The sequence below is a fragment of the Haemaphysalis longicornis genome, unplaced genomic scaffold (assembly GCF_048455015.1).
Source record: "Haemaphysalis longicornis isolate Haplotype H1 unplaced genomic scaffold, Haemaphysalis longicornis Haplotype H1 scaffold_3, whole genome shotgun sequence".
In the NCBI taxonomy this organism is placed as follows: Eukaryota; Metazoa; Arthropoda; class Arachnida; order Ixodida; family Ixodidae; genus Haemaphysalis; species Haemaphysalis longicornis.
Genome location: NW_027526335.1, coordinates 157964017 through 158108195, shown reverse-complemented (window position 1 = coordinate 158108195; position 144179 = coordinate 157964017). Strand labels below are relative to the sequence as shown.

The 144179-nt window shown below is 46.6% G+C and overlaps 1 protein-coding gene and 1 non-coding gene across 3 annotated transcripts; one reads left to right on the top strand and one right to left on the bottom strand.

The window, feature by feature from the left end:
* The first annotated feature begins 45280 nt into the window (after positions 1-45280).
* Positions 45281-128803, top strand: LOC144173483 (uncharacterized). 2 transcript variants are annotated; one of them, XM_077701889.1, is made up of 10 exons: positions 45281-45531; positions 59122-59271; positions 60771-60972; positions 73564-73667; positions 79913-80115; positions 83592-83760; positions 105760-106044; positions 123458-123602; positions 125291-125560; positions 128640-128803. In XM_077701889.1, exons 2-10 carry the CDS (start codon positions 59149-59151, stop codon positions 128759-128761), a joined length of 1623 nt encoding a protein of 540 aa, XP_077558015.1. In that variant the 5' UTR covers positions 45281-45531; positions 59122-59148; the 3' UTR covers positions 128762-128803. The 2 variants fall into 2 exon arrangements, with proteins under 2 accessions (XP_077558015.1, XP_077558014.1); XM_077701888.1 differs by having other exon boundaries at positions 45300-45423.
* Positions 96387-96458, bottom strand: Trnar-ucu (transfer RNA arginine (anticodon UCU)). Its single transcript has one exon. It is a non-coding gene; the product is annotated as a tRNA-Arg (tRNA).
* Positions 128804-144179: the final 15376 nt, after the last annotated feature.

The window sequence follows — 144179 nt, the reverse complement described above, 5'->3', positions numbered from 1 at the left end:
CTTCGTGTTTTTGGACGCCGCCATCTTCACATGTCTACATCATCGATTCCCAGATGTTCGTCATGAGCTAGACATCCTGCTATTGGGCGGCTTTTTCACGCACTTCCGGCAAAGAGATGAGTCGTCTGCTCAGCGTCGGCTCGCCGGCTGATCTGCCAGCGGAGTGCCGGAGTGCTTTGACATTTTACGACAAACGAAACAAGTGTAAACAAACGCTTAACCGTTTGTATTGAATGCAACACGGTCATAACACGACGTGGATTTTATCTTACGTGAGTACGTACCATAAAGAAAGTCCCGTGGCACTTCTTTGGTGCAATCGCAGAGAACGCCCTGAGCCGAATGCCCGGGTTTGACGCGTACATTTTATTCAACTTCAAAACAATCCAGAGATGCGTTTCGAACGAACGCAACGTCACAACATGCGCTGCAAGTCTGAACCGCGATTGACAGACGATGAGTTGCCTCCTCCTGCCCGTCGTAAATACGGCACTCACCTCACACCCGGTTTGCGGGGACGAGCAGCAAGTCACAACCAAGGCGCGCAAGCGAGAAGGCTTTTAGCCAGGCACACTGCACATACCAAATGTGAGGTTGAGTGGTACGTCGTTCGAGAAAGAGAATCCAGACCATGGGAAGCACTATCCACCCGCAGAAGTACAATGTCGCGTTTCATCGCGAAACGAACGCGTCCACAACACACAGGAGGCGATGCACACACACACACACACACACAGCTTCGGTCGCTGCATTGGCTTAGCTGCAAGCTTCGTTCGGACAATCAGCGATGCTACGACGATACAGAGCTGCGTGAGGACGACGTGCTAACCACTTCACGTATTTAAAAACACAGGGGCAAAGAACTAGGGTGGAACTAGGTTCATCGGAAGCAAAAAATCTTTCCTCCATTATAGTGCCTGAAATATACTGGCTAGTGTGCCGAGGGCGGGCTCCAGGCGGGCGGCGGGAGCGATGTACGCGGCCGTCTGCCGCTTGGGGCGCTGCCGTGCGGGAGTGTGCGCGTTCATCCGGCCCGAGCAGATCGCGCGGTTACCTCCGAGCTGTGTAGCAGACGGCAGCGGCAGAACTTTCCATTCCCGCTTGCGACGAAAGCGAGCGAAAGCGACGGGAATTCTGTCGCGCAACCAAAATTTGTCCCGACCATTCGACAAAAACGATCGTCGCGCGACAAAGCGACGGAATTCCTGCCGCTCTCACTCGCTTTCGTCGCAAGTGCGAACGGGCCTTTATGCGCAATCTCCGCCCCACATAAAACAAGCTCTTGCTTGTCGCCTGAGCATACGGTTGATATCTGACTACGTTACACTGTGCTTGCCAGTGTATTTAAACGATGTCACTAGGTTTGAAACGTACGCGCTCGGCGTGCAGCTTTGTAAACGCAAGCGATTTCACATAGGCACGCTATTTTGCTGCTAATAGAGTTTTAGTACAGCGTTTGTGGCCTTTGCATACGCTAAACGCTAAATTTTTGCGTCCCGCTACGTGACACCGCGATGGGAGTTTTAGTAGAGCGTCTCATCAGTTTTGCGTAGCGACACACTAATGCATACGGCGCCATCTGTCAAATGTTTTCCGAAATGTCTCGCCGGCTGATCTGCTAGCGGAGTGCCGGAGTGTTTGGACATTTTACGACTATCCAAACAAGTGCAAACAAACGCTTTCCCGTCAGTGTTGAATGCAACACATGGGTGCAGCTTGTTAGAACACGGGTTCTCGCTGATCGAGTGCAGCGTTGGTTTGCTCTTCGCCTTCACGTTCATCGCCGCTGATAAAGCGATCCGATCCGGCGCGTTTTGTGCACGGGTTCTGTGTCGGTTGAAAATGTCTTTTTTCACATGCCGCCGGTAGTAGGAATTACAACCACCGCAAAATAACACCCGGCACCAGCGGGGCCACATCTGAGACCGCGCTTTTTGGATAAACAGTGCGCGGTGCACCAAAGGGAACGAGCGCACGATTCTCCCCACGCGGCTGCGAGTTCGCCGCCGATACCAACTGCAGCCCTGCAGCTACGTACACCGCGAAAGGGCAAGGCCAGGCCGCACACATGCGGCCAGGTCATTCGTTCGCTTTTCCAGCCTGTGTCCATGGTGTCTACAGAGATGAAAAAGCCGAAAGAGCTGGCCCGTAGCAGACGGCAGTCTGTGGGAGCGCAATAGCGGAAGTACGTCACCGCTGAGGAGCGGAGCATCATGGGAGGGGAGGCCAACAGCGAAGAAACAGTTGAAAGGAGGAGGAAATACGGCGCGACGATAATTCGCGGTTTTTGATTTACGATTTCTCAGCTAATACTCATCGCTTTAACAAAATTCTTGCAGGAGGAGATTGCTAATACATTGCTTTATTTGGTTACATGTACATCCATGCATCGGCGGAAGGCATTTCAGGACCCCTTTAAGTGCGAACTGGGGATATATGATGCAAGAGCGTAATTAAATAAAGTAAGAGCAAACAAGATGAAGAAGAAGAAGAGCAAACAAGAAAACAGGACGGCCACTCAGTTCGCCCGACCACTTTGTTTTACGGACACTACTTTCGGAATCACACAACAGATTTCACGCTTCTGCCGCCGGCTGCATTTTGTTACTGAGCCAAGCAATGAAACGGCAAGCTAGCGCTGCACCATGTAGTCGTAGCGGCAACGGAAACCAGCACAGTGTTTAATGAAAGTGCACGCGTAGTGCGCATATACATACGCAAAAGCACGGGGCACCGCTGCAGACGAGCCTGCAGTCGGCCGGACTCGCAAACGTTTACCCACGATAATCGCCGATTGCGGTACTTCTTTTTTTGATCGCCTGCTGTTGAAACATCCTTGTCATCAAGTGTATTAGTTTAAACATGAAGCTTTCACTTCAAATTTCACTTCATGCGACCAGCGATCGGTGAGCCTGCAAGTGGCAGAGCGCCGTCACCGTCCTAGCACTTTTCTCGACGCTGTAAACGTACTGAACGCTGCAATGCATTTTTTTTCTCAAGCCAAGTTGATCGCCGGAAGAGATCGGACGCGTCAAGGAGGGGTTGGAGACCATGTCGCGAAACAATTGGGAGTATCGAGCTCATTCCGCTGCTGTCAACACAGGATCGTATGGGTCCCCCGCAGATTTTTACTACCCGGATGTACTGCCCGATAGTCGGTCTCACAGCGGCCCTGGGCAGCCCAGGAGCCCTATAAGCCCCAAGGTCGACCACTTCTGAATGCAGCCGAAGTTGCGCCAGCGTACCGCGAAAATCGCCGACGCGATACGGGCGGGCACGTAGATTGCCGTGCAAACTATACGCCTCGAGCTTCGCGATCGCTGCGCCACCTGCCGCCGCTTCTGCGCGGCGTTGACGGGATTTGCTGCTGCGTGGCTAATAGGGGCTCGTGCAGTGTTTTGGTTCTGTTAAATGCACAGCATTTCTTTAACTCACATGTAGCGTCCGATGTCCGTCCGCAACAGCTCAGCGCGCAGGCGCGCCCTCTCCCCCACTCCTCCTCTCCCGCATCACGCTACCCTCCTCGCTCTCAACAACAGGTCCGCACCCCTCCCCCTACACTATATAAAAAAATAATACTTACCGGCGCCAGGTTTCGATCCCACGACCCTGCGGGCGGAATGCAAGGTACATGGTGCTCTACCCACTGCGCCACAAAGCCGACACAGAATGGAAGGCTACTAACGCGCCTTATATCCTTGACTCATTCAAACTACGTCAAGAAGCTGCTGATACAACGCATTCACTACCTGTGGGCGGAACGCGAGGTACATGGTGCTCTTCCTACTGCGCCACAAAACCGACACAGAATGAAGGGATACGAACGCGCCTTATATCCGTGACTCATTCACACTACGCCAAGAAGCTGCTGATACAATGCATTCACTACCACCAACTCCCCAAACACTAAACGTTAACGCAATACACCCACCCCCTATGCGACGCATTTACTGCAGTCCCCCTCGCGGGGAGACGGGCCCTTTTTTTCTTCTGTTCGCCTTTCCGCGCCCTAAAAAAATTGTTATGGTGACGTCTATAGGCAAAGAGTACGTTTAGGTCACTTAGAAAGCAGCTGCGTCTTCGTAGAGTATGCGATCGCCTGCAAGAGCTACCCGGGGACGCGGTTCTCCGCGCTTCGTCACCGCTCTTCTGATATGCTGCTGCCGTAGGCGACGGCAGCAGCATATCACCCATGTCACCTCCAAAACATCAGGCACAAATTAACTCTACTGTCGCCTCGTTTAGACCTGATACTGGCACAATGAAAGGTTGGCTTCATTTTGCAGCGTGGACAACGAACGCGGCTTCGTTTCGAATAGTAGAGTAGAAAAGACCTTTATTCGGCCGAAGTTACAGGCCGAGCATGTGGACCGCCTGGGCGACCAGTCTGCGCTGTTCTTCTTCTCCTTCAGAGCCAAGCCAGTCGGTCCAGGTGGTGATGGAAAGGGATGGGGAGGGATAGGAGTCGGATAGCTGAGCCACCGGGCAGTACAATAGGCAATGACGTAAATCAGCGTAGCGTTTCGAATTTTTAGTTGCAGAAAAATGTGTTTCGGGGATGTGATTACCCAATCCCGGACAATAAGTTATGCCTGTTATAAGAATATAAACCATGCGAAAATAATGTTAAGTAAATTCCGAACCTGTACGTGGTTAAATATATGCCCACACACGCCTTATAGCAAGAACCAAGGCAAGTTAATGCAACCACGCCAAAAAAATGCTCTGCAAGTGCGGAATTAAGAAACGTAATAGCTCTAACAGAAATGAAAAAAAAAACAGTGCAGCTTCTGACATGCTAAAGACGTTCGTCGAAACTTAAGCCAGGTAGGGTTCACTGGAGCAACTATACACGAAATGCACTGCATTTTCGCGAGACATCGTTGGGGGGGAGGGGGACGCTGTGTAGAAATGCAGAGCGGAATCAATCGATGAACGGTTTAGTAATCCCACACACAAATCTCGCGTTGGCTTTCCTTTTGTTTTTCTACTTTAACGAAGAGCTGATCGTACGGCGGACGCATTTTTTGGAAGTATCCAGGTTAGGCTGTTCAACAATTAGGCGATGAAAGGTGTCGTTGGAAGAGTGTGTCATGTGATAAGGCCCTCTGATTTCAGTTTCTGCTTTATTCTGCAGGCTCCCTGTGCTATATGACGATATTTAGAAGAAGCATTTTGTCTCGGACGCAGATTATATTCTAAGCCCGTCTCCGCGCTGCTTGCAGAGGATATATGTAGCAGATGAATGTTTGCTGGCGCTCACCTCACGACAAGACGACTCTGTCGTGCGCTGATCCCTGAGTATAATTATGCATTGTCCATCGTACTTTTGTTGAATATTCCCGAAATCAACAAAGACTGGCTTGTAGATGGTGGTGATGAATATCTGAGGTATAATATTGGCAAACGTAACTGGCGTGCTGTCAGGTATGAGTGCTCCGCTGATTATGTAAGCACACAAAACCAATTTAAATCGTAGTGTATAGCCGTAGTGTATAGCTGAGATTTTGGCGCACGTTAAAGATACCCAGGTGGTCAAAATCAACCCGGAGCCTTCCACTACGGCGCGCCTGATCGCCTGCGTTGCGTCGGCGCGTTAAACCCTACAATCAATCAATCAAGTGGATAGCCGTAGCATGAACATCTGAGGAACCGGTGGTTACGGAGACGCGGCTAGTAAATTCAGGTCAGTGTAACTACAATCGGCCCCATCATACGCCGGTTTCGCGACGCTGGCCTGTGGCACACACCTGGCGCTTATACAGACCGAATATACCACACTAAGATGGCGTCAGAAAAATTTAACACACCCCATTTGCGAACAGAGTGGCTGCTCCACATAAGCATGGATTTCAAACGCCCGCAAACGGTAAATCTCAGTCATGAACGTGCCGCAAAGGCAGCGGCGGCACTGGGGAGCGGGGCGCGGACTCCCGCGGCTGCTTTCGAAATGGGCCGCTAGGGGGATTTCAGTGGCGCCCCTACAGGCCGCGCTCGAGGCGTATAGTGAACTAGAATACTTGGGTAGCGGAAAAAGCGGCGCCTTCTCCCCATAGCTCCCTTGAAGCCCGGGGGGTAAAGCGAGCTCCGAGACCGTACGAATCGTGGGTGCTGACATGGTACAATTCCCATGGTTGCCAGAGCAATTGTATTCAGTCCTCTAAAAAGTTGTTCCGTAATTATTTAACTAAAACAAAGAACTGAAGTTACATAGTTGCACATAATTGCCTCAGTAATTAAAACTAGCTCTATAAAAAACTTTTAGTGTAATTAAGCTCTAATTAGCGAACAAAAAGTAAGTGTGTAGTTCAGTTTTGGTTTCGATTTTCTTTAGGTGTGCTAGGAAGTGGTGAGGCCCTTGCGCCTGACTTGCACAGTGTGGGTGTGCAGTCTCCAGCTGAGATCTGCGTGCGTGCAAAACGTGTACAACTGGTACAATTCGGATGCACGCGCCGAGCAAGTGCCTCCCCGGGTGCTTACGAGGCTGTCATTCGTTTCTTCACGTTAAGCACCTTATCTATTGCCCCTGAAATGACGCCGGAACAGCGATTCCTTTTGGAACTTGACTACCGCAAGTTCACTACAGGCTACGGAGTGGCAGCCAGCGACCGTTTCCGTTGGAAGAGAAATAAAAGGAGCTTTTATAATCGTTCCGTTTCAGTTGTTTTGTTCATGAAACTTCATACAGCTCTCCGTGCTTCGAACTTTCGCGCAAACGTTCGTGAAGGTAGAATGAAAAAAATAGGTAACGAAATGCGGTTTCTTTCTCAGTCAGTCACAATAAGTCAATGTTCTCTCCTCGCGCGGCCTGTGCGGCAAATTACTGCCCATTCAGTCCCGCAAGCTTTCCCTTTGAAGTGGTGGAAAGCAGCTAGAACTTGAAGAATACAGACAGAAAGGAAAACAGGACACGCCGCTGACTGTATTTCGCATACACCCTTGACATGCATTCCACTCCGTTGGCCTGCGATCGACCGCGCTCTTTCGTTTCTGTGCTTCAAAGGGCCGCGACTCACCGGCAATATCAGCGTTGGCCCATGCGATAATGTTTTTTTTTGTGTGTGTCAATAAAGGATTCACGTTCAGCTAAAGCCACAGTTCACTTCACTTCATTTGAAAAGCATTGAGCGACTCGCAAAATGTCACAGAATGGCAAATGAAGCGGCACAGTGCAAAAATGCACAGCGATCATGACGGAGATTCATTTTTCTGTGCGCCCCAGTACGGATCAGCTGATTCCTTGGCGTCCTCGCGCATGCGATCATTCGCATTCGAGCTGCGCGCAAGTGTTGAATGAGCGTTGCCACATCTTGCTCAAATAGTCTCAGTACACAAAAGTCACACGCTAAACCGAAAACACGTTGGTTACCTACCCACAGGTGATAAACAACGCAATGCTATCGACGCCGCCTACACAAAATCCGCCTGGCCAGCGGGCCGCCATGTTACAATTAATCCCGGCATGCTTCGCTAGCCGGACGCGGAAACGCCACAGTAGCACGTTGCCAGATTACAACCCATCGCTTTCGCCGTTTCTAGTAAGGAAAAGCTCAGCTGGCAACCTTGAAAGTGTTGTATCATTTCTGCCACTATGTGTCGTACGGTTCCAATGCATTGGCTCAGCGGCGCGGTTTCCCTCTGAGTCAGTATATTATCTCTATGCTTGAAGCCAACCATGTTAACCGCCGCGCGTGGCGCTGGTGTGCCCCGCCCGAGGAGATCCCGACGCTGTGCGCGTTGCCGCTATGCTGCTGGTGAGTGATTTAAGCTCGGTTTTGATGTTTCCTAAGCCGCTGCACATGATATTTTTTTTGTATGTGTAATTGCAAATGCAGCCTAGCCGGCACGACGCTGATCTTTAAACGTTCTTGGTTCTTTTTTTTGTTTGTAATTTGGAGAGGACATATGCTTGCGGCGGTCTGTTATTTCCAAAGGGTCACGGCCCATGCGGTTTGAAAGCATAGTGTAATAGCGCGTTGTGGGACTGTACCCCTAATAAATTGATGTGATTGCTACAAATATTTTATATTTGCGATTTGTTTTACCCTGCATTTATTTGTTTAATTCTTAACTGTTTCATAATATCTTGCGTCCGCAAGACGTGGCACTTTTAGTTAACTTGTGCATTTGTAATATGGTAATTGTTTTATATGTTAATAGTTGGCCACCGTACCAAGGAACTGTACAGTTTTAAAATGATCCCGCTATAAATTGCGCCATTAGGTGCTTTTCTGACAATTACGGTTGCGAATGTTGATGCTTTTCGCTGCCTTGAGGGAAGTTATTAAAAGCATATTGTGTGTATTGTGTGGGTTAGTGCACTGCAATGGCCCCGGCCAGGTGGCTGGCATTTTCTCGGGTAAGGGCGGGGTCGGCCTTCAACAATTTTTTTTTCCACGCCGTGCTGGCCTGAGCGCATGCATGCAGTGTCTGAAGCCTGGCAGTCATGCGCCGCAAATTCGTGATTGTTGATGCCAAAAAGTTAGCTCATTGAATTAGGCTATATGAAAAAAAATCCAAGTGCGAAGTCACTGAAGCTCCGTTAAAAATATATTTCGCCGATATTCTCCAAAATTTATTTTATGTGTCCAGATATATATGTGCAAAGCTCGGTCGTAGTTTAAAAATCTGAAGTACAATCATCATCATCATCAGCCTATCTACGCCCACTGCAGGGCAAAAGCCTCTCCCATTATTCTCCAATTACCTCGGTCCTGTGCCAACTGTGACCAATTTATCCCCGCAAACTTCTTGATCTCATCTGCCCATCTAACTTTCTGCCGCCCCCTGCAACGCTTGCCTTCTCTATGGATCCACTCTGTTACCCTTAATGACCAGCGCTTATCTTGCCTTCGCATTACATGCCCTGCCCACGTCCATTTCTTTTTCTTAATCTCTACTAATATGTCCTTAACACGTGTTTGTTCCCTGACCCACTGCGCTCTCTTCTTGTCCCTTAATGTTACACCTATCATTTTCCGCTCCATTGCACGCTGAGTCGTTCTCAATTTAAGTTGAACCCTCTTAGTGAGCCTCCAGGTTTCTGCCCCATACGTGAGTACCGGTGAGATGCAGCTGTCATACACTTTCTTTTTCAGCGACAATGATAGGCTGCTATTCATTATCTGAGAATGTATCCCATATGCACCCCACCCCATTCTTATCCTTCTAATTATCTCTTCCTCATGGTTGGGATCTGGGGTCACCACTTGGCCTAAGTAGATATATTCGCTTACCCCTTCCACTGCCTCGCCACCTATCTCAAACCGCTGTGCTGTCCCGAGGGTATTGATCATTACTTTAGTTTTCTGCATATTAATTTTCAGGCCCACGGTTCTACTCTGTTCGTCCAGTGCGGAAAGCATGCTTTGCAATTCGTCCCCCGAGTTATTTAGCAAGGATACGTCATCAGCAAATCTGAGGTTACTGAGGTATTCTCCATTAACCCTTACTCCCACCTGTTCCCAATCCAACGTTCTGAATACTTCTTGTAAACATGCTGTGAATAACATTGGAGAGATTGTGTCTCCTTGTCTGACACCCTTCCTTGTAGGTATTTTACTGCTCTCCTTATGAAGGATGATGGTAGCTGTGGACCCATTGTAGATATCCTCTAGTATTCTTACATAATGCTCATCTACCCCCTGGTTCCGTAATGCCTAAATAACTGCTAGGGCTTCGACCGAGTCAAATGCTTTCTCATAATCTATGAAGGCTATATATAGGGGTTCATTATACTCAGCGCACTTCTCTATCACCTGATTGATCGTGTGAATATGGTCTATTGTTGAATAACCTTTACGGAACCCTGCTTGTTCTTTAGGTTGACTGAAATCTAAGGTTGCAGAAATTCTGTTAGTGATCACCTTGGTAAGTACCTTGTAGACGACTGACAGTAAGCTGATCGGCCGGTAAATTTTCAAGTGCTTCATGTCGCCTTTCTTATGAATTAGGATGATGTTCGCGTTTTTCCAAGATTCCGGTACACTTGCGGTCATTGGGCATTGCGTATACAGGTTTGCCAGTTTTTCAAGTACAATTTCTCCGCCATCCTTCAAGAGGTCTGCTGTTATCTGATCCTCACCAGGTGCTTTGCCCACTTTCATTTATTTCAAAGCCTTCCTTACTTCTTCGGTCGTTACTGGTGGGATGTCTATCTCCTCTGAGCTACTGTCTCGTTCGGCATTATCTTGGATGTCCCGTCTACTGTACAGGTCCCTATAGAACTCCTCGGCCACTGTGACTATTTTATCCCTATTTGTGATGACATTGCCTTGCTTATCTTTAAGTGCATACATATAATTTTTCCCCGCGCCAAGACGCTTCTTCACTGCTTTCAGGCTACCTCCGTTCTTTACAGCGTATTCGATCCTCTCCATATTACACTTCCGTATGTCAGCTGTCTTACGTTTATTGATTAACTTCGAAAGCTCCGCTAGTTCTATTCTGTCAGCTGTGGTAGAGATTGTCATGGTTTGCCGTTTCCTAATTAGATCTTTCGTCTCCTGTGAACGTTTACCAGTATCCTGTCTAGCCATAGTGCCCCCGACTTCTACTACACACTCCGTGATAATGAGTGTAAGGTTGTCGCTGGCTTCCTGGGTCGTAAGCTCGGCTTCATCGTTAAGAGATGAATATCGGTTCTGCAGCGCGATCCTGAATTCTTCTGCTTTACGTCTTACTGTTAGCTCATTTATCCTCTTCTTTCGTTCTAGCTTGTTGCGGTCCCTCCTCAAATCTAGCCTAATTCGAGATCTTACCATGCGGTGGTCACTACACCTTACCCTTCCGAGCACTTCCACATCCTGCACGACGCCAGGGTTATCGTATAATATGAAGTCTATTTCATTTTTATGCTCCCCATTCGGGCTCCTCCAGGTCCACCTCCGACTCTCCCGTTTAGAGAAGAAAGTATTCATTATGCGTAGGTTATTCCGTTCTGCAAACTCAACTAGTAGGTCCCCCCTGCTATTTCTACAGCCGTGTCCATTGTTCCCAACTGCCTTGTCTCCAGCCTGATTCTTGCCTGCTTTAGCATTGAAGTCCCCCATAACTACGGTATACTGTGTTTTTACTTTAGCCATTGCCGATGCCACATCTTCATAGAAGCGTTCCACTACTTGGTCGTCGTGGGTGGATGTGGGCGCGTAGCCCTGCACCACCTTGAGCTTGTACCTCTTATTGAGCCTAATTACAAGACCTGCTGCCCTTTCGTTAATGCTATAGTATTATTCTATGTTGCCAGCTATATAGGAATACTATAGCATTAACGAAAGGGCAGCAGGTCTTGTAATTAGGCTCAATACGTACAATATACTCAATATACAATACAATATACTCGCTCTAATACCCCAAACTGTCCTACTTCAGGTTACACTTGCCCATATTCAAAAATTTTACTCCGCAACGACCCATATTTTTACAGATGGATCGGCAACATCTGAGCGCAGTTCTTCAGGAGTTTTTATTCCGTCAGCTAACAAATCACTGTCATGCCGGCTTGAGCGAGCGACTTCGTCCACGCTAGCTGAACTTTATGGAATTAAAGAAGCCATCCGGTACATACTTCCTCAGCCACCGACACACTGGACCATATTCACAGACTCGAAAGCCGCCCTACAAAGCCTCCGACGTGCTAGCTGCTTCAGCATCCACGACCACATCCAGCGCGAAGTAAAATACCTGCATCATCTCGCTTACGCTGCTGGCCATCGCGTAACCTTTCAGTGGCTCCCTGGACACTGTGGTGTCCTAGGAAATCAGAGAGCAGATGAGGCTGCACGCAGGGGCCTAGAAATGAAAAACAAAAGAAAGATTTTCTTTACAAAAAATGATGCCTCAGCTATGACCAAGGCCCTAGCTCTATCAGAAAGAAACCGCTTATGGACCCTTCCGGAACATCATCATGATTTTCTGTACTCAATTGACCCACAGATAAGACTGAGGCTGCCAGAACGACTACCTCGCCGGCGGGAAACACTGTTTCATAGACTGCGACTTAATGTGGCGTTCACTAATGCCTACTTACATCGCATAGGCCAAAGTACAAGCCCACATTGCGACAACTGTGGCGCACCCGAAACCGTCGAGCATGTCCTGCTAGAGTGCTCCGCCTACATTGACGCAAGGAGTCGGTTAGAGCAAAGGATCACATGTCTTCACCCTGGACCAATTACGCTGAGCCTGCTACTTGGACCATGGCATTCTCCGTCATCTCAACGGAAAGTCCTGGATGCTCTATTTGGGTATCTTGAAGATATTGGCGTCACCGAGACTTTATAGCCCCCTTAAGCGGTCAGTCTATGCTACGCCGCATGTCCCTTTATATGACCCTCTCTTTTTTTTTTCCCTCTTTCACCTACTACTCTTCTTTTTACTACTCATCTGTCTTTTCCCCGTTCCCCTTCCTGCAGAGTAGCATGTCGACGTACCCATGTTGGCAAACCTCTCTGCCTTTCCTCCTTTAATAAAGAGCTTCTCTCTCTCTCTGGTTACGCTTTGAGGTTGAAAAGTCAAAATTTTTTCGGACTCATGTTTATAGTGTTTTGAACACGGGCTGATCTTTCAAAACAGTCCGACGGGCTCAGGTTTATTTTATTAAATTTTGCCGTGTAGGGGCGGGGCTCGGGCTTATATTTTAAAATATTGCTGGGGTCAGGCCGGTCCTAGGAATCGTGGCTTGCGCAGTGCTCTAGCGTGATCAAATTTAAAAAATCGGAAATGTGCGTAAGTCGGCCTGCCTAACGCACCACGCTGTTTCCTCGGCTGACTACAATACGACAGAAACATTAGCAAGCAATGAAGAAAAAGTATCGACACTAGTATCCTCGATCACTAAAGCACAACACACGCGGTCGGCTTGGTTGGCCAAATGGGTTGAAAAAATGAATGAACAATACATGCGCGCGACATATCTGTACTTTTCCCATAGTAACCTTGCTACATTACTAATAGCATTCACAAAGCTATTGCAACGCGCATTCGCCACACCAGGGATGAATTTACACTACAATAGAGCTGATGCCCCTCGAGTACAGTCCAAAATGAACGCTGCGGGTTGCGTTATATATTTGCTTCCGTGCTCTGTTGTTTTGTGTGTTTTCTCACGCGCGCCGCGTTTGCGCGCAACTCCGGTACTCGTTCGGCGTTGCTCGCGCGCTCCGGCGAGTTGACGCTTTCGTGTGGTGCTCATTCGTACCTGTTCTTGCTTCAAGCGCACCGAGCTTTTCTTTCGCACTTGTATTTCGACTCACATGTGGCTTAGGTTCTGCTTTTCCCTTCGTGTTCCTATAGTCTGCTATGGTTAAGCGCTCCACACGTTAGTTGTGCGTGCGTGGGTAAGTCCACACATGTGGTAATTTTTTACAGTATAGAAAGCGAACAATAAACAGATTACACAACGACATTATCTCCCCACTGTTAAGTCGCTGCACATGATCCTTATGGGAAAACAAAACCAGCTAGCCACTGCACGTGATTTTGGTTTGTAAACTTGTAAAAGGGGCCTAGCAGAGCAGGAACCACACTTGTTTAAATGTTGTTGGTTCTTTGTTTAAGATGTTTGTAATGTCGATGAAAATAATTAAATGTAAATAAGGTATAATTATTTTATGTTTATGGGTGTAGAATGTGCAAAACAGTGTGCAGCTAAAGGGGTCCGAAATACGTTCCGCCGATGCGTGGATGTACATGTAACCAAATAAAGCAATGTATTAGCAATCTCCTCCCGCAAGAATTTTTTTGAAGCGATGAGTATTAGCTGAGAAATCGTAAATCAAAAACCGCGCACTATCGTCGCGCCGCGTTTCCTCCTTCTTTCAACTTACTCTCCGCTGTTGACGGCGAGCGAGCCTTCCCTCCCATGATGCTGCGCTATGGAAGCGGACGCAAGGTTTGTACTCAAACCGTCGAAGTAACTTGCTTGCTTTAGTCCATCTCGTTGAGCGTACACGAATCGGCTCCTTCCAAGGCGGTTATTCTCCGGCTGCAGATGTGACATGAGCGTACAAACCGCTTAAAATCATTTTTCAGATCCGGCCAGTAGAACTCCTCGAAAATTCGCTGAGCAGTATTGCGAATGCCCGCATGTCGAGTTGTGACGTTCTCATGTGCGGCTCGGATGATGAACTCACGGAAAACCTTCGGCACGACCATCTGCTTCAACGTCTTTCCCGCTGCAAATCGGCACTCTCTAAGTGGGCTTGGTGGGCTGAGTGGGCTTGGTGGCACCGCCCGGAGCACAATGCTTACGCCAGTACTCCTCCTTGTACAGGTTCTGCTGGGTGCTCAGGAAAACGGCCATGGCGAATTCTCGGCGCCTGCTGGTCACGTGGCATCGGTTACCAGTGTGACACCGCATCGTCGATGGCCTCGTGCTATTCTGGTGTTGCCTACGTCATCGCAGCTATCGCGGCCACACGTGGACACCGTATCTACTGCCTGCCTATCGGAACAACCCTTCGGCCATCCAGCGACATCTGCAACGTCCACGGAGCAGCATAAAAGGCAGCACATGTCCCGCGCGCACTTCAGTGGGCTTGGTGGCACCGCCCGGAGCACAATGCTTACGCCAGTACTCCTCCTTGTACAGGTTCTGCTGGGTGCTCAGGAAAACGGCCATGGCGAATTCTCGGCGCCTGCTGGTCACGTGGCATCGGTTACCAGTGTGACACCGCATCGTCGATGGCCTCGTGCTATTCTGGTGTTGCCTACGTCATCGCAGCTATCGCGGCCACACGTGGATACCGTATCTACTGCCTGCCTATCGGAACAACCCTTCGGCCATCCAGCGACATCTGCAACGTCCACGGAGCAGCATAAAAGGCAGCACATGTCCCGCGCGCACTTCAGTGGGCTTGGTGGCACCGCCCGGAGCACAATGCTTACGCCAGTACTCCTCCTTGTACAGGTTGGTAAAAAGTCGCAGCACGGTTGCTCTGTTAAAAGCAACTGCTTGTGTTTTGTGGTGCTGCCGAGCCCCCGGTGTGTTAGTGCTTCTTGTCTTGAGTGCTTAAGGGTGATTTGTTTATTGCTGAAACTTAGTGGTGATGTTGAAGAAAATCCTGGTCCTCTGGACCAGGATTCTGGTTCTCTGGACTCTGGTCCTCTGGACAAACTGACCAAAGCGATATCAGCAATTCAAGAGACGCAGCTCTCATTCAATGCAGCATTGAAAGACCTGCAGAAGAGGCTCTCAGAGGTTGAAACTGGGCTATCGGCACTTAAGAACTCGAACGACAAAGTAAGGAAATGTGAAGAATCCGTTAACGCTGAATGTAAAGAAGTCGCCCAACTGAATAAGAAGGTAGATGACCTAGAGAACAGAAGCCGTAGAAATAACATCGTAATTTTTGGCCTAAATGAGTCCGTAGACAAAAAAAATGCCGATCTAGAGCAGCACGTCACGAAAGATATATTGCATGATATGCTAGGTGTTCAAGTAAAATCCATAGAACGTGTCCACCGCATTGGAAAGAAACATAACGAAAAACAGCGACCTGTAATTCTTCGATTCTACGACTTCACAGAAAAAATGAGTGTCCTTCGAAACTGCTCTAAATTAAAAGGAAAGAAGTCGAGTATATCTATTTCTGAGGACTTCTCAAGGCCAGTTAGATTACTGCGCAGTAAATTATGGCAATCCGCTAAAACTAATCGCGATAAAGGCGACAAGGTGACACTTGTCTTCGACAAGCTGAAAGTGAACGACGACTTGTTCATATGGAATTCCGCCGAAAATAAGAGGGTATTGTTGACCCAAGCACGGCCCTATGAAGCTATTTCTACCGCCAGACCGAATGCATGACAGAACCAAGCAAAAGTGCCGCTGTGTGTACTATCGTTCAATGCTAGAAGCATAGTTAATAAGACGGATAAGCTGGAAGCAGTTTTGCTGATGTACAACCCTGATATAGTCGTAATCACAGAGACATGGTTGCACGCAGGTATTCATGACTCGGAAATTGTGCCTGCAACGTATACCCTTCTACGTTCAGATCGGGATGGCCGTGGTGGTGGTGTGGCTATAGCGATAAAACATGGAATACACTTTCATAAAGAAATAGGTATACCGAATCATGAAAGCATCTGGTGCACGCTTAAAATAAACGATTCATCTGTGTTGATAGGTGGCATTTACCGGCGTCCTAACGCCTCTGTTGATTACCTTACCCAACTTCACGACTTCCTAAATACCATTATAACTGATAGAACAAAATTATTACTCACGGGTGATTTCAATCTACCAGGTATTAACTGGACAAACTTTTCAACGAGTACTAAGGAGGCAGCTAGCTGCCAATTACTACTAAACACAGTATTTAGTTTTTCGTTATCGCAGTTAGTCCAACAGCCGACACGTATCCAGGGAAGTTCTTCTTCAGTTCTCGACTTGGCGCTTGTATCGCAATCTGTGAACTCCGAAATTAGCCTGGAAGAGGGAATATCTGACCACAAAATGCTACTGATAAAGTTATATTTTCAAGGTCCTAGATTAAGAAGTAATAGCTGTAACTCAAAAACAGTGGTTAAAATATATAATCGAGCTGATGATGCAAGCATAGTTGATTATTTCGAAAAAATTTGGGACTGTTTTCCTACCAATAGTTGTGACAACGTAAATACTTTGTGGCAGAAATTGAAACATGCAATACTATACTGTGAAGAGCATTTCATTCCTTCCAAAATGAAGAGAACGAAGCGTGAAACACCCTGTATAACGCGTGAAATAATTCATCTTAAACGAAAAATACAACGAATGCGCAACCGCAAAGATAACTCCGCAACCATCCGTCAGCTCTCTAGTGAATTGCGCACTAAGCTCAAAAACGCTAGAACATACTTTTTTTCAACTACCCTAATAAGCTTCATGAATAATGAGCCTCAAAAATTTTGGCGCTATTTGTCAAAACGCGATCACACTGTCGATAAAATGGAGGTGAATGGAACTGTTGTTCAGGATGCCCGTGTTATTGCCAACTCTTTTAACGCATTTTTTCAGTCAGTATTCTCGCGAACGCCAGTGCCAAACCGCAACATATGTTATCAGGAGCCAGCGATGCCGGACATCGTGATTACAGAACCAGGCATTCTTAACTTATTACTGAACATTGACACCAAAAAATCTGTGGGCGCTGATAATATTCCGAACTCATTCTTACGACGATATGCAGAACAGTTAGCACCGTTTATATGCTTCATCTTTAGAACGTCGCTGTTAACTGCGTCGCTTCCGTTCGATTGGCTCTGCGCTAAAATAATACCCACTCTTAAGGACGGGAATAAGCTTCTAATAGAAAACTACAGGCCGATAACATTAACAAGCTGCTGCTGCAAACTCTTAGAACACATCATTAATAAAGCGATTATGGAATATCTAGAAACAAACAATCTACTTTATCAAAGACAGCATGGTTTCCGGAGAGGGCTCTCGACGGTAACGCAGCTGCTTGAAATTACGCATGACTTTTCATCGGCAATTATTTCCAATCTACAAACAGATGCAATACTAATTGATTTATCGAAGGCATTCGACCGCGTGCCCCATTGCAAATTAATTGGTAAACTGAAAGCAATCGGCATTAATTCCCAAATAGTCTCATGGATATCAGCTTACCTCCATGGACGAAGCCAATATGTAGAAATCAAAAATATCAAATCAGACCATCTTGATGTTTTCTCAGGTGTACCTCAAGGATCCGTTCTAGGACCTATACTCTTTCTTGTTTATGTCAACGATATACACGAGTGCATTGAACCGGGAGTAACACTTAGGTTGTTCGCAGACGACTGTATAATCTACACGACTGTGCGGACTACTGAAGATCAAACTAAACTAGATTCCTCTCTAGCTAATATTTCTGCCTGGTGCACAAAATGGGGGATGCAAATTAATGTAACCAAAACTAAATGTATCACTATAACACAGAAAAGACAGCATCTATGCTTTAATTACAATCTATCAGGCCATACCTTAGTTCAAACGGACAGTGTCAAATACCTAGGAGTAACATTTACTAAGAACTTAAAATGGAATGTACATGTAGAAAACATATCAGCTAAGGCATTTCGGCAGTTGGGATTTTTGCGGCGAAAACCTAAAGCGGCTCCCCCTAAAGCAAAACTCGCAGCATATTTGACGCTTGTACGTTCAATCCTTGAATATGCCAGTGTCGTATGGAATCCTCACCAAGCCTACCTCATCGATAAATTAGAACACATACAAAATATGGCCCTCCGCTTCATTTACTCAAAATACTCACGGCACGAAAGCGTAACGGCACTCCGCAATCAAGCGAGCATACCCACCTTAATAAACCGTCGACGAGTTGCATCGTTAAAGTTCATCTATCTCCTTTATCACGGCAAAGTAAACATAGATAAAGAAGTCTACCTCCGACCACCTTTTCACCACTCGCGAAGAACCAACCATAGCTGTCCAATCAGGCCTTTCCTCCCTCGTAATAATACTTTCAAGTTTTCTTACTTCCCACTGACCATAGAAACATGGAACAACTTGCCAAGTGAAGCCGTTGAAGCTGGTTCTGTAGATAACTTCGTTGCAAAAATCGAGTCACTGTGTAATTATGAGTGTCATTGAAAATCTGTGAACATGTGAAATTGAGAATCTGCCCTGTCTTTATTGTCTGTCCTGAATTACCTGTATCAATGTGTATTTCAAAGTGTCATATTTTTTTTATATTTGCAATGTACCACTCCTGTATGAGCCTTTAATTAGGCTTACAGTATGTATAAATAAATAAATAAAATAAGAGGCCTTCGCTTTCGGGGAACGTGTAGGGGTGACCTCGTGCGGAACGAGACTCCCTCCCAACTTTCCGGTAGCAAGACCTCAAAGTGTGGTCTTTGTGCTGCTCTTGGGGTAGTCTAGCTCGGTTGAAATGAGCGCACGAGGACGCTGGCACGTTACAGAGCTTGGTCGGCAGTGGTGCAGTTTTCACGGCTTTCCTTGGAGGCTCGTAGATGGTACATGCGATGACATTGTCTCCTGATCCGTTGCCACAATTGTCGGAACTGTGACCTGGCGGGTTATACTTAGAGCAGTTTTCATGCTCCCTGATCACAGTGCGACAGTCTCGCGCGCGGTGTCCAGGACGATCGCATACAAAGCAGTTCTGTGTTGCCTTTCCCGGTGTCGGTATGTTGGCTGCACCCCTTGTAACGTCTGGTGCGTCAGTTGGAGCGTTCCCCAAGTTCGCAAGGCTTTGCGCCTCCAGAAAACGGTCCGTGACGTCGGCCAGGACACTCAGGGTGGCACACTCGCGTTCCTTTAGGAAGACCATGAGCTTTGGGTGGCAGCAACAGTGGAACTGTTCCGAAATCACCAAATCGCGGAGTCCTTCAAACGTTTTTGGAATGTTGGCCATTTTCACCCAGTGGTCGAAGTAGCTGGACAGCCTCGCCGCAAACTGCCTTCCCGTCTCGCCGTCTTCGGCCCGAGGTTTCCGAAACTTCTCCTGGTACCCCTGTGCCGTGAATCTGAACCGCTGGAGTAACGCTTCCTTGACCTTGGTGTAGTCAAGCGACTCCTCTGCAGTCATGCGGCCCATCACGGTCAGGGCTTTCCCGGACAAGCACATACTCAGCCCGACGGCCCATTTGTCCTGCGGCCACCCCTGCCCCGTCGCCACGCGCTCGAAGCGCTGCAAGTACGCGTGTAAATCGTCGCATCTTTCATCAAACAGTGTTAGGAGCTTCTGCGGATTCACGACGGGCACATTTGGGCCGACGTCGTTCACGGCAGTAACGGCGTTCGTGCTTTGTGATCCTTTTTGAAGACGAATCTTCAACTCCAGGATTCGCATTTCTCGCTCGGCAGCTTCCTTGGCTATCTCGGCAGCTTCCCGCCGTCCCTCTCTTTCTCGTTCTGCAGCTTCCTTGGCTATCTCCGCAGATTCTCGCCGTCTCTCTCTTTCTCGTTCGGCAGCTTCACGGAGTGCCTCTCTCTCAGCTGCCCTCTCCGCACGCTGCTCCGCCCGCTGTGCGTCGATCCACTGGCGAAGTTCCAGCCCTGAGAGACCCAGCTGCGTCCCGATCGCCACAAGCTTCTCGACATCCATGATAGTCTTCAGTGACGTGTTCTCACAGTATTCAAATTTCTGCAGATGTTATGGGTGGGATCCTGGCAGGCTCGCCACTTTTGTTATGAATGGGCCGAGGACCACTCAGGCAGACAGACGAACACTGTTTAACACGTCGGAGTTTATATTCAACAGGATGGAGGACAAGCAAAGGACGAGAGCATAGTAGAGGTCGGGACGTTACAGGCAGGACGGGTTCGGGTCACACAGACGTGCAGTCAACAGTTGGAAGGTACACAAAATAACCTCGCAGTTCGGAAGGTCTGCTGAAGACAATATCCCGGTAGCGATTGAGCTCACATTCCGTCGGGATGTGTTGCTGGCGGCCCAACAGCAAGAACGGCACGGAGTGTCAGCAATTGGTGCACCAGTGCCGCGATGACGGTGCGTGGGCAGCCGCGCTCTCGAGCCTTGACTGCGGGTATCAACGGTCTTGTTTCGGGTGGCCCGTGTACCAGGCGTCCCACTGGGTCATTTCTCCACGAACCGCGCCCTGTTCCGCCGCTCGCCTACAGCCTTCTTCTTTGTCATCATCGCTGTCGTTCTGGCTGGCTCACTTGCACGGCCAATCACTCACGTGGCCATTCATTACAGACACCATGAAGCCCGCACTCCGCTCAAGGCTGGAAAAGCGAACGAAAAATCTGGTCCCATGTGTGCGGCGCCCTGGCCTTGCCCTTTCGCGGTGTACGTTGCTGCAGAACTTTGCTATCGGCGGCACGCGACTTTTTATCAGCGGCGAACTCGCAGCCGCACGGGGAGGATCCTGCGCTCGCTCCCTTGGATGCACAGCGCACTATTTATCCAAAAAGCGCCGTATCAGATGTGGCCCCGCTGGTGCCTGGTCTTATTTTGTGGCGGTGGTAATTCCTGCCGGCGGCATGTGAAAAATACATTCTAAACCGATACAGAACCCGTGCACAAAACGCCAGTTCAGCTTGGGGCGACGCGTGGTGGAGAGCGGCAACGTTGGCAAAACATGCTTCGCCGCGGCTCTGAGCTTTCTAGCGCTGGAGCGAGCACCAATTCTTTGACAATATCAAACATCGGTTGCCCTGGCAACAAGGCACAAACCGCTCTGGAAGTCAGTTACGGTTGCGTGATCCCGGTTCAGCTTCGGGCCCCATCTCGCTGCATATGGGCACTGCAGGCATACTACTCACTCCCATTTGGAAGTCCGAGATGCGTTTGGCATTACAGGAGGCGATGGTGTGTGTGTTGTGGACGCCTTTGTTTCGCGATGAAATGCGACGTTGTGCTCCTGCGGGTGGATAGTGCTTCCCATGGTCTGGATTATCTTTCTCAAGCGGCGTACGACTCAACCTCGCATGGGGTATGTGCAGTGTGCGTGGCTAAAAGCCATCTCGGCTTGTGCGCCAGAGTTAAGTGACTTGCTGTTCGTCCCCGCAAACCGCGCGCGAGGTGAGTGCCGAATTTCCGAGGGGCAGGAGGAGGCAACCCATCGTCTGTCAATCGCGGTTCGGACTTGCAACGCATGTTGTGACGTTGTGTTCGTTCGAAACGCATCTCTGGATTGTTTGGAGGTTGAATAAAATGTATGCGTCAAACCCGGGCATTCGGCTCAGGGCGTTCTCTGCGATTGCAAGAAAGAAGTGCCACGGGGCTTCAACGCTTCCTTTATGGAACGTACTCAAGTAAGAGAATATCCATGTCGTGTTATGGCCCTGTTGCATTCAGTACAAATGGTTAAGCGTTTGTTTACACATGTTTCGTTTGTCGTAAAATGTCCAAGCACTCCGGCACTCCGCTGGCAGATCAACCGGCGAGCCGACGCTGAGCAGACGACTCATCTCTTTGCCGGAAGTGCGTGAGAAAGCCGCCCAATAGCAGGATGTCTAGCTCATGACGAACATCGGGGAATCGATGATGTAGACATGTGAAGATGGCGGTGTCCAAAAACACGAAGGGAAGAATCAGAAAAAATCGACAAACTTTGCACCAAAAGTGTGAGCTTTCCGCTGCGCGTAAAAGAGTAATACTCGGCACAGATGATGTTGACGACACAATCTAACGATTGCGCTAGTCAATTTAGTGTGATCAAAACGCATTCAGGGCCCCTTTAATGATCGCGCATTAAAATGATGCCGTGTCGCTTGGTGCTTTTCTGAGAATTGCGGTCGCGAATCCTGTATTTGCATGCTTTCAGTTGATTTGAGTGAAGTTTTAAGACATCTGTCATTTGTGCGGCGTGGGTAAAATTTGGTGAAAGACAACGTAAACGTTTGCGTACGCACGACGCTGTTTGCTCGGTATGCAGAACTTGACGGAAAAATCAGCAAAAAAAGAATAAAAAAGCCGAAACAATGACGTGCGCGGTCAGCTCAGTTATCCGATTGTGATGAAAAAAAATGATCAAACATATATATACACAACTTAGGTACCTTTCCCATAAAATCCTTGGTACATTATTAGCATGCTCTACTACTTCGACACTAAAAAAGAACTGTAGCTCCTTGGAGACTGCCCCGACGCACGCCTGCCCGCCGCTTTACGAGGCCAAAAATTCCCCGCATTTCCCCGAGGGGAAGAATGTGAAAGTGCGAATGCACGAGTTGAATTTGCGCGGTTCGGTATGTTCGCGAAAGAGAGATCACACACACACACACAACTACAAAGAAAGAAAGATGCATTTATTCACAGACACCTATTTGTGTTGTCGTTGTACTTGATTGCTAGAGCGGATCTCAGCTTTGAAATTTCGTGTCAGTACTCCTTTAAGCGGGTGCATTAGCCCTTCTCACGCCCGATTCCTGGCCAATCCCCCACGTGGGTATGTTCCATGCACAGACACCTATTTGTGTTGTCGTTGTACTTGATTGCTAGAGCGGATCTCAGCTTTGAAATTTCGTGTCAGTACTCCTTTAAAGGGACACTGAAGTGATATGTAAACATTGCGGGATTACTAGCGCAAATTGTAGTCCGGAGTCCCCAGGCCATGTTTCGACCACTCTACGCGCGTTTACGCGATTTTATTTAGTAGAAAAACTAATTCGTAAACGCTGTCCTCCTCTCTTTACGCTCGCCCATTTTCTGTGGCGTTTTTGTGTGACGTCAGGAGGGGATGAGCTGGCAATTGGCTGCGCCACGGTTGCGCTACTGCACGGCTCCCCGGCCGACAGAGTCAGTCGGCCCAGCGTTTCGTCCGCCCGCCGCCGGCGGGTCGTCGCAATCAAGGAGGTTAAAAAAAATTGCTTGGTCGCAATTCGTTCGCTTAGTTGACACGAAGCCAGGACACGTTTGTGAATGGAAGAATGTGCCTTTCTTTACTTGGTTTGTTTGTACACTGTATCTAGCTCCAAGTCAAGGTCGCTTCACACAAGCGCTGCACATGCGACGCTTCGCTGACTGGTACGCCAGTAGGAAAATATAAGGCCTCTTGAAGGCGGGAGAAGAGTCAGCGAAGTCAATATAGGTACTAAGCAAATAAAATCAACTGATATTTTTACCGCACAGCGTAAAACTAGGGCGCGGGAAGCACTTTTTTGTGCTGGGCGAACAAGCACAGCGGTCAGCAGCACGACTACGCATCTGCGAACGCTTTTCCGTCTACGAAATGCAATTGCTAGACGTGAGCTACTGTGGAAACTCGGGCGACGCTTGCTGCACGATCGCAGTACAACAAATAGTCACCTAAGCGGCTTGAAATGCCAAAAGTAAATAAAAGTGTAAACCGGTTGTACAATATATACCCTATATTAGAAAGGCATTCGCGTCCCACTCCGTGGCCTAGCGGTCTGGGGCGCTCGGACATCACCGCGAATGTTTTGCAAGTCACGAGTTCGAATCCCCGCGGGTTCGTGCTTTTTTTTTTTTGCAAGTTAACTTTTTTGTTTTCCGCCGATGTTTTCTATATTGAGTTCATCTTTTTTGGGGCCGCAACGTTCATGGCTACACGAACTAGTTCACAAAACGCGCGCAGGCTGGCACTGGCGTGCTAGCGAGTTCTCGTTGGCGTGCTGTTGCCATAAGCACCGACTGCTTGCAGGCAGTGGGCACAGGCCAGAATGAACAGACCCTTGGCCTGGTGCGAACACGCTTTTTACGTTACAGGCATGAGGGAGGCAAGCTCCAAATATGGGGGAAAAGCGCATGACATTTGGGCGTCTGCGGGTACGCGGAGGGCGTTCATGCACTGCGTAGGTCTCGGCTAGTGAATGCTACGACTACAAGCCGTCCTGGGAGGCTTATCTTGTGCATTTTACAGCCCACAACATGGCAGAAGCGCGGTACGATGATTACTGAGATATTGAGAATGCCCATCCAACAAAGCCATTGGTTATGTTTTACAGAACCGAAACCGAAACTTGTGTGATTGCTAACCTTGGGCATCGTCCAATCACGGCGCCCCTCCTCTCAACGTCACAGCCTTAGTTGGTGCGGCCGCCGCAAACCGCGCATGGTAGTTTTTCTTCTTTCGCGCTTTGTAAAATAATTACCGATTCGTTAACCGGATAAACGATGAAAAGTGTGCTAATTTGAGCCAGTCTACGCAGTGCAAGCAAAAACGGGAGCTTGACAAATTCACTTCAGTGTCCCTTTAAGCGGGTGCATTAGCCCTTCTCACGCCCGATTCCTGGCCAATCCCCCACGTGGGTATGTGCCATGTCAGCGGCCAGGCAGCGCGCGCCCATCTCCCCCCGTTGCCAAGGAAGACGAGGAGATTCCTGGCCAATCCCCCACGTGGGTATGTGCCATGTCAGCGGCCAGGCTGCGCGCGCACATCTCCACGTGCGCGGACATCGCCGGTGGACGAAGGTTCAGGGTCGCTTAAGAAGTGCATTAGCACTTAAAAGCGCTCAGGCGGGGCACGCGAGCGCCACCTCGTGGGGTTGACACTAAGTGCTTCACTCGGAGGCGGCCGCTTTTTTCCACTACCCAAGTATTCTAGTTCACTGTAGGGCAAACATACGGTGTTCAGAACACTTCGTCCGGAAGGCAAAGTGAGTAGCAAAAGCTGATAATCTCACGTCCACTCGCTACAGCGTCCGGAACTAGAATCCGTGTTCTAACATTGCATTCGGGGCGCTTTTCCTTTTCATTGGGTTCGTAACGCCGGGTAGCGCCACTCGAAACTCCGAGCAGCAAAGTGGGGGTGAAAAATGCTAGGCCAACATATGTGAGAGAAAGTGGTGAGGAAGCAAAGAGCTGACAAGCAGGTGATGACGTGCGTGTCGCGGCGCAGATGTTGAAGTGCGGAGGCGCGGTTCGGGGATTGGCAGATTGGCTTCTCCTAGTGAACACGTCAGCTCTGATGTACAGGCACGAAGCAAGATATAAAGAGGAGCGCCGACTGTGGCCCAGAAAAATTCTTTTTCTCGGGCCGATAATGTCCACACGCCGCCGGCCGCCCAGCTTTCCCTTTGCTCTCTTCCTCCTTCGTTTGCCCTCTCGTCGCTGTGCCTCTGTACATGGCTCTTCCCTTCTTCGCTCTCCCCAGAGGCGTCGTTTCTTTCGCAACGACGTCTGTTGTATGCCTGTCCTACTATGCAGGAGGAATGCCTGCACGCGCGGAATTTAAACACGCGTGCGCTGCCGGAATAGACGGCGCAGATAATCGCACGCCACCGCATACATGACGATCGCTTATTCCCTATCGGCGGGCGTTTATTCTGACATTATGAAGACCCGCTAAAATATTGTACTAACCCAGCAGATGTAAGACGCAACTGAACGACGACAACTTTAGAATCACCAAAGAATGAGCAAGAGTAATATGAAACGCCACACCATGCAGTCTAGCGTGATTCTGCTTACAACAAATCGATGCAGCGCAAAAATTACCCTCTGTTGTTGGCCCGCTATCCGGCCGCCTGCTTAATTATTTATGCCGCTTCTGCGCACGAACAATGCTTACAAGGGTCGCCCGGAGTCTCCATCGGCAAACGGCAATGAGACACACATTTCTGTGCCAATGACTGAATTGGACGGCTGCCCTGTTGTAATAAGAGTACACAAACACTGTCATCTTGATAAGGCACCCAAGAATATCAAACGCAACCTTCATTGTAACTCATACCGCAACTTACCGCCCGATGTTCACTGTCGCTCTACGGTCGTGTTATCTCGTCGATAACGCCGTGGACTCCAAATAAAATGCTGAGATTTGTATGGCTGCAATTTTGGGCCTACGGGGGTTCCCGGCGTTTTTTTTTCTTTAAGCGGCTGACCAGCAAAACAACCGGCTCGTCAAACCTTTTCTTTTTGCGAGTCATCACCACAGAGATATAGGGTCCGGACGAATTCAAATATCGCGAAATGAAGGCTTGTGAAAAAACCGCACCGTCAGGGCCTCGATCTTGAGCAGATTGCTACGTCGCGGGCAGACGCGGGTGATGTTATCGCGTTTCTGTTATTTTCTCTTGAGCGTGTGAGTGCCGGTGCGTGTTCTAGGCACACTGTTTTGGACGTAAGTTGGAGAACGGCGAGAAAGCTGAGGCAACTCTTATAATCGCTAGTGATCAGAACCAGTTGCGCCTTTCGCCTTTTGTAAAACCTGTTAAAACACAGCCGAATTGGTGTTCACAAATTTACAAAACGGAGTCACATTTTCGGCAAGCACTGCGGAAAAGGTAGTGTTTGTATAGCAGCCATATGTCTATATGTGCGCTCTACATTTTGTTTTCCCGCCATGCAAACCAATCCTTAACGCATCTTTGCCGTGCCGTACGACCACTCAATTCCTTCGGGTTCGGGTTACCCAGAAGGTGCTGTCGAACAAGTTAATCAAGCCGTGCGAAGGAGGAGCGCAATGAACGCGAAGCGGCGCCAACGCAGGCCCAAAGCACTCCGTGCCCAAAACTACCGTCGCCGAAGCAGACGACAAAAGCCGATGGAATGCGTTCCGCGATCTGGCACACTTCCCGAACAATTCGGCCTACAACTCATCGCCCCCGTACTGAAAAGAAGCAAACCCCCAACTGACTTCTCCTCCTTCCGACCCATCTCCCTCACGAGCGCTGCCTCCAAAATTCTTGAATCCATGGCGCTCGCTCGTCTTCAATGGTTCGCGCGGAAAAACAACATCAACCCCGAACAACAAACGGGCTTCCGCCGCCAGCGCAGCGCCATGGATTCCATTGCAGACCTGGTTTCAGCACTAGAACATGCAAAGGCTACAAAAACAGTTATTTTCGTCGTGCTCCTAGACATCCGGAAAGCCTTCGACTGCCTCCCCCACAACACCATCCACGCCGCAATTGCCCGCAACAACATCACAGGCAACATGCGTGCGTATTTGGAGGCATTCCTCCGCGGCCGACAGCTACGCGTAAGGCTGCCCGGATGTACTAGCTCGGCCCGGTCGGTCACCACAGGGGTCCCCCAGGGCAGCGTACTCTCCCCCTTCCTATTTAACCTCGCCCTCGCCACGCTCCCAGAGGTTCTTCCCAACGTCGCAGACACTCCCACCTTCATGAGTATATACGCGGACGACGTGGCAATATGGTGCACGGCAAGCAAGCAAGATCACCTGCGCGCCCGCGACACCACGCAAACAGCACTTTCTGCCACTGTTGACCATCTCAAACATCTGGGGCTGGAGGTGTCTCACGACAAAACAGCCGCGATGGTCTATCATCCCACCGTTGCAAACGCTCGTCAAACCCCCCCGCTCCACATTAACAGCACTCCCCTCCCCTGGCAGAAAGAGGCCAAATACCTTGGCATTAAAATCCACCACCGGGTGACGTGGCTGCCCCTGATCAAGATGCTGCGAGGCCAACTAATCGCCGTACAGCGGGCCATACGCTCCCTGGCTGCCAGGGGCAGGGGCTGCTCCCAAGAGTGGGCGCTGCGTGTGTACGACGCGGCGGGCGTATCCCATATTCTATACGCCCTCACCGTCATCACCCCCAGCAAGACAAACTGGGCCAAGGTCGAGCGGGACCATACCGCCGCAATCCGCCTCTGCCTCGGCCTCCCGCGAAGCTCACCCATCGCAGAGACCTTGGCGGAGGGCAACGCATGGCCCGCGCAGCTCCGAACACGCAAAGCGGGGCTGTGCTTCATAGACAGACTCGTGCGCGCACCCGACGGAGCGGAGCTGCTCAAACGCCTCGAAGCTCGAACAGCCTCAACGGCAGGCAGACTAGCAGCGGCCTATGCAGAAATAACGGGCCTCCAACAACCGCTGCCTCCCTTCGACCCCCTCCCCCCCCACCGCACACCAACAGTGGAGATTAAATGCACTCCCCGGGAGTGAGGGGGAAAAGACGGGAGCTGCCGCAGGCACTCCGCTTCGCTGCAGCCGAGCAAATGCACGAAGAGGCAACAGGAAGCAACCAAGCGCTCACTCTCTTCACCGACGGGTCGGTGACCCCAGGGCCACCGAAGAGCGCCGCGGCAGCGTGCGTCGCCCCACAACTAAACACGCACACACAATGCCGCCTGCCCTTCCCCGCCTGCTCCACCACGGCCGAACTGGCAGGGCTTCACCTAGCGGCAGACATGGCCCTGGATCAGCAAGCAAACTACGCCAGTTTCATCATCTACTGCGACAACAAGGCCGCGCTACAGCGACTCCAGCGCCCACACGGGCATACTGCGTCGGTGGCGTTGTTATACGCAAAACTGTGCGCCGTCGCCTCCCAGGGCAGCGCGGTACGCCTGCAGTGGCTGCCCTCGCACGTTGGCATTGAGAGAAACGAAGCCGCAGACGCCCTCGCCAAGGCAGCGCACTCGGCCGACGTCCCGATCACCACCGACGTCTGCTGCATCGACGAGGCCCGCAATGTCTTAACAGACAAACTACGCGGGGATCATCCCGACCCACGCGTCGCTGCGGGTGATCCACCGCCACGGGTGCCCACCAATAAACTATCACGTCAGGAAAGCGCACTCCTAAGCAGGCTGCGCACGGGATGCGCCGTTACAAACTCGCGCCTTCACCTCTATAAGAAGCGCGACTCACCGGCCTGCTCGCACTGCGGTGCCTTCGATTCTATCGGCCACTGCATCGTCGAGTGCGCTGCATACAACAACGAGCGCGCCCGTCTCCGCGCGGCCTACAAGCGCCTAGGAATAGCATGCAGCACGAAGACCGAGCTGCTCTTCCCCCGCTGTCCCCGCTCCCTCCTCGCCGGCGCATACCGACTCCTCCTCGCGTTCCTCGAGGAGACCGGCCTAGCCTCTCGCCTGTAGTGCGCTCCCCCCCCCCCTCCTCCCTCTCCCCACGGGACCCCGAGCTGCAGCGGCCAACCCCCGCTGTCTCCTCCATGACCTACTTTCTTCTCTCTCCGCGCCCCGCGGCTGCTGGAAATAGCCGCGCCTCCGCTCCGACCCGCGACGCGCGTGCTATAAACAATCAGCCTTCGCGGCCACCGAACTGCAGCGGATGCCCCCCCCCGCGCCTATTTTTATTCTTTTACCTTCATTTTTCTACCCCCTTTTTTCTTTGGTGCTCGCGCTGTGCTGCGACAACTACGTGCCTGCCCACAGCCACTCCTCACTGCAACAACAACTCCAGGCAACTCGCCAGCCGCCCCTTTCGCTCGCAAAACATCTGCGCCCTCCCGTCCACAGACAACAGTGCTAACACCCGCACGATCCTGCTGCACGGACATGTGTGATCAACCGTGCCACGCCGAATGAGGCTGAGGTGCTCTCATGAGCCAACCACCCCACCCCCTTTAACTACTGACGCCGCTGTTTCTTCTCCTGCCTCCTAGGCATCTCTATATACACGGCGCTTCCCCCCCCCTCCCCCCACACTTCCTTCAAATCTTTCAACCCCCCTCCCCCCTCCTCCTCGGACCTGATGAGGTGTCGGCACGCTAAGCCAGACAGTTTCGGGTCCCTTTCTCCTACTCTCCCCCCCCACCCCCTCAAAACCTCGAAAGAAAGAAGAACGCGCCCGCCGGCGCACGGGAACAAAACGCCGGCCGCTTAGCCGCCGGATCATTCGCTGCGCCATCTCATTGCGCTCCGCGAGTGATGGACATTAAGAGCCCGCAGGAGAGAGCGACGTCGGCGCTCCTGTTTATCTTGCTCCGTGTGTACAGGTGTTCTCCTAGTTCAGAGAAACGGCGGGCGCTCGGCGGCATCGGTGTCTGATCTACCGGCAAGGGGGCCGACCTAAAATATCTAAGTTAGAGATATAGACCACTAGCTCGGCTGTTTCCTCAGTATTCGCATATAAATGCCAAAGTGGCTGAATTTTTTTAGGTTCCTGAGCCCAAAACGCCATGTAACTCTACAGAAACAGCAGCGTCCGTTAGGGCCTTATCTCCCAATGTTTCTCTCGGGAGTTCAGTGAATATCTGCGTTCTATATTCAATTATTGAGCCGTTGAATTCCGTTAAGAATCCGCTTATAAGGAGGACATTTATCTCTCCCTCCAATGTATTAGACGGAACGCTGCAAACTGTCAAGAGATCCTGCTCACAGCAACAAAATTACGCCCACCTGCCCTCGCGGGAACGCTGGTGTGATGCGACGCTGAGGGGGGTTCAATCGACCGAAAGGCCGCCGGAGAGCGGCACACCGGTTATATGCGCAGCGCGCCAAAAGGAGAGGAGACCGCGGAAAGAGTGAGTGCCGCGGCTATGACGCAACACAATCCAACACAATCCACTTTAATCCAATCCAATCCAAATCCAATCCAATCCAAGCCAAGCCAAGCCAAGCCAAGCCAACCCAATCGAATCCAATCCAATGCCCCTCGTGAGAGAGTGTTCGCTATCGGAGAGGAGAGGGTGTGAGCGGCGGAGAGCGCAGCTAGCGCGGCGAGGAGAATGGGGGAGGGGTGTGGACGGACAACAACAACGCCGTATGGAGGGACAAGGCGAGTGAATGAGATGCAGTCGCATCTAAAATGTGTCGCGTCGAACGGTCAACAATGTTTTTTTTTTTTTTCTGGCTGTCATCTTTATAAACAGGGTCTCAGCTCCAACATCGTACTTGCACTTCATTTCGTAGATCGACAAGTTTTCTGCGCATGCTCTTTAAGCTGGTTCCGAACGACTGACCCTGCAAAATCAGTTAATTCCGCGCACAGTCTGTGTACGTCTTCGGCTAATTTGGATTCAGAAATCGAAACAAGCTGTAGGCGCATTCGCTTTCCTGAAACTGACGCGCGCTCATATCGATTGTTGCAGTTTTGTGCGTGAGTTTTCGGCTTATTGTATGGAAGAAACATTCGGCCAATGTACTTCACTTGGAAATAAAATAAAAAACCATGTAGAATAGCGGTCTCACAAAACAAACGAAAATATTCTCTAGTCGTAACGGCCTCGTTTTCGTAGATGTACCCAGTAATTTTTGAGTAAATCCCTTGCCTTCTGCACTATTATGGTTGCACTTGCAGCAGCAACATTGTGTATTACAAATGCCTACTTCCGTTTATCTGTTTGTCCCAAGTGCGTACAACGTGTTTGGAAAGAGCAAAACTAATGCGGTTGTCAAAGCGTACCAATTTATTAGACCGCAAAAATAGAGAACCGTATACGACTCCCCAAAAATAACACGCAATACGGACCCGACGATGACAATCGATTCTTAAAATCCCGTGGGTTCAACGTGTCTTAGAATCCCGAAGGGTTCAATTTGCGCGAGGCGTTGGAGAGAGAGGGAAAAAATGAAGGAAGCTCAAACTAGCGCGTAAGACTTCGAGGTAGCGAAGCTGTGCGCAAGCTTCACGAGCATCACGACGGTTTAAGTACCCGATTGCACCCGATTTGCTTCTTCGTCGCTGCCGCAACGACCTTTAGTCAATCATTGTTGCTATCACTGGGAGCTTTCTTCATTTTTTGTAGAAGTCATAATCACTGGACATGACCTCGAAGGTGCGTACGCTATGACGTGTCTTTCTCGTTGCGAGCATGTGTTGCCACCATTACGGCGAACGCTGGAGTTATTTTTTTCTTTTAATATTGGCCAATCACCCTAAGTGGGTATGCTTGATTTTACAAACGGGCGCAACAGACGCTGAGCGGTCGCCCCGAGGCCCGCGCTCGCCAATTGCTTGGTAGTTTTAGATGCGAAGGCATCTCATTCACTCGCCTTGTCCCTGCATCCGGCGTCGTCGTCGGCGTCCACCCCTCCCCCATTCTCCTCGCCGCGCCAGCTGCGCTCTCCGCCGCTCAGCCCCTCTCCTCTCCGATAGCGAACACTCTCTCGCGAGGGGCATTGGATTGGATTCGATTGGATTGGATTGGCTTGGCTTGGCTTGGATAGGATTTGGTTCGGATTGGATTAAAGTGGATTGTGTTGGATTGTGTTGCGTCATAGCCGCGGCAGACGCACTGGCGCCGGCGCGTCCCCTCACCGTTATGCGCGCTATGAAACGCGGTGCCTGCGCAGCTCCACTCCATCGTTCCAGCGCCGTTCCTCCGCTGTCCAACGCTGCAACGTGAACCCCCTATGCGTCGCATCTACACAGGGGTTCCCGCGAGGGGAGGTGGGCGTTTTTTAACTACGAAGACGAAAACTTACGATTTGCTCAACAGCTGTGCGGTTAAAAAGCAATTTATTCGTATTGTCAGGGAACAGTTGAGTGAAGGTGATAAGGGCCGCTAGGGCTATGTGCTGTTTGGGGTAAATTATAGAACACGACGAAGAGCTTCCAGCTACCGGTCTCTGTGCTCTCTCGCTGCCATTGTTCAGCACTGTAATTTCAGTGAATACGTTTTATTTACGTTTTCTGCCTCGTACCATCTTGGTGGAAGTGGCGGGCTTTTCCAATCTACCACGGAACTCCGCAGCGGCCGTGCGATTCCGCCGTTCTGTATGCATAACACCAAAGACCCTGCTCCAGGCGCGCTATTCCCACCATCGTCGTGTCTCACCCTCGAGAACCCCGAATGTTTACCGGCAACGATGAAGATGACGCTGATGAGTGAATCTGTTAAGTTCGAGCAGGTAAGCAGCCTTAACAGGTGGGATCCCACATTGATGTTGGCCAACGCTACGTTTTGACTGAAAAACATGGCACTAACATGGTACGACACCAATGAGTGACATTGACTAGTTGGGACGTCTTCAAGGAGAACATACGAGCAGCGTTTGGAAACAGTCCTCACCTTCAACTTGCCGCCAAGAACAACCTCGCGTCTCGTTACCAGAGTTCCACCGAATCCTACATCGCACATATTCAGTACGTACTAGCTCTGTGCATCTAGGTTGACCGGGCAATGCCTTAGGAAGAAAAGGTTCGATACATTTTAAAAGGCATTGAGGACGACGCTTTCACATTACTAGTTTTCAAGAACAGCTCGGACGTGCACGACATCATTGCAGAGTGCCGACGCTTGGAGCAAGCCTAAAGCCGCCGTATTGCGAAAAACTTCGTCCACCTTCCGAATACAGCCGCTACTTTGCATCAATATGATCGCAACAATGATTGTCCCTGATCTCTCACACCAGCATACTGCAGCCTTTTATCGCCTCGTGCTCTCCTACAGCGACGTTTTTGAATTTGGCAGAAGCCCTCTCGGCCAGACAAGTGTGGCCAAGCACGGTATTCACACAGCTCACGCCCGCCCGATCTACGGCAGGCCATACTGCGCATCTGCAACTGAACGTCGAATTATACAAGACGAAGTCGACAAAATGCTCGCTAAGGACATCATCAAGCTCTCTTCTAGCACTTGGGCATTCTGGTAGTACTCGTTAAAAAGAAAGACAATACGTGGAGATTTTGCGTCGGTTATCATCACCGGATCCACATTACTAAACAGGACGTGTACCCTCTTCGCGGTACTGACCACGCACCTGATTGCCCCCACGGAGCCAAGTATTTTTCCTGCATCGACGCACGTTCCGCTTATTGGCAAATCGCCGTGGAAGAAATGGACCCAGAAAAAACCGCGTTTATTACACCGGATGATCTCTACCAATTTAAGGTTTTGTCTTTCGGTCTATATAACGCGCCGGCCACGTTCGAAATAATGATTGACACTCTCCTTCACGGACTTAAATGGACCACCTGCTTGTGCTACGTCGTTGACGTCATCGTTTTCTCTCCGACCTTTAAAACGCATTTGGAACATCTATCAATGGTCCTTTCTGTTTTCCGCCGCGCCGGTCTTCCATTGAATTCATCCAAATGCCGATTCGTCTAACGTCAACTTCGAATTCTCCGTCACGTCGTGGATGCCCGCGGAGTTCAAGCCGATCCAGCTAAAATACACGGAGTCAAAAACGTTCCACAACCGCAAAACGCAAAAGACGTCAAAAGCTTTCTTGGGCTATGTTCCTACTTCGGCCGCCTCATAGAAAATTTTCCCCATATTGCCAGCCCTTTAACCGATCTCCTCAAAAAAGACGTTCCCTTCACGTGGGATTCTTCACAAGCTGCAGCCTTGGCCACGCTTATTGATATGCTTGCTACCACTCCTATTCTAGCCATATTTGGCATTTCTGCGCCTACCGAGCTACGCACTGACGCCAGTGGCCACGGAATAAGAGGAGTCTTAGTGCAACACCAGACTGGCGAAGTCCGCGTGATTGCCTACTCCAGCCGCCTCCTCCCAGTCGCCGAGCGCAACTACTATATAACCGAACGCGATGTCTCACCCTAGTATGGGCTTTGGCGTAGTTCCGCCCATATATCTTTGGCCGTCAGTTTTCTTTCGTCACAAATCATCACGCACTCTGCTGGCCGCAATCACTAAAAAATCCTACGGGCCGCCTTGGCCACTGCACTTTGCGTTTACAAGAATACTCGTTTTCAGTCGTGTACAAATCGGGACGGTTGCACCGTGTTTATCTCCCTACCTTGTGGATCTTCCAAACGTCGCCTGGAATTACACAGAGGCATGTTTTTTTTTCATCTCAAGACTCCTGGAAATTGGTGCTGAACAATACCGGGACCCTTTCCTAGAATCCATAATCTATCGCCTCCGCACAAATTGCTATTATCGAACCTCCCGGAACTACGTACTGCAGGACTGCGCCTTATACCTTCAGAACTTTCATCACGATGGCCCAGAATTGTGGCCTGTCATACCCCCTCACTTCCGCTCCACAGTCCTTCAACCACATCATGACCACGCACTTGCTGGTCACCTTCGCGTTACGTGCACAAACGCCCGCGTACGCCGCCATTTCGTTTGGCCTGGCTTGTACCTTTCGCTCAAGAAGAATGTTCAAACTTGTGACCAGTGCCAACGGCAAAACGTTTCCTACAAATTGATTGCTGGACCCCTTCCTATTCCTCATGAACCATATGCCCGCGTGGGTCTCGACCTCGTGGGGCCTTTCCCAGCATTCACTACTGGAAACCCATGGGTTGCTGTTGCAGCAGATTCTGCGGCACGCTACGCCGTAACAAGGGCCCTACCCAGAAGCTGTGCAACTGACGTGGCTGACTTCCTTCTTTGCAACGTCATACTGTATTATGGGGCACCTCGCCCGCTCTTGACCTATCGGGGCCTCAATTTCCTCTCTAAAGTCATTGCCAACATTCTTCATTCCTGTCCCAATAAGCGTAAATTACCTACAGCTTACCACCCGCAAACGAACGGCCTCACGGAGCGCCTAACACGCTCTCTGCTCAACATGATCTCTATGTACGTTTCGTCTGACCACCGGAATTGGGATGCCGCCTTGTCATTTATAACCTTCGCAACAAATTTCTCCCGCCATGAAACAGCTGGTTACTTCCTTTTCTACATGCTCTCCGGCAGGGAACCCGCTTTACCCTCGGATACCCTTGTCTCGCCTGCCGCTGCTCCTCCTAGTCAGTACGTCAGCAACGCCATCGCATAGGCTGATCTCGCTCGTCAGATCGCTCGCACACGCCTCACTTCGTCACAAGCGTCCCAGAAGTCCCTTTATTAGCGCCACCACACCGATGTCCAGTTCCAGCCAGGTTCATTGGTTCTAGTGTCGTCACCTCAGCGTCATGTAGGACTCTCAACAAAACTACTTTCTCCCTACACCGGCCCTTATCGCGTGTTGCGCCGCGTCACCGATGTCACGTACGAAATTTCGCCACACCCGTCCTCCTCTGCCCGGCCTCACAAGGACCTTGTTCACGTGGCCCGGCTTAGGACTTACCACCCAAACACCTAAACGTTATATCGCCAGACGCCATGACGGCGTCTTCCTACCATGCGGTTGTGTCACGGAACAGATGAGTGAAGACGATAAGGACAGCTACGGCTATGTGCTGTTTGGGCTGAATATTAGAAGAGGACGAAGAGCTTCCAGCTACCGCTCTCTGTGCACTCTCGCTGGCATTGTTCAGCATTGTAAGTTCAGTGAATACAATGTATTTCCTTGCTTCTGCCTCGTAACAATATCGGGCCCTGTTAGGCGGGGTGGATGGCCAGAGGCCGCAGCTGCTCAGCGACCTCGGCTACTTTGGCCTTCGTGCCTTGTTGCGCCATCAGGACAGAGCAGCCCAGCACCACCTCCCATATCTTTGGGGTAGTAATTGGGGGTAGGGGCTCGTCGTGGCAGGCCCAAATGCTTCGCTGTATGGTGGCCTTCCTACGGTATTATCTACAGTTGGGAGTGGAGAATAGAGAGAGGTGAATAGGGCAAATAAGGAGATGAAGGTGGAGACAAACAATTTATTGAAACCAAAGGGCTCACGCAGAGGGGTGGCGGACGTCCACAGGTCCTCGGCGAGTTCCAGGTCCTCGGCTGGGATAGTCGCTACCTCCTGGGCGATGAAATCTTTGAGTTCCCCAGTGCCTGCTCCCAGTGGGAAGGGGTAGGGAGTTGGGGTCGGCGCAAGGGGACATTTGGACATTCATAACAGAAGATTCGGTCAACATTCATTGCGCCGCATGAAGGACGGTATGGGAAGGAGGATTGATGTGTGTGAGAGTTTACCGTTTGCTCTCTGTGGGGGAAAATGTGTGTCTGCAGCAGGCGCCATATCTACAGGGCCTACGGCGTCAGTGGTAGATGAGGAGATGGTAGCCTTCTGCGGTGAAGGCCTTAGTGTTGTGCAATGTTCCGATAAGAAAGAAGGGCTGCTCGAGTCAGCTAAGGGATGCCGTTCAAAGGTTTAAATGAAGCGGGAGGCCGGATACCTCTATCTCGAGCGTGTTGATGTGCCGCCTCATCAGCACCTAGCTCTGTATTGGCCGTACTCTACACTAGTAACACCGGTTGGTCGGGGGGATTTTTTGAACGAATTTTAAAGGCGGGTTCGTAAATATTGCTCTTGGATAAGTTCCGTATGGCCGTCTGGGAATGTGAAAGCACGGCGATGGATTTGGTCGATGTGCGGAACGAGGGCAATGGCCGCCTCCTCCGCAGTGGTTGGTGATTTGGTGTGTATGGTGGCGGATGTCATTGGTTGCATAATGAATGAGCCTGTGGTGATTAGGGTGAAAGCGCGACGGTTGGGTACTCTGCCGCGTCGTAGTACAGCGTGAACTCACTGGGAGGGCATTTTGAGCTGTGAGAGCGTGCCCGGAGCAAGGACGGCTACGGTGGAAGGTGGAGCTCGTATTCGGAAGGAATGGACGTACGTATGTGTATCGAGGAACACAGGGGGCCCGGGTGGTTCAGGTAAGCTACCGTCAAAAGGTACAGGGGGGGTGCATATTTGTATTGTGAAGATTCTCTTTGTAAGATTCTCCAGAGACGTCCTTCCGTGTACCTGAAGAAAGGGTAGTTAGGGCGGTGTCGAATGCAAGACAAGCGGCAATACGTGTTGATTTAACGGTAACACAAGAGGCTGTCGCCAGCTGACCTGGCACTGGTAGAGGCAGTTGTGCTCAGGTATGCCCGGGAGGTAAGCGTTGGGGGTGTTGCATGAGCTATCTCATTGCTCCAAGCCCAATGTGGGCAGAAGTACAAATCAGTTCTATTTGGGTGGTCGGTAAATTTGGCATCAGTGGTATTATTGACTTGGGTGGGATGACACCCACAGAAAAATATCGAATGGCCGTTTTTAAATCAGGTAATATGAATTCAGGGGACGGCCGGTGGGGCGGGGCTAGTAAGGTTTCCGCCTCTTCCGCCGCTGCAGGTTCCGAATCACGGATCATGAGTGAGTTGATTGGTTGTAAGGTGTCGGTGGCATTAAATATCGCCAGTGCGAATGAGGTCTGCTTAAGGTGCTCGGCAGCATATACGTGCATTATGGCAGACTATATGAGGTAGCGCTCTTCGAGGGCATTGGCACGTTGCTCTGTGCGGCGCTGGTGAATACAACGGGGCATATTGCGGCGAAGGGGGTGTACTTCGATGTGGACATGGATGTCAGTATGGGGAGATTGGCGTCTGTACTAATAGGCGCATTAAGTTGTGGGCATTAAAGGAGGCTTTTTCCGGACGTGCGTTAGGCTAGGTGGCTTCGTTGGCTGATGTGGTGTACCTATCCAAATCTTTGGCCGTGTGGTACACCCCTACTCATTCTAGTCTGGGAGTGGAGGTCAAAGTGCGAATCGCCGAGCAACTTCGCATATTTTACGGATAAGGCCAGTTCTGGTTAGTTCTGAATTAGAGGGGAGGGGTATCGGAGGGAGTAGGTGAATTGGCTAAGAACGAACGCTTGAACGAGGCGGAGCCTGTGTACTTCCTTACGCCCGTTTTTTGGAGGCGATGCGGCAGAGCCTGATGATTTGGTAAACATAGGAGAGCCGCATGCTTTGCTATGTGTTTGAACGATTACGATGTGTTTCTAGGCCGAGAGTTTTCATTTCTCTCGTGACTGGCACAGGCAATCAATCTGTGAACATTTTAATAATGCGAGTTGCGCGGTTCGCTGTGTTTAAAGGGAGAAGTAGATCTGATTTATAATGGCAGCATTCAAATCCGTTTATAGTGGTTCCCTGCACAACGGCCATCGTTAGTACTCAGAGAGTCTCCCCTACTTGAGCATCACTACCTTCCCTTTTACAAAGTGTGATGCCGTTGGTGTAGAAGACAGTGTAGAGTGAGAGTGCAATATAGACCGTTTAGGATAAATAGAAGAGCTAGATTGAAGGGGAGAGGGGATAGTACGGCTTCTTCCGGTATCCCTACGTGGGGTAAGTGAAGCTGGTTTATTCAAAGGAGCCTAGTCGTTGGGTTGCGGTCTGTAAAGAAAAGAATGCATTGACGTCATTGTGCGTCCATGGTCCAGGGGAGATAGAGGAAAGAGAGGAGAGAATTGGCTAATGTGAGACCCGTGAACGGCTATCATGAGGTCTGCCCCTAAAATGGCTGGTGGGTCGCACCGTGACGGGGAGGAACTGGTGTCGTAGTAGAGTTTCAGATGAACATCATTTGTTGAGAACCAGGCCCGGAAGCCGAATATGCTTGGCAGTAGGGCGCCGGTTTGATTTCTGTTTGGTGATCCTGGCATCTATATCTTCTAATATTTTAACCGCCGAGCTGTTGTTACAGACCATAAGTTCGGGGTTCGTGCACGCCGAAAACTCCCCGCGAGGAACGTCATCACGTAGGCGTCGCGCAGCTGTGGCATTACCCACTCTACAACGGAAAGACACCTGATAGCTGTCGCCACAACACTCGAGAAGAGCGTGCGCGTGCGCTAGGTATCGTAAGAGAGCCCTTTGCGCTAGAACTAGCATCGTCGTGCACACATGCGCTCAGAATAGTACAGGAGACCTCGCGCGCAACATCTCCGCAGTTCTCGGCATGGCACGGCCACGGATAGTTCGCGTGGCCGTGGAAGTGGCCGTGAACCAAAAACCAGGAAAAATACCTATGTTTCCGTCAATGCTCGCCTACAACAGCTTAGCGATTCAAGTGTTTCGCATGAGTGCAAGCTTCCCTAGATTTTTGTCGATGCAGGAGGTGACAGAAATCTCTGATGGGATCTAGGCTGAGCACTTTTCCCTGCTTGGGTATGTGGGAAATGTTCGCATGTGTCCATGAGGCAGGTAGGGTGCCTGCTTTGTAGTGTTTGTTGCAGAAGAGTGGACCAAACCTCTGCTTTAGTTAAATCCGCGTCGAGGGGTGTGTTGGGTCTTCCTTGGAGCCTGGCAGGGGGTTGCTGTCGTTAGATGGGATGCATTTTCTTTAAGGATGGAGAGGGAGTATTGCGGTGAAAAATAAGCCTCCAATTTTGCATGTGACGCCCGCTTAACAAAATGTGAAAGATGTACAAAAAATGTCATTATGAGATTTTAATGATTGTGTAGGTCTTGCATTCTTGTCAATTCAAACTTGAGGCTCATCCCCATACACGCGTCACCGTTCGCATAAAAAGTCCGCTATGGGGCGTTCCTTCAACTCCTCTTGTACGCCGTTTAAAACCATGCCCTGCGTTATAACAGCCAATGTGATCATGTTTGCCAGATTTAGCAGTGGCGTTGGCTAGCTGCCTGTCGCTCGTTTCAATGCCCACAGCAGTCCGCTTGTCATCCCCGTTATTGCCGCCCCTTCCTTTTTCGCCATGCTACGCTGGCTGTACAGTCCATTTGACACTTCACACGTGGTGGCAGAAACCACTGCGCTCGAGACCCTCCGAGAAGGAATGCGATGGGTGCTTCGGGGAACGCCTGTGGAGTGGCAACTTTCAATTATTTTTAGCGAAGCCGGCAGCAATGCGAAGGAAGCGCCACCAAACCAACTCCCTCTTTTCTCTCCACTGTTTTTGCGCGCTCCGACGGATGTCCGGCCCAATGTTTCGCCGACATGCACCAATGTTGTTGACAAAAACACACGAAATATGGTATTACTTTACCAATTGCATATGACACCTTCTTTTGCGGCTCTCTGAAACGCACAATTCGATCCCGTCCGCTAATCCCGTACAGTCACAGTGATGTCGTGCCGCGGCAATATAATATTCTGAAGATTGAAATGACACACAAAAATTGTTCCATACCCTAGGGCCAGTTTTCCGTAAGCTCCTTTGTGACAACCAGTTTGTAAAATTGCAATTTATTATTGCTTTTTAATTCTGTAAAAAGATATAAAGGACCTATTGAAGTATAAGACGTGGCCCAATAACCGGAAACACAACTTGTTACCTACTACTGGCTACAAACTCAGCGATGTTATCGACGCAATGAAACTATATTCCATGCAAAACCTACCACCACAATAGCGGATCGCCATCATGCCACTGATCCTGGCCCGATTTACCCGCCAGACGTTGCCACAAGAATACCCACAATTGCCCACTTTTTAATAGGCATTAAAAGAGCAGAGAATACTGCGGACTACGCATACGTGCCGCGCAAGGTTTAGCAATGATTTATATACAGGCTGGCAGGCTAGCATTGCCTTTTGTGTAGGTAGTTTTACTCTGTAAGGGGGAAAGAATATACGCCTCATTCGCCGGAGTCCTTCATTGTCTCCGACGTGGAAACAAATGGTGTAATAATTCAGGGAAGCGCACAACTCAGCGCGTAAAACAGATGAATGAGGATTGCCAAATTTAATAATAATTTTTTAGTGATTGGCGCTAACAATACTAAGTTAGAGCAATGTGGATTAAGATGAATTAGGGTGAGTTAAGATGAAATAAGGTGGAGAGAGATAAATTGAGATAAAACGATCAAAGCACATTTCTTACCACAGACAGACGGTTAAAACGCGAAGCTTCTCTAGTGCAACCTGAGTCAACCCCAATGTCCAGATTCCACTCTGTCAAAGTCCAAAATTCTCAATGCTGACGTTCAAAGGCAAAGTCCTCTCCAATTAAGCCGGAGTAATTAGGCAAAATCCGGCACCCTACCACACAAGTCCAAAGTGAAAGTGCAACCCCGGTTAGAGCATAAATTTCATCACCATCATAGGTAATGGCGTATTCTGCCAAACAATATTTTGCATATAAAGAGAGGCATGGTGGGTGTGCAAAGACATCTCCTTGTTATATTATGTGGTGTAAGATTGATGTACCCTTTGTGAAACTCATCGTGTAAACTTTGCTTTTCTACAGTTTGCTTAAAGGTGACTTTTTTCTAGTGTGTTTTACGCGGACGTCAATGCCACCAGAGAGGCAGAGAAAGCTTCGGTTTATATTGATTTCATTATGATTACCCGTAATTATCGGTAAGACGGAATGTAGTGAAATTAGAAGTGTTTGGGCACATTAAGATAACTTAAGTGAGTTAGTTGCAATAACGTGGACAATGATAAGTCAACTTGGTTCACATGTTTAAGATGAATCAAGGGTTTCAATATTACGTGGGACCTCTTTCAACAGGTGCACGTGTATATACATGGTACCTGTAACAAGTGTACACCATGGTATCACATTCAAAGCACATAAGCAGACCTAAGCGCCTAAAGAATTTTCGCTTTGCCGATTCCTGCTTTCCCACCAGGCACACATCAACCGAAATTCGCCAATATCATCCTTACTTTGCACCTGGTTCTGGGTTTTGCAGCAGCATATAAAGCTCGACCGCTAACACCAATGGTTAAAACCTTCCCTGAGACAAGCCGAATAAAAAAATGGGACATGTGGCTGCTATAATTTTTTTGAATACCTTTCACAAAACACTGTTTTCTTTTTCGCGTTTTTGCCAGTAATCAACATTTTCCGCTAAACTAAGTAGAAAAATTTATGCCATCTTTCCACCCTGAGCACGGAGCTCTTACCTTAAGCGAAGTACTTTTACCATTGCATTCATTACTTTAGCAAGGTAGGGGTTAACTGTTATCCTACGAAATAGACTTTCCATTCATTCTTCCCCTGCTTCCACGGGAAAGAAAACCACCTTACCTGTAAAGTACTGATATAATCGATAACCAGGTGTTCTCCGAAGCCATTGCCGGCAATTTATTTGAAGGAAATATATTGTTATCATGCTCCCTATGGAACCACGTTGTTTTACCATGGCAAAATTCTTCTCGTGTTTTGCCTTCATCTTCATTTTTCGTAGTTTTGACCATGCTCCTTTATTCTTTAATACTAAGCGTTACACTAAGTACTTTGGTCGAAACTTCGCCGTCCATGACAAGTAAAGTGGCCGGCGGTTGGTGCAGAGATAGCCGGCGTGCGGCACATAAATTAGGCGGCTGCTAAAATGATAAAAAGATAACCAAGAAATGCTCAAATTCGTACCATATTTCTCAAGGAAGCGCTGTTCCATTTTCTCGAGGGGGAACGGGAAGCAATAAATGCAAACAGTAAATTAACCAAATTAGATGAGAAGCTGCAACATGTGGACCGACAATCTCCTTCTTCCTTCTCATTTTCTGCTGCCACCTCTCTTGCCGTCACACCGGGGATACCGCTCATTTTTCACGCGCTCTTTTCCGCACGAAGGCGCAAACCTTAAACCAGGGTACTGGTTCGTGGAATAAGAAACATACTCCTCTAAAGAAAGCAACTGATTGAGTAGAAAACAAATTTGTAAAGACATGGCGCTCGGTGGCAGTCAGACCCGTTGCTCCGGAATGTGAGACAAAGACTAAACCTTTTGGTCCAGTCGAAGTGGTTGACGTCAGCTGAGAACAGGTTGAATAAGAGAAACGGTTGTAGCTTTCGACAAATTGTGTGTTACAGACATAGTGCTCAGTGTTACAGAGGACCATTGAGCACGGCAACAAGTGGTAATTAGCGGAGTAGCAAAGCACGCCCCCGCTGGTAGCGTGCATGTAAGGCGAACAAGGGTGACTGGATATGCTACTAGTTGCTAGTAACACAAAGACGAAGAACACATGACAAACGGAAGAGAAAATGGTGATGCCAGTGAGAGACAAGTGGGTACCTTTCACGCGTGCTACTCTGCGACCCCGTCATTGTAGAGCATTGAATGAACCGGTTATCTTGCACACGGTACGTGCTCGCACATTTCATCTGTGCATTGTATCCGGCGACGTACTCTAAATCGTCTATATCCACAGCTGCAGCAAAACATGGCTGCAGACACAGTACCAGCATATCGGTCCCCGAATTCAGCGCATATACTTTTGCAGCAACTGTGTCACAAGTAGGGCTTACGTATACTAAATAGTCGCGCCTTTTTTTGCACGTCTACCCTCTGGAGTAACTTTGACTGAGCGAGCTCATTCCATAAATATGCATTCCCCCGCTGTCTTTGTTTCTACATTTTTCATCAAATTGTCCGCACTCATACTATTATAACAAGCATAAATTCTGTTAGACTCCCCTGATGACATTTTGGGGCCCATACAGGGCGCTACAAGGCTGGAGATTTTGAAAAGGTTTTGTTGGTGTTTTGCGGCATTTTTTGAGGCTTTACTAGAACATTGCTTCTCGCTAGGGTAGTTTATGATGTAAATACACTTGCAATCGTTATATATTTTATTCATTACTAATTTTATCTTTTCTGTCACAATTTTCTGCAGCAAATTTTATTTACGCTATTACAACGAATAATTGATTATTGTAGGGTTTAACGCGCTGGCGCAACGCAGGCGATGAGGCGCGCCGTTGTGGAGGCCTCCGGACTAATTTTGATCACCTGGGGATCTTTACGCGCGCCAGAATCTCGTGCAGGCTGGCGTTTTTGCTATTCTCCTGCATCTGAAAAGCACTGGCCGTGGTCGGGAATCGAACCCGTGACCTCGTTCTGAGCAGCACGAAGTCTTAGCCACTGAGTCACCGCGGCGAGTTATTACAACGATTACATGCCCTAAACCCCCATTTGTACATTTTCGTGCAGGTGCAGAGCCTTCATTGTTTTGCGTTTTCTTCTGCGGTTTGTGCTTTTGGCTTGATTTCTATTGTTGTCATGGAACTGTTAAACCGGAAAACAACATACATAAACAATTTCACAGGTTCATATTACCAATTTTTATTTTGATATTCAGTACAATTTGGGATTTTAATAATTCCCTTTGCGAAACATCTTAAGTGGCACCATTACAGTAAACACTATTTTGTAACGAAGCGTTAACCGCAGCACATAGGCTTGATTACAAACAGTTCTTTGCTAAGAGCTTGGGTGATTTGCTTTCTCTGCAATAAATCTAGTACCGTAAACACTTACAGGGAATTGAAGGAAAGCTGTTCCACCATAAGGAGTGTATACGGTACAAGCGTTAGGGCTGCCTATTGTACATTTTTGTGCAAATTCAGAGCGCTACTGTAGTGAGGCGATGGGAATTGTAAAAAGATAATGGGGCGTTAATATTTTTTTTGTGCCGCGCATGCGGGGCTTAGCACAGAAGGTTATGTGGTTAGCGTTCTATGTCATCTATGTCGTAAGCGTTGAACGTCGACGCTCAGCTGTCGTAGTCATTCGCTATTATACCAAGGTGGGACAAAGATATCTGGAAAATGCGTCAGTACAGCTGGATCCAGCCTTTCCGGCTCCACTGCGCACGTTTTTACACAGGTGCGGCTGTACACAGGTCGGCCGTGTTGAAGCCCGTGGCAGTTCAAGCACGCAGTTCTGCTTCTATCCGAGCGTTGGGCCGTCTCCTTAGTTCTGGTGAACCTATTTGTGCTAAAATTATTTGCATTCAGGTTGGTGTGTTTGTATACACCGGACGTTTACATCTGTTTAAAAGCGTAAGAAATCACCAAAGCCTGTACTCGTCTCGCATATATAGTTTCGTCCACACGATCACGCAGGTAAGAAAGCAAAAATCTTAAAATTTCTTTCAGACGCATATGCATACGATGCTCATTTGTGGTTACAGACTGTTTCCCGTATTATTTAATTCGCAATGGCTAGTTTGCGGACATGGGAATGTCGTTAACACATTTGTGACTCATGAGTGAGTTTTAAAACCGCTGACCCAAGCAGTTGGGGCCTAAAAAACACAAACGTACCTTTCTCGACATCCAGCATTCCCAGTTTTATTTTGCTGAAGCTAAAACTATTTTAGTCATAGCTGATTCATTCCATTTTAGGTCACTCGTACTAAGCGACACGTTCTGCTCAGCCTCCATGTATAACCTGCGCACCAAACAGATGGTGGCACCAAGAAAATTTTGAACTGTGAGTCGCTGACGATGACGCCTGAAGACGTCTGGTTGGAGTCGTGGTGATTAGAAATGCAATCTAGTGTGAGTAAGTAAACCAAGATAGGCCGGCCATTTTTAGAGCTAGAATTCATACTCCATTGTCACGCTTTGATGTTCTCCCTAATGTTGGCGGCCATATGTCTGGTCCTTTCTTGCGCTTTTTTTCAATTCCCTCTCTGTTATTTACAAAATTTTAACGGTTAATAATAACTTTTCTGTGAAGCTCCGAACTTTAGGGAGGTGGGGCTCGTCAATCTACACAGGACGTGCGGTTTCTATTTGCATTTGTGAGTGCCTGACGGTTTCGTATCTTCAGATCATTATAGGCAGGTTTCATCTTTGGGCGCTTATTTGGTCACATCGTTTGATGTTCTCAAGTCACTAGCTCGCGCCTCAAAAGGTAACATACTGCCTGCTGTGTTGCCTTAAAAATTTGTTTTTTGGGTTCCTTGTATCCTCGCTAATTAGCCCTCATTTACTATTTGGTATGTATACGTCCTGCCCATGCACGCCTTTTCCACTTCGGTCACCACTTAACGGCCTCTAAAAGTCCGCCTCCATCGGAAAAACCACTTCTTATTCAGCGTGCTCTCCTCTCCTCCCACTGAGTTCCTAAGCTTTTAATTACACGTTCCCGTGTCCTCCCCTCGCACACTCCTTGTTTATTAGCCTTTCCTAAAATAGTACTTTACTACAGGAACCTACAGGAAATTTAAAGGCTGCGTCTTCGTCACTCCCAGCCCCGACAGCATCTCTGAATTTTACAGAACGCTGCATTCGAAAATCGTAACACTGCCACTGATGCAGCTTTCCAACTTTCTCGTTTCACCTTTTGGTACGCCCAGGATGGTTTGCTTTATTATGGGAGCGCTTCTCCTGCCTTTAATATCAAGGAATTGCTTCAGATATTTCGATAACTCATTCCTCGGTTTAGGAAGGTGCCCAAAGCGTTTACTGTGTTACTACTGCTTGGCGTTGTCTTCAACCAATGTTAGACCACGGTCCGCTTCATCGTTAAACACTGCGACCACTGATTACTGTGTGCTAAAATGAAAGCCTTGTTCACTAAAGTTGTTGGTAAGTTCCTCTACGTATTGCGGAATATCTGCTGGCCCGAGCCTCACATTGATTGTCCTTTGCATGAGTATCTTTTCGTTGTTTCTGCAACAGGTGTCAACTCAATCTGCAGAGGAGGACGCCTTTGTTTTAGTCATTTTTTGATATAGTAATTCCCACATTCTTATATGCGCGTGATATCTTCACAAGACATAAAACTGCGAATGAATATAGTCTTTTTGTTGAATATGCCATACCAAAACTAAATCTTGCTTTACGTTGTCAAGGATGCATTTACGTGCAGAAACCTCACCTAGGAGTATACGTATAAATTTCTCATACCTGTACATTACCACTCGCCTATACGACAAAGCCGCATGGTAAAAAATAGCAATTTCTAAAACGTTTTTATGATCCAATATTGGGAAGCGGTTCAAGTTTGGTTCTCTGCGTAAATACTTTCGCCAATTTTTTTTTAATTTGGGAATGTTACCCGTGGAAGTGTAACAAAAAGGTTTCTGTTGCCATGTGATCATACCAATTATGAAAAAAAAAAAACACCGGGCCTTTTGGGCAGCACATTTCTTAACCAAACAAAACACATGAGCCAAGACGCTAATATAAAACGGGTAAAATTATTCTAGATCTAAAGGATTGCCCATGATGAATGATTGCATTGCTGTGCATATATGGAGCTGAAAGTATTACAAATTTTTGTGAACGTTACCAATGCTTTGGTGGTTCTTGTCGGTATGTTGCAAAAAGACTGAAAGCCGAAAGATCCTAGTCATTCGGCGCAACCACCGCCGGAATCATCATCGCGACTATTTGCTGCAATTTTAGGAGAATACAGCCATCGATTCTTATCATGGTGCTAACCAACCAACCACAACATTTCTGGTGCACCTAACGCAAATACAGTGTTTAAACGGTAATGACGGCGTAGTGTTCTCAAAAGTGTGGGCCCGAGAACGAGCAGAAACGAAGGCCGATGACATCAGGGTAACTGCGCCTTTTCTTTCATGACACCTTTGCAATGACTAATAAAACCACGAACGCGCTATTGCAAGATGGAAGTACTAATGTACAACAAGCAGCGCCGTTCTAACTACGCTCATTAACGAAATCAAAAATGCATTGCACCGATGTGGTGGTGGTTGTTGTGTGGGGTCAGGTGGGGTTAGCATGGCTGGATATGCCGGCAATTGCTCCGCCCAAGCCCCTTCTAATTAGCCAGTTGTACTGTCCTTTAACCACAAGTTATACAGCTCCGTCAACTGCAGGAAGCTAAGGAGAAGGCGCGGCACGTCTCCGCGCAGCATGCAATGTCCCCTTGGAAAGACGATGTGGTCCAGAGTGCTTTGTGGGGCTGCCAGATTTGAAATCGCTGAGAGCATTGCAGTCCACTCAACATTATGCTCTGGGCAACACATTGCGTAGTGCTGTACATCGCCTATCACTGCATGTGACGAACACAAAGGCGAACGCACGACGCCCACCTTGAATAGCCATGCCGTGTTCTTCGCTGACCCCGTTCGGATGCGGTACAGCAATGTTGCCTCCGATCTTGTAAGTCCCTTTGTGACACAAGGCTGGTGATAAGAATTTGTCAAGGGCTTGAAATGTTCGGCCACTGTTCGGCTGAAGTCGTTCCAGTGATTGGGGGAAACTTTAAAGGCCAACTGCACTCAAATTTTTTTTTGTCCAAATATGTAGTCTATGCTCTTAAAATCACCATGGCGAAATCCTTAGCTTCGTAATCACAGAGAGCGCTAGGTACCGCCGTTCAAAGTACCTCCGAGCAGACGACGTTTGCACCTGGCGGAGAGTCGCCGTAACAAGTTCCGAGCGGCCTGTGACGGAGGTTGGGGAACCTGTCCCGTGAAGCTCGCGCTTCTCCGGCGACTTGCAGGGCGCTCCGCCGGGCGCAGGGATGCGTTCGCCCGGGGTTTCTCCGCTACACCAGCGCGCTGTACCGGCGTCGCCATCAAGTGTTTAAATTAACTGCATAGGCAGTAATATCCCCCATTAAAAGAAAACGATTAGAAGCCTAAACCTATTCAGGCGCTTGCGAACGTGTTGAGTTAGCAAAACTCTTTTTACTTGAAAATAATATTTTTACCCAAAGAAAAAAATAGCGCGAAAGGACCACTTGCCTTAAATTTGTCATTCCTATTGCATTTACCACAGAAAAAAAGATATATTATAAATTATTGACCACTTGCACTTCCGCGTCCAATATTGGCCTCATTTGGGCTGGCCCAACGCCACCTCTATCGTTTAGACATTTCCAAAAGTTTTACGATCCAAATAGAGTTCTTGTACACGCGGCTATAAACATTTGTGAGATTTTTGTCTCCCTAGCTAAGTGAACCAAAATCAGCCTTTCTGGCAGTAACAAATACACAAGCAGAAATATTGGCCGTCGTATTTGGGAAGTACGAAAACTAAACTGCTCCTCTCCTAAACAATAGATTATATTTTTGTTCGATTCCCAAGTGAAGTGTTTACTTTGAGCGTTAGATTTAGTTTATTTGAAAGTAAAACGTTTTCAACAGTACCTGTCTCTGGTTAAAGTAGAAAACAGCGGTAGATAAGAAGCGTTTTGGTGTTTTAGTGCGTCACTTAGCTCTGGAGGCGGGCTTATAGTTTCAGATCCCTTTTATAATTCGATTCTCGATGTGCACACAGGGGGAAAATACTGGGCCGATATTCACGAAGCTGTTTGCATGTAATGTATAGTAGAAATAGTGATTTATCTCCGCCCGCGTGCGATTTGTTTTCTTCAGAGAGGGCGACGTGATAGCCGAGGGGTCGGGTATAATAAAAGCTGATTTTCGATATCGTATACGAGCAAATAGCTTTGTAAACCAAGGTCCGTTTTCTACTCGCAATGCCAAAAATTGCTATTCCGGCAGTTATTATGATGGAAAAAATTACTGTCGGGCGGTCTACTTCATCTCGATTGATAGCAACGGGATGCCGGAATTGCGCCCAACTCCATTATAGAGGGCAAACGTTAGTGGAAGTTCTTCTGTGAAAAAAAAAAAGCGAAACGCGGCGCTACCACGCGCATTTGAAGGAGGCTCTGAGCGGCCGCCGGCTCTGGCGTGGTCGCTTCCGTTCCCTCACGTACGTCACGTCCAGCCGCCGCTATGGCCGCCTTTTCTATTCAGTTTCGGTTCCGAAAACGCGAATGTCGCGACCCGTTTCCGTCGCGCGCGTTGATATTTGAAGCGCAGTATTTTGCATTTCGCACCCTTTTTATATGAACCGTTAGGTGACATTATTTTTACGTTGTCGAAAATTTGAGTGCAGTTGGCCTTAACAGTCGCTGCAAATTGCATCGCACTCCGTGCCATCTGATCAGCGGTCTCATTGCCCTTGACCCCAGCATGGGATGGAATCCATTGAAACCGCACATTAACACCCTTGGAGCTGAGTTCTTGCACAAGCCGTAAGGAACGCTGACAGGCGTTTTTCGTGGGGATCCCACGCTGCAAAAGTTGTAGCGCTGCTTTTGAGTCAGTCAGAATTACATCTTTCTGAGGCTTATATGACCTAAGTTTTGTCAAAGCAGCCGCAAAGGCAATGCACGCGGGTTCGGTGGAGGACACCACATGATCTAGGCGTGCTGCTCAGGAACCCTGCCAGACGCCGCTGCACTAACCCCTATGTGCGGATCGACTGAGCCATCCGTAAAAATATGAATTTGATTCGGATAAGACTTGTTCTAATGTTCAAGAAAAATAATCTGACTACTTCGACTAGCGTGTTTCGTTTGAGTCTCATGTGAGGAACATGTAGCTGACACTGAAGGCTCTCGTAAGACCATGGCGGCATTGAGATGGGAAGTCTTCTCGGCCACTGATGGCACAATATTCTCAGGGTGTTAAGAGCAGTGTGCGCATGAGAGGCCGTCCTTGTTCGAAGCCGCCTTATTATTCCTCTTCCAGCACTCGTTTCCCCTAGACGCATTACCTGCGTCAGTAACCTGTGTGACGCAATCAAGCGGAGTGTAGCAGACTTCTGGTTTGCTACACTCCTTCTCGTTTCCCGCTTCCTGAGAAACTCCACTTGCTATCCTCAGCCCTTTCCTATGCAACGCGTCGAGGCGCTCATACTGGGATTCTGAAGAGGAGATCAGAAGCAAGTGGTAAAGAATGCCACTCACAATCTGAGCTGAGTGCGGCTTAATAATGGATGCCGGGTGATTCCCCCACTTAGCTCCAGCAATCCTCCTCAAAATGTTCACAGGGGGAAGCAGAGCCGAAACAGTCATGTCGACTGCCCGTCGCCAATACAGTCTGCTGTCCAGGGTGACACCAAGGAACCGCACGTGACTGGGTTGATGGATAGACAGGCTGCCCGATGTTAAATTAACACTAGTGGACCGTCACCGGTTCCCAAGGGTTGATGGATAGACAGGCTGCCCGATGTTAAATTAACACTAGTGGACCGTCATCGGTTCCCAAGGACCGTCACCGGTTCTCGGCCAAGAGCATCAGTCCGACGGAGGACAAATATTTCTGCATGTTGTGTACACTCCGTTGAGCCATCACTGCCAGTCGCTAATGTTGATATCTGGACAACCAGATGCAAACATCGTCACCGTACACGGTTACTTGAGCTCGTTGTCGAACTTCTTTTAGTGCTGCAGGTAGCCCGGACATACCCACATTGCAAAGAACAGGGGACAAAACACTATCATGGGAAACCCCCCTCTAGGCGCTTCTTTTTCGCTTAGCACACTCCCCAACCGTACGTGCAAGCACCGGTCTGTGAGAAGAAGGTTTCCTGGGGGTGTCAGGAAGCGAAGAAGGTTTCCTGACACCCCCATTGCATGTAGTCTTTCTACTATTGGTTGTCTCAGGACATAGTCATAAGCCTTCAAAACGTCAAAAAACCATGCTATAGTTGAAGGTTCATGCACCCGGTTATGTTCGACATGGCTGATAAAGTCCAGAACACTATCCTGGGCGCTTAAGCCTCACCGAAACCCAGTCATGCAGTATGGTTGTTTTTTTATAACGATCTAGCCACCAGGTTAGTCTCACGCAAACCAATTTCTCCAAAAACTTCGCCACACAAGATGTAAGGGAAACAGGCTGGTATGAAGACACCGCCGTTCGGTCCTTTCCAGGTTTAAGCACCGGCACCACCCAGGCGAGTTTCCACGACGAAAGAATGGCACCAGTCTCCCATATGTGGTTGAAGTACTGGAAGAGATCATTTTTGCGTTCTGCAGGCAAATTAAGCAAATTTCATTGGTGAGTTTGTCAGGCCCTGGTGAACATCGCCTGCATAAGGACCTTAGCACGCTCTCTAACTCCCGAAGCGTGAATGGGGCATCAAACGCTGAGGAGGACATGTAGGCTAACGGGGAAGGAAGTCCCGCTTACATGGTATAAGTGTACGCGTCCGGAAATTCCTCAGCCAATTGGGAGATCGTAACATCCTTCCGCAATGCCAAGGCCACAAATGGCCTTATCGTACGTGACTATCCAGACAACGAGTTCAAGATGCTCCAAATTCGAGGCACTGGTGTGAATGCGCCTAAAGAAGAGTAAAACGCAGCCCATTGGGATTGGCTTAATCTGATTGTATAGCGCCTGATAGCGGAGTTTGGTCTGTTGAAGGTGGACTTCAGTGTTGGATCACCCTTTCTTCGCTTAAGCTGCCGGTCGGCTCTTCGCCTGGTGGCACACAGGTTCTTCAACTTCAAATCTGGCGCTGGGAAGTGGCACGGGAGCTTACTGATTGTTGTTGCCTTCTGTTTACTAGCTGACATATCCTTGAGCAAATCATCTGATACAGCACTCAGCTCCTCTGTACACCGTTTGCAATTGATCACACGGAAATTTTCACTTCGCTGTGGTGAAAGCCAGCAGCGCTAATGAAGATGGGAAAGTGGTCGCTGCCCATACGGTCGGGCGCTTTGCAACATTGGATCTCGATAGCACTGATATGGAGAGTGAGATCAATTGGGCTTGCCGACGCAGGTGGTCAATTACGTCGACAAGATATTTGCCCCTCGCATCCGTTTTTGTGTCGCCCCACAGACAATGATGGGCATTGCAATCCCCACAGATGATCATAGGGGTTGGGCAGCGATTACACATCTGTTCGAAGAGAACTCTGCAGTCGATGGGACTTCCTGGGGGAAAATAAATAGATGCACCGCTAAGCCTGTGCTTGCCCAGTTGAATGCTCACCGCAACCACTTCCGCTTATTCCGAGCAAATATTTCGAACCGACAAATATACATGACTGACCTCACGCCGGATATACAGTGTGGCACTGCCATGAGGAAATCTTTCGATACTCGGACTGTTGTGAGCCACTTAGCCAGGAATTGACCTTTTGACCGGTAGTCCAGCTTCGATAACGCCAGAATACGGATCGGAGTGTCCTTGATAAATACAATAATTTCGGTCAGACGAAATGCTATACTAGCAAAGTTCCATTGCATGATTAGGGGCGCTTTTCGTCGTAGTCTTGTAAAGCTACGGCCTAAGGATGCCATATTATTGTTCCAGGAATGGAACGAAAGATCCTACAATGACTGGCTCTAAGTTGAGCACTGTCTCAAGGATGATTTTGGTCGTGCCAGGGGCAATTAGGGCGAGGTACGACCGCACGGCTGCAAAGAGAGAGCGCCTAATTTCAACGACGTTTCCTTTCTTTGTGTCTTCCTGTCTATTATGGCACTCTCAAGGCTTGCGAGTACTGAGCTCTTCTACACTGCCTAGTCTCTACCTCCTGATGTGGGTTTTGGGCAGATTTAGCCTCACTGGGAATAGCTGGCGGAGTCGCTAATGCTGAGCATGTTGAAGCTCATGCACTTTTATTTGCATTGGTTGGTTCTAAAGGTGGCAACGCTGGAAACTGTTCTTCATTGGATGGCTTCGGCGCTTCTGGAGGAGGTTCCGGCCCAGTGATGAGCGCCTTCCGTCGATGTAATGCGCTCACTCTAAATGGGCATCCACTACAGCTTGCGGGGTGTTCACCACCGCAATTTGCACAAGAAATGTTTTCTTTACAGTCCACAAAATCGTGGGAACCTCTGCAACGGTTGCAGCACTGTTCAGCTCTACAGAAGTTTACAATATGACCGTAACGACGGGAACTTAAAACAGCATGGAGGTGACTCTGCATAATCGGCATCTTCGTGTCTCGTGAAGCCAAGGTTGATCTTCGCCGGAAGTTTGTACTTCGGGGCAAATGTCAACCCAAACGCGTTGGTCGGGAAGACTTTCCACTTACCGGGCGAAGAATGGTCTCCACGCGTAATGCGCCTAACATGGAGTACCCCCTGCTGCCTTAGGTAGGTGAGGAGCTCCTCTTCCATGTGCCACTTGGGAACGCCGCTAATAAAGCACGTGTTCTGCACATAAGAGTGCGGTAGTCGGGAAGATACAGAAACCACTCAAACGGTCGAATCGCAAAATGGCGTTCACTCCTTCTTCAGAGGTCGCATAAACTAATAAGGCGCCTTGAGCTGCGAAATGACTACGGTTGGGTTATTTGCCCAGCAAAGCCGAAACAGCAGAAAAAAGGACAATTGGGTTTTCACGCCTCAGATCGTTGCCAGTTTCTACAGGAGATAACAGAACGGGTATGCCGACAGTTCTCTGCGTCCGATAGCTCACCACCTTGAAGTCCTACTGGTCTACGTCGTCATCTCCGCAGCGGTGTCATCACTTTCGCAGGTAATTGAGACTTGTCCCGTGGCCGAAGTAGCGGTGGTGGAATCGCCGTGGTCACACTGGTGAGGTCGCTTACATGGTGGCTCCACCGATGAGTCTTCCGAGCAAGTTTATCCAGTGAGAACAGTTCCCGCTGTAGCCAAGGCGTCAGCTATGGTGCCACCACCGTTGACTTCACTCGATCTCCGGGAGCTCCTCAAAGTGGATGACTCCGAATGAGCCCCATGGAACGCATAGGGACTATACCTCCGTGAGGAGACTGCTGTTCTTGCAGAAATCTTACCAGGATAAAAGAGAAACACCAAAAATAGGAGAGCTGAACTTGGCAGCAACCGGTTGGCAACGCATTAGACCGAGATTAAGCCATCCCACAGTATTTTTGAATATTCAGTGAACGGCTGAGGAGCTTACACGTAGACGTAGCGCACGGGGACAAAACCATCTTCTTCATCTCTCTGACGAGGAAAATAAAACAAAACAAAAAAAACAAAAATTACCGCGCGGCATTTGCCCCCAAATGTTAGCGTTTGGGAGCGGGCAACTTCAAAACAAACCGCTTTGTTCACCTAGTTTACTGGCTATTGCATTACAGTTTCAGATCACCCCAGTTCAGTTTTCCCCAGGACCCCGGGGACACGCGATAAAACTGATGCGGCCAACTGTGATGAGTTCAGCTTCGGTATTTAATCCGTGACCGAGGAGGTAGTCACCGGAAGACTTCTCGTATGTTCATCGATCATAAAAAGGAATGATTCGTTGCTAGAGGCAATGAAAAAATAGAAGAGCCACTGAAACAGGTCAGAGCTACGATGACCGAGGCTTCGCACGGAAACACCACTCTCACCGAGGATAGTATCCAACACCAAAAACATTAAGGTACTTGGATGCGAGGGAGCTTCGCTGACGGCTGGTCTCTGTGAATCTCAGACCACTAGCCCCTTCCAGCACGTGGCAATAAAAAGGGGTAAAAAAACGTTGACGAGGTCCGGGCTGATAGAAATAAAACGACCTTGGCATCGCGATGCCTTTCAACAAGAAGACTTGCGATGAAGTTTCGTCCGGAAGCATGTCCGCCAAACTTTAGAGTAAGGGTGTCAACTAAACAATCTGTACAAAAGCAGAACCATAGTCCGCAAGAGAAAGGGATGCCAGACTCTTTAAATCGAACGCTGCAAGTATTACAACCCTAACACGTGACGCTTAATATTGTCTATAAAAAAGGCCAGCGCCAGAGTTGCGTTGCAACGCAAGTAGCAATTTAAACTTCGACAGAGACTCTGGAAAACGACACAACCTTCAAATCCGCACCTAGCCTGTTAAAAGACGTGCGAAAAGGTTATACAGGAGAGCAAAACGAGAGGAATATAAACCTGAGAGTCGGCCGCAGCCCTTAACTGACAACGACTGGACTCTCATATAGTGCCGAGTGGGCCAGGATGTTGAAACAAAGAAACCTGAATGGTCTAAGACATCACGACAAAATACGCTGGAATCATCATGGCGGGGATGTGCAGCAGGTGGTGCAAGATTGCCATGGATAACGTCAACGGCTTCAGACACTATTCCCCGCGCACTTAAAGGGGCACTGACACAAAATTTTGAAGGCGAGATAACTTCGGAGATAGATTGGTGGGAACACATATACATCATCTGCAAAATATCAGCGGCGAATACAGCCTAGAACATATTTAAAATCAATTTTAAAGTGTGCGAAACGCAACCGAGCAGCCAGCAGAGGACCACGCGCAATCGACATCCCGAGGAGATTGTATAAATAAACAACATCTAAACACGTCACGAGTTTGTGTTTGCCGCTTCCGCACTGCCGGCGTTTTGCGCCGGCTCGCCCGGCTCGCCGCTCCAATCGGAGGGCCGGAGGGCGGAGCTTCTGCTCTCGAGAACGAAGGACCCGATCGTTGGCGGCGGAGGCGCCGTGATTTCGTCAGCCCATCGGGCAGCTGGCCGCGACCAAAGTTCTACAGCGATTCCAGGCACTCTGTTTCTATTACTGTTTATTACCATTGGATGCGAAAACGCGCCGGAGGCACGAAAAGCCCACTGAGCTAGCCGCACGGTCGCTGCGCAGGCGGCGGCCACGGCCGCGAAGTGGCCCAGGCCGGGGCAGGTACTTCGAGTGATAGCTTGTTACCGCTGCACGAAATTGTCCCCAAGTCCCGACCATGGTGGCTTACATGAGAAAGGAGTTAATGATGCGATGGCGGGTTGCATTAAAAATTGTCATCTGCACCGCTTACGAGAGCGGCACTCGAATATCCGCCGCAGTGCTAAGCCGAACAGATCTGTAGGCGGACCTGTAGGCAGACCGGCCGGCTGCTCTCAGCGCGCGTCTTGCCACCCACCGTCTCGAGCGTCGCGCGTCGTTCTTTAGCCGCGGTAGCATTTTCACTCGCAGCGCCTGCGTCACATCCACGGTCGCTCTTTAATTAAGCGCCTCACGAGATCAGTACGTGGGGGCATTCGCAGAAACTGCCGTCGATGCGGATTCGACAGTGCTACGGCGGCTCTGCTCTGTGATATCCCTCCGACGGTCACGTGGTCAGCTTTGTTCACACAAAATCCATAAAATCCATCGTTTCGCGGCACTCGCTGAAACCGAAACTGCGACTGGCCGCATTGAAAATGCCTCTAATTAAACAACCGTCGCACGCTGAAACAAATGAGGTTTCTACAGGTTATAAGTAGGTCACTACCTACTTATCGCAACAAAAAAAACGATATGCAAAATTTTTGTGTCAGTGCCCCTTTAACATGAGTACAAAGCTTCTACTGTAATGATGGCCTACTCTTCTAGTGGAAGTTCTGCACTACTTTGTTGGAAAAAGTACGCCGTATGTAGGATGAAACCTTCATATTCATGGTATGTACACAGAACAGTCGCCGCGCTTGCTACGTTCGTCATCGTTGTGTTGCCGAGCATCAAAAGACACCGCGGGATAACAAACACCGCTGAAGCTTCCTACCACACCGTCTGGGGAAGTTGCGATTTAGGGACTCATTCGACGCCTATGAGTAACAGAAATGCGCATAATCGGTCGCCCCACCTGGGCGTGTGGACTGTCATGAACTCACAGCCAATATCTTGCGAACAACAGAAGCTGTGAAAGGTTATTTCTGGCCAGTTGTTTCAATAAAAATTCCTCAATGCATGCAGCAATCAAAACCGCATTCTCAAGCTCGTGAAATGTGAGAACAACCACAAAAGGACAGCAGTCAACGATTTTTAGAATGCTGGCTCACATCAATGACTTCACTCTCGTGTTTCAACCTACTGACCACACAAAATGAACTCTTGCTGCATCGTGAGTCTCCCAAACAAAGGCATGTGTCGAATATTCGCGTAGTCAGGGGAGTTTACGTCGGGAGAAACTTCAAGCCAAAGGCGTCTTTTGTCAAGATTCGGTGTTTCTTGAGTAAGGTGTAGCATCTTATGGGCCCAGAACTTGAGGGCGAAATATCTTAAGGCCGGGGAAGGAAGTTTTATAACTACGGAGAAGCCGTGCGGCCTCTCCACCGTTTCATATCAGTAACAGCCGCATGTGCTGTTATTGGCTTTATTATTTCTGTTTTTATAGAAATGCCTGTTGAGATGTCTTGACGTGCCGCTTTCCTGCCTCAGTAACTCCTTTCTTGTTAGAAGGCCTATAGAGCTTTTGTGTGTTCCTACCACAGCACTTATCAGCTATTATACCTTACATCGTTTGAATGATAGGTTTTCATTTTACTTTTTTCCCAATTCATGCCATCCACAGACTTCCCAGCAGGCAGGGGCTGGATTCTACTACTAAATATGTAAATTTTTGGATTGATAACATAACTGGCATGAACAAACTGGGTTATCATCTAGCTTCGAGCAGCCCACATTTCAGTTTTATGAATGTGCTATATCGGTATATATTAGGATACGAAGCTTGCTAAAGAGCCCAAGAGCCTGGAAAACAAAGCGCTGTATTGCGTTTGATTTGTTCTTTTATTTCACGTTTATTGAATGGCGTTCCACATACGAGTATACCAAGACATTTAAATTGAAAGAAATTAAATTCATTTGAGTTAAAATACCGGTTACAAATAGTAGCGAATTACAGATAGAAACACCTTATACAAACTTGTATACAAAGTGTCACCTATATGGCGAAAATTAGGGACGTGTAAGTTAAAGACCAACTCAGCTGCAAATAATTTTTAAATAGACGGAAGTATCGGCCCCTGCAAAAACCCACCACCAAAGTTGCGCCTAAAGAGCAACAATGTGGAGATTTTTCTTGTACAAGTTATGTGTGAATGACATTGTTTTCTAGTTTGTGGAAGTGCTTAAAACTTGAGTCTAAAATTGCTAGGTAAAGCAAGGTTTGGCGGCGGAAAACGCGAAGCCTTCACAATTTATAACTTAACCTGCACGCTTTTCCTGCAGGGCACCGGAATTAACTTCAGTGGCAACATGAAGGCTCGTATCCAAGATGGTGTTGTACACTCTCCCTACCCAGGCGTCGATATCCCTGTACGCTCATTCTACTCTCTTGTTAAAGAAATGCTGCAAATTAACCCCCAAAAAGTCGCTCTGGTAAGCACCTGGACAAAGTTTTATTGCCATCGGAAGAGTGCAACGATCTAGGTGTCGAATTGTTCGCGTCCATGTACATCAAACATATTTTGGAAATCTTAGATGCGGTACATCAAATTATTTTCAATAAAATCCAATAACAAGCTCCCGCAGCACCAAAAACAATATATGGGCGTTTTTACAGGTTTTCATAATCATGCGCTACGTGAATGCAATGCAATTCAGCGCAATATGAAGTTAATGGTATTTACAGTAATCTTAAGCTCTAAACACAAATAAATGAGAGAGATACGCACCTGAACCCTCTTTCTCGCAGTATTCGGAGTGGTTCAATGAGATATATCCGTGAAGCAGACATCCCGGTGTAATAAGTGCGAATTTAAAGACAGTGGTCCCCACCAATCACTAAAACCAGGTATGAATGCTTTACTCTTGAAGCTTTGCATGACATCTGAATTCCTTGCATTCAACCACAATTTATTGTGCAACTGTTTCGATTAACAAGTGAACTTGCTGTGTGCAACTGTAATTGTAGGCTTAAACCCCGCTTTAGCGAAAACGACAGCACCGGGATAATTACCATGACTTTACAAGGCACCAGTGGTGCCAGTGCAAATAGGGAATCCTTGTTTGTATAACGCGTTAACAGCCTCGGAAGACTGAACTCCGCCCAGGGAGTATGTAATTCACCTCGACAAAATAAGGTCTACCCAAACAAGCACTAATTAAGCCGTAAGTTTTCTTGATTAGACCTACCACCGTGGCTCCTATCTCAAAGGGGATGCTATGTACAAAAAACAGCATATCAGGAAAAGCACCCAGCCGCCAACGGCAATAACTAAAATCTCGAATTCCCTAAGTAGTGTAAACAGTATCCTGAGGAAATATTACCCCATTAGAACCAGTAATGTTCGACTAGCAATACGGTTGAAGACGTATCTGTAATACCGTCGCCTAACATGCGCAAATGTTAAAATATGAAATAAACTGGCGCAAGGCATGTATCCTTTTACCGAGAAGGGAGTCATTTCAAAACTGTATCTTAGATCTCTTACGACACATAGGAGAAAAAGCGCACACAGCCGCCGAGATAGAAATCTGGCGCCCAGTGACTAAAGGTTTTTGGGTCACATCTTTCTGCATTTGAATATTTACGTTACCTTTCCCAATTATTATTGGCAACCAGTCTCCGTTTTTGGGCTGAAATGCCGTAATATATTTGATTCTTGAAGTTGGTGTCTTGGTTTAGGCGTGTATATTTTTGAGAGAGGCCACGACGGTTGTCAAGATACTCTGCGCTTGTCAGGTCAAATGCGTTATAGGGCCGTAATTGAATTGGGAGTACTTAGCATTTTTCGAGATTTGTTTTTAGTACATGTTTCAGTACTGAAGAATCCCAGCTACCATTTTATCAGCACCATGATCGTGGGTTGAACTTTGCGTGCTTAGATAGACAACATAACCAGAGATTCCCCGAACACCTTACATCTTTTCTTCAGGCCGATAACGTGACAAGCCTGACCCGCAGTGAACTCCTGGGGCGGCTTCAGCGCTATGCTGTTGGCTTCCGGCGACACGGCGTGCTGCCAGGAGACCGAGTCTGCATCCACCTCAATGATTCTGTCGAAAACATGGTCGCCATGTACGGCTGCGTCCTCGCGGGTGCAACCATTGTAATGGCCAAAACGTCACTCATGGAACGTAAGTGGTTTGAAAAGACGCCTTATATGTTTCCACTTTGGCCACAATGCAAGTCTTAAAAGATACCACCTGGCTGCGTCCTCGCGGGTGCAACCATGGTAATGGCCAAACCGCACTTATACCCGCCGCGGTGGCTCAGTGGCCAAGGCGTTCTGCTGCTGAGCACGAGGACGCGGGTTCGATTCACGGCCGCGGCGGCCGCTTTTCTGATGGAGGCGAAAAGCAAAAACGCCCGTGTGTACACGATTTCGGCGCACGCTAAAGATTCCCAGGTGGTCAAAACTAATCCGAAACCCTCCACTACGGCGCTCCCCATCAGCGGCGTTGCGTCGGTGCGTTAAACCGTACAATCAATCAAAACGGCACTCATGGAACGCAAGTGGTTAAAAGAGACACCTTATCTCTGTTCACTTTGATCACAATGCAAGTCCTAAAAGATTCCACCTTCAAATTAAAAAACTATCAAAAAGTATCAAAGAAACCAAAGAGGCCCTACGCCGCCAGATACAGCTGGCCATCCTGGATATATTTTTAAATTATTACATACTCCAAACTGGGTGAGGTTTTTTTTGTTTTCTGTAATATTCAGCTGGAAAGTTTTTTATATTGCCTTAAGCTGTGTTCTTGCTTCCTACCAATACAGTATTATTATCGTATGCTACGCGCTTTGGCAGGCGAAGCAGATGCCACATTTAGATGCAAGAATGATGTAATCGCGTTTTATTCATTTGTTTTGCCCAAGCAGATATATATAAACCTGGAGGTGAACCTAGAGCCGCGATTAGGTCTTCAAGAACGCGCGCAAAGGATTATTAATTGCATAAATGCTTTAAACGGCAAATAAATACTGACTTGTCGAGTCGCCATATACGTATGTTGGCTCATTGCGCCTGCCCACGGCAGTGCATATTTCAAGGGGTAAGTACACGCAGCGGCGGCGACGAGCGACGCAACGATCCAAACTGAAAGAGAACAGAAAATGGATAGTGTGGGATATAGCGTAGCTTATTTAGTGGCTGCAGTGTGGGTGGCGGTGGCAAGCGGTATAAAGCTCTATAACAGGCCGCTGGGACCCTCGCTCGATTTTTGCAGGCCAGAAGCAGCCTACAAGCGTGCGGCAGCGACGATGTATTGAACTGCAGTGACGAGCGACGACGACAAAGGACATTGGCGGCAGTGAATTATTTTTTTCGCTTGTCGCTGTCACTCAGTACACTCTGTTGTTGTACCTTTTGAGTTGCGTTTTCGGCGTCGCTTGTCGTTGTCGGTGGATGTGACCACCCATTCATCTTAAGAAACTCGTCGACAACGCGGGCACATGCGTCAAATGCTAATGACGCATTTAGTAAGACATATCTAGATAGCCATTGAATGCCAGAAAGTGGCACCCCGAAAACGCAAAAGCATACCGAAAACAGACCTAACGAACCCTTCAGAGCTGAGAAGCCTGATCCATAGCTTTTTGCACTAGCCACTTGTTGCCAGTCCGATTCCCACAGTACCCACAATTCCCATGGCGGCGTGCGATCGCAGCGACACTTTCCACTCTACGTGATATTGAGAAACTATCGTTGTCATTCTAGCCTGTCAGTTACCTTTATTTCTTGTTTCCTTCCTTTGCTGCTAGCTCATTTTGGCGCGTCGCTGTGAATGCATCGGTTGTTTGGTAACGCTGCATGCAAGGTATAGAGTCGTAATACTTATTAATAAAAATAAAATAAATAACAGTTAAGTGTTCGTGTAAACGTGTGACGCTCGAACGATGTTTTTTTTTTTTATCCAGAGCGTTGGGGGCGAAGGCTGAGGGGTTTACGATTGGTGGGCAGACACCATGTTGACGAATTGGCGCGTGACTTCTTCGATGCCTTTGTAATGGAAAAGGAGGCGTTAGGACGTTATGAAAAATCTGCTAGTTATGGATGGTTTGAGCTATGTTCTATCTTTATTGCTTTCTGGTTTATACGAGAGATGCGTGGCAGAAGACAGGGTAGCGGTCATTTATTTGCCTTTTACTTTATTCAGCCACGCCTGTACATAGCTTACTTGGACGGGTGAGGCCAACTTTTCAGGCTTATAAAACCTAGTTTCCAGTTCGTGAATTCTCAGTGAATTCGTGAATTTTCGGGAAGCTTTGGATGATTGGCTTTCAGTTTTGTCAGCTCTGGCTGACAAAGCGTCTGTGTATGCTCTGGTCATTTTGACGTTTCGCGCGGTTTAGTTGTACCGGTTTTAAAGTTTGCCTTATTTCTCTACACTGAAAGAGAATAATTCTTGGCGGGATAAAAAAAAACCAGACAAAATGCAGCAGACGTGAAAACGTATGCCTGTCTTTGCTATTCAACAGCAATATAGCTCCCAAGTCACGCCCTTTCAGTGATTGACTCAGAAGACGACGTCACGTAATATAAACAGCTAGCAGGAACGTATACGTTACAAATTTGCAACTTCAGCCTGCGTAAATGTGACTTGATGTTACGTAACAGCTTTAAAATGGCGGCTGCCGTCGGCGTGAAACACAGCAAGTAATTTCACCAACCTTAGGCTCCGTTAAATCACCGTTAGTTTCCAACATGCTCTAGTTTCGCAATTCGCGTGGTTTAGAAATGTCTCCTAGCAAAAGAAATATTAGTTTTTTTACTATTTACAAGTAACCAGTAACCGAGCACAAATATAACGCCCCGTTTTTTGCTTAAACATTTATCAATATATCCTAATTGTTTAATTCCCGTAACGGTAACACAAGAAGGCCGTACGATCCTCTTAATTACAAAGAACCCAGTGCATTCCATTTGTCCTTTCTCCGTTACCAGGCGTAACGTTTCGCTGTCCTTAACGCGTAATACAACCGATGATTCGCGGCCGCTTTATTGTCTAGTCACGCCAGAAACTTGTAACATAGCTGCAGGCGGTGGCGCGGCAGAGGTGACGGCCGGGAAGTTGATAACGCAGCAAACAGCTTGCAAGATAACATTGAAGCAGAGAGCTCAACCATGCCACTAAAAGCAAGTGAACGGAAATATATAGATACTGTAAAGATAGAGTTTCTCATATTCCCAATCTTAACACACGCCTTTCCTTTGCTCTTGGACCAACGTTACTTCATCGCTTTGTGATGTTGACGCCACGCGAATTTTAACCTAAAAAATGTGTTTGACTTGCCAGCCCGAGCTGGCGTCCTGATGTTTCAAATGCATGACAAAACCTTTGACATCTTTTATTCAGAATAGCAGATACCTTGTTCGCAAACTTCGTCAGCTAATCGTCCAATTACCCTGTATGTCGTCAGAGCTGCACGTGCACATATCACTGATTGCTTATGTTTTGCTTAAGCAAAAGCCTGGCGAATTCAGCAATAATTCCCATAGTCAAAAATAGGGCCCCGGATCGCTTGCAGTGGCAATTTAGATCATCGCCCTATATTTTAAGCAAATCGAACACACACGTGCCGAGCCAGCTACAAAAAGCAAATAGCCTAGTTGGCCAGGTTTATTTGGCCTATGCCCTACGGCTCACCTGCTGAGAGAAAATTAGAAAGCATGCTACAAAAAGGAAGGCGCCTCTTTTATGCTAGCAGATACTTTCCTGTCGCTGCGTTTTGAGGCGCGTTCCAGTTTCTCTACTCGCTGATGTTACTTTAGTGCACGTGTGTACATAATTAGGTGTTGGGCTTGTTTGTTGCCCCGATATGCCGAATGCAAGGGGTCAGGGACTCAGTCATGTACGGATCATTTTGTTCCTGGTCCTTTAGTTCCCTGTATTTAGGAAACTGATAAAGTTAATAAATACAAAATGAAGTATTCTCCCACTAACGCGTAAGACTTGAAGGTAGCGAAGCTGTACCTTCACGACCCTCACGACGGTTCAAGTCCACTATTGCAGCCAATTTGCTCCTTCGCTGCCACAGCGATCTTTACTTCATCATTGTTACTATAAGCTTCCTTCATTTTTTGGAAGGAATAATCATTGAACATTACTTGGAGGGGCGTATGCTATGACGTGTATTTCTTGTTCGGAACAAGTATTGCCACGATTACGGCGAACGCGGGAGTTTTTTCGGGGGCCAATCTTCACCAACCTCCTAAAGTGGGCATTCCTGTGTAAAAAACGGGCCTGGGGCACGCTGCGCGGTCGAAGCGAGGCACAAACACACGAGCGCTTGGCATTTTCTTGGATTTGCTATCTGCGGGGAGGCGGCATCGAAGCCCGCAATCACATGCGCACGCTCAACAATGTCTGGGTATTTTTAACTACGGCCACGAAAAATTACAATTTGCTAAACAGGTTCGCTGTTTAAAAAAACCAGCACCACCTGCTGATAGTGGGGCAACCCCAATCGAAGTCAATGTTGTAGAGGTAAATGCTGTGTCATTTCATGTTACATATATTCAGCGTAGTTACAGATCGTTTAAATAAGACCTCTGGTTTGCTTAACAAACGTTTTGTGTAAACCATTAGCGTTGCGTCGGTTCTACTTATAGTTTTCTTATGAGGAATGTGTGCCAGTAAAGTCGTTAAGAAATTTTAAATGAACAAGGAAGGCTTTCTAGGATTGTAAGAACGCGGTTTTGGAGTTATCATGAAGGAGTGAAGTCGAGGAAAGACACAAAGGAGTTATATAGGTAGAGAGGACAGAAGACCTGTATAGAATAGTAATACAGGATACACATATACACGATCCATGTATTAGAGGTGGTAGCCTGAAATATTGACTAATTGGTTGTGCACGAGCAAGTTGTGTGCACGCCGGTCTGTTTTCGAGCGCCTTGTGGGAGGTACATAAAACGCACAGTCATGATGCATGACCGTCGAGTACATGCATGCGTGCAATATTTCAAACAAATACGACGACGATGATGGTTGAATGTTAAGGGCGCCAAGGACTACTTGGGCAAAAAGCACAATGAGAGTTGTAAAGTAGAAATAGAATGGTAGATTATAAAATCGATGTGCAAGAGAACAAATGTACACTCAATCAAAGACTATGGGTGGCTGCTGTAGAAGGCCAGGTTGTGAATATGAGTGGCATGAAATGAGGTGTACATATTTACATCCAGATAAATAGTTAAAAAGCACTTGGACAGAAAACATAGGAACGTCAAACAAAAAGAGCGATGAGTTTATCTTGTTTGTAGAGCTGGGAGAAGTGTTTGTGTCATGTTCTCTATTGTGCCTTACATTGAATTAGAATGTGGATTACGTATAGTGTTCTTCAAACCTGCGGCAAAAAAAAGAAATTTCATCTAACACGGCTGCTGATAATATTACACTGTTTATTCTCTCAGAAATTAGGCTTTAAATTTTTTACGCGCGCACTTGAGTTTCTTTTGTCCTGCGGGCCACCATCGATAGACAGAATTCTGCGCTCTGAAGGAAACATTGCATCCTGATCCCACCGAGCTGTCAGGCAGGCAATGCTATTTAAGGGCGGTGTCAGATCATGCCATTTACAAAAGAGAATTTACAATAAACCAGCCAAATCCAAACTATATACAAAACGATACCATGATTTGTGTAAAGCGCGTTTTACTGCTAAGCAGTATGTGTCTCACCACCGAGTTTTTCTTACTGTGGGGCCAATTTACTCGGGTCTGGTACGGGGCTTCTCGTTACCTTCGCCGACCCGTCTTTCACACTGGTTATCACAATGGTTATTCGTCCCGCCACCAACAATGTTTGTTTCACAAGCTGCGCAGTCGGCTGACAGCGGCCGTAGCGCCATATTCAAATGACTGCTGAGAATCAACAGCGGCGCGATTGGGTGTAAAAAAGCCCAAAAGCCACCGTCGCCGCCGAGAGTGTAGCCGCGGCAGATGCCGCTCCAAATTCCACCTCGGCCACTAGCTGCTGGTCCATGCCGGTTGAAAGCAACTTGCCCAGTTGCAACACCGGCTTGAGCACAGAATTCTTCTTTAGTTTGAAAGCCATTCCGAGCGGAAATTGTCGCGGCAGTGACCCTCGTTCACCAGCTCGTCATGGTTCTTTTGGAGAAAGAATATTAATAGATTTTTGCCTGGCCGTATAGAAAGACTTTCCCTCTCGCTTCGCGGTGTATTTTGTGCCTAATTATGCGCCCATCCCCGGTTGCCGGTTTAGGCATGCACAGTTTAAGGATGGAGGGAGGGGGCATGCACGTACAATAGTGCTTAATGGCACTACCGATGACACCCGTTGTGGTGGAGGGGAAATTTAAACGTGGGAGTATCATGGCTCAATGCGACCTGTCTGCTGTCCCCTGCAAGCGAGTGGGTTGGATCTAGCTTGATGTGTTCCGTAGTGAATAAGATTCGTACGAATGGGCAGCGAAAGGGACATGCACGTACGTGTCCGCTAGAAAAAAGGTCGAGGCTTTCGAAGTGCTAACTCGCTATGGGATGGACGCGTGTCGTTCGCTTGGAGGAGGAAGAGCGGAAACTGAAGAAGCGTCAGGCCGAACAGAAGCGGGAATGGTGGCGAAAACAACGGAAAGCCGATGCCACCGCTGCCGCCGGCCGCCTCAACTTCCACCTGGTCCAGTAGCTGCGTATTCCTCCACAATGAACAGCACCTGGCACGGTTGGAACGACAACGTGGGTCAATATCACTTGTTCAACTTAAAGGGCATTCAGAGCGACAATTTCGACAGTGTCTTTCACTTCTGAGCACCCGCTCATGACGAGCTGCCGGTTTTCGCGTGCACGGGTTGGGAGTGGAGAGAGTGAGGGGGACGGCACGCGAAGCTAGAGTTTTCATGCACTAACTGATTACTTGTCCATTGTGTCGGCTTGAGGTTTAAACGTGGCCGTCAAACAGCCCAATGCGACAGGTCCGGCGACCTCGGTGGTAGACTGGATTGCGATGGCGTGTTACACAACGAGTAAAACGCCGACGACGCGGGAGAGAATGAGACAGCTCTATGTTGGTCCACTGGGGTAATCGTCGGGTCTTTGCAAATTTCATTCAGGTAATTGGCTAGGAAGTATGGTCAGTCGTAAATTGCAAACCAACGTGTTTTGTTTCGTGCACAACGTCGAGGGCGTGCAGCGTAGCAGGTCATCAGTTTTTACCGAGTGAAGGGTCACTAATGTTTTTACTATTAATAAGGAGCAAAATATTTACAACTCATTTGATGCCACTCATAATCACAACCTGGCCTACTACAGGAGCCATCCAATTGTCTTTGATTGAGGATACGTTCGTTCTTGCTCATCGATTTTTGTATCTACCTTTTCATTTCTATTTTGTAACCACTGCCTCAACACTTTTAGCCCTACTTGTCATTGTGGCAATAACATCCAACCATCATCGTCATCACATTTGTTTTTAATAAAGCTGGCACGGGCGTTCTAAGTGGTGGTGCAAGATAACTGTGCGCTGGTTCTGCCTCCCACAAACCGCTCGAAAACAGACAAGCTGGCACACAACTTGCACGTGCATAACAATTTAGCTAAAATCATGGGCTACCGCCTCTAAGACATGGATCGTGTATATGTGACTCATGTATGGGTATTCTATACAGGAGTTGTATGCTTTCTATCTATATAATTCCTGCGTGTCTTTTGTCTTTCTTAACTCTATTATGGTAACTACCAAGCTGCGTTTTTCCAATCCTACAAAACATCCCTTTTTCCTTAAAATCTATTCTAAATGGCTTTCAATTAAGGATACAGCTTTATTGGCACACATCTCTCATACGAAAACTATAACTAGAACTAAAGGAATACTGACGATTTAAACAATGTGTTTGTTAAGCATAATAGGCGTCTGACATAAACGATCTGTCACTACACTGAATATATGTAACCCAAAACGACACATCATTGTCCCGTTCAATATAGATTTGGATTGGCGCAGCCCCACTATCACCTGACGGTGATGCTGTTCTTAAACAGCGAAGCTGTTTACCAAATTGTAATTTTTCGTGAACGCAGTTAAAAATACCCAGAAATTGTTGAGCGCGCGCGCGGGATCCCGGACCTCGAAGCGACGGCCCTGCATTTGACAAAAACCAAGAAAATGAAGAGCACTCCTGTGTGCGTGCCTCCCTTCGACCGCCCAGCATCCCCTGTGCACGTGTGTCATGCCAAGGCCACCTACTAAGAGAGAGTGGCCAAAATTGCTAAAAAAAAAACTCCAGTGTTCGTCATAATTGTGGCAACTCTTGTTCGGAACAAGAAATACACGTCATAGCGTACGCTCCTCCAGGTGGTGACCAATGATTATCAGTTCCAAAAAAATGAAGGAGACTTGTAGTAACAATGCTTGAGTAAAAGTTGTTGCGGCAGCAAAGAAGAAAATTGGCAGCAATTGTGGGCGTAAACCGTAGTGATGGTCGTGAAGGTTGCGTACAGCTTCGCTACCTACAAGTCTTACGCACTAGTGGGAGAATCCTACATTTATTATTTATTAACTTGATCAGTTTCTTAAATACAGGCAACTATATGGCCAAGAAAAAAAGGAGCTAAACCATACGTGACTGGGACCCTGACCCCATGCATTTCGCATGTCGGGTAACAAACAAGCCGAACACCTACTTATCTACACACCTGCAGTACATTATCAGCAGCGAGTAGAGAAACTGGAACGCGCCTCAAAACGCAGCGACCGGAAAGTATCTGCCAGCATAAAAGAGGCTCCTTCCTTTTTGTAGCGTTCTTTTGAATATTTCGCTCTGCATATGAGCGGTTGTGCACATGTCCAATGAACCTGGCGGACGACGCGATTTGCTTTTTGTAGCTGGCTCGGCACGTGTGTGTTCGATTTGCTTAAAATATAGGGCGACGATCTAAAGCGGCATAGATGGCGACCCGGGGCCCTTTTCTTGACTATGTGAATTATCAGTGAAATCGCCAAGCTTTTGCGTAAGCGAATGATAAGCAATCAGTGATGTGTCCACGTACAGCTCTGACGACATGCAGCGTAATTGGACGCTTATGTTGCAAAGTTCCCTAACAAGCTATCTGTATTGTGGATAAAAGATGTAAAAACTTTTGGCATGCATTTTATAGATAAGAACGGTAGCTGGGGCTGGCAAGAGGAACGCAATTTTTAGGGCTAAAATTGCCGCGGAGTCAACATCACAAAGCGATCAAGTAAAGTTGGTCCAAAAGCAAGCGAAATGCGTGTGTTAAGGTGAAGCCCATGAGAAATATTTCTTTGCCGTCTCTATTTATTTTCTTTCAGTCGCTTCTAATGGCATGGTTAAACTCTCTGATTCAATTTATTGATAACACCTCAAGGACCCCAGTCAAGGGGTGTTACATGATGGGGTAGACTGTTCACAAACAGGTGATTTGTTGGATTGCTTCCTTGAAATGGGCGATGCAGGAGTGGTGCACGATGTCAGCAGGAAGATCGTTCTATTCCGGTCAACGCATAAATGTTGGCTGGTTAGTACAAACTGCGAAACGTGGTTAAGTAGCGCGGTAAAGATGGGACAATATTGGTGCAACATAGGTGTTGTTTATAAAGTGGCTCTATGTTGTGGTAAATGCTATATAGGACAGACTGGTAGGTGCATAATGATAGGCTCCGAGAGCACCGTACAGCTGTCCAAGTGCTTGCTGCGGGGGGCCATTTAGCTGAATATTGTCACCGCTGCCTGCGCGTTCCACACTGTATACCACGTTTTCAGAATACACTGATATTGCGCTGTATCAAGGACCGAGCCAGCCGTGAATTGTTTGAAGCGTACTGCATCATGAAAGCTGGTGATAACTGTGTAAACACGCCATCTATAAGTTTTTAAGAAAGAAGTAGATTATCTGAATGTGAACTTGCCACGCGCGTAACAATATGCACCACTTGAGGTCGTCGTCATTTTTTCTTCGTGCTTTGACCATGTTCACGCATGCGTTGTTCCGGTATATCTTCCTATGTGTGTAGTAAAAATTTCAGTTGATGTCTAGCGCTAGTCCTGTGTGGTCGCTACTTATTGTCCTGTCTTTACCGCGCTACTTACCCATCCTTCACATTCAGTTCCGTTGATGTTTTTACAAAAAACAAAGAGTGATAGGCAGTGGTATGTGCACGGGGCGGATAAACAGCTTTGGAGTGGCTGATGCGGCGTGAAAGACGATGAGCTGGAACAAGAACATGGTTTTGGTGCAATGCACGATAAAATTTAACGAACAAACACAGTTTTGAAATTTAGCTTGAGATTTTAGTCCGGTGACGCTGGCATGATAGGAGTAGTCCGAATAAATGAATCTGGCTGCGCGATTTCGGATGGATTCAAGTGTTTTAATAAGAGGAATTTGATGAGGATCACAGATAGCACATGCATATTCTGGTTTCGGGCGCAGTAGTGTTAGATAGGTTAACAGTTTAACAGAAGGTGGGGTAGACATCAGTTTCTTCGGAGATAGCAAAGAACGCGGTTGGCATCATTCGTAATGTTCATTATGTTGGATGACCAGATCAGATCGGAAGTTGTCATTCCGACGTATTTACATAGATTAACTGCTGTTATTTTATAATCAGGCCTCAAATCTTGAAATAACAATATGCTTGGTTCCGGGGCACTGTGGAATTGTTGGCAATGAGGCCGCCGATCAAATGGCTGCTTCTGCGGCCCTCATGAATAAAGTGACAAAACAACAGTACCTTACACTGACCTCAAGACACACACCAGAAAACAGCTTCGTAACACATGGGAATCACAATGGAGTCAACAAATAGACAGCAAACTACACGTAATAAAAACACAATTAAGACGCTATGCAACTGACTCACACAACCGACACACTTAAGCCACCTTGGCTTGACTACGGTTAGGCCAAACAAATGTAACGCACTCCCACCTGCTCACTGGATCTTCGACACCCACGTGTGGCAGGTGTAAGGAGGGCTTATTCGTAGTTACCATCCTAATCACTCGCAAGGCACTTGACACAACACGACACAAACATTTCCCTGAACTGTACAGAAGACACATTTCACTGCACCCATCGAACTTTTTAGCCGACACAAAAAAGACAACTGCGCACTTTCCACACCGCTGAATGGCTGAACTCTTTCGTGGCACATGAATGCGTACTTTCAACGATTACACGGGAGCACCTTTCAATGGGGCGATAAAAAAGCAGCGCCATAACATGACCACCGGAGCTCCACTACCATGTACCGAAGCGAGCGGGGAATGAAAGCACAAGATAAGGGACTGTATACGTCATGCGAGCTATAAGCAGTAAAGTACATGTCTATTCAGCCGCATGGAACTTAGTTTTGACAAAACAACTTGTTATGGCTAATATTTGATACTATTAGTCCAAACATATCCGGTGCACCTCTACAAAAAAACGTGTCTGTACCAGATGATGTGCAGTGCGTCGCCATATATGACTAGCATGGGCGGGAGGCTACATATATTCTGCTATGTAGGACAGGTACGAACAACTTAAATTTCTCTATATCTCTCTTTGCGACATGTACGAGCTCTTAAAAGTTCTGTATAATGCGACGAACGAGAAGCACTAGCGCAAAGCTCCTATATATCACAATAGAGTTCCGTTACCACAATAGCAGTTCCTGAAACGTTATTTACGTGTTGACCTAACAGGGTATAGCTTCTTATAAGATTTGTAGAGATCCGCTGTTCCCCAAATGCTGGAATAGAATAGTCTATACATACTCAGAAAAATATTCAGGACCCGCTCAACCCCACAATCATTAAGTGTAGACTTTTATTAAACATGTTTCGCCTGGTTCAAGCAATTTTGTGTGACGTATAGGGTAATTTGTAAATGCATTCTCTAGTTTGAGGCATCTAGAACTTGGCTAAAAAAAATAACAAGAATAACTAAAGAGCCACAAGTTGCTGTCGGGCTTGCCCGGAATTTAACGTATCAAACGAAGAAACATTTCTCATAAGAAGGTGAAACGGAAGCAGGAAATTTTATGTGTAAGCCTGGAATACATGGAATATGAGAGGCCCACTTATTTTAGGGCAAGTAAAAGCAAAGGCCGCCAGGAATGCAGCTTCACTAATGTTGGCCATTCAAATTCGCTCTAACAATGGTATAGAAGTGCTCAGAGACCATACATACTACAGAGAACAACTACTGCGCCTTCCTCGAGTATTCTGTTATAGACGGAAGTTTTCTGCAAATACGAACATAACATTTCAGGCAGTGCAAGGAGAAAAAATTCGCTCCTAGCTATCCGTCATTCGCAATTACCTTCCTTACTATGCAAGTGATTAAAAATTACTAATCGTATCCCATTGGTGACAAAGCATGCCCGAGAAGAATTTTTTCTCTTTCAGCCGTCAAACAAGCAGCGTATACAGCTTTGGTGAGCATCAGTGATTTTTGCTTGAAAAAAAGCGGCCGTCACAAAAAAGCGCAGAGTGGTTGCTGTAGAGCATACTTCGAATTGTCGTTTCCGTGCAGCAAGTGGCTGCTTTGTTCTGAACGGGCTTCCTACACCAACACACGTACAACTTTGTTCACTGTATTGTTTGCGTAGCGGTAATTTAGTAAGGAGGATTTATTCTTCACGCATGACCTTGTTATTTTTTTTATTTTGCCCACCGTTCATACACTCTGTAGCGACGTTCGCTAAAGTATTGTTGGTGAGTTTCTGTTGGGAGGTAATGGAAATGTTTTTTGGCAGATGATCTTCGCTACCAAGCAGAAAACAGTGACAGCACTCATATCCTCACCGAAGTCGAGTGGACAGAAAAGGTGTCCAAAGCGACCGCCTCTCTAAAGATGAAGGTATGCTCGCCGACAACAAAACTTCAAGCCGTCATCTCCAGAAACGACGTTCTGCGTATTTTGTTTTAAAACATAGTGGATACAGGTCGGAATCGGCATAATGGAATGTATCAATGTAAAGGTATTCAATACCCCCTCACGGTTGCCAACGATTACCCTGATGTTATTTCATTTATGTTTTTAGAAAAAGCTGACTTTAATTTGTGGCAGATGCTGCTAACAGGTTGTTTTGGGACTTATTGAGCAAGTAATTTTTGTTGCTGAAGTATTTAGGGCTGTTTGGTAAAAGCAGACATTGAAAACTAGTGTTTTCTAGTCTGCGCACGATGGATACGAGTACATGTACCCGCTCATCAACACTGATTACAAGGACAACATTTTCGTGAGGAAAAAATAGCCGCTAAAATAGCGAGCAAGAGCGGACGACTCAGTTGCCCGATTGCAGACTGCGTGGGTGAATAGAATTATTAGTAAAAAACTACTTTTTGCAGAAACGTAAAGAAGGCGTCATTTTCTGGACAGGCTTTTACGAAAGAAAGGAATGTTTTGCATGAGGTCTCCGAGAAGCCCTGTTCTTATTATAAACGCCTAAATTTTGCAACTAGCCTACACTTACTTGTGGACTACCACGTGATATATTTCGAATAAAACCACGTCCTGAAATGTAGGGGGTGCATAAACATGTGGAGGCCATTGTTCACACGACGCCTCTCAGATCGGCGTTCAGCAGAAATGCGCACTTCGCGTTGAGGCGTTGAATTGGTGGTTTGGCCTGCCTGGCCATTCAAATTACTTAATGATTGAATGTGTTTTACAAAGAAAACTTGAACCGGTTTCTTGCGTAAAAGTCGCAATTCTGACGAACAAGTGACTGTAGGTGCTCCCATAAAAACAAGCCGGAAAGAAGCATTTCTTTTGCCGGTAACAAGTGCAAGTATTGCTTGGCAAATGAGCACAAGAAAATAGAGATATTTTAGTCTACATGCTTGGCTCGTTCTTAGTTGTGCTTCACTGTAGTAACCCCGAAATTATGTCTCATGATCCTGCTTCCTTGAAAATAAGCAAAAGTTTGTAATGTAAGTCAAGCCAGACACGGAGCCACATTTGCTGATGGAATGTTTTAGAGCAATATTCATCAAACGTTCTGTCTGATTTGTTTACCATTTCAATGTTGTGCCTCAAACAATATCCACGAACTCATTGTTTAAAGTACTTATGTATGATAGCAGCGGTACATTTAGACGCTAAATATTTCTCGTTTATATGTGCAGTTTACGCCACTGTCAGATTTTTTGATAGAAAGAAGGCAACTAACAAATTGTTCGCAACCTGTCCAACAATCCGGCCATGAAAATCTTCTGTAAGATATTCCTCTAGCCTATTTTGTCACCATGATTTATAAATTGAGGTACATTTAGAACGCCGCACACATGTGGCTTTGAAAAAATAGATCAGGCTAATTTTACTCACCCAAATCATTTAGCAGCTCATCAGACGTGCTTCGGAAAGAGCAAGTAGTAAGTGAAAGTTACAAAAGCGTGTAAACCGCACTTCGAATGCTGAAATATATACTTAGTTAGAGGTTTCAAAAACCAGTAAACAACTAAAAAGAGAATGACTTCTTAGAAAATAAGCAATGTCGGGTGCAAAAAGCATTCCCTCTTCCGCACAATTCCCTAGAACTGTGCGTCAAAATGTCATCAAGCAAAATTAAATAATTTTCGTTTTGAAGATGAACAGTACTGTTTCTTGCCAAAATTTACCGTTTTTATATAACAGCTATATCACATGTATCGCTAGTAGGTCATTCATATCGCTAGATAAAACCTTACAGTTCTGTTTGTGATGAAGGACCCCGCTAGCACCTCGCGCTAGACATTCGTACGGAGCGACGACATAAGGTGCGGAACTTCGAGGAGATATATTCTGATTAGCAGAAAAACAATGAGATCATGCACAAAGGGATCGCACAAGGGGAAAGGCAGCCGGAGACGTTGAAAGCGTACACAGTCACGTGATACTGAGATAGTGTTCGCTGATCAAAAACACAGTCAAAGCAGGGATCGCCTCAGCACGTTCGAAGTCCGGCGTCGGTCGCACTATATAGCCATGTCGGTGACGTGAGCTGAATTGGCTCGCGGAGAGCGCTTGTACTTGCTTTGGCGCCTCCGGCCTACGCCGCGAGGAGTGACCGCTGGCCCGTGGACGTGACGCGGGGGTCGCTTAACGACGTGCGGCCTGGTGCACTTGCCGGGTAGCACACACCCCACGCCAGGCCTCGGGTGCTTGGTGCGGACCCGGGTCTCCGCTCGGGCCTATGCCGCGAACCCTCCGGAGACCACGCACGGGATGGCCAGGGCTTCCCGGAACACCTCGAAAGAGCCACCAGAACGGGCGCGGGGCCCGGGAAAGGTGAAGCTCTGGCCGTCAGAATCCAGGAGCCGGGCACACCACGCAACAAACCTGACTTGCGAGATTGGTGATGATGATGATGTCCTCAAAGATTTTGACACGTAACCACAAGGGGGGATTGTTAGGGTAAATCGGTTGTTGCAATACGTGGGGACTTTAAAATACGAAGTTATTTCTGGAAAGAGGCTGTAAAGGGAAACTTAGTTATGAATAGAGCCCGAATTAACCATTAATTATCACCCTTCAGCAATTCAAACGACCTTGAAGCAGAAACAAAATTTTGAATGCACTTAGATATATTCCTTTCTGCAAACCCCAAATTTCATGCACCAATAGATAATATAAGTGGAATCGAAAAAGTCAACCACAAACGCTCAATTTGGCCTTTCAGAGGCAGTTGTCCTGTTCAGAAACGGCGGCAGTCGAAAAAAAATGTTCGATTGTTTCAGGGACCTGGCACCGCACACATAGTTCCGTAGGTTAAAGTCCTGATCTGAACAGATAAAAATTAAGCCTTGAAACCCTGCAACGCAGCTCGGTCCAGCACCAGAAACCCGAGTGGACGCCGTTTTTCCTGTTCATCTTTCTCCGTAGAGGCACACCGCTCGTCCTTCTTCGCTTGTGGTCAACCCCACACCACCAGGCTCCGGCACCGTGCATCACCACACGGTTATCATACACTCTTTCTAGAAAAGAGGTGCCGTCTGGGTTGCCCTGAAAAACCACGCGTCGAATTCTTAGCTTTTATTTTCATTCTCGGGAACATGCATCACACATCTAAAATACCGCTTGTTTTCGATATAAAAAATAGGCAATGGAAGAGAGGAAACTGAACTTACAAACGTGCAGTTTGTTTGATCAGGTATTGAGAAGTTTCAGTGCGAATGGATCCTGTTTTCTTAACCTTCTTTTTAAGTTTTCGTTATTTCTTCCCCCCGATGATGTGAATTAATACCAGTTTAGCGTTCAAGTGCCTTTGTATCCGTAAATGTGGTTTTCTCGAAGATCAAAGGCTTAATGCATACTTCGTCCTTTTACCTATTTATTATTGGCATTTCCAACGTAATTTTGTGTTTTTTTTGTGTCTGGTTTTTTGGGGAGATGTATACGATGCGTATTTTTGATTTTGTCAGATCAGTTTTGGGGAAGTTATATTTCTCTAATTTTCCTATATTTGGTTTTCAAGATTCTATGCGACAAATTATCTCCATTTACGGCATTTTAACAATTACAGGTGTTACTTCCACCAAATATGCAGTTTTGTGGAAATGCAGGGCGTTAGACGGTCTGCCCCTTTCGCTATCTTTTTATTTTTATTTTGAACATTTCTTCCGGATATTTTTTGTTCTTTCTTAGGTCTTCAGAAGAGATCGATAAGACGCATCTCTTATTTTCTGATAACATTTTTTGGAAAATTTAATCTTTTTTTATTTCTCCCGTTTTTTTTTTGTTTTTCAGTATTATTGCGGGCAAATTATCTCCATTTAGGCTAGTATGACGGTTGAAGGTGTTACTTCCGCAAAATCTGATTTTGTGTGGAGATGCACAGACTTACAAGTTTTGCTATTTTGGTAAATTTATAATTCTTATTTTGATTGCTTTTTGCAGGATTTTTTTTAGTTTATTCGGTTTTGGGAGTAAGATTATACGGTGCATACTTTTCACTTTGTCAAAATATTTTTTTTCCAAATATTCCTTATTTAGATTTCTTCTATTTGTTTAGTTGTTAAAAATTCTGCGACAAATGTTCTCTGTTTAGGATATTATGAAAATTAAACCTGTTACTTCCGCAAATCTCCATTTTTGTGGAAATGCAAGGCGAACACGGTGCTTCATTGGCGCTATTGTTTTATTCGTATTTGGAACGCTTTATTGCGGACTTTTCACGTTTATTCTTCGGGTTTGGGGGGATGTTCGAGATGAAATTTTTTTTTTATTTTGACATAACATTGTTTGCGAAAGATTTATTTTTTCTATTTTTTTTCCTTTTGTATTTCAAAATTATGACTTACAAACAATCTATATGAACGTATTCTAAGAAATAAACTTGTTACTTCGACAAAATATGCGTTTTTGTGGAAATGCATGGCGTTACGGAATACAGGCTCTGGAGGTACTCGGCAATGAAGGCTACGCGCTAAAACAAAGGTGTAACTTATAAGCAGGATATTGCACAGAATGAGCAGTTCTGGGGTACCTATGACCTGCACATAGGTGCGCTATAAATATATGAGATTTTAGAATCTTGCGCGCATTCTAGAATCAGTGAATGAGTTAATGAGTGATTGAGTGAGTGAGTGAGTGAGTGAGTGAGTGAGTGAGTGAGTGAGTGAGTGAGTGAGTGAGTGAGTGAGTGAGTGAGTGAGTGAGTGAGTGAGTGAGTGAGTGAGTGAGTGAGTGAGTGAGTGAGTGAGTGAGTGAGTGAGTGAGTGAGTGAGTGAGTGAGTGGGTGAGTGAGTGAGTGAGTGAGTACGACTTCATTGAAAGAAAAGATTTTGTGGGGCGAGTCCTGCGCGCATGCCGCCATTAGAGAGAACTGCCTTCTCAGCCTGTTGGACTAGCTCCGGTGGTCCACTTGGGCAAATGGGCGCGAGTTCTCTCACCTTCTTCCCAACAAAAATTTGACATATTGTTGATGTCGTTGTTATTTTAAAATTGCCTTACATGTTGTAAATCGTTGTTGGCCGCGCAGTGAATGTCCGCACACACAAAAAAAGAAGTGGGTGAGTACGGCCGGAGCCTTGCACGGGTTTGAACATTTAGGTCAAAAATTAGGAGAAGTGTTTTCAAAGGACATGGTAAGTCTGTCAGAAACGAGGGAATAGTCTTTAGCATAGCCTGTTGTGTTTTGTGATTACTCTCATGCGAAGCGGTTGTACGTTGGGTTTTTTCTTTACACCTGCCGGTCATCACCTTGTGACTTCGCAAAGAAGGCGTAGGCCACCTGGTTTCCGCAAAGATAGAAAGAGAGAGAGAGAGAGAGAGAGAAACCTTTTTGTGCCGAGGCTTTGTCCTAGCGAGTGTTCCTTAGGTGAGGAAGGTAGGGCCTAGATGACAGGTGTACATCTCTTTGGTCGGTGTTTCAGGATGTGGTGTAGAGCGACCTCAAAGCTTGTTTGTAAGGTTATAGTTTACAGGGGATATTTACCCGGCTTTTAGTACGTGCAACTTTCTGTGCAGTGAGCAGTGCGCGGGCAATACTTCACGCACATGCTTCGTTAGGCGCTATATAGATTCCCGATGCACATTTCTATGCATCTGCATTTCCGCACTGTGCTCCGCTGAATGTGCGTGTGTCTATATTTGTCCTGATAATCGAACCTAAGGTTCTGCCTACACGCGTTTTACATCAATATTTTTGTAGCCCTTTATTTTGTGCTTAACATGTTTACTGCATATATTGGCGACTCATATTGGTTCTTGAACAGTCTGGGCAACTTGGGATACGTCAAAGCTTCAAGCGCAAGCTGACCTTTTGTTGCTCGTTTATTGTTTCATGTCTTTCTCTGCAAATTATCGTTAACTGTATCAAGGTTTTCAATTTTTCAATCTACCATATTGCTATCCCCATAGCGAAGATTAACACCTTCCTTACGTTCTTCCTTTATTCTTGTTTTTATTTTTATGCTTCTGTTCAAGATTGTAGTGTTATGAGCAAGCAATCACGTAGAACGTGCTGCCTTACATTTCATCATACAGCGGTATAGTGTTGTACAAAATCTTTTTCTCGGACAACTGTACCAGTCAAGAGGATATTTATTGCTACAACTGATGGGCGATATGACGCAGCTCGGCGCCAGCATGGGTTTTCACCCCACGATATACTTGTGCAGGGGTTTTTCTCAATGGCGCCAGCCAACGGCTTCGTGTCAGCAGCCTCATTTCTGTCCCTGGATGAGCAAGAATTTCAAGAGTGTCCCGTCGAGGACCCGAAAAGCACCGTCATGGCGGTGTACTATACGTCAGGGAGCACGGGCACGCCCAAAGGAGTCGAGATCACGCATTACAACTTCGTCAGTTGCTTCTACACTCTCAGGTAGTTGTTTTATATGTCACAGAAAACATCACCAGAAAATATTTATTCGCTGGGACATTGTGCAAAAAAAAAATTACGTGCTCACCTATGCCTCAGCTCCGAACAATCACCTTTCTTTATTTCTTTTTAATAAGTTCACTAGAATACATTCACCTGAAGGAGGTTATTGTGGGATTTCGTAAAAGCCAAGGCAAGGGTCTTCGTATTCAATTAAACGATATAGTAATCGCATTTTCTTACTAAGCTATTCATATTGCTCCTCGTATTCGCTTGGCAGGTCGTCCTTTTTAATCCTGTTCCTTTAAAAGGAACACGAACACAACATCATGGGAACAGGTTAAGCGCCAGGCACAACTGGAGGAAGTAAAACAGACAGGAAAAGGGCGCTTTTTTTCGCGCTAACCTGTTCCAATGATGAAGTACCAACTAGCTCGCATCGACACATTAAAACGAACAGAACAGATTACTATAAACCTGCTTGGTACCTTCGCCGCAAAAATGTCTTACACCCCTCAAACATGTTCGAAATAGTTCCTTGTGGTTTAAATTTGTATTTTACAACACTTCCTTATGCATACCATCGGGATGTAAAACTTCGATCGGCCAACCTTAAATATCCTAAAATGATTTCTCATAGGTCATTGTATGGTAAACCTTAGCTCCATCAACAACTTTGAAATCTTAATTTCCAACTCTCTATAGTACTATTGCATAAAACGCAGCAGAAAACTGAAATTGGTTTCAGCTGACTATTATATAAAGGTCCTGTTTATGTTATGCGAGCCAGGCGCTGCACAATCGATTCTCTTTGAATTTGCAATAATTTTGATACCGCTGCACCCGTCGGTTGTATTACCGTATTTACCGTAATGATCGCACTCGCGCGTTATGGTCGCACCCCTTAAATATGTCGTCCAAGTTCCGTTATTTCTATTTCGCGCGCAATGAACGCACCCTGAACTAGCCTCAGCAATATGTCGCATGAGTGCAAAGTCTAGCTGATGATGGTCGTGCGTACCTTTGTTTCTTCCCTTTCGAAGAGGACATTGATACGTTATTGCGGAAGACTTGCCGATATTACCGATAAGGGCGAGCATGCGTTCAATATTGATGACGAAGGAACTCCCACTAAGTGCAGATAATATACACACAAGCCAGAGAAAAAAAAACGCGCTTTGGTTGCTGAGTCGGCCGCCTTGTCTGCTTTGATGTCCCGCACTGTAACAGCGGCAGCCATTTAGTGGTCGAACTGTTGTCACCTCGCAGGAAACTCGCACCGGCGCGTTGGGTAAATAATTACAACAAGGCCTTTTGCGTCATTTTGCAAAGCGGCTGGAGGCAGTCTGCGGGGTTTTGCTATGTTTCTATTTATTTTTTATATTATGGTCGTAGGAACTACCGAAAAAAATTTTACCCACAACTTGCTTGAGTTTCCGGGGCTGAAAAATGTTTTGCAAAAAATTTACCCCGCGTTATGAACGCACCCCTAAATTTACATCAAATTTCTAGGGAAAAAAATGCAGTCATTACGCAAGTAAATGCGGTTTCACTAGCGGTAGTACCGGTGGCTACGGGTGGTAGTATGTATGGCCCACCGGTGATGCCTGGGTTGGCCACTATACTAATGACACTAATGGGCATAAAAGCTGGTTCAGTAAATTTCTTCTCATAATTAGGTAGTTCATTGTGAAGTTGTACACAATTAGGAACTCCAGCGAGTTCCTATACGGGATCCTACCGGAGGCGTGTGGTAATGGGAAAAGGCTGGAGCTCGTGTTTTATTCGTACTCTCCCGAAATAAATTGTACCAAGATGGTACTCTCAAACGACTACTTACCCATGGCAAGTGTTATCTCAGTAGGTACGAGCGATACTCGACAGTCACAGTTTTATGATAAATAACATGAACTGGTACGGTGTAGGAGGCGCAGGGAAACCAGTTCTATGTCTGAACAGGCCTGCGATAAAAAAAAAAGATAATTATCAAAAAAAACATTTTGAGCGCTCCTCAGAATACGTATAGGTGCCAAGTATGAGTATTGTTTAAGTTCGAGATATAGGTTATAAAAAAATCAGCAATATTCAACACCTAAACTACAATCAGAATGCGCTCATGATATTTCAAGCCCTTGAATGAGCAGTTCGCCTAGGCGTTGATATAACCTGTTTGGTCTTCCCGGCGCGTCAGGCGTGTCGTTTAAAAAATTCTTTTCCCTCTTTTACCGGCAGGGCGCAATCCTATAAATTTGTTCTGTTAGTAACATTTACTTGGGAAAACCAAACTGGATAAATACACAAGTGAAACATTTACTGAAAAATTCTCCGAAACACCCATATTGGGTCAATAGTGTTGGTTAGGGGAAAAACGCGAAGCTACATTTAAGGCAAAGCTTTTTACCTCTAGCAGCCAACGGTTCTTTCGTGGCGTGCGGGACAACAAACTCCCAACTCGGCTGCGGACGGGGAGGGCGCTTTTCACTCACGGGGCACAGTGCAGATGGCGCCACGAATTTACCCATCCTTTCCCGCGTGCTCACGCCGGCGGGTGCATCGGCGCGACCTGGCTTTGTCGTCTGCTTTAGCGAAGGTTGTTTTGGGCCTTTTGGCACAGCTTCGCTTCCATTGCACGTTTCCTTCTCACGGCTTGATTGAATTGCTCGGGAGCACCTCCTGGGTAACCCGGACCCGACGGAATTAAGTGGTCGCAATGCAAAGATACGTTAAAGATCGGTTTTCACAGCGGAAAAACAAACTGTAAAGACCACATACAGACATCTGATCGCTAGACAAACACTAATTTTTGCGCACTGCTTGCCACGAATGGGACTTTGTTCTAAAAATTAGTGAATACAAATTCGGTTGTGTTTTAACAGGTATTACAAAAGGCGAAAGGAGCAACTGGCTCTGATAAATAGCGATTATAAGAGTTCCCTCTGCTTTCTCGCATTTCTCGAATTTACTAATCTAACTAGTTTAAATCGATATAAATGGGAATCACTAAGCTCACATGCCGAATTGTTTCGGTGTCCGCGCTCGTGTTGCACGGTGGTATAGCTACGAGCTAGCACATCAGGATGGCTAGGTTCCGCTGTCTCACCCTTGGAATGGCGCATCTCGCCGTTTTCTTTCTGACGACGCCCGTCCGGGCTACAGCGGCGGCCTCCGCCGCTCTAAACCGGCCGTGGCCGACATTTCTGCGTTCGGGATGCCGCTTCTGCGAATTCTAGGTAACGGGAAGAAAAATCTCTGGTTTCACTCTTTGTAGAGCCAAGTGTCTGAATTCAAGTGACGTCGCATGGGCAATAGTTGTGTGTGTGGTTTACAGCTTTGCTTTTCAACCACCTTTACAGCGTGGATTGGAGGCAATTTTTTTTTGTTTTACAACGGATTCAAAACAAAAACTTGAACTTGTGCAGCCTGATAAAAAAACAAGAAAACATAACACAGTTTTTTCTGTGGCATCCACTATGACGCAGGGAGCAACTACCGTTGACTGAGGGGGAAACGACTTTTTCGGCGGGCCCCATCACGCATATATCCGCGCTTGTGTTTTCAACAATGCCCGTTCTTAATGGCCCAAGCAGCGTCGTTTTGCCTGCTAAGTCGACGACTGTACAAGTCATGGACGCCATCGACAAATACAAGGTATAATATTTTCTGCATGTAATAAAAGAATTTTGTGCTCTTCAAAAACAAAACTCGGCAATGGGTTTGGTTTACTTCCACCACAGAGTTTTTCGCTACTGTTTGCCCTTCACGTTACTGAATAGGACAATGTCGTGGTAGGGAAATCAACCACGCCAAAAGAAAAACAACGATTCCTTCAGGGGTATTTTGCAAGGGTAGATGATTGCAGCTCCAAGCCTGCATTGCTATAGAGACGGCAAACGCACACCCGTCACTGGTATTTTACGCTGCCACCCGAAGTGTATTTCAGAGTATCCTTTATTTTGACGGCATGGGGTAGACCACTGCACCGTACGCTGTATCTTCCCACTATATTATTACACACGACAATTGTTTTTACTCATGTAAGCAGGGGTTCCCTGAAGTATTTTACCCCAACACGGTTTTGAGTATTATAGTCGTGTGAAAACTCGCCTGCACAATATTTCATTATGAGTTGTGATGCTCTGCCATGAACCTTGCGTTTTATGATTAAATTTTCTTTTGGGACCGTATGAACACTGTCAAGTATAAATTCTGCGTTTGTACTAAAAAATGTGTCAGTTTGAACACATCTGACAGATCGAAGATTTGCAGGTGTTTATTAAAGCGAAACATTTTATGGCTTACTCATTGCGAACTTTCTGTCACGGTAAAGAACTCCAGGAAAGCCAACTTTATACAGTGAGTTTCACGAAAGATCATGATGATGATAAGCGGAGGCACATCAGAGGACTCAAGATCATATAGATCAAGATTTCTATACACACACACACACACACACACATATATATATATATATATATATATATATATATATATATATATATATATATATATATATATATTTATATATATATATATATACATATATATATATACACAAAGTAAGAAACAAGTCTGTTGTAGAAGACTTGTCTCGAAGTCGAAACGTCGAAATAAACCCTCGGCTGTTGCTGTTACCGAGGTTTCTTACTTTGTGTTCACCATGCCTTTGGCCCCATCGCCAGCATGCTAGTTATATGTATATATATATATATATATATATATATATATATATATATATATATATATATATATATATATATATATATATATATATATATATATATACATATATATGCAGTAAAAGAAAACTTCTCGAGGAGCCAGAAAAAATACTTGAGAAAATGGTAGGCGCACGATGATTAAAAACAAAAACAGTGGTTTACTGACGTTTCGACTGCGGCACCAGTCTTCATCTTGAGTTACTCAAGGTGAAGACTGGTCCCGCAGTCGAAACGTCAGTAAACCACTGTTTTTGTTTTTAATCGTGCGTCTACATGTTCTCAAGTATATATATATATACAGGGAGCCATACAACTTGGAAGATGGTAGAGAACACAAGAAAACTTCGAACAAGGTAAACGCCACGATTGTTGCCAACGTTTCAGCAAAGAGACTTGCCTTCGTCAGGGCAATCACTCGCCTGGCTGGCACGCTTTATATATGGGTATGTAGGTCACCAGCTGAGAGGAGGGAAGGAGAGAAGGATGTGGAATGTAGGAAGCGGATTAGATCGGGAGTATGCAGCGGGAGGTATTCAGGGGGAAAGAAGGTTCTATAGTTTGAGTGGCGAAGTCTGTAAGAGGGAAATCAGCCGGGGTTGATATCCCGGGAAAGAGAGAAAGGATGAGAGGGTGTTCTTTGCCAAGCCGCACGGCCTATCGAAAGGTTCTCCGAAGCACCGGAAGCACAGCAGGCGTTTCGACGAGTCCTTATCAGAAGCTATATGCAAGCCCGAGGTCAAATGGAAAGGTAGAGAAGGGGAAAATAACTAGGCAAAGGAGAAATAAAAGGAAAAACCACACACACACACACAAAAGAAAAAGCAATACCCGCACAACTGAAATGTCACGTGTCGCCAAGAGCAACATTCCTGGAACAGGCCTTTTTTGAAAGTCAAAAACGAAAAGATAAAGTTAGAGGGACGTCGGGGGCACAAGAGAAAGCGGAGCAAAAAGACAGAAAAAATAAATAGAAATAAAATGTAATTCCAGAGAAAAAGTTGGAGGGATATATATATATATATATATATATATATATATATATATATATATATATATATATATATATATATATATATATATATATATATATATATATAAGAGAAGAAAAACTTCGAACAAGGTAAAAGCACGATTGTGGCCTACTACGTTTCAGCAAAGAGGGAAGCAAGTTCTCTTTGCTGAAACGTAGGCCACAATCGTGCTTTTACCTTGTTGGAAGTTTTTCTTCTCTTGTGTTCTCTACCATCTTCAAAGTTCTACTACTCCCTATATATATATATATATATATATATATATATATATATAAATATATATATATATATATATATATATAGATATATTCTTTACTTCTACCTTCATTGAAGCCCGTGTGTTTGCGACGTCAATGTAACGAAGGAGTTGCGTCGGTTAACGTGGGTGTAACAAATGTACTACGCTAATAAGTCAAGGTTTTTGCCCTTTTTGAAAAGTTGGCTGGCGAAATGCACTAATATAGCAAATTCGCACGCACCGCTATCTCTGGTGCGTTTCTCCGTGTGTCTGCGACGTCGGTTAGGTGCTATGACTGAATGTTGGTGTGTAGTCGCGTGTGTGCCCTAATATCTGTGGATGATTTCTTGAATGATTTCTGCTGCCTGAATACGAAAAGTTCTGTGTTTCAATACAAGCTCCAATTTCAAATGCCGTCGACACCGGCGAGAAAGAAGAGCGTGGCCACCGGGTACAGTGTCCCAGCTAGCACCACTTGAACAATTTTGACTCCAGAAAAAAGCATCAAGTTCACAAAAAGGCGCCCTTTAAGCATTTTTTGGTCCTTGAAACATGTTAAGGCTCCGAAAAGTATCGAAAAGCAAAAGTGATACTTAGTTACGTTTGTTAATTCGGAAGCCATCTAGTAGCAGCAAGCGGCAATCACACAGTTTTTCAGTGTGAAATATGTACTTGAATATAGGTGGCTTGAGGGTCACTGATGCCTAGCATATTGGTTTCGTTTCTGCTTCATTCCCGCGAACGTTTACGGGAACCCTGGATATAAAGAAAAACTAGATGTGACGAAAAAATAAGAATTTTCCTCACCTGTTATATCCAGGTTTAACTGCAGACACACACACACACACACACACACACACACACATATATATATATATATATATATATATATATATATATATATATATATATATATATATATATATATATATATATATATATATATATATATATATATATATATATATATATATATATATCAAGAATTTGGAAAGACCGAACGCAAGTGGGAAGAAAATGCCCGCCGGGTGGGATCCGAACCAAAGACCTCCAGATTGCGCTTCTGGTGCGATGAACAAGAAGCTTCCGGCAGGGCTATTTTCCCCTCCACTTTCTTGGGTATTTAGGTCAAATTAATTTTTTTCTGTGCTTGGGGGTGGTAGCCAGCCCCACGCCGACTGCTCGGGGTGCAGGGGACCTTCTTTTTAACCCCCGGGCCGCGACTCGAGTGTCTACGACATGTCGAGAGTGGTCGACCAGGGTTGAACACTCTTAAGCTCCCTATGGCACCAAGACTGCCAGAACAGAGGCCCTCGCTATGCATGTAGCGAAGCAGAATGGGAAATGAAGGGCTCGTTGAATAAAATACAGAAGTGATGGTTGAATACAGACCCGGCGGGCATTTCCTCTCCACTTTCGTTCTGTCTTTCCAAATTCTTTATATGTATGAATGACCTATCACATTCTTCCCTTTGCTTTCGTAGGTTTTCTTGTAGCCAACCATCATTTCTGCCTTTATTAAACGAGCCCCTCACTTCTTATTCTAATTCGCTACATGCACAGCTAGGGCCTCTGTTCTAGTATACCCGGTTACAACTTAAGAACGGCACCTCGCGCCTCATCACCGCAACCGGCTGTTCCTCCGCTCGGCGCAAAGAGTGCGTTACTGCGAATGTTTTTGGAAGCACAAAATAAAAGAACCCCCCAAAACAAAACAAGTAAACTTAATGATCTTGGGATTTTAAAATTTCAATGTGAGATACATTACCACAACTACCGTGTATCAAAACGTAAAAATATTATAAAAAAATGCCATTCCCAGTCAAAACCCGGTGCAAAAATGACAAAACAGAACATTATTAAGAAAAAAATAACAAATCTCAGTTTACTTTTTATGGCTTACGTGTTGTATTTTACACACGTATGCATTATTCACTAGCTTTGAAATTACGATGTGTTAGCGTATAGTGGCCTCTTTGCTTCATGCATTGTATTTTTGTCCCCACATTTTACACCATCTCATTCTCCAACATGGACGTCTCGTACGAGGTCGATTTTTTGGCGGAGCATGACTACGCAGTACCACCTGCAGCCGCATTTGTTACTGTTTCTTCGACTCCAGATTCTTCGTCGCGTTTGCGGTCTGGGGCGAGTTCACCGCGCCCTCAGAGCCCATCAACGCCGAAGCATCTGTACAGGAAAAACTGCAGCGGCATTGTTCTTTGTCGCCACGTTCAGCAGACAGTTTTGAACGTCTACATGAAGCTGCGAGGGGAGCACCAGCACGTTGGCGTGAAAGAGACTTGCAGCAAGACAAGTGAGTACACCGGTGTCAGTTTTCGGAAGATTTTGGACATCAAATCCAAAGCGAAGGCGACGGACGGGAAGCTGACAACACCTTCGTGGAAAAGGCCCGGAAGCGAGAACCGCAAACGCCGCACTGCGATGTATGACAGCTTCACTTTGTGCGCGCTGAGAAACATTGTGCACGACCTCTTTCGGCGCGACGAGCCTCCTACCCGCACAGAAGATTGCGGAAGAATTTCGGAGGAGTGAGCATCTTCCCAGCCTTCGAACGTGGACCATCCGCCGCCTCCTGAATGACATCGGCTTCGTCTTCGAGAAACGCGAACGAAACTCGATGATGATCGAGCGTCAGGACGTGCTGATTTGGCGGCAGCGGTACCTTCGTCAGGTCGCTGAGTACAGGAAGCAGCACCGCAAGGTGTTCTACACAGACGAAACTTGGGTAAACGCTGGCCACACCGTGACGAAGGCTTGAAGGGACGATACAGTGAAAACGTCTGAGGACGCTTTCCTGCGTGGTTTGATGACTGGGCTCAAACAGCCATCCGGAAGAGGAGCGCGGCTGATAGTCACCCACATCGGCAACGAGGACGGCTTTGTTGACGGCTGTCTGTCCGTCTTCAAAGGAATGAAGTCGGGAGACTATCACGAGGAAATGGACGGCGAGCATTTCGAGGCTTGGTTTGACTCTGTTCTCCCTAAGCTGCCCCAGGGTAGTGTTGTCGTCATGGACAACGCGTCCTACCATTCCAGGCGGCTGGAGACTGTCCCGACCATGTCCTCAAGCAAGCTTGACATACTAGCCTGGCTGACATCAAAAGGTATCCCGTGTGATGCAACGATGACAAAGAAGCAGCTTCTTGAACTGGTGGCACCAGTGAAAGACCAGTTTGTGAAGTTCAGGGTTGATGTCGCAGCAGAAAAGGCTGGGTGCGTCGTTCTGAGGTTGCCATCATACCACTGCGAGTTTAACCCCATCGAGCTGATCTGGGCACAGATGAAAGGTGAAGTTGCTAGGCTGAACACTGACTTCAAGATTGACAGTGTGCGGAAGCTCCTCATCACAGCAGCTGAGAATGTTTCTCCAAGCAACTGGGCCAAGGCTGTTGAGCACGTCATTGGCATTGAGGACAAGTGCCGAGAGGCGCGTTGGTTCAGCGACCATGTGGAGCCAATCATCATCAGCCTTGGGGAGGAAGACGACGACAGCTGTGGGAGTGCAGATGACGACCTCTCCGGCATCGAGCAAATGGAGTGAGGCTTACCATGTTGCAGTCTTCAGCTCCAAACGGCTCTTTTAGGAGCCCACCAAATGTTGAATAGCGGTCTGGCCTACAGCGAGCTTGCCACCTGTGTATCCTCCCACTATGTTTGCTTTATGCAGCAGAATTCAACTTCTTTTCTGGAAATACCAAGGTTGTTTACATGGCTTGTCAACAATGTAGGGCTGAGGAACATGAAACAAAACTAAGGGGGATGGTGACACAATCTTGCATTATTAAAAAGACAATCTTGTATTATTGAGGCGACGCTCTGTAACTTTATGCTCGGCTGCCTTCGCCTACCTATCTTTGTGGCCTCACGCTCAAATCTTTCCTTAAAATATTTTCATGCGGCCACGTCTGCCGGTGTTGGTTTCAAGGCTTCCAGTGGTCTTGTTTACCTTTTCAATGAGTTGGGGTTTGTGAACTGCGTCAGGATTCGTTATCCGGCGATTGCTGGTCTTTCTTTCCACACGAGCCAAACTGATTAATATGGAGAAAGACACTAGTCCATGGTCAAAAAAGACGTGTGACACCGCATCTAGCCACCCACTGCAAGAAGTCCCTGGTAACGCAGAAGCGGTCCAGGTGAGCTTGAGACGTGCCACGCCGCCATGTGTTGCGGGGCGGCACCCCACTGACGTCCCGGGTCCACATGGATCCTATCACTGTCCCACAAAACGAACATTAGTGTACAAGCTGAGAGTGTCTGGCTCTGCTCTCCCTTGTCACTGACACTTTACGCAGTTAATATGCCCTCACAAAGAAGAAATACAATACCCGTTACATTATGTGGTACTGTTTGTGGGGAGGCAAACAGGTCAGTACGAGCTTGCGCCTTGTCGGGGGAATGCACGCAAAGAAAACAAAAAAATTTCCCGCTCATGTTTGCATCGACCAGGGAGAAACCACCATCTGCCCAAGCTTGCAGTCAACAATTTTAAGGAAGTCTCTTTTTTTATAAGAATGGCTGTTCTGCCTGCACGACTACATTTAGCAGGCTAATTTACTGTCGAACCAGCAAATTTTTTGACGTTGCTACCATGTGTGCCCTGCCTTTCCACAATACACTCTTCTGCCCTTGGAACGAATGCCAACATATTGCAACAATGGACAAGATAAGCTGAATACCACCAGGGCAAGGCTGTCAGATTAAGTTATCGGACTGCCTGAAACTTTCAGCGACAAACTTCAACGAGAGGACTGTGCCTCGCGGCAGTACAGAAATTTTTTTTAAATGGCTGCTACGATAAGTGGCTGCTGTACAAAATGTGCTCATGTCGTTTTGTTCTCTTTGCGTCTAATTTGTGGCGTTGTGCCTGATGAATAGGAACCTTCTGCGCATAAGCTTGAAATTACTAAACACATTACTAAACACAAGAGTGTTTGATGCAATTGTTATTAACCATCAGCATAATCTAAAAATCTGAAAACGTTCTCCGCGTCGTCGTCAAACACGCATAATGTTGCGTACCTCGCGAAATTAATGCTTCAGCACATCGAGTACTTCACGTGCGCATAACTGCATCGATCTTTGTAACATAGTGAGTCATATAAAATAATGACGCTCTCGCTCTTTTACGTCCTATATTAAAACTTATTTGTTCATTCGTATGTCATAATTACGAAATCTCGCGCCGTTCACGAATAGGTGGGGTGAGGTGTGGACAATCGATCAGTTCTGAAATGAGAGACGCAAGATAAACAACCGATAGCAATCACCGCCAGCGCACGCACACATAAACCACACCGGACACGAGTCGTTTCCATGACTTTTAGGACTTAATCTGCCTATAAATTACTGCAGTGACGACAAACAAACTCGGTGAGAAAAGCAGATGATGTCACGAATTTATCGCGATCCTCTTTCAAAACGCGCGCGCACTGACGTCACGGGTCCGGCGCTTCGGCGGAGTGATACACTACATGAGGTGGTGCCGTTCTTAAGTTGTAACCGGGTATAGTCTTGGTTCCATAGGGAGCTTAAGAGAGTTCAACGCTGGTCGACCACTCGCAACATGTCGTTCACACTGCAGTCACGGTGAGGGGTTCAAACGAAGGTCCCCTTCACCCCGAGCAGTCGGAGTGGCACTGGCTACCACCCCCAAGCACAACACAAAAAAAACCTCGACAGAAATACCCAAGAAAGTGGGGTAGAAAATAGCCCCGCCGGTAGCGTAGTGGTCATCGCACCATACGCGTATTCTGGAGGTCGTGGGTTCGGATCCCACCGGCGGGTATTTTTTCTCCCCTTTCTGACTTTGTAAATTCCTTATCTGTTTCAATGACTTGTTGCATTCTCCCCTTTACTTTCCAAAGTTTCTTGACTGCCAACGCTTATTTCTGTTTTTATTCAGCGAGCCCATCATTTCCCATATATATATATATATATATATATATATATATATATATATATATATATATATATATATATATACATACATATATATATATATATATATATATATATATATATATATATATATATATATATATATATATATATATATATATATATAGATGGGGCAGCAGTCTACAACGCCAAAGGAGGCATAGGGGTGTGGTTAAGCTTTTTCCTTTTTCACTACGGTTAATGAAGTAAACATTGTTTTAATATACAGAAGAAAGAAAGAAGGAAAAACACGCGCCCAGAGTGGGGACCGAATCCACGCCTTTCGATTACATGTCGAATGCCTTACATATATATATATATATATATATATATATATATATATATATATATATATATATATATATATAAGAAAAACTTCGAACAAGGTAAAACCACGATTGTTGCCAACGTTTCAGCAAAGAGACTTGCTTTCGTCAGGGAAACCTCTTGGCTGGCACTATTTATATAGGGGTAGGTCCCCAGGTGTGAGGAGAGAAGGAAAAAAGGAAGTGAAATTGATAAAGCGGATTGGTTGGGGAGTATGTCGGAGGAGATATTGAGGTGGAGAGAAGGTTGTATAGTTTGACCCGCGAGGTAGGTCACAGGGAAGTCAGCCGGGTGTTGATATTCCGGGAATTTTCGGAGAGAAAGGATGAGAGGGTGTTGACCCGCCGCACGGCATACCGAAAGGTTCTCAGAACCGCCGGAAGCAGAACAGGCGAGGAGACTGGAATCCTTATCAGAAACAATCTGCAAGCCTCAGGTCAAAAGAGAAGGTAGAGAAGGGGGGAATAACTAGGTCAAAGAAAAAGAAAAAAAGAAGGAAAAGATGATAACAGTGAGGGAAACCAGAAACCACACAAACCCACACACAAAAGAAAAAGCAATAACCCGACAACTGAAATTCCACGTGTCGCCCACGGCAACATTCCTGGAACAGGCCTGTCCTGAAACTCAAAAACGAAAATATAAAGTTAAAGTGACCTACGGGGCACAAGACAAAGCGGAGCAAAAAAAAACAGAAATAAAATAGAATTCCAAAAGCAAAGGTCGGAGGCATGCGGGCGTGTACTATGCTTGAAGCTAAGGAATGAAAACAAAAGGAATTAGGTGTCCAGGTAAACAGCAGAGGGACGGGTCATAGTCTTTGGTGTTTGTATAAGGTATATGCAAGACAATGTCTAATGCTGTATTCCCGGTGAATATCGCAAGGATTCCAAGTTGCCCTAGACGCAATTATTCGAGCAGGTTTCATGAAGTTGAATTTGTGAAATAAATAGGATTTTCGGTATTTCCGGTCCCTAGAAGACTTAAAGTTTGACTGAAGTATATACAACTTAAGGACATCAAAATTGTGGCCCGATTGGTTGAAATGCTGCGCTACAGCTATGGAGGATTTGCTAAGAGTGCATGCCCAGTGACCATTAAGACGTAGGCTCATAGGTGGACTCGGTTCACCTATATACTGTTTGTGGCACATTGAGCATTCCAACATATACACAATGTTGAAGGAAGTGCACGTAAAACTTGAATTAATCTTGTGGACAAAATTATTTGTTTTTTTTACAATGCAGTCTGTCTGCAGGTGCCTGCAAGTCTTGCATCTAGGACGGGAGCAGCTGGCTATGACTGGTTGCTTTGAAGCCCCTGTTTTAGCATGCACTAAAATCATTTAAATTCCTGTTTCTCAGGTAGGTAACCCTTGGTGCTTCCGGAAAAGTCTTTTTAAGTTGGTCGTTACTGGCTCAAATGGGGTAGCACTTCTACAGTATAGTGTTTACTTTCGGAGGCCGTTTGAAAGTTTAGTTTTTAGGGCAGGCGCCCTGACGCTTTCGTTTTGTCACTGTTTGTTGAGCACGTCATCCCTTTTGAGATTGGACGCACGTTGGAACCCTCCTTGTTACTCTTGACGTTGCCGCATTGTATAGAAACATCCCTTCCTTAGAAGGAATCGAAGCTATTTCAAAAGCCCTATCCGAGAACCCGCAGCAACGTGCGCCAGAAGTGTACATACTCTGTTAAAGCTACTTTTAACTCTCAATTATTTTTTATTTGACTCATTTTTATTTTTGCACGTTCTTGGAACCAGCATGGGTACTCCATTCGCGCCGACCTATGCCAAAAATTTCATGGGGCAACTTGAAGCCACCCTATTAAGCTCTTTTCCGCATAAACCTCAGGTTTACCTCCGCTACATAGACGACATCTTCATGACTTAGGAACATGGTCGCGCGACTCTAGAAATGTTTATATCTCATCTCAATTCTTCGCATGCAACTATTAAATTTCCCTGCCCGTATTCTGAAAAAGAAGTGAACTTCCTAGATACTACCGTCATTCTAGACAACGGTAAACGTAAAACCACGATTTTAGAAAACCAACAGACAGAGAGCAGTACCTAGATTATAAAAGCCATAACCCGAGACACTGCAAGCAAGGGATCTTTGTAGTACAAGCCACTACGCTTAGAAGAGTATGCAATGATGACAGTGACTACGTAGAGCACCTAGACGAACTCAAGTTCACCCTTATGAACAGGAACCACCCGAAAAGCTCGCTCGATCAGGCGTACGAGCGTGCATCTGATCTCAAAAGGGATTACGTGCGCAACCAACAGCGACAAAACGAAAGCGCCACGCCGCCTGCCCTAAAAACTAAATTTTCAAACGCCCTCCCAAACGTAAACAATATCCTGCGGAAATGCTATCCTATTTTAGCCGGTAACGACCGACTAAAAAAGACGTTCCCCGAAGCACCAAGGGTTACCTAACGGAGAAATAGGAATCTAAAAGATTTTTAGTGCGTCCTAAAACAGGGCCTTCAAAGCAACCATTCACAGCCAGTTGCTGCCGTGCCAGATACAAGACTTGCATGCATTTGAAGACAGACTGCATTGTAAAAAGCACACCCAGTAATTATGTTCACAAGATTAATTCAAGTTTACGTGCACTTCATCCAACATTGTGTATATTTTGGAATACTCAATGCGCCACAAACAGTATGTGGGCGAAAGGAGTCAACCTATGAGCCTACGTCTTAACGGTCACCGGGCAGATACTCTTAGCTAATCCTCCATAGCTGTAGCGCAGCATTTCAACCAACCAGGCCATAATTTTGATGACCTTAAATTGTATATACTTCTGTCAAACTTGAGGTCTCCTAGGGATAGAAAATACCGAGAATCCTATTTAATTCACAAATTGAACTCCATGGAAACTGCTGGATAAATGCGTCTTGGGGCAACTTGGAATCCTTGCGATATTCACCGGGAATACAGCAGTAGACATTGTCTTGCATATACCTTATCAAAAGCCGAAAGACTATAACCCCTCCCTCTGCTATTTACCTGGTCACCTAATTTTTTTTGTTTTCATTCCTTAGCTTCCAGCTTAGTACGCACCCGCATCCCTCCAACTTTTGCTTGTGGAATTCCATTTTATTTCTTTTATTCCTCTTTTTTTTGCTCCTCTTTGTGTAGTGCACCGTATGTCACTCTAACTTTTTTTTCGTTTTTGAGTTTCAGGACAGGCCTGTTCCAGGAATGTTGCCGTGGGCGACACGTGCCATTTCAGTTGTCGAGTTATTGCTTTTTCTTTTGTGTGTGGGTTTGTATTATTTCGCTCCCTGTTTTTTTCTTTTTTTCTCTTTTTTTTCCTTTTTTTCTTGTCCTAGTTATTCCCCCCCTTCTCTACCTTATCTTTTGACCAGAGGCTTGCAGATATTTTTAGATTAGCACTCCACTCCCACCGCCTGTTCTGCTTCCGGCGGTTCTGAGAACCTTTCGGTATGCCGTGCGGTGGGTCAACAAACACCCTCTCATCCATTCTCTCCAAAACTTCCCGGAATATCAATCCCTGGAGACTTTCCTGTGACCTACTTCGCAGTTCAAGCTATACAACCTTCGCTCCCCCTCAATATCTCCCCCGACATACTCCCAAACCAATCCGCTTGATCAATTTCACTTCCTTCTTTCCTTCCCTCCTCTCACCTGGGGACCTACCCATATATAAATCTTGCCAGCCGGGCGAGAGATTGCCCTGACGAAAGCAAGTCGCTTTGCTGAAACGTTGGCAACAAGCGTGCTTTTTCCTTGTTCGAAGTTTTTCTGTTCTTATATATATATATATATATATATATATTTATATTTATATTTATATATATATTGTTTGGAAATGAGGGGCTCGTTAGGAAATACAGAAAGAAATGCCGGCAGTCTACAACGCCAAAGAAGGCATAGGGGAATGCTTAGACTATTTTTTACCGTTAGTGATGTTACATTATTTTTTATTATTATAATTACATGAGAAAGAAAAAAAGAAAAACACGCGCCCAGAGTGGGGATCGAACCCACGCCTTTCGATTAGATCTCGAATGCCTTACCAATTCGGCTATCTGGGCGACTGTGTTCTCCTTCACTTTCTGGGGTATTTATATTTACTACAACTGTATCTGAAGCCTAAGGGTGGTAGCCAGCGCCACTCAGACTACACGGGGAGAAGGCAACCTTCTTTTAAACCCCCGGGGCGTGACGCGAAGGTCTACAGCCTGTCATAAGCGGGTAACTGGCGGGAAACCCTCTTATGCTACCTCGGCATCAAGGCTGCCAGAACCGAGGCCCTCGCTAAGCTTTCGCATGATAATATTGTTTGGAAATGAGGGGCTCGTTAGGAAATACAGAAAGAAATGCCGGCAGTCTACAACGCCAAAAAAGGCATAGGGGAATGCTTAGACTATTTTTTACCGTTAGTGATGTTACACTATTTTTTTATTATTAATTACATGAGAAAGAAAGAAAGAAAAACACGCGCCCAGAGTGGGGACCGAATCCACGCCTTTCGATTAGATCTCGAATGCCTTACCAATTCGGCTATCTGGGCGACTGTGTTATCCTTCACTTTCTGGGGTATTTATATTACTACAACTGTATCTGAAGCTTAAGGGTGGTAGCCAGCGCCACTCAGACTACACGGGGAGAAGGAGACCTTCTTTTCCACCCCCGGGGCGTGACGCGAAGGTCTACAGCCTGTCATAAGCGGGTAACTGGCGGGAAACCCTCTTATGCTACCTTGGCATCAAGGCTGCCAGAACCGACGCCCTCTCTAAGCTTTCGCATGATAACAGTGTTTGGAAATGAGGGGCTCGTTAGGAAATACAGAAAGAAATGCCGGCAGTCTACAACGCCAAAGAAGGCATAGGGGAATGCTTAGACTATTTTTTACCGTTAGTGATGTTACATTATATTTTTAATATAATTACATGAGAAAGAAAGAAAGAAAAACACGCGCCCAGAGTGGGGACCGAACCCACGCTTTCGATTAGATCTCGAATGCCTTACCAATTCGGCTATCTGGGCGACTGTGTTATCCTTCACTTTCTGGGGTATTTATATACCTACAACTGTATCTGAAGCTTAAGGGTGGTAGCCAGCGCCACTCAGACTACACGGGGAGAAGGAGACCTTCTTTTCAACCCCCGGGGCGTGACGCGAAGGTCTACAGCCTGTCATAAGCGGGTAACTGGCGGGAAACCCTCTTATGCTACCTTGGCATCAAGGCTGCCAGAAACGAGGCCCTCGCTAAGCTTTCGCATAGTAATAGTGTTTGGAAATGAGGGGCTCGATAGGAAATACAAAAAGAAATGCAGGCAGTCTACAATGCCAAAGAAGGCATAGGGGAATGCTTAGACTATTTTTTACCGTTAGTGATGTTACATTATTTTTTTATTATTAATTACACGAGAAAGAAAGAAAAACACGCGCCCAGAGTGGGGACCGAACCCACGCCTTTCGATTAGATCTCGAATGCCTTACCAATTCGGCTATCTGGACGACTGTGTTCTTCTCTTTCTGGGGTATTTATATTTACTACAACTGTATCTGAAGCTTAAGGGTGGTAGCCAGAGCCACTCAGACTACACGGGGAGAAGCGGACCTTCTTTTCAACCCCCGGGGCGTGACGCGAAGGTCTACAGCTGTCATAGGCGGGTAACTGGCGGGAAACCCTCCTATGCTAATTTGGCATCTAGGCTGGCAGAGCCGAGGCCCTCGATAAGCTTTCGTATAATAATAGTGTTTGGAATGGAGGGGCTCGTTAGGAAATACAGAAAGAAATGCCGGCAGTCTACAACGCCAAAGAAGGCATAGGGGAATGCTTAGACTATTTTTTACCGTTAGTGATGTTACATTATTTTTTTTAATAATAATTACATGAGAAAGAAAGAAAGAAAAACACGCGCCCAGAGTGGGGACCGAATACACGCCTTTCGATTAGATCTCGAATGCCTTACCAATTCGGCTATCTGGGCGACTGTGTTCTCCTTCACTTCCTGGAGTATTTATATTTACTACAACTGTATCTGAAGCTTAAGGGTGGCAGCCAGCGCCACTCAGACTACACGGGAAGAAGGGGACCTTCTTTTCAACCCCCGGGGCGTGACGTGAAGATCTACAGCCTGTCATAAGCGGGTAACTGGTGGGAAATCCTCTTATGCTACCTTGGCATCAAGGCTGCCAGAACCGAGGCCCTCGCTAAGCTTTCGTATGATAATAGTGTTTGGAATTGAGGGGCTCGTTAGGAAATACAGAAAGGAATGCTGGTAGTCTACAACGCCAAAGAAGGCATAGGGGAATGCTTAGACTATTTTTTACCGTTAGTGATGTTACATTATTTTTTTTATTTTTAATTACATGAGAAAATAAGAAAAACACGCGCCCAGAGTGGGGACTGAACCCACGCCTTTCGGTTAGATCTCGAATGCCTTACCAATTCGGCTATCTGGGCGACTGTGTTCTCCTTCACTTTCTGGGGTATTTATATTTACTACAACTGTATCTGAAGCTTAAGGGTGGTAGCCAGCGCCACTCAGACTACACGGGGAGAAGGGGCCTTCTTTTCAACCCCCGGGGCGTGACGCGAAGGTCTACAGCCTGTCATAAGCGGGTAACTGGCGGGAAACCCTCTTATGCTACCTTGGCATCAAGGCTGCCAGAACCGAGGCCCTCGCTAAGCTTTCGCATGATAATAGTGTTTGGAAATGAGGGGCTCGTTAGGAAATACAGAAAGAAATGCCAGCAGTCTACAACGCCAAAGAAGGCATAGGGGAATGCTTAGACTATTTTTTACCGTTAGTGATGTTACATGATTTTTTTTATTATTAATTACACGAGAAAGAAAGAAAGAAAAACACGCGCCCAGAGTGGGAACCGAACCCACGCCTTTCGATTAGATTTCGAATGCCTTACCAATTCGGCTATCTGGGCGACTGTGTTCTCCTTCACTTATTGGGGTATTTATATTTACTACAACTGTATCTGAAGCTTAAGGGTGGCAGCCAGCGCCACTCTACTACACGGGGAAAAGGGGACCTTCTTTTCAACCCCCGGGGCGTGACGCGAAGATCTACAGCCTGTCATAAGCGGGTAACTGGCGGGAAACCCTCTTATGCTACCTTGGCATCAAGGCTGCCAGAACCGAGGCCCTCGCTAAGCTTTCGCATGATAATAGTGTTTAGAATTGAGGGGCTCGTTAGGAAATACAGAAAGGAATGCTGGTAGTCTACAACGCCAAAGAAGGCATAGGGGAATGCTTAGACTATTTTTTACCGTTAGTGATGTTACATTATTTTTTAAATTTTTACTTACATGAGAAAATAAGAAAAACACGCGCCCAGAGTGGGGACCGAACCCACGCCTTTCGATTAGATCTCGAATGCCTTACCAATTCGGCTATCTGGGCGACTGTGTTCTCCTTCACTTTCTGGGGTATTTATATTTACTACAACTGTATCTGAAGCTTAAGGGTGGTAGCCAGCGCCACTCAGACTACACGAGGAAAAGAGGACCTTCTTTTCAACCCCCGGGGCGTGACGCGAAGGTCTACAGCCTGTCATAAGCGGGTAACTGGCAGGAAACCCTCTTATGCTACCTTGGCATCAAGGCTGCCAGAACCGAGGCCCCCGCTAAGCTTTCGCATGGTAATAGTGTTTGGAAATGAGGGGCTCGTTAGGAAATACAGAAAGAAATGCCGGCAGTCTACAACGCCAAAGAAGGCATAGGGGAATGCTTAGACTATTATTTACCGTTAGTGATGTTACATTATTTTTTATTATAATTACATGAGAAAGAACGAAAGAAAAACACGCGCCCAGAGTGGGGACCGAACCCACGCCTTTCGATTAGATCTAAAATGCCTTACCAATTCGGCTATCTGGGCGACTGCGTTCTCTTTCACTTTCTGGGGTATTTATATTTACTACAACTGTATCTGAAGCTTAAGGGTGGTAGCCAGCGCCACTCAGACTCAGACTCAGACTTATGTAATTTTTAGTAAAAAAAATAATGTAACATCACTAACGGTAAAAAATAGTGTAAGCATTCCCCTATGCCTTCTTTGGCGTTGTAGACTGCCGGCATTTCTTTCTGTATTTCCTAACGAGCCTTTCATTTCCAAACACTATTATCATGCGAAAGCTTAGCGAGGGCCTCGGTTCTGGCAGCCTTGATGCCAAGGTAGCATAAGTCGGTTTCCCGCCAGTTACCCGCTTATGACAGGCTGTAGACCTTCGCGTCACGCCCAGGGGGTCGAAAAGAAGGTCCCCTTCTCCCCGTGTAGTCTGAGTGGCGCTGGCTACCACCCTTAAGCTTCAGATACAGTTGTAGTAAATATAAATACCCCAGAAAGTGAAGGAGAACACAGTCGTCCAGATAGCCGAATTGGTAAGGCATTCGAGATCTAATCGAAAGGCGTGGGTTCGGTCCCCACTCTGGGCGCGTGTTTTTCTTTCTTTCTTTCTCATGTAATAATAATAAAAAAAATAACGTAACATCACTAACGGTAAAAATAGTCTAAGCATTCCCCTATGCCTTCTTTGGCGTTGTAGACTGCCGACATTTCTTTCTGTGTGTGTGTATATATATATATATATATATATATATATATATTTATATATTGTAGCGTAAACGTAGCAACTGGTCAACAGTAAGGGGTATAGTTCAATAAGAAAGAGACCAAAAACCCTAGAGCAGACTAATGGCGTCTCTGCTTGCTGAGGGAAGCCCGCGCGAGAGAGAAAAGTCCTCTTCCTCCTTTAGCCGGGGTGTTCCCGTGCACACCCAATCTCGCGCGAACGAGGGATTGACGGCACCGCCCTGCGCTTCTTGAGTGCCTCAGAGTTGCCTTCTAATGACTTGACTGTGGCATTGCCCCCCTCTTCGGAAGAAGCATCGTCTCGATGCTCGAAGTGCGGGTCACCAAGAAGTAATAGTTGACGGCCCCGGAACAAGATAATGGAGTGCTTCATTGCCGAAGGGTAACCATCACAGGGATTCGGCAGGGAAAACGTTCAGTCCATCAGCACTGTAGAAGACATGGCTAGTCTCTGTCGTAGTACGGTTTCATTCGGACCACGTGCACAACCTCTGGAGTTAGCCTGATGCGTCGGGAGCAGGGTGCCCTTTCATAAGGTGCCACTTCATATTTGACGTCGCTAAGGCGGCGAATAACTTTATATGGCCCGAAGTACCGACGAAGCAGTTTCTCAGAACGTCCACGCTGTCGAACTGGTGTCCAAACCCAAACCGCGTCCCCTGGTTCGTAGAACACGGCCCGCCTGTGCTCGTTGTAGCGAGCAGCATCGGAACTTTGCTGACGTTGAATTCGCTCCCGTGCTAGCTGGCGTGCTTCCTCGGCTCTTTGCACGAAATAGTCGGCGTCGCCGTCTTCATCCTCATGGACAGGAAGCATGCTATCAAGTGTCGTAGTGGCAGTGCGACCATAAACCAGCTGAAATGGAGTCATTGCTGTGGTTTCCTGAACTGCGGTGTTGTACGCGAAAGTTGCGTATGGCAAGATCTCATCCCACGTTTTATGCTCGACGTCGACATACATTGAGAGCACTTCGGTGAGGGTCCTGTTAAGTCGCTCAGTCAAGCCATTCGTCTGCGGATGGTAAGCAGTTGTCCGCCTGTGAGCTTCGTGGCGGTACCACCACGCTGTCGTCCACTACGCGGAGGGCACAGAATTGCCCTGCTTCTGAATCGTTTCTGGCGATGGCTCGTTCGATGGAGAATGTAACGGTCGATGTCTGTAGGTCGATGATGGCGCCGTTCGTTTGCAGAAAGTTCATACCCAGTATGACGTCCCTCGAGCATTCCGGAAGTACGATGAAATCGCCCACGTAGGTGTACCCCCGTATAGTAACCCTAACCGTGCATTGGCCTGTAGGGGTAACCAGGTGACCGCCTGCCGTGCGAATGTGAGGCCCAGTCCACTGCGTCAGTACCTTCCTCAGCTCTCTTGCCAGATTGCTACTAATTACCGAGTAATCCGCACCTGTGTCCACCAGCGCAGTCACGTCGTAGTCGTCGATACTAACGGCAAGGTCACATGTGGCTCTTTTCCCATACCGTTCTAGATGCGTCGGTTCCAATGTACGTCGTCGTAAACACGATGGAGGATCTTCGCTGATGGTCTTTTCAGCGGCCCCACCTCCAGAGGTCGCTGGGTTCAGTTTTCCCGATTGGGGCTGGGCGAGCGCCGCCCAGGCGAGCTAGAGGAGAGACGAGGGCTCGGCGACCTGTAACGTCGGAACGATGCTGGCGTGGTTTCCGGGCGAGAGGGAGCCCGCTGCGCGAACAGATACTGTTGGATTTCGGCAGGTCTTTCACCGTTCCGAGGGCAGGGCGCGTTTGGAGGGAAACCTCGAAGGCCAGCACGGCGGTAGGGGCACGACCTGTACAGATGACCAGCCTCCCCGCAGTGGAAACACAGTGGTAGCCCGCCCGGCGCACGCCACACGTCCGTCTTGCGTACGGCGCTCCGTCCAGCAGGAGTGGCTGGGCAGTTTCCAGGCTGGCGACGAATAAAGACACCAGCAGACGACGGGGCGTACGCGTCGGTAGTAGCAACGGCGACGTTCGAAGCAAAGTACGTAGGGGCTTCTTGCAGAACCATGGAGTATGTCATCGCGCTCTCCGAGATGCGTGAGGGCGGCGGCATGTCGAGGTTCACCGGTGGTTGAACCGCTTGTTTAACCTCCTCTTTCACGAGTTGGGTCAGAGAAGCGTACGTCGGTGAGGCCTGAGGCAGTTGTAGGAGGTGAAGTTCCTCCCTAATCACTGAGCGGATGAGCTCCCGCAACGTGTCACGACTGGTCCCTGAGGCCGAAGCAAACACGTCCACCGACGCGCAAGCAGGGTGGCGGTCGTATTGTCTGGCACGCTGTTCTAGCGTCCTTTCCATCGTCGTCGCTTCCGTAAGAAACTCAGTCACGGTACGTGGGGGATTGCGCACAAGCCCAGCGAAAAGCTCCTGTCTCACACCTCGCATAAGGTGACGAAGCTTTTTATCCTCAGCCATGCTCGGGTCTGCACGTCGGAAAAGACGGGACATCTCCTCGTAGTACATCGAAACGCTTTCATTGGGGCCCTGGTTTTTGGAGCGCAAAGCGGCTTCAGCCTTTTCTTTGCGGTCACCCCGGGCAAAGGTCTTCAGAAATCTGCGCCGGAATTCATCCCAGCTTGTAAAATCTGCTTCGTGGTTTTCGCACCACATCCTCGCACCGTCTTCCAAGGTGAAGTGCACGTCATGCAGCTTCCGCGCTTGATCCCATCCATTAAATCTCGCGACCCGCTCATACAGCTCAAGCCAATCCTCCGCGTCTTCGAAGGCGTCTTCATGAAAACTTGGAGCCTTTCGCGGCTGTTGGAACACGCACTGACATGGCGTAAGGTTGTCGCTTGCCATTGTTGGGGCCGTAGGGTGTGCCGCTGCTGCCCTGGATGTTGCCGCTGCTGCCTTGGATGTCGCCGCTGCTACCCTGGATGTCGCGGGCAGAAGTCCGTACTCAGGCGATGCACCTCGAATTCGACGACTGGTGCGTTGATGAACGGGCGTCAGCTCTGTTTCACGCGCCCGGTCTTCAGAGGCGGTGTCCTCGCTGTGCATGCGAGATTCGCGGCTGGTACCCAGCACCTCCACCAAAAATGTAGCGTAAACGTAGCAACTGGTCAACAGTAAGGGGTATAGTTTAATAAGAAAGAGACCAAAAACCCTAGAGCAGACTAATGGCGTCTCTGCTTGCTGAGGGAAGCCCGCGCGAGAGAGAAAAGTCCTCTTCGTTCTTTAGCCCTTTAGCCGGGGTGTTCCCGTGCACACCCAATCTCGCGCGAACGAGGGATTGACGGCACCGCCCTGCGCTTCTTGAGTGCCTCAGAGTTGCCTTCTAATGACTTGACTGTGGCAATATATATATATTTATATAATTCTATATATGTATATTTATATATATATATATATATATATATATATATATATATATATATATATATATATATATATATATATATATATATATATATATATATATATATATATAGATATATGTATAGAGGCAATGAAACTTGGAAGATGGTAAGGAGCACAAGAGAACCTCAAACGAGGTAGCGACCACCGACCAAGTTGTTGCCAACGTTTCGGCAAACAGACTTGCCTTCTTTGCCCCTACGAAGCCAAGTCTCTGTAGAAACATTTGCAGAAATTATGGTTGCTACCTTGTTCGAAGTTCTCTTTTCTGGATATAACGTCGATAATAATTGTTATGTATATAATCCAAGTTCTTTTTTCTGAACGTAACCTGGATATTACCACGTTTATGAACAATCACAATTTTTAGTTACATTGATGTTTTCGTTACATGGAGGTTTCAAGTTAAGGCTGGGGTGAATGTAACAGAGACGAAAGCAAACTGGTAGATATAAGTGATTGCGAACCTATTCTAAAGATTATTTCACAGTGAAAAACTGCGTCATTTGCGGCTGCTTCTTTCTCACGAACTTAGTGACTACACTGCTCTGCGAAGAGGCAAGGTGACCTAGCTCCGTAGTTTCAAACGTAACATAAGTATCACTTTTGCCCTTTGACACTTCCTGTTGCCTCACCTGTTTAGGACCAATCTTTTGCTGAAAGGGCACCTTAGGGGACGTGATGCTCTTGGGCGCATTGAAAATTGTGGAGAGGGTGCTAGCTGGCGCACTGTACCTGGCGGCGACGTTCTACTTTCTCGCAGCGGAGACGGCATTTAAAATTGCCAGCCTGTCTTGAAAAGGCAAAACATCTCGTTTACTGGGCCCAGAACACATCAACGCCGAACCGACACCACAGATTGCAGTGGAGACGCGCGACTACGCGCCGACAGGCAGGCCGAGTACCTTACCGTCACCGCACTCACTCTGGAAACGCACGGTAGTTTACGGTCCGGGCGAAGCTCGGTAAATTAGAGCATTTCTCCAGCTTACGTTTTCTGAAAAAGTGCAAAAATGAATAGCTTATCAGCTTAGTTAATTGATTACATCAAGGGTAACCGTCGCAACGCATTCGTTACATAGAGGTCACAAACAGATGCGTTCAATGGGCTGTGAATGGGAAATTGATAAACTCAGTTTTATCAAGGAATTCGTTACATAGGGTTTTGTTACATCTAAGTTTGACTGTATATATACACTGTTTACACTCAATGAGTTGCTCTTTATTACACAGAAAAATGATTACCTTGCTCTAACGTACGCTCTCAAACTTCATCTTTCCTCAGGCTTAGCCGGCCAACTAAATTGTCAACGAAGCTTACAATGTCCGGGTAATTATTGTAGCACTGCCTCCAGTTACAGGGGGAAGCCCTTAGATATACCCGTTTTATTTGTGTGCAGGCGACTTTGCTGGTGTTATTCCCGAGCCAGCTGCAAGCTCTTCTCCGAGAAATGCACCGAATGGGCAGACAGCTTCCAACTGTGCGACACATTTGCTGTGGAGGCTCTGGTGTGCCAGCCGGGCTGGGCGATGCTGCCCGTTCCACGTTTGGAGGCCTTCGTACACTGCAAACCATGTATGGCTTGACGGAGGCGTGCATGGTTGTTGCAGCTCAGCCTAAGGACCTTGACATCTCACAGCATGGAAGCGACATTGGTTTCCCTTCGGCAACAGTCAGCTTTAAGGTATATTCAATGCAACGACCATTGCCTTTGAACCTTTTATTCAAAGTTACCTTGTATAATTGCGATTGCTGCCTTAAGAAATTCTCTTTCACGAATGGTGAGTGTCAGACAAGCTTTCAGAAATTAAGTATCATTCGAATGCTCTCCCCAAAGTTTTAGCAGTTTGTTGCTCTCAGCTTGTGTCATGGGGTGTCTGTTTCGGCTAAGTTATGTTGCCCCTGAGTAACCACACGGCTGTACAGACTTGCTATTCAAGCCATAACGCGGAACTAACAACTAGGATGAAACAGAAAAGCACATTGGTAGAAGTGCAGTGGAGAGATTTACAGAGGAGATACAGTTTAAGTTCAAACGGTGTTTGCTAACCCGATGCCTGAGGACCCTGTGGCTCAAACGCGAACTCTGGGGATTGGATTTCTGGGTAAATATTCCTTTCATAAATGTTGTTTTCATAAATGTTGCTTTCATATAAATTTTGCTTTCCCCAACATACGAAGCATGCTGCCTAAGCGTGACGAACTACATTGTTTTATCGAAGATGAAGAAGCAGACATTGTTGTACTAACGGAAACCTGGTAACATGGAGGCATACTCGACAACAAAATCTTCCCGTTTAACATGAACTACACTTTTGTAGCGTAAGCTACACTGGCCTAGGTTGAGCAGTTTTGCGTGGACTTTGAAGGGCCATGCTGCGCAAGCGCGAGGAGCATTAGATTGTATTGGATTTGGATTGGATTATATTGGATTGGAAATCCAATCCAATTGGAATACAGGTGTGTAGAAAATTGGTTCTGCTCATTCGCCGGTCTGCGCATTCCAGAGGAGTGACGCGATAGCCGCGGCAGACGCACCGGCGCCGGCTCGTGCCCAGCTGTGCACCTACGTTGCGCAGTAGTAATGTCTGACGCTGCACCGGCGCGGCTTGATAGCCATTTCGCGTGGCTCCTGGAAAGCCATGCGGCGCCTGGATACCCAAGCTGCTCCTGGACAGCGATGCTGCTGGACTGGATAGAATTGGATCGGAAATCGTTTTAGAAGCATTAGGCATGATAATCAGCTAATCCTAGACAAGCAGGAAACCTAAAAATCCCCAGCTGAAACTTAGCTCACGATACGTATATCCTGGCACTGCTAATTTTATTTCGCCATGATCGCACATGTCGTCGGTTTGGAGGCGTTCTCATTGCTGTCAGAAACGCTCTATCATTTTCACTTATCATTCATAGCGACATGTTAGAATTACCATGGGTACGAGTCTCAAAGGTTGCCCTAAAAGCGATCTTTGGTATCTCTCTCCAGCCACTAGACTGCGAACCTTCCTTTTGCAACCTACTCTCAAATTCACTCACCCATTAAAAAGAGAAGTTCTCGGAAGCTCCTATACTTCTTTTCGGTTATTTTAATTTTCCTCAAATAAACTGCCCTTTAATTTCAGTCCCCAGTACCTCCCCGTCTAACAAATCCAAGCAATTCCTTGAACCGATCCTAGAGTTTAACCTACACCAACCTATACGTACCCCACAAGAGGGGATAACAGCCTAAACATTCTTCTACCATCAAGCGCCGATTTCATTAAGTGCATAACAGTTCTCCCTAGCCTCAGCTACCATAACCTGCTCCATATTTGCTTATCGCTACCCCCGATAAGAAGGTCAACAATAGAAAAATTTATTACTAACTACAAGTGAGCAAATTTCGACGCTATTAACAGCAAACTTGGTTCTTTCGTCGACAGCTTTCGCGAATCCTACCAAACCCGCAGAGTAAATGCCAGCTGGCACATATTCAGAAACACAATACACAATTCAGAAACACAACACTGAACATAAACAGTGCATCTCAACAATACTCGTAAAATTAGATTCATACAATCATTGGTTGAACAAACATTAAAAACGCCTCCTAAATGTAAACAAAACGCCTTTATCAGACCGCAAATCAAAGCAATAACACAATAGCATGGCAAAAGTATAACTTCTCAAAGATAAGAAATACCACCAGGAACTGCAAAATGCTAAATATTGCCACGACTGTAAGGTTGCTTCCGTTCTCAGTGGAATCCTGTTAGGGATTTTGATAATGCATCAAAGAAGAAGAAGAAGGTTTCGGGCCGCTTGGGGGCCAAGGGAGGAAGACGAGAAAGAAGTCCAAGCTCGCTTGCTCTAGCCTACTTGTGGATCGCCAGTGGTTGCCGGCACAAGTTCGCCCTGTTAATAAACGCTTTTACTCTCCTTACTGGAGCTCATCGCTACATAAGTGGTAGTGGTGCTGGGTGGAGCTGCGCGTCGCTGCTCTGCGCCGGAGCTCACCAAACCCATGTCCTACATCCGCGGTGGCAAGAGCTTCACTGTACATTCTCATCACATCGTTCACCTTCACCGAGCTCATCATGCTACTGCGGCCTCGACCGGGACGGTCGCCTTCGAGGAAAGGGGCATGTTACGCAAACAAAGACAATGAAGATAGCAGCCACATGTGGCGTCACAAACAAGCATCTGCGACGACGACGAAGCTGTGTGGGGCATGCTGCCTGGCATGTGTGTTCCCACGATGCTCATCTGCGTCCCTATCGTCACCGCGCTGCAGCTTCGACCGGGACGGTCGCCCTCGACCGGGGGGGTAATGTCACGGGACCCCTAGGCGGCCAATGCCCCATCATGGCTCATCACAGAAGACGACGACGACGACGAACAAGTGACGGGGTCGCAGCGCGCGCTGTTATGGCCGCATTGTAAATTCTGTAAATAGATCGTTCCTCATCCTTCAACCATCGTTCGAGTCATTGGCTCTGCCGCCACGTTACAATATAAATATTTGTTGTGCGCCCTGATATCAATCCTTCGGTCAAACCCGACCAGATTTTGGTGCATGCTGTCTCGTAAAAGTCAAAGTAACAACATAGAACTTACAGACCCAAATGTGGAACCAATAGCCCCAGAGGACTTTGCAACCAACGACTAATTTTCTTCTGTGTTCTCCACCTCTAGCACCACCCAGTTAACGCTACTGCCTACGCATTCTCCCTCCGCTGTATCCTCCGAAATAGCAATTAACCCTGAAGGAATCGCTAAACTAATCAAAGCTCTTAAAATATCTTCAGCGCGAGGATGTGACCGATTAACCACCAGTTTTTTAGTAAACACCGTCGCAGTGGTGAGTCAGATACTTTGCCTCATTTTCGCCAAATCCATTGAAACAGGCGAAGTCCCATACGACTGGAAGGTGGAAGCACAGATTTTGAAATATTAAAAACAGGAAAGCGCGCCAATCCACCAAACAACCGCCCAATTTTACTGACTGGTATCCCTTCTAAACTACTGGAACACATTATAGCTTCACATATTGTGACTCACCTAGAACAAATTAATTTCTTTTATTACCACCAGCACGGCTTCCGAAAGCACGTTTCATGCGAGACCCAACTAGCCAAATTCACCCACGACCTCGTACAACACTTGGAGGCTAACCTTCAGATAGATGCTATATCTTTGGACTGTTCGACAGCTTTTGATCGCGTACCCCATAACCCGTTACTTTGTAAATTTTCTTCACTAGGTATTGCACCGAATATTGTTTCCTGAATAGAACACTTCCTTATTAACCACGAGCAGTACACGTATGCTAATAATTATGACTCCTCCACAACTAACGTTTCATCAGGTGTCCGTGACAGCGCAGGCCTATTACGTTTTCTGTTTTTAATATTCATAAACAATCTCCCAACTAACATACAGACAAAACTTCGCTTATTTGCAGACGATTGTGTCATGTGCTCCGCCATTCAAACCACCGAAAACAGAACTAAACTACAGCAAGACCTCGACACAGTTGTACTATGGTGCCAAGAATCTTTGATGCCTTTAAATCTTACTAAATGTAAATCAATGTCATTTTCCCGTACACAAGCCACTGTTCATCACTCCTACGTCATCAATTCACTTCATTCCGACAAGGCCATGTCATACAGGTATCTCGGAGTGCACGTGTACCCGTCTCTATCATTCGTGTCGCACGTGCAGTCCGTCTGCTCAGACGCTCTGCGCACACTTGGATTCTTTCGTCGTTATCTAAAATCTGCGTCTCCCGACATTAAAAAACTAGCATAATTAACATACGTGCGCCCAGAGCTCGAATATGCATTGTCCATTTGTAATCCATCCCGAGCATGTCTCATCAACGAACTAGAATCAGTACAGAACCGCGAAGCTCGCTTTACAACCTCACACTTTTTTACACAAACCAGCGTCACCAATTTAAAACAGTCACTCAACCTGCGATCCCTCGCGTCACGTCGCACCATCTCACGTTTACGGCTCCTGCACACCTTTTTGCGGCAACAGTCAAGTCCCGAACTTTTAAAGCCACTGAACAGAACTTCTTCCCGCAATAATCATTCAAACCCCATTGCACGAATTAATGGCTGTACATTCGCGATGAACGACTCCTTTTTTCCCCATGAAATTAAACTGTGCAACACCTCCCCGACAACATTGCTGTTATACCTGAGCGGACATCATTCCGGCAAAAACTGTAAACCCTCTCTGATTACAGTCAATAACCTAACACTACATCGAAGGTGCATCGGCACACAGTATAAATATTTCTAACAAATACTTCCTGTTCTTGAACCTTATTCCCAGTGAAAGTGTTCTTTTATTGTTTTTCTTGTTCGTTATTATTACGCGCGTTTACTATTTTATAATGTGTAATGTTTGTCTACATCAAATTGTATACTATCAGTGAGTATTTGTTGCCCTAACCTCTTATGTAATGCCCTGGGCCTTTAAGGATTGAATGAATGAAATGAAAATGAAAATAAGCCCAGGACAATATGAGTAAATAGGATTCATGTAGTACGCTTAGAAAGAAGGCGCTAGGAAAGAGATTTATGCAGCTGACGTAGGGCATTCACAGTGCATCATTTCTAGAAGGGCATAAAGTGCACCGAGCCGGTAATTTTTAATAAAAGTTTCTATCCGGGTATTTTTTTCTCCACTGCTATTCAATTATTTCCATGGATGCAAAAGTGCAATGAAATTATTCGCAACAAAACAAGGGACTACCACAACGCTGTAGATTGTTTCAGCCTGTCCTATTGGCGATGAGATGTTTGAGTGGCGCCCTCTGGCTCTGACGTCGGCTTAGCGACTCGCGCTGCTGTAGAGCGCTACAGTCCGCTTGTGAGGGGCAGCAGTGCCTGCGCTAGACATTGCCCGCTTTGATGCTTTAGTGCATTAAAAAAATTCCGCCATCTCCATGAAGTGAAAGATGACAAGAGGGGCGAAGCAAAAATGCTCATCGGTAAAACCGTGAAACATTCGTCCGCACATCATATAAAGACTCGACACGTCAAGCTTTCCACCGCTCCGTTGACAAGCCCGTCGACGACGTCGATGTTTGTGGTGGTTATGTAGGGGTTGTTTTGCACGATGACAATCTCCATGGGTAAGTTCGAGAATTCGGTGTGTGACATTTTAGCCACCTTGGCCGTCGCCTTCTGCTGAGCGTCTTGTGTTGTGTACCCCCGGTACGTGTCTTGAGCTGGCAGGCGACGAGCGACAACCTCTTCTTCTTCCTCTTCTCCTTGTTGGGTAGCAACGAACGCGTTGAACGTGTTGACCTCTTCGGCCAATCTCTGGTTGGCCGATCCCTAGGGGGATTCTGCCACAATCATCATTAATGTGCCGTGCCGTATACAGGAGCAACGAGTGACTCGACAGGGCTCGAGCAAGAGGAGCTTCGCCCCTAAAAGCACATTTCTAGTAACTCAGGTATTTTTCCAGCTTCTGACAACCCTGGAACATTTCAAGCTGTATCCCGCACAAGTTTGCAACACACGAGGAAAGAGAGAACAACTTTCTTCAGAGCACCGGTCAGAAGATCGTGTGAAACTCGTCCGTTCTAGCTTACTCGCGAGGTTTAGCGCCCGGAGCTCATCGATAAGAATTCGAAATGCGTAGGCTTCCCTACAGTATTTTTGAGATGCTCTTGTTAAGCATCAACAGTCTATTGCTACGTACCAAGCACCGGGCCCCTACACTTGCATCGCACAGCAGGAAGTAAAGTAAAGTCTTCTATTTATTCCGTTGTTGTTGACCTGCATCACATCAGTGTTTTGCGTTGTTTTTGTGCAGAACGCATTAATTTGTCTGCAGCGTCTCAAACGTCTTATTAGTTGGTTTGGGGATGTTTGGGAGGCTCACAAAGAATCTGTGGATATTTCGTCAGGCTGTATTGCATACATTCCGTTCTTTACAAATTCGCTTTTGTCATGGCTGCGTGCAAGAAGGTGCATATCCGCAGCGTGCGTTGTTTATTCACATGCAAATACAATGCGAAGGTTTGCGCTACGCCATTGCGATAGCGCCCCGACAACGTCGTCCAGAGTACTCGAATACGGCTTTTGTTCTCCGAATTTCTATCGTAGCCATCATTATCATAACAAACTGAGTCGCAACCCGAACAATTATGACAAGATTAGGGTTTTGAACGCTTGATATAGTCGCTGACGAACGCAATAAATAGTATACGTGCATATATTACAAGAATCGAAACCGATGGACATTTCCAAGCAGCTCTTTATTGTGTACCACCCCTTCCAGTCATTAAGAACAAATCCTGGTTTACTCGGGCTGGCGTCCTATGAATTGAAGAAAAGTACTCTTATTCTCTTGTTGTGGACTAACTACCGGGTCCACTAATCAGCTCAATTTCACTGTTAATTAAAGTTTCCTCCTCCTTCGCCTCTTGAGAGCAGTTTTCTTATAACGCATATATATATATATATATATATATATTGGAAAGATATGGCTGTGGGAAATGTACCGAAATATCCCCCCAGGTCTGAACAAACGCAGTATTACAGTATTTTTACCGTAGACTTGAAACATCTTGCTCAATAAACCTCCCTATTGGTTATAAGCCTGGTATAAAACCAGCACAATGGGCTATTTGTAACTCAACCGACAGTTTTTGCAGCCCATAGTGTATGTCCGCATGCTTTCATGTCATGACAACGTAAAGTGATGTGATGCAATACTTTCGAGCGTTACCTATTTCAACAAACACCAGTTCGATATCCGCAACGGCACGCGATAAAAAAATTATCTGAAAAACTATTTCACCGCTTTTAAATCTCTCCGCGGTGCAATTGTTTAATACGACTTTGACAGCCCCGAAGGCTTGCAATTTGTTTTGGTTTTGTATTTTCGCTCTTACCGGTTACTAGGAGGTGGCTGTTCGCTTTGTTAGAAAGATTGCTTAAACTGAAGCTGACGCCTAGCTCCGACTCTTTGCGTTCCGCACAGGACCGGCTTCGCAAGGAATACCTTAGCGGTATCGAAAACTATGCTTTAACTCACGCCTTGAGCTAGTGTATGCGATTTTAAGTCTATTAAAAAGTTACGCACACGCGCAATCTGTTTCAGACAAGCATCAGACACCAACCGAGCGCAAAGAAACAGCAGGCAGAGCGAGCCCAAGTGACGCACACGGCAAATGTTAGTCCCTAAGCCGACGTCACGGAGGGGCGCTTCGCAGCACCGCACGTGGTCGCGCTCACCGCAAATAACCGCCATAGAAGGCTAAGGGGGTGAAGTCTCCCATAAAAATTATTTTGAATACTGAGGACACAGTACTGATTGGAGAAAACAGCCTGCCGAAAAACAATCCAGCCGAGGAAAGTGAAGTTAAGGTGGTCAACAATGAATCATAAAACGAGTAGGTATGACTTACGTAAGCAGCAATTTCAGACCCTGATGGCACACATATGTCGAAGTATATAGAGAACTGAAGGCAAGCACTAAGAAAAGTCCCAAGAAGAAATTTAACACTAAAAAGAAAGCGGGTGCAATCTGGGAGGGGTAATCGTAGGAGCTCTCCACTTCTTGAATTACAGTGCTGTGGGTCAAGTCGGGGATTCAATTATAGCTATAAGTAAGCCAGAGGATGATAGGTGGTGTGCATGAAGAGCATGGCTCAAATACTTCCCGCTAACGTACTATCAGATTTAAAGACCTAAGCTGTAAGGGAATTGTTTGTGTAAGGTGTTCGCAGTTAAAAATACCAAGTAAATGTCAAGCGCTCCTGCACGCGTGCCTCAAGCGCACGTTCGTCAAGCCCCGCATACCCACTTAAGTAGATTGCCCAACACTGGCCACAGAAAAACACCAGCGTTCGCCATAATCTGGCAACACTTGCTCGGAATGAGAAAAACGTCATTGCGTATATGTGCGCACGTGCCTCTCGCCGAAAAAAGTAAACAAACCTCACAGCATGCGGGCGACTTGGAGTTGCACGGAATCTTTCCGACAGCCGATGGGCAACAGACTGGAGCCTAAAGGCCAGGACAACACATAGCGAAACTCCAACCAAGGCCAAGACGTCAGAATTGGTTTTGCAGAGTCAGTCGTCTTTCACACTCTGCCACGACCGTCAGGTTATAGCCGAAAGACAAAGTGCTTACTCATTTGGCCGAGACATGGGGCAAGGAATCACTCTCCCTGCTTGAGCCAGAACATGTGACAGTGTACACGTTGCACCTGCGATTCCTATTTATTTATTTATTTACAGGATACTGCCAGCATCAGTTAAGAAGCCTTAAGCTGGAGCGGACAAGCATACTCTTTACAAAAAAGGGTAACAGGAGCAGTTCAAGACAACTATGCAAGATTACGCGCTTAAAAGAAGCAAACGAACAAATTTTGTTCATTTGGGGACTCTTTTCTGGCGCGGCTAAAACAACAATGCCTTCGTTTTGCCAACATTTTTACAGGTGGTTTTGTAAGGGACCATTTTTAATTAAATCTAGGGTGATGTTGGCATCATTTGCTAAATCAAGAACGGAAGAGCCAGGAGCAAAAATGCTCGTGTCATTAGCGTAGATCAGTGTTGCGGAATGGGCGTCCCCATTCCATTCCAATTCCATTCCGGGGAATTACAAGTTGCCTAAATTCCATTCCTTTCAATTCCTTGGAATGCCGAAACATCGCCCATTCCCACTCCGGGAATGGCCGGGCAGTTCAATTCCATTCCTCTAATTCCTCAACGTTTTATTGGGTGATTATCAAGTTACCAATGAACCCACCATTAGGCTGATATAATTACACGCATTAAGAACTGGTAAAATACGCAAAATACGTAACCAAGGTCGAGGGATAGTGGCTTTGTGGATTATCTCGCTCAGTGCAATCACCGAACTAATTCCTCGTGGGCCGTTCTCCAGGCAGTTATTATAGCATTTGCTTGGTCAGCAGGTCTCTCGGAATTGTGATGCTTTAATATTGTTTAATTGTGAATGTGGTAATGCTAACGTGACGACTTGTTCTATTTTTGTGCTGAAAAATGTATGGTTGAACAAGACAGTATATTCCTTAAGCAGTAAACACGTGTACGGAGTGGTCGTGAGCATGGTTAGAACTGCAATTTTGTTAACGAGGATGGGTGTCTCGATGAGAACCAATGCGCAGGGAGAATTCTTTCTTCTCTCGTTAGTGTATACTGGGATAATGCATTGGTTCGTATACTAATCTGCGTCTTGTTTTTTTTTTTTTTGACAAATGGGGAGATTGTTCACACTTTAGCACCACGCAACCTTTGGCTCTAGCTAACTGAAGAAGAACTTAGAGAATGAGTTGCGCCCTTGGACTCAGCAAAACTAAGTCCAAGGCCTGCGTAACTAATTGTATAACTGAGGCTTGTATAACTAATTTGAGAAGTTGCATGCAGTGGAGTAGCAATGAAGGTTCCCCCAAGTGTCCTCTGGCCTGGGCGATCAAACGAAAGAAATTATGTAAAAAAAATGATAACGATAATAATAGAAGGACACGTTCGGCAACTGGTCAGTCTAGTCTTGTGGAAATCCATACGCCAGAAAAAAGTGCATAGGTGTCCTCGTAGATATATTGCAGGGTTTAACGCGCCGACGCAATGAGGCGCGCCGTAGTGAAGGGCACCGGATTAATTTTGACCACCTTAGGCTGAAATCTCGTACACACGGGCATTTTTGCTTTTCGCCTCCATCAGGAAAGCGGCCACCGCGGCCGGTAATCGAACCACAACCTCGTGCTCAGCAGCGCAATTAGGCCTCCTCGTGAATTTTATATGCTGCAATAAAGATCTCAAGCTGCCGTGAAACGTCGAAAAAAAGTTTATTTTGGTTTCATTCATCAAAATTACGTAACAAAATGGTGTGAGCCAAATGGGTGCTTCGCCGTTCAGTTCTGAAAACACGAAGTGTAAATGACGGCTGCTTCAACGATAAGTTCTAAGAACAAAAAAAGTAAACTAATACAGTTGCCTTGTGCCTGTGTGTTGCGCTTGACAAACGAGCTGCTTAAAAGAGGTGTTCGAGAGCAGGTTTCGAATCGCTGTCTGTCATTAAAAGAGATGCCGTGTGAAAACACGCGTTTCACGTCAGCTGACGTCACATTTACAACGGAAACTGCCCTTGCGAGTCGGGAAAGCAAGGGAAAGTGGCTAGCGTTCGCTTTCCCTTAGGTCGGAACCGTTTAGGAACAAAGCTTGCAGCATTCAGGCGCAGGCGTGACCGCAGTTTCTATCACATGGGCTCTCCTGTTTCGGGTGGATTCTCTAACCAATATTTTAGGCCTTCCTATACGCTGCTTCGGCAAAGGCGTCTGAGTGTCTAGACAGGAGGGCCAGTATTGCAAAACGTTGGGGGAGGAGGGCGGAGAGCGAAGGAAGATGGGGCTAAGCTGATATGCGGAATTTAGCAGTGAACACAAGCTCTGCGCCAGCGTCCCGATGACGGCGAGGTGGGATGCGATCACCGACGGTTCCAGACGCAAAAAACAAAAGTGAAGCGTGGGGAGATAGCTCGCAGCCGGGGCGAAGGCGCCGCCATGGTAAAAAATTGTTGTTGGGAGAGATAGGGGGGGTTCGGGGGACGCCACCGCGGTAGTTCCCCACGACGGATACCAACGGCTTAGAGCCGCGTTTATTAGGCGGAGAATCGCGACGAACTTCGTAGCAGCGCTGTATTTCAGGATATAAATGTAGTAAAATCGCTGCTTATAAATATACCGTGCTTGTAATCAGCCAATAGATTTTAGCAGTACTGAGTTATTGTTAAATTCAAGGCTCCGGCTTACTAATGTTTGAACTTGGGCTGGTGGGATATTTTGCGGATTTTTGCATATTTTGAAAAAAAAAGGCCTGGAAGGCAAAGTGCGCTTTATTTTGGGAAAAAATACATGTAATTTCATTCCCATTCCATTCCGGACAAAAGGAGCTTAATTCCATTCCCATTCCATTCCTTCAAATATTGCAGCTATTCCGTTCCCATTCCATTCCGGGGTCGCGAAAATGTTGAATGATTCCGGATTCATTCCAATTCCGGAGTGGGAACTCCGCAACACTGGCGTAGATGGCGACTTCACCGTCTCGTTAATGGCAATGATGTCATTGATGTATAATATGAATAAAAAACCACCTAGAATGCTTCCTTGAGGTACGCCTAAATTAACCTGTCTTAAAGAAGATAGGTATCCATTTATTTCTAGGTATTGTAAGCGGTGCGTAGGTACCAAGATACTAAGGAGTGGGCATTGCCTGTGATATCGTTGGTATAAAGCTTGTGGAGAAGAATGTGATGACTGAGGCTACCGAAAGTCTTGGTGAAATCTAGAAACACCCCTAAAACTACGTTGAATTTTCAAAGGTTTCGAGTATGTACTATTTTTGTGCTTGATGGACAAGCTTTGTTGTTTATTTATCTGGAAATCATATTGCAGTAGCTTTAAAATATTGTATGGGCAAACAGAAAACGCGGGTCTTTGAAGTATTATTTTCCCTCAGCCTTTTGAAAATGACGGCAGTACAGAAATAGGACTGTAATTGGAGAAAACCTTTGTCACCTTAGTTTATAACAGCGACTTTCGCATGGTGCATTTTATGTGGAAACACTCCGGTTGTAAGGCACATATTATAAAAACAGGCTAAGCAGTTCGCTATAATTTCAATACAATATTTACCTTTTGCAATTTGTATAGCTGACACATCAATGGACTTACTGCTGTTTAGCTTATTAAAAGCCGAAACTACTTCACTTTCACTAACCAGGCCATGGAAGATGGTGCTCACATTATGATAATTTATTTCTGGGATGTGGCCTTCCTTAGACAAGCGGGTGGAAGATACAACAAATTAATAAAACCATTGAACTATGAACTTTCTAACTCAATTTCATATTTTGCTAGTTTAGTGAGCGGTTCTGTTATATGACTAATCACTGATTTTAATTTTTCCACAGCAGTTCAAAACTCCCTTGAGAAGGACGGAACACATTTGTGTACACTGCTTCTTTGCCAACAGAATATTTCTGTTCACGCAGTTTCTAAATGATTTCTACGTTTTCAGTACTTCGGCAGTCCTCTTTGGAACAAATACACTGTAGAGTTGCTGAAGCTTTCGTATTTGGCTGAGCAGCTCGTGATACACCCACGGTTTGTGCCCTTCCTAGACTTACTGGGTGTTAGTTATGGAAAGCAGTTATCATACATCCTTCTCTATTTGCATATGAACTATTCATAAGCTGCATCTGGGTCGTTTTCATTGAAAACGTCGTAGCAGGGTACGTTAGACAAGGAATCCGGAACTTTGACAGCGTGACAAGGTTTATTTCACGGTACACGTAGGGGTGCTTCTGTTGTGCTGCCTTAGTTCGAGGCACTGAAAAGTAAACGGGGAAGGGATCACTTATAGCATAACTAATGGCGCCTGCCCTAATGTGAGATATGTGGTAATTTGTTATAAAGATATTCAATATTCTGGCTGCATTTTCAGTTATGCGTGTGGGCATAGTCATAACAATGTGACATGAGTGAGTGTTTAGTAATGCCTCAACGTCAAGCTTTATAACACTAGCGGCAGAAAAATTACTGTTCATATCCCCTAAAATAAAACGATACACTTGACGTTACCAAGAAAAAAGTGAAAGAGCATCAAAAGAAGACAAGAAATTGCATATGCTATTCCCCGGTGGGCGGTAGCAAACACAGTACACAAAAGCATCATTTATTAAAGAAATAACTTCGTAATCTGGCGTAACACACGTTTACACTGAAATAATTTTACAGTTAATTTCTTTGGACGGTTAAAATCACACTCCGCTTCCTCGCCTACTTTGCCACTGCCACGATTTTGGCAGTGGCAATTATATTCCTGGGAACGCAACGCTTTCGCATCACTACGAAGCGAAGTTTTCGTAAACGTGAGAATGTGATATGCAAAACATATATCCCTAAAGAAACATTAAACTCCTTTGTATTTGTTCCTTACAGAGCGCAGGTTCAAATGAGAGGAATTTGACCTATTGTTGAAGTCGGTATACCCGACGTTGCAGTAATCGTGTCCTCAAGTCTGCGAACCTTTGCTCTGTTGCCCCCACCTTCTGCTTCGTCACCGTCGTCAGGGTACCGACCGTGGTGGTTATTTTCTCGAGCTGGCTTCGAGGTTGACCTTTGTTGACTTGCGTGGGTTCTTTTTGGGCACCTCGGATGCCTCCTCTTCTTCCTCTTCGTCTCTGGCAACCTCCAACGGCAGCTGTTGCGATGCCACAACTTTTTCTTGAGGCTGATATGCTTGTCTCTGCTGTTGTACCTGCTTCTCCTGCGCCGGAACCGGCACATCTGTATCCTCTCGCCTTGCCTGCCCCCGGTGCCATTGCTGCTGCCCTTGCTGTTGGGACTGTTCAAACCCCAATCCTCTTTCCACCTATGCTGTCGGAATCTTCTACCGGGGCACCCCTAACTACTCCCTGACGGTGCCATTTGCGGTCGTCCCGTACGCGTTGACTTCATTTTTCTTGCCTAGAACTTCTATCTTTCCTATTTGGACGTACTTCTTGGCCCTCACCATGTTGGGCGTGCTGATCACCACGATGTCTTGGACAAAATTTGGGCAGATCAACAGGGCAGAGGGCAGAATAACCTGTCTACCTACGCTTTTGCCCCTGTCTTTCCTGTTGTCAAGCGCCGGACGCTGAATGCCAGGATGGTCTGCCGGCTCACGTTGGTCTCCTCACCGTCTCGATGTCTTGTCGTTCCCGCCGGCGTCAGGCCATCCGCTGGACTTGTGGAACTCTTCCGGCGTAATATCTCGTCCCACGACTTGCACGATCATCTGGGTCATGAGCTCCGCCAGTGCTGGCCTGGTAGACGAGGCTCTTCCCATCCCGCCCGGCGCGACGCCGGCAGTTAGGCGTAGCCTTCGTCTAGCGTGTTATGCTTAGCCCAGCCAGGCAGGCGGCAAAAAAGTGCGTAAAATTGGTGAAAACTGCACATTTGCCAAAAATCTCCTGTCAGTCGATGACCCAGACCCTCTCGAAAACCATGGTACTAAAATCTTCGTGGATGAAAATATTGAACACTGCATAATTGGACATTAAGTGCAGAGCCGACGTGACCACGTTCACATACACCTAGGCAACCGCAGCTGCCCACCGCTGAGTGGAACAGCTTTATTTTATCTGAAAAACGTTCGAAAAACGTTCGAAAAAAGCCTGCAGTAATGGAATTGTCCTTTCGTTACCATCACCATTATCCTGCTCTTATGGCATACGTTTCTTTATGTCATTATAACTGAGAGTGTTAGATAACAGCTTATTACAAACACTGGTCGGATATTAAGGCATACCTCGATTGCCACTTTTGAAATTGCACTTTCAAGTTACTCAATTACATGTAAAGAGGCGGAAATCAGTTTTCCAATATTGATTCTTATTATCCTTTCTTGCGGCGTTTTCATCTTCTGTGTGTTAATAGGACAAAGGCTTTTTAAACCACCCCGGGTAGCCCTACACATGCGCTCTTAGCGAATCAATTGTTTGCTGCTTTTGTAATAAGCGTAGTCATAATACTCCTGTTGTCTTCTATTGCTGCCGTTGTGTCCCTCTGTGCCATCGCCATCGTACTTTTTTCTTTACGCGGTTTTCATTTTCACCTTGGTTTTCTTCTTCACGGATGTAGGCCATCCTAAAATCCACTAAAAGCGCCCCGTGTCCCGCTTAGGTAGGTTGGACCTTGAAGCTTTAAAACATCGCACTATGGCTTGGTTGTGGTTGGGCGAGAGCCTTCCGACAATTTTTTGTACACTTATTCAAGATCTCGGAGACTCCCTGTTTCATTTAAGTGATACCCTTGCCCAAGCGTTTCCCGTGGTTGTCTGACGGCCCTTCTGTGCTTGACACGTATATCGCAAACAATTTTCTGTAGGCTGTGTGCCCATCTCGATACGTCAGGTTGATCAGGAATTTTCTCGGGTATTTTTGAAGAACACAACACTTGTTATAGCTGGTTAAACGACCTAGATTATCTAGTGGTAAAAGATCATATTTTGTTTTGTTAGGTTGAACTTGCACTAAAGAGGAAACACTGCTGGAAGCTGTGCACCAGAGAAGACCTACATGCTGCCCCCGGCCTTTTGGAGCTTAAAGCTAGATCACAGTGTTCTTCAAATGAGAGCTCAGAACCACGTACTAGCACGTAATCGGTCATGGCGTCGCCGGCAGGATACGAGATAATCTCTTGGGCGTAGAGAGGACTAAAGCATTTGCACCGGTAGGGAGCAGCAAGGGCACGCTCAAAAAACGCGCTTTCCCTAACGATGTGATAGAATGGGAATATTTAAAAAGGAAAAAGAAAGTTGGCGACCAGCACGTGTGCTTTATAAATTCTTTTGTGCGGCTTCCGTTGATTCGCCATCTATTTAGTGGTGTCGCTCATGTGGTTCAAACTTTTCTTTTGGAATTCTTTTCAGGCCAACTTATTTAACAATGTACATCAGCACATACGGAATGTTGTCCACACCGGGTGGAGAAACGACCTGTATCTTTCTAGAGGGGCGTCTCACCTTTGATGGTATGTTGCAAAAGATGGGATAGAAAAGTAGAATAGAAATGGAGATCGCACACAGTCATATGGTTTGAGCGGCTCGTCGATTCGATGTAGGTTACGCTGCCACTCAAAAAAAGACCCAGCGTTTTTGGTAACCAGAAAAAGGAACACCTTCTCTTCGCACAATTTGCAACCATTCTTACAACCGGGCACAAAACACTGACTATTACCGCTCCTCAAGCCAGACCGATTATCGGCAGGATGTACAAGGTAACTATAAAGAACCACGGCAGGGATCTCTCAACAAAAGGGGCTGCAGCTTAGCTCGGATAGGCCGGTTATGTAAGCGAAAGCAGCTAAAGCATAGTTCCCCAAACGAACAATATGGCTAGTCGAATGCTGTGTACTGGGAGCACTCACTACCGTCGTTTCGTCAGTTTCCGAAGTGATCGTCGAATTCGAAGGCGAGGTGTCGATTTAGGCTTCTAAAGCTTGTCGATGCCTTTCTGGATTGTTCTCCCGACGCGTAGCTCCCTGAATTTCTCGTTCTTCTTGTTCACGCCCATCCACTATGCGCGTACGTACTCACATTTCTGGTCAACTCATTAGCAAGCTGATTGGCGTCGGCAGGATGGTCCGACGCTACTGGCCGCTTTTGACATTTGGGATGCCCACACAGAGTAACTTGAGCACAGATGAACCGGCATCCTCGATCCCTCCTCCACACCGCTGCTGTACTTGCCCTCCTCCTTCCTCTATCTGGCTTACATTCATTTCTCTCCTTCGTTCCCGCCGGCACTCGAGGGGCGGCGACAATCGCCGGGCGGGGAGTGACGTCGTATCACGTTATAGTCAAACTCGGCAGCACAAGGGAAACTAGCTGGACCATGCCTATATTTATTTCGCAATCATAGCGTTGAAAACATGTATATCGTGGTGCATCGTCTGCACACACGATACGCCACGTGATACATGTTTTTCACGCCTCACGCATACGTGTGTACAGTACACCTCATGTGTACGTTCCGGTAACCGTCACCAGGCGGATGCATCAAAGGTGCCTATTGCGGTAGCTATAAGTGTCGGTAGGCGGTAATCCATATTCCCTAGTCTAATTCAGCAGTTACCGCGGACGAGACGGCGATGGTACAGCGGGGCGTCAGCGCACCGCCGTACTTGCGCACTGCGCGTGAATACGCGGAGATGAAATGACGTGTAGTCATCCTTCTTCGCTGTATTATCGTCCCTTTCCTCTTGTGAAAACTGGCGATGCAATCATGTTGTTCTTTTTGGGACCATCTTCCGCTCACCCCAACATCTCACAAAAACATAGACTACTGCAGTCACTCTGGCTGTTACACATATTACAATAACGTCCTAAAACTGACGCCGTCTGTTGTGCTAAGGGGATTGCACGCAGAGCAAGTACCGAGGTAGTTTGGCACTTACAGCAAAGGCAGGGCACAGATCAGTGCTGACGGCTTTATTCACATATTTCAACACTTTTTGTGCTTCCCACTCTTCGTCACAGTCAAGGGGAGATATTTTTTTCACAGGTGGTGGACATTGAGACGCGACAACCGCTCGGCCCGCACCAGATTGGGGAAATATGTTTTTGCAGCGCTACCATGGCTAGAGGCTACTACAAGCGTCCCGAAGAGACCGCCGAGCTTTTTGACGAAGCTGGCTTTATGAAATCAGGTATGGGGAAGTGATAGAATGACGGCAGTACCGAGGTTTAGTTTTACGAATTGTTATATAAAGTATGTTGGCAACTTTGCTTTTGTATGGTCAACAGCTTTCAGAAATAAAGAAGGTGCGAGGACATCGTTGTAACTATGCGTTGTAATTTATCACAACTTTGGAGGTCGTTAGAACTGGGAAATGAACCCGCAGTTGCACAATTTAAAAAAGGCGTTTATATGGAAACTCTGCTTTAGCGTGACTACTTGAGCAGTATTAACAAGGCGTTAAGTTCTCCCCAATTCAATGCTTGTGAAATACATTTCATGTGCTTGCCTGATTTGACCGCAGGCGTGAAACTTAAAGTGAAGCCCACTGTAAGCACTTCCGCATTGTTTCGCTAGCGATGCAAAAAAGTCCCGCGACCTCCACAAATAGCACGAGCAGTCGCGGTAGAGTTCGACCTGAGCACCAAAGTCTAGGCCACATCGCTACCACACTTCCCTCTGCTTCACCACATTATACACTGCTTCGCCCACCTTTCAACCTCTTCCCCTCCCGTTTACTTTTCCCCACGATAAATAAAGCAGAGGTTTGCTCAAGTACGCAGAAATTGCACACACGTGCGTGCGCACGCACGCGCGCACACACACACACACACACACACACACACACACGCGCGCGCGCACGCACACACACGCGCGCGCGCACGCACACGCACACGCACACACACACACACACACACACACACACACACGCACACGCACACGCATACGCGCACGCGCACAGGCACACGCACACGCACACACGCACACGCACGCGCACACACATACGCACGCGCACGCGCACGCACACGCGTGTGATGCATACGAACGAGCCAGTATTGTGTGTAGACAACTCTAATACCTTAACTATACACCGACCAAAACAAGCGGTGCAGACCGACAGGTGTGGAAGTTCTCCGGAACAAAGCTAGTTATTAAAGAAACCATAGAGAGATTGTCCAAAAATACATACGCAACCTTATTGCTGTGCTCCTCTACATTCCTATGGTACCTAAAGAAGAATTATATCAGAAGAGATTACTTACACACAGGCACATTGCCCAAAATCGCGTAGAATATCATGCAGTACAAATAAACGATGTGGGCTATGTGGCAACTATGATCTCATTTGCTCGGTCACTTAAATTTTGCTGGTTTGTTCTGTCGGGGGTTTGTTCCACGCACTCTCAGAATTCTACGCGCTGCTGTGGCAAACATTTCTACGAGAAAGCATTACGCCAAGTTATGGCTCCGTAAGCGAATATTTGAATCATTGCATTTATGACGTACTTAAGTTTTTCGTGACACAGAGTTACGGCTGCTCGAAATTTGCGTCGGTCTCCCTATTTGCGTCGGTCTCGCTATGTAATACTTTGTCATGTTTCAAGTGAGAAATTTGCGGTCGTAACTCAACGGATGTTTCCCCATTTCCCCTCAGGTGAATTGCATTGTCCCAAATGCAGACACACTGTAGTCATGGGTTTACTTTTTACGGCCATGAGTCAACCCATTCTGCAGCTACAAAGGTTGCCACGACAGGCTCCTATCAGTTGTATAGAAAACCTGTAATTCTCGCTTACCGTAATTTGGCAGTATTTATATATGATTAAAATACCAACGGAAAAACTAGAGGCGCCTTGTACAAGCCGTTCCATGTCACAGGTGACGCTGGTTACTACGACAACGACGGTCGGCTGTACTTCGCTGAGCGACTGAAGCAGATGATTAAATGCATGGAAAACCAGGTGGTCCCCGGTGAGCTGGAAGAACTCCTGCTCCGCAACCATGGAGATGAGATTGCCGCAGTGTGCGTCGTGGGGTTGCCCCACGTCGACTACGGCGAATCGGCAGCAGCAGCCGTTGTTCTCTCGGATAAAGGAAGGCAGCAGTGCCGAACAGATCTTGCGGAGAGGATTACGGGAACCGTCAAAGGTGAGATATCATTGATTATATTTGAACTCATTTGCCGGCCCTTTTTCTTCTCGCCATATTCCCTTTTAAGCCAAGCTTTCCACCCCTCACTGCTGTCGTCTGTAGCCCACCCTAAACGCACTGCAGGAACGCCATTTTGCTCTGACGATGATGATAATAAAACGCTTCCAGTGGTGGGATTCAAAGCTGGGTCCAGCACGTTACGAAGCCGAAGTCTGTCTGATTGAGCCATTCAGGCGCGGTACAAGCAGTTTGGAATAGAAGAGGGGTGCATGGACTTGCCGAATTTACCTGAAAATACAGCGCTTCGTATAAAGACTACGATAGTTGAAATCTAGATAAAGCCACGAAGTACAGCACAAGAGAGCGCAATCACGGTGCAGGTAACTATCCCGATAAGAACTCCCTTATGTGTATGGTGAGGTGGTGAAATTTGGGCCCACTCGCGTATAAGTTGGACTGTTGGTGGGTGAATTTGATTTTGGGCAGCTTCGCCCCCCCCCCCCCCACCGTTTTCGCTTCGACAGAGCGCTAGTTGATATTATTGTGACGAAGGTATCTTTCTGCACAAGGTCCGAGGCTTAACCCATAAATTACGCGATCAATTGAACGTCTTCAAGGCGAAAGCACTAACTCTACTGTATTTCAAAAACAGTAGTTCTCGAGAACAGAAAATAGCTGCCACTTTACCGAGATAATAAACAACATATTTTGGTTCGCGTGAGATTTGAACCCACGTACCACAATCAGAAAGCGACTCCGCGATCACGGTACTAACTCAGCACTTAAGGCCAGAGGCAGATATCGGGTTATCCCCGTGCATGCTGGGGCAAAAGAGAGCGTAACGACAGGTAACTAGAACAGCGGCACGCGAGCCACGGAAAATGGTGATTTCGGGAAAGGTGTGGCCAGTGTGGCTGGCGAAGGCATTTGCACAAAAAGATGAGGAAAGACACTGAAGGAAGAGACTCATGCACGATGTCGCAGTACAGAAGAAGCATGGGACAATTGCTGAGGCTTTCAGCTTCATCGCAAGTAAGGAGAAGTAAGTTCGCGAAGAATTTATTCCCGCCCTTACACTGCCGCGCAGAAACATAACCTAAAAGGGGATGGAAACAAAACAAAGCCTGTAAACTAGAAATAAATTTAACAACTAGGGACGACGAAACTTCTAGGGTCAATGTTCTTGCGATAACACACAAAAAGCAGCAGTAGCATTTCAGCGACAGCCTACGAACCCGACTCTCTAGCCTGTTCCTCACTACATTTTGTACACTTTTTAAATCACGGTATCACTATTATACGAATGCACTTGTTTGCTTGCCGTTTTTGCTTGTAGCCGTTCAAGCATAACATTCCAGCATAAAATATACCTTTATCCGCAACCGCGCTAGCCCGCGGAATACAAACATTCATATCGCTTGCATTGACGGGACCAGTCCTGCAGCTGTTTTTGTTTTTTTTTAATTTAGGGCAGAAATCGTCGCATTGTTTTAAGCCCGATAATCAAAGTTCAGGCGATAGAGAAATTTATCGCTGTCAACCGAGTATTATGCCAATAGTCATGTGGCTCAAAGTGCATTTTAAGAGATTCATAGAGTATCTACGTGCAAGCACGCGCAAAAGCACACACATGTATCCAAGCACACAAGAACGCAGTCACACACACAGTATTTTAAAGTCACGTTGCTGCCCGTTTCCGAAACCAATGCATAGACATAGTGCCCGGCTACAAAAATAACCAAGGGTACAGAAGCTGCGCAAGGCGCGGCGAAAGGGGATGAAAACGCGTTATCAGGGTCTTCACGGCACGGTAGTACTCTGTCGGAAGAGCAAGTTCAGAAGCGTAGTGTTGTAGAGGGGCATTGCACAAGAAATACGTGATGTATAAGAAATATCTCCCTTGGACAACAACGATTAATGAGCCGCTGTGGGCTGTAACGGAAATTATCAGACTCTTGAATTAAGAAAGGGGCGCCGGGAGGGACGGCTTGAAATTGCATGCATTCTGGATTTAAAACCACAGAAACTTTCATTATGCTCCCTACAAAATGTAGGACATAGTGCAGGGAACAGCATGAGTAGCTGGAGCAAGGCAGCTGCTATAGTGAAAAACTTACATATATGTTTTATGGCTTTGATTGAACCCGTAACACTTGAATTTGTGATCCCTTCTGCAGGGAACGTATTCGGATGACAATACTTTTTTATGGCAACGTAGAACACACGCTAACGATCTAGCACCGATCATCCCCGCACGCGCCCACGCAAAATGATGACGCAGTTGAAGTTAGATAAATATATGGTCTTTAACTCAGACGGGTGAAAGCACAGCCCATAGTTTATTTTTTTTTTGCCAACTACAAAAAGTAACTTTTGTGATTTTTTTCCCTGCTGCAAACACTCCAAAGCAAACATGAGAAATTCCCTCGAACGTAGCCATGGTCTCCCGCCGACACCTTCAAGAACGTGCTCGTTGAACTTTTCATCTCTAAAAACGTATGGTAGTGATTACCTGCATACCCGCCAACGAAATGTGTGTAGTGTTTTCGGTCGTCACATGCCCACTTGTATTTTTGGTAATTTTCACTGTTCCTAAGCCAACGGCTCGTATAGTAGGTGTAAATGCTGTTGATTAAGGAGTCTCATTCACTGCCACAACTTGTGCATAATCAATGAGCCCGATTACCCATGATATGTAGATTACTCATGATATGTAGAGTACGCATATGTAGATCGGACGAGAGGTGAAATAAAACGGAAGAGACAACGGGTAACAAAGCGATGCAAATTTGATGTTGCAGGAAAGAAGTGGTTAATAAAAATCAGGAGGCTTTCTTCTTCAGAGCAAATAACCCAACTTAAGTGTCAGAGATTTTTTCGGTGTTAGTAAACATTCGCTGCTACTCATAAAAGTTTATACTTTTTTCGGCAGGGCGTTGTACTCATATAAGCCTGTGCCCTTACAGTTTAGAACTACTCTAATCTGTGGCAGTGTAATTGTGTTTGTATGATTACAAAGCAATATTTTTGTCTGTCCAAGTGCTCCTCATACAAGTTTGATTATATGTCTTTTCAGGCAACCTTCCAGTGCACAAAAATCTGCACGGGGGTGTCTTTTTTCTGGAATCACTCCCAAAAACCGATAGCGCAAAAGTGGATCGACGAGCTCTGGTTCGCTTAATTTTACGTGCGAAATGAAACGTATGTGTATCCGGAGGAAACTGCTGATTAAACAACACCTTGCCCTTGGTTTTCCTGGTGGTGACTTTTCGATCATAAAAATTCATTTGGTGACCTCATTTGCCGCCTGGGAAATTTACGCACAGCGGGAGATGTTCCGAAATACAAGTATTATTGCTGTAGCTCAATTTTTTTCTGTCAGTCTATGAAGACCTCGCGTAAATCGGTACATTCAAGGGCCATGCTTAAACAACAAAAAAAGGCTAACTAGAGCAAAATCCTATAGGACACTAATTAAAAAAGTATTGTTGTCTTGAAAAACATAAGATAATTTCCTATTGCGTTACGCAGCTCTATTTATTACATTCTGTAAATCCCCATAACGAGATATTTATGCTGCTTCAACTCGGTATTTTAGTCTTACTAACAGTTTGTTCCCCTCACTGACTTTATATGAAGCTTTTATCAAATGCTTTAAGATGTCGACACTGAATCGCACGTTGTCTGAAACTGTCATTTTAAACAGAAATACGTTGTTTAAATCTGCCATGCTGGACGTTTCAATTTAGCGCACAAATATGCGGGTCAATGTCAACTTCATCAAGATATACTGCGCTCGGATAAACCTTTGCTGCGTCGCCTGCTACTGAAGGCGGCTTCACCAAAACAAAATGCTACTTCATCGCACTACCAGAAAAAGCTGCCAAAAACATCTGGGTTTTAGAGCACCACCTGGATGTGTCGCTCAGTTATGTAACTGAGCGTTAAACACTTTGCAAGTCTTGGCCGCCGACTGCAGACCTCTTTGCTGAACGGACCGGGTTTTGTTTTACTATCAGTTTTACAAGCGGTGCGTCGCTTTATGGCGGCAGCTGGCTTAAGCTTACAGCACCACTTAGTAAAGAAAGCTTTCGGTTTGGAGGAAATTTTTAGTTACTATTTTAAAATAGTCTATGTTTCAGGTCAACGTCGTGACCTGTCGCCAACGTCGTGACCTGAATAGTCTATATTCAGGTCACGACGTTGGCGACAGCGCGGACCACGAGCCCCCCGCTCACACTGTAACCAACCTCGGCAAGGAATTTTAAAGTGAAGGGTGGAAGCCTCAAACAGTGGACATCGGAGTTCTGGTCAAGCTCCGGCCAATGTACCTCCTGTTCGTGTACCAGGCAGGGAGCTCAGAGACGTATCTAGCAATCGGGGTAAGGTTCGAGAAGAAAGAACCCCTGTTGAGAGCAGAGAAGATCCGACATAGCGAACTAACATTTCCAACGCATTGTTACGACTTTTGTTTCTTGTTACTGCCCCATTAACCCCGCCTTAGCAACGTGCTACCCGCAGCGTCTTTCTCGCGCGACGCATGCCCTTTCAAAGATTGAACGTCCTCCCTCGCACGCAGTCTTTGCGTCTGGCTCTAATAGGCAAATGGCTGCTCAACGCGCGGAACCTGCTGTGTGTTTAAACTTCTTCGTCTGGTGCAGGGTATAAATGAAGTTTGCCATTATAGGCTCTTGTGTTGGTGTCCCAGCACGTTCACCTGCGGACGATGGTCGCACAGTGAGTCTCGCAGGTCTTTCGGAAGCTGGTGTTGGAGCTTTCGGGCTCCTCGTAGCTGCACGCGATCATTCGACGCTACTGTAGCGTCTCCAGTGCGTCAGCGCTGCGTCAGGGCTTGAACATACGAATATTGTAGACGCCTTTCTGAAGCATGAAAAGCGGTTGTGCTTAAGCGTATCGCGACGATGCCACTCTCGCAGAGCGGAGCGACGCCTTCACTGCCGCTTCTTGCATACTGAGGCAGACGGAAGGAAGTCGCCCTCTGTTGCATTTTCGGCACAGTTGCCAGAAACTTGCATAACGCCCGATTTGCTCATCTCTGGTGGGTTAACCAGTTGAACAAAGGTGCTAGATATTTCAATAAAGGCTGAAAACAAGGCACTTTCGCTGCTATTTGTGAGGTGTAGATTATTTTCCCCGGCGCATGGGCGTTGAAGCACCCAGCCAAACCTTACCAGCCTCAAATACTGGTTCGAATCAACTAACAAGCTCACTGTGGCTGTTAGGAGTTGCCCGTCTTCGGGTTCCTCGGCTACGAGTAAGGCGCTGCGTTATGTCCGTGTATGTTTTAATGGATTTTTATTCTTAGGTGTTGTGTCTTCTACCCCATTCAGTGCATCAATAGAGCAGGAATTTCTGCACTTCCGTTATGGTTGCAATAAAACTTCCCGACTGATTAAAAAACACGTAAAATAACAACGGTTGTGTAGTATGAAACCTCTCCTCGTCTTAAGCAAAACATGTGGGGTTCGCTGCTACAGTGGGTGTATTTGAAGAAGTTGTTCGCGTGGTCATTTTACCCCCACCTAAAAGGGGGCCTGAAAAATTATTCTGCCACGGTGTGGCAAATATCAGAGGCTTCGCTCAAGGCACAAAAACTGAGATTTTATATAGAAAACTGCACCTGTTAGTATATAGGGTGGATGCGCTGAGCCGTTCACCGCACGGCTGCGCTACATTCGAGGCGGCGCCGACTCATTTGTACGGTGTAACGCCGTCGCACGGACAGCGTGTTTATTTTGCGGCGTGGCGTCGGCAAAAATATTTATGTGGGCAGTGTTTCTTTTTTTGCGTGATTGGAAACTTTGCCAATGCCTTCTCATTAAGAGTAGTGGGGTTTGTTTTGGCTTCGCGATGCGGGATGCGCTGTTCACGGTTCCTACAAAGGCGTTCCCCCAACAAGCCGCACGACGAAAGCAAGCGCGTCCGGTTTTCTACTGTTACCAAGCAACGGCTGGGCAGTGCTCGAAGACGGTATGGCTGCATGCACCGAATTCACAGCGAAGGTATCGTTGCTCGAGGAAATCAGTAACAAATCTGTGGTGGACATTTGGTTGCAGCTGAAGACGATTCGGCGTAGACGCTTTCGTCTCGCGCAGGGTGACACGCTGCATGATACCTTAAGTTGTGCTCCAAACATTCAGTATTTGGTTCACTCGAGTCTACTCTAGGAATTATACGAACCCGCTGGGGCGCGAAGGCTCAACCTCGTCAATTTTGAGTGTGTTGAACTGAACGTGTTGTGTAGGGTGATTTTCAATTCTGGTCTTCCTCCTATTTGTTCGTCTTCCACTCTTCCTTAATGGCCACCCACGATCTGTAAGCTTTGCCTGTTTATGGTTTCTGCCTCGTGCACAGCAGAAAAAAGCACCTGAGAACCGTCTGTGGAATCTTGTCCGCCCTAATTGAGAGAATCGTCACCGCCAAACGTTTTTTAACGCGTACACACCTCGCAAGCGCTTAAACCCAGACCGTTTGCACAATCACTTAGCTTCACTGGTAGCTCACATTGAAGATTGGAATGCATTCGATTCATCACAACGCTGTTCCAAGAGCTCCTCAACGTCGGTCGCACTCCACAAGAAGCCTGCAGTAGGCCTTGGTTGCATGTTAACGGGAACCGCTTGTTACCCACCACCACACCCAGCGTCGTCGCAAGCTTTGGAAGAAAAAGTTTCGGAACTACAGCCACACTCGTTTCAAGCAACACATAAAATAAGAAAACAGGCACTCGGGAATGACACCGAGCTAATCCACCATGTTATAGGCGCCGCTGTTGCAGCGTATCTCCGACCCTCAAATGAAGTTGATTCCGCCGCCCAGGTAGCGCCGCCATGCGGCCGACATGCGAGTTCACACTTACAGAATGCAGTACCGCAAGAATATAAGTAGCATGAATAAAATCAGTCGCTCCTATTCTCTTTTCCAGGTAGCTGCTTGATGTCCGCCCGAAAACAGTAAGCATGTAAAGAGGCGGCAAAAGGTCGCGCATTAGCTTGTACTCACAGATTATGCAGTTGGTACAAAGGCAAATACCTCTGCACCAAAATCGTAATATTTGATTTCAAGCTAATGAAGGAGTGGAATCTCATGAACCACTGAATGAATGGGGGGGGGGGGCTATTTTATATATATAGATGTTTTACGCGAATGTATTATATATTTCTTTTGATTGGATGCTTTTTGGGAGATGTTTCCAAATTTGTATTTTTCCGAAGCTTATAAGCTGTTTGTCAGGATAAATATTACAATTTAAGTAGTTTCAAAGCAAAGCTTTCTCGCTTTACCAGCCAACGGTTCTTTCATGGCGCGCGGGACTACAAACTGCCAAAGCGTCGGAGGCGTCGGCTGAGGGAGAGAGGGGAGGCGGAGTGTTTCACTCAAGGGGCACACTAGAGATGGCGCCGCCAATTTACCCAGCGTTTCCTACGCGGAAGTGCCTGCACGCCGGTGGTGGCGTCGGCACTACGGCTTTGTCGTCTGCTTTAGTGACGGTTGTTTTCGGCCGGTGTTGGTGCAGCCCAGCGCCCATTGCGCGCTGCCTCCGCACGGCTTGAATAACTTGTTCGACTCCACCTCCAGGGTAACCCGCACCCGACGGAATTAAATGGTCGTACGGCAAAAAAAAACGTTAAGGATTGGTTCGCAGGGCGGAAAAAAACAAAATATAAAAACCACATACAGACATCTGGCCGCTATAGAAACGCTACTTTTTGCGCACTCCTTGCCACAAACGGGTCTCCGTTCTCTACATTGGTGAATACCAATTCGGTTGTGTTTTAAGCGGTATTACAAAAGGCGAGAGTAGCAATTGGTTCGATCAATACGATGATGAAAGTTCCCTCATGTTTCTCGCAATTATCAGACTTACTGAACTAAGTAGTTTAAATCGGTACAAATGAGAATCACTAAGGTCACATTTATTTATTTATTTCTTAAGCTTTATCGACCCTGAACCCCTTCCCCTATTTCCCCCAACAGGCCAGAGTGCCATCCCTTCTATAATAAATTTATTCATTCATTCATTTATTTATTTATTCACAATACCCCTAAAGGCCCCCGTGAGGGGGTATTACATAGTGGGGTTACATAGCACACGTGTTGTAATAGCGCAGTAAAGCGGATAAAATAAACAACAAGAAGCAGGTATGTTCACACTGTAAACGCAAGTAAATACACATTGTAAACTTGAAAAAAGGGATAACGCTGTAATAAAATCATTATAGCAAAAAAAAATTCCCTCGCACTTCCCCGAGGGGGAGAGTGTGTAAGTGCGAATGCACGGTTGTTGATTGCGCGATTACGGTGGATATCCTGCGATTACGGTGGATATCGTGATCTTGGAGTGGAGAGGAGGCGCCCAACATCCTCAGTCACTGAGCGGAGAGAGGAGGAGGAGAGTAGCGCCCGCCGTTACGGCGAGGGCTACACGAGCGCCCTCACGCGTCGGAATGCGGAGCGCCCGCTACGCGAGCGAGAGCTCTCCCGCCCGAAGTGGAGAGGAGGCGCCCAACACCCGCAGTCACTGAGGGGTGAGCCTCATTTCACACACGATCTCTATGACACCCCCTCGCGCTCCTGTCACGTGATCAAGAAGGTCGTGACGTCAAGACCAAAAGTCACGTGACGAAGATCGTTTCCTCACGTTCTTGCTTTGCCCAAAACCATGGCCCAAAACAAATCGTGCCGTGCGCGTTTTCTCTATGTTGGCGTCGGCGTTTGTTTGACGCCCCATTTTCTTCCTCTAAACGTCAGTGCTATCCGCGTGTTACGTTGTCAAGGCCGGTTATTTAAACCAAGTGCAGCGTCGATCTGCAAACGCTAGACTTCGCGTTGTGTGCTGTGCTGGGAGCTCACGGGTGTAGCCGGCATGCTGAGCCCTCGTCGACGAAACAGTGACCATGACGACACCGATCCATCTCGTGAAAAATCGAGGACGAAGTTTGTCACCACTAGTTCTGCAGTACCTATCCTACAAGTCACGTTGCCACCAGCAATGACATGCAACAACGTGCCAGAGATCACCACACGAACAAACGCCGTGCTGTGATGTGGCGAATACAGTGAGGTTCGATTGTGTGCATCGGAGCGTAGAACTCGACGTACTTACCACATTCGGCTTTTGCGGCAATGCCCAAATGAGATGTGGTCGAGTGGAGGGTGTGTTGTGTCATATGTACCGATTACTTTGTGCTGTCGCTCTTCATGTCGGCGCACTCGGCGGTGAAGTGCGATGCTTGCATGGGCAGCGATTGTTGCAGGCAGCCGCTGAAAGCATCGCGCGGTTGTGCTGGTCAGTTACGATCGCTTTGGCGTTCGGTAGCGCCCGAGGTTGTTTCGCCCAACGGAGCTGCTACCCGCGTAACATGCTGCGCGTTGCGGGTACGAAAGATGGCAGCGGCGGTGGTGAAAGAAAGGGTACGGAGACCATGGTGACAGCAGGACGCTTGTTTTCATTATCCCTCGTCCATGTACTTATTCTATTCCAGCATGAAGGCTAGACTTCTGCCAATTTACTAGGACGTCGTAACTTAGCTTTAGGAACGACAAAAAGTAGGTTCTGTATCTAATAACAGGTTCGAATTTCACATTTACAAAAAGCCAGCAATTATACTGGACTATAAAAGGCCACTTTACAAGTGCCCTTTTAGGGATGCTGTAAATCAGGCATGTTCTCTGAACAACCTCCGCTTAAACACTTTCGCACTTACCCCCGCCTTTTAATATAAATCCTCCTGTGGGCATTGAAGTGTCCACCAAATGGGCATTCTGCTCTTTGTTCTCTTGAATTTTATTTCAAGCTACATAAAAACCGCTTTTGGCCTGAATGTCCAACGACACGAAGGGTCCAACAATACTAAGGCCCACTGTTTTATTCAAGACATGCATTTGTTGTGAAGATTAAGCCGATAGCGGTAGGTTCAAGCGTGTTGTGCCAAATGTTACGCTACATTAATAAAATGAGCGTTGCGACTGTGCAGGTAGTCCTGTGCGGGCCTCACCTTTGCGTCAATATAAAGCGTTGCACATGAATGTGCCGCACCGGATGGCTTTCGTCAACCTCCTAAAAATAGTTCCACCACAAAACAAAGAAAGTGTGATTGTGATTATGGAAATCTATAAGACTAATCTGTTTGTTTGCGGCACAGGGTACCATCATATGATTAATGGCGTCTGAAGACTCGACCGGAAATCACAAAATTTCACCAATTACTCTTAGGCCTCAATCTCTCCTCAACTTCTGCTCAATTGATTCTTTTAGCAACGTATGGGCTATCTTCTCGATTTAGCTGGAGCACTCCTTAATGATTCAAAAAATACAGCGCGACTTAGACAACGACGGTAAAGGACGACTGGTCAAGCACTCATGGTTTACTAGAATTAAACGTGCACACAAAATCATCTGACCCACTATGAATATAAATAATTGCATTCGAGCAGCATCTCTCTGCGCTCTCTCTTGTTCATTCCTTTGTTTGAAGTATAGTTGTCCATCCCTGGGGAGTATGGCAACTGAACAACCCGGTGGCAGATTAACCGTTTGTCCGCTCACATTTAGCTCCTAAAGGGTGTAATGATTGGGGCAAAGTCAAGTAGTCCCCCAGAAGACCAACTTTTAGTCCTTTTTTGCCTATGCATGCATGCAGTCTTTTTAGGCCGACTATGCGGAAATAGCATTTTCAGGGGGTTGAAATCTTGAGTGCAATTGGCCATTGAGCCTACTCGTGCTCACCATCCCACAGGACGGATCAGGCTCCAACGGATCAGGCTCCAACAATGACTCAGCTAACCAAATTCATCCACCGCACCAAGCACAAACGGGCAGGAGTTAAGGAACCAGATATCATCCGACTTAAGCTTTTCTCATACGGCACATTATGTACGGCACACCTTACCTGTCTCTCAAGCCACCCGAACGGCGAACATTCTGTACTTGTGACATGACGCCATAATATCGATCACTGCAGGTGAGCAGGATATGCCTTTTCATGTGCTGTGAATGATCTCGTGGCACCTTGTCACAAGCACAGACACTTACGCACACAATAGTAATAGAAGTAAAACGAGAACAAAGCAACAAACGTGAACAAAGAATTGTAAGCCTTATTTCGGAAAGTAGGGTAACCTGGCACAGAAGACGACAGCTTATCTGAAACCAGGTAACCGGTATCGACAACAATGGACCGCAGGAGTACAGTATTATCATTTGTACTAGCTGCTATGTAATTATTTGTGTCCATCCTAAGCTATCGACAAAAGAGGTTTTTTGATCCTCTGTCCATAATGGCCGCCATTTTGCCATAGTCAAAGATCGATATTATGTATTTGCAGAATAAACAGGTATCTACTGTTGTTGTTCCCAGTACCAAACAAAATAGACCACAAAATGCGACCTCCGTGTGAAGTTTGAGCGCGAACAGAGCAGCGATATGCTCAGGAAACATTTATTTCCTGAGCGTATTTTCATTTCATACGCTCAGGAAGTGTTCCATTTATCGATGTAACACATGTCCTGGTGCTGAGTCTATGCTGCTGAGGGCATCGTCAAATTTCCACTGCTGCGGACAGATGAGGAAAGGGAATTGATGAAAAGAAGACGGTTTTTGAAAAGTGAATACTATGATAATTCCAAGGTTTGAAGTTAGTATTTGGGCTTGCTCTTGTGACAGCGTGAAGCACAATAACGTCGTTTTTATAAGTGGGCACGAAATTTAGACGAAATATCAGAAGGGAAGATATTGAAGTAGGATGTTTTATCTCAATAACTGATTAATATGTGAAATCCTGGATGACAAATATGACACATCAAACCGACGCCTTGATGAGACCGAACTGAGAATATACAACCCTCATCCGCATCGACCGCTTCTTACGGGCTGCCAGCAGTTGACGGACACTCACGCGCGTACACGGTGAGTGTCAGGCGACTGTCGTAGCACCCTCCGTTTTTTGGATGGACGAACATGTGACTGTTTGCTTAGCGCTCGTGTGCCTGCCATGGCATGAAGGTCAGGAGGAGGAGGAGGAATAAACGTTTATTGTGCACACCATGATGTGCTCAGCCTCCCAAGTCCAGGAGGCCAGGAGAAGCAAGAACAGGTAAGGTAAGGTTAATAACTACTACATGTGGGCGTCAGCTTTCCGGCGCGCGAGGCCAGCCGCGCACTCGGAACGATCGACCGCCAGGCACGAACGCGACGCCCGAAACCACGAAACGACGGAAACAAGGGGAAAATAGCTCTCCCTCACTCTCGCTCGCTTATTTACCTGACAGAAACGTTTGCAGATCGACGCTGCACTTGTTTTAAATAACCGCCCTTGACACCAAACGCGGATAGCACCGAACCGACAAACGCCGACGCCAACGTAGAGAAAACGCGCACGGCACAAAGTGACGAAACGATCTTTGTAACGTCACGTTTGGTCTTGACGTCACGACCTTTATGATCACGTGACGGGAGCGCGAGGGGGTGTCATAGAAATCGTCTGTGAAATGAGGCTCACCCGTCACTGAGCGGAGAGAGGAGGAGGAGAGTAGCGCGCGCCCATCTCCCCCCGTTGCTAGGGAAGACGAGGAGGAAGACGAGGAGCGCACGCACCCGCAGCTGTTGCTATGCGGACGACGGCGGCGGACGATTCAGGCTCGCTTAAGAAGTGCATTCGCACTTAAAAGAGAGGAATATAATACAGATGGTTCAAATTCAAGCACGACACGATGTACAGCCTATCAGAACAACCACAAAACTAAAATACTGAGCAAAAATAAAACAATATCCAGTGCACAATTGTCTCGCAGATGCCGAATTGATTCGTTGTCGGCGCTTCTGTCGCGCGGTGGTGTATCCCCAAGCTAGCACAACAGGATGCTTAGGTTCCGCTGTCTCACCCTTCGAAAGCCGCTCCTCTCCGTTTCCTCTCTCCCGCCTCACGGCCGGACTAAAACGGCGGTGGCCGCCGCTCAAGCCCGGCCGTGGCCGACGCTGCTGCTGTGTTCGGGATGCCGCCCCCGCGAATCCCAGGCAACGGCTGACCAAATCTCTGGTTTCACTCCTTGTAGAGCCACGTGTGCGAATTCAAGTGACGTCGCATGGGAGGTTGTTGTGGGTGTTGTTTAAAGCTTTTCTTTACAACCACGTTAACCGCGTGGATTAGAGCCATTTTTTCAATATATACTGTTTGAAGGTTTGCGTGCGCAACCGGTCAACGAAGACAAGCATTCTGGATCCTATTTATTGTTGTACACTGGCATGTGTCAATTTTTAGTATCGAGCCATATTTCTTGATGGCACTCTAAGGTAAGTTTCAAAAGTCACAATGAGCCTATTTACATATGTACCTAAATAAGAAGTCTGCAGTTGGTTTTATGGAAGCACGTTACGTCGTCAATATTTTGCGACATTGAAGAGAGAGAGAGAAATAAACGTTTATTGTCTGAAAAGACTAGCTAGGACTTGGTCCTTGCTGCTCCGAGGTGGTAGGTCTCCCCAGTCCAGGAAACCTCTAGCGGTGGCTGCCGTCTTCGCCCGGTTAACCAGATCCTTCTGGTTCTGCGGATCCTCGTAGAGGAGCAGTGCCTCCCACTTTTCAGCAATGTCGGGTTGACCGGTTGTATGTGTGCTCGCAATATCTTGTGGCGCGGCAGTCAGGGTTGTTGATGATGCTTGGCTATCGAAATTGAAAATGCACTTTCTTCTCGGTTAATGCGCACAGATCTGGTAATTTTGCAAGATTAGAAAAGAAGCAGAATACAGGTTAATATTGGAGAATTCATAATTAGTCATTTAGGCCTCTAGCTTCTATATATTTGGAAGGTCCTTGGAAAAAAAAGCTACATCTTCCCCTCAACACTGAAGTGTTCAAAATACAGGCAGACAGATTTTGTACTGGGATAAAGGTTTCTATTTCTATCAACTCAAAACAACATTCATCAAAAATTAAATCTATGTACTATGCCGGGGAGCCTGAAAGCCCAAGTTTTTTTAAGTAATAAATTTCCACGTACCAGGAAGAACGGAAATGCACCCTTGACCACGACGAGCACAAGCTAGACATTCTCAGTACCAGTAGCGGGCTTAGTTGCTTGTAAATGGGGTGAATAACTAATAGTGGGTGAATAACCAGCTTTAGAAACGTAAAATATGGGATTGTGACAGAGCTAGGGCAAAGCAATGACGAAGTAGTGTTTATATGACCACCTTGCTCTGGTAGTATACACCAGTTAAAATACGGCACAATTCTTATAATGCCTTCCGCAACTAACAAGATGAATATTTGGTAAATATGACTTCACTGATCACTGTTCTTTATGTCAGTCGCTTCATTTTTCTAGTCGGTAAAAACAGCCACAATTGTTCACTGCGAACTGCTGTTTGAACTGCGAACTGCTATGATCTGCAAACACGCCTAGAAAACTGCATTTGTTCACTGCGAACTGCTATAGAACTGTGTATAGTACAAAAAATGCGTTGAATATGGCCTATTTTTTTTTCAAGTTAAATACAAATATTTCCACCAAATTTTCAGCTTTACAGAATACTCCATCATTAAGTGCTATTTTGTGTATATGTAGCAAAAATTGGTAAACATTGTTTTTATTTCACGTCGAAAGGTGGCGCATTAATTAATTTTTTTTTTTTTTGGCGCACTTTACGAAGCAGCCTTCTGTAAAGATCGCTTTCTAGATGAATTCGCAAGGTACGATGTATTCAGCAGTCTCTTGTAAACACGTCTAAAAACTAGAGAGCTTAACCTTTAGGCCGATGTCTAAATAAAAGTTTTTTAGAAGTGTCACTTTTCAACGAATTGTTCTGGCTTCTTTTCTCAAAAACATAGGTATTACGAATCCAATTTTTCTAACAGCAGCAATAAAGTTTGTAACCGCTGGCCGAAACATACAGAGATTTAGAAAAACTTTTGCTTTGCCTTCGTTATCATCATCATCATAATCAACAACAACATCATCATCATCATCATCATCATCACCAGCCTAGCTATGCCCACTGCAGGGCAAATACCTCTCCCATTAGTCCAATATTATCCCGGTTCTGTGCTAACTGCGACCAATTTACCCCCGCAAACGTCTTGGTCTCCTCTGCCCATATAACTTTCTGCCGCCCCCTGCCACGCTTGGTTTCTGTTGGGATCCACAGTTACCCTTAATGACCAACGGTTATCTTGCCCTCGCATTACATGACCTGCCCACGTCCATTTCTTCTTAGTTTCTACTAATATGTCCTTGCGCGCGTTCGTTCCCTGACCCACTCCGCTCTCTTCTAGTCCCTTAATGTTACACCTATCATCTTCCGTTCCATTCCTCGCTAAGTCTTCCTCAATTTAAGTTGAACCCTCTTAGTGAACCTCCACGTTTGTGCCCCGTAGGTGAGTACCGGTAAGATGCAGCTGTCACACACTTTCTTCTTCAGGGACAATGGTAGTCTGCCATTCATTGTCTGAGAATGCCTGTCGAATGCACTCCACCACATTCTTACGCTTCTAAAAATTTCTTAGCAAAACTTGTTGCTGAGCTAGTTGGTACACATTTTAAGGAAGAAGAAAACGTGGCGCAAACTAGACGTAGACGAAAGAAACGAGGTAATACCTATAGAGGAGCCATATATTGGCGCTTGTATATGTCTTACCTCGTTTCTTACGTCCACGTCTAGTTTGCGCCAAGTTTTCTTCTTCCTTAAATATCTCTGCCTCATGGTTGGGATCCGGGGTCACAACTTTGCCTGAGTACATATATATTTGCTTACAACTTCCAGTGCCTCGCCACCTATCTCCATCCGCTGTGCTCTACCGAGGTTATTGATGGTTATTGTAGCATTCTGCATATTAATTTTCAGGCCCACGGTTTTACTGTGTTTGTCCAGTGCGGTAAGCATGCTTTGCAAGTTGTCCCCCGAGTTACTTACATCATCAGTATATGTGACTTTACTGAGGTATTCTACATTAACCCGTACTCCCACCGGTTCCCAATTCAATGTTCTGAATACTTCTTGTAAACATGCTGGGAACAAAACTGGAGACATTGTGTCTCCTTGTTTGACGCCCTTCATTATAGACGACATTTTATTGCTCCCCTTATGGAGCATCATAGTAGCTGTGGAACCATTGTAAATATCCTCTAGTATTCTTAAATAATGCCCGTATACACCCAGGTTTCGTTATGCCAGAATGACTGCTGAGGTATCGATCGAATCAAGTGTTTTCTCATAAACTATTATATATAGGGGTTCAGTATACTCCGCGCGCTTCTCTATCACCTTATTGGTCGTGTGAATATGGTCCATTGTTGAACAGCCTGCACGGAACCCTGCTTGTTCTTTAGTTTGACTGAAATCTAAGGTGGCAGAAAATATGCTAACGATTACCTTGGTAAGTACCTTGTAGAGGACTGACAGTAAGCTGATCGGCCTGTAATTTTTCAAGCCCTTCATGTCCCCCTTCTTATGGATTAGGATGATGTTCACCTTCTTCCAAAATTCCGGTACACTCGCGGTCATTAGGCATTACGTGTGCAGGTTTGCTAGTTTTACTAGTACAATCTGCCCACCATCGTTTGACAGGTATGCTGTTATCTTATCTTGACCAGGTGCTTTGCCCCTTTTATTTCTTCCAAAGCCTTCCTTACTTCTTCTGTCGTTACAGGTGGGATGTCTATCTCCTCTTAACTAGTTTCTCTTTCGGCATTATCCTGGATTGCCCGGCTACTGTACAGATGTCTATAAAACCCCTTGGCTACATTGACTATTTCATCCCTATTTGTGATGACATTGCCTTGCTTGTATTTAAGTGTAGACATCTACTTTTCCCCACGCCTAGACGCCTCTTCAATGCTTTCAGGCTTCCTCGGTTCTTTACATCATATTCGACCCTCTACATACTATACTTCCGTATGTCAGCTGTCTTACGTCCATTGATAAACTTCGAAAGCTCCGCTAGTTCTATTCTGTCAGCTAGGGTGGAGGTTTTCATGGTTTACCATCGCCTAATTGGACCTCTCGTGTCCTGGGAAAGTTTACCAGTATCCTGTCTAGCCATCATGTCCCCGACTCCAACTGCGCACCCCGTGATTTAGCGTGTAAGATAATCGCTGGCTTTCTATGTCGTAACCTCTGCTTCCCTGGTAAGAGCTGAATATCGGTACTGCAGCGCGATTCTAAATTGTTCGACTTTACGTCTTACTGTTAGCTCATTATTCGGCTTCTCTCGTACTGGCTTGTTACGGTCCCTCCTCAAAACTAGCCTCATTCGATATCGTACCACACGGTGGTATCTTGAACTTACCCTTTTGAGCACTTACACATCCTGCATGACGCCAGGGTATTCCATAATATGAGGTCTATTTCAGTTTTATGCTCCCCATTCGGTCTCCTCCACGTCAACTTTCGGCTCTCCCGTTTGCAGAGACAGGTATTCATGATGCGTAGATTGTTCCGTTATACGAACTCCACTAGTATGTCCCCCCTGATATTTCTACAGTCCAGACGATATTCCCCGAACGTCTTGTCTCCAGCCTGATTCTTGCCTACTATAACAACGGTATACTGTGTTTTTACTTGAGCCATTACGATTTCACATTTTCATAGAAGCGTTCAACTAGCTGGTCGTCGTGGCTGGATGTAGGTGCGTAGTCCTGTACCACGTTTAGTTTGTACGTATTATTAAGCTAATTACAATGCCGGCTGCCCATTCGTTAATGCTTTAGTATTCTTCTATGTTACCAGGTCTGCTTTTATTGAACAGAATTGCCACTCCCAGTTGTCTTCTGTACATCAAACCACGGTAACACCGAACGTGTCCATTTTTCAAATATGCAAAGGCTTCACCTGTCCTTCTAACCTCACAAAGACCTATGACAACCCATTTATTGCTCTAGAATTCCTCGAACAACACCTCTAGACTCGCTTCGTTAGATAAAGTTGTCTTGTTAAACGTTGCCAGGTTCCGATTTTGAATGGTGGCCCGTCCGGCTCCAGGGATTCTTAGTGCCCTCTGCTTCGTCACGAGTCTGACCACCGCCGTTACTGAGCCACCACAAATCATGCTTCTGTGCGTAATCAGCACCGGTAGGAGGCAAAGGCTGCACTGCCGCCCATCACAATTGTCTATACGGAGGGATCGGAGGCGGTTTGTTCATGCCGCACAAACAATCCTCGCACCGGAGTCAATCTCGTTGCCTCTAAAGAAGTATTTCGGTGCCTTCTAAACACGTTTTATGCCGTGGTGTACAGAACACACCGTTTTCATCACGTGTACGTCCGCGTGCGCCTGGAGGCGGTTCCTTCACTTTTGGTGGGTCTTCCTTGTCTGAGTGGCCGGTTACTTGAACGCGCTCAATGCTGTTGTCTTCAGTCAATCACGTCTAGCGCTTTCTGTTCCACACATAACACGTAACCTGCATTCCTCAGGCGTATGAAGGGCATTACGTTGTATTTAGACATTCCAGCAAGGCAAATGAAAACAACGTATAAGCCGAGTATGAGTTCTCTGAAATTTTTCCCCTCAAAGTACTAAATTGCCAATATACCGCAAGCAATATTCCACCCCATAATCTGGAAAATTAGGAGGTGGGTGCATCCTAATAAAGTGCCTC

Excerpts from the sequence above, each read along its gene's own strand:
- LOC144173483 (XM_077701889.1), top strand. The coding sequence starts at position 59,149 with ATGAAGGCTCGTATCCAAGATGGTGTTGTACACTCTCCCTACCCAGGC. Across the intron at positions 73,668-79,912 it reads CCGCCTCTCTAAAGATGAAG|GGGTTTTTCTCAATGGCGCC; the intron begins GTATGCTCGCCG and ends ATACTTGTGCAG. Across the intron at positions 125,561-128,639 it reads GATTACGGGAACCGTCAAAG|GCAACCTTCCAGTGCACAAA; the intron begins GTGAGATATCAT and ends ATGTCTTTTCAG.